General features: G+C 37.8%; 1 protein-coding gene across 1 annotated transcript; it reads right to left on the reverse strand.

Moving 5' to 3' along the window:
- Positions 1-9,853: 9,853 nt before the first annotated feature.
- Positions 9,854-121,208, reverse strand: RPS6KA3 (ribosomal protein S6 kinase A3; the record flags this gene model as incomplete). Its single annotated transcript, XM_084258210.1, is given in 24 exon segments — positions 9,854-9,976; positions 10,580-10,720; positions 12,647-12,764; positions 13,848-13,924; positions 16,270-16,431; positions 18,049-18,207; positions 20,485-20,574; positions 30,882-31,007; positions 33,150-33,274; positions 38,330-38,432; positions 38,510-38,574; positions 38,756-38,844; positions 46,162-46,232; positions 46,427-46,569; positions 46,792-46,829; positions 51,317-51,423; positions 52,003-52,082; positions 52,849-52,929; positions 61,897-61,978; positions 65,918-66,034; positions 91,828-91,884; positions 117,275-117,307; positions 117,309-117,317; positions 121,140-121,208. Coding segments are annotated over 24 exon segments (2,265 nt in total).
- Between the last annotated feature and the right edge of the window lie 22,971 nt (positions 121,209-144,179).

The following is a 144,179-nucleotide window of genomic DNA, read 5'->3' on the forward strand; positions in this document are numbered from 1 at the left end:
ATTCTCAAGTTGAGAATAACGGATTCCTTGGTGTTTGTTACTGTATTTTCTGTACAACTCAAATGCCATTTATAAAAGACTTATTGACAATTTACCAGAATTAACTATACCCTGATCATCCCCCCTCGCTGTTGTATTGCCATGGAATGGAATGAACTTTAAAGAGTCTAGTGAACTAGATGTGATTAGTGTATAATAGAAGTTTCATCCTTCTGGAACCAAAGGGGAACCTATTATTCATCCAAGGGAGGAGCCAACAAAAGGGAGATGACTTAATCCAACAAGTATTTACTGAGCATCTATTAAGTACCAAATGGTAGCAATACAGTGGATTAAAATATAGTATTACTCCCTTTCCAGCTTAGTTTAGTGAGGGAGTTCAAAAATCCATACTAGAAATAAAAGTGAGAATACCATACTTATGAAAGTGACAACAGTTACCATCAAGATATAACGAATAAAAGATAGAAAGAATAAAGCAACAAAGGATTATATAGGTTACAAGAAATCTATGACATTTAAAACCGGATTTTATCTGTCTTTCCCAAAATAATTAGCAGTTAAATCCTCCCTACAAAAAAGACCTGCAGGTTAGGAAGCTGAGGGCAGTAAGGTGGAGTGTCCTGAGGACACTGCACCAAATTGTACACAGAAATGTGACCCAATATCCCAAAGGATAAAGTAGTGACAAGGACAACAAGGAAACTGAGTAGAATCCCTAGAGCCAGCCGCTGTCAAGTAGGAGAATGAACAGAAGTAGGCCTGGATCAGGGCTGGCCTCTCAAGGATGAACAGTCAAAGGAAACTTCTTAGGGTCATGAAATAAAGTTCTCCCCTGTAGGAAAATGTTTTCGCTGTTTCTACTTACACAATATCCTTTGAAATACCATAAGGATACTTCAAAAACCATTAAAAAAATCTTAAGGCTTTAAAAAAAGAGAATTTCTTTAACACAGTCCTGTTTTCACCTAGGTCTTCCATTTTGGAATTTACAATTAAACTTGTCAAGTCTGGTCGTTTGTGAATGTTTAGCCTCAGAATGGAAGGCACTAAAAGACTTTACTCCCATGACAATACATACAGGATCTAAAGCAAAAGCAGAAAACTTGGCCAAGTAAGCAACAAAAATTTAAAATCCCATAAAGAGATGGGGGGGGGGAAAGTAAATCTTTAGAGATGAACCTTAAAGATGCACCCAGGCTTCGTCCTTTGTTTACAAGGGAGAGGAAGGAGTCTCGACTACACTGGCCAACAGTCCATAAAGAAATCCAGAAGTACCTGATGGTCACTAAAACGGGCAGCACCCTTTGAAAGTTAAGAAGAGCTGCAGGGCTTAACTCCCCTAGCTCGAAAAGACCAAAGGCGTCCAAACTGCGAAGTCCGGGCTGCTCCGGGAGGTCTCCCCCCAGGTCCCCGTCTCGCCGCAGCCAGTCTGGCGGGAATCCGGAGCAGAAGCCCACATTCTCTCGCAGGAGGCCCTACAAAAATGGCGTCGGCTCCACCCCAATGTGGCCAACTTGGAGACCGGAGTAACTTCCCAGCTCCGCTCCCGAGCCCAGAGCCGCGTTCGGATCGCCCGGCCGCAAGCAGGCAAAGCGTAGAGGAAGGTCACTGCGTTCTGGGCGACCCGGAGGCCGCGGGCAGTGCCAGGGATTCAGCCAAGCGGAGCCATGGTCCGGGGGTCCTGGAAGCATTACCTTTATTCTTGGGCATGGCGGTGGCGGCGGCCTCGCGGCGTCTCTGACTTCTATGGCGGCGGCGGCGGCGGCGGCGACTCCTCCAAAGGGCACGAGAGGCGAAGCGTGGGTCCGCACAGGACCGAGCAGGAGCGGGAGGCCGGGTCGCGTGCGCGGGAGAGTCTCGCGGCCGAGTTCTTCCGAGATCCGCCTGCGCCCACGCTCGGTCACAGCAAATGGCGTCGCGGCTGCTTGCGTCGCTTTTCCCCGCCCCCAGCGCCGCTTGGACCTGCCCCCTCCCCGGCCCTACGGCGCAGGCGTGGCCCGCTGACCCTTATTGTTAGGTTAGTGCGAAAGGGGACGCCCAGCGCTCACGGCAGTTCGCAGAGCCGCGGAGGGGGCGGGGCCGTGGGCAGGAAGGGGCGGAGGCCCAGGGGAAGTGGGATGGGCCCGCGCGTGCCGGCGGAGGGCGGGTTCGGGGGCCGCGTGAATCGTCCGGCTGACGCCACAGCTCGGCTGCTCTGTGACAAGCCCACGTCTCTGGGTCGCCGCCGCTGACTCACTAACTGGAACGTTGCAGCGCACTTGTAACTGGGATCTTTCATCCTGCCGTCCAGGTTGGGGGACTGGGGCTTTTTCATCCCTCATTAGCAAGGTATAGTGTTTGTGCTGTTAGAGCGCAGCCCCGATACAAAACGGGGTGCCTGACGGTGGGTCCTCACCCGCGCGCTGGGATTAGCGCAGGACCTCCTTTCCCCCGAACAGGACGACACTTGTTATCCAGAAGTACCTGTCCTCCCCATCTCCCTGGAAGGGAACTGCTAAGCAAATGAAATCTCCTGTTTCTGCCTAAAGAGGCACAGGCCTGGTGCAGTAAATGATGCAAAGTAAGTGTAAATAACAAGTTTGCTTCCTTAATAAGCATATCTAAAGGAGGTGACATTCTAACACAGTCGGACCATTAGCCAGGCTGATTGATCTCCCAGGCCATCCTCTGATAGCTGCATTTTCCCCCCTTCTGTCAAGAACTTTTGTGCTCACTGACAGATGTTATCAAGATGGTTATGTATAAGAGACTCTTTGTCTCTACACTGGTGCTCAGTCCTTACAGGGCTACCCAGGTCTGAGATCTCATGCATGAGTAATAAAGCTTATCCTGACCTCACCATTCCTGAAGTACCGCTTGTTCTTCCCTTGCCTGGGTAAAAAGGCTAGAATTTATTTCTGCAAATCACCAGAAACATTTCTAAGCAGAGATAAAATCTTTTGTTTACTGTAACCACCACTTAGCAGAATGCCACTTAGATGCTCAGTACAGGGCACAAGAGAGAGGGCAGAAGGTATAAACTCAGTGTTATGGGATGAATTGTGTCCTCCCCAAATTATTTTATTCCTAACCCCCCCCTTTTGTGAGGAGATTAGGGTTCAGACACAGAAGGGAAACTCCACCAGAGCAAGAAGGTGACTATGTTCTTTCAACATATTCATTTACTGCTTAGTGGATGCAGTATAAAGACAAGGATGTAAGGAAGTTCAGGTGATCAACTAAAGGACCATGAGCTTCAGTCTGGAGAACAAAGGAATAAAGAATGAGGCCTGGGACGAAAAACCAAGAGGAAAGAATTCAAATTCCTTAATATGTCTGATTGTCTGCCTCCTGCATATCTCTTGAGCCTCACGTCGTGCTGCTTTTCTTGTTCTGAGTTTGATTCATAGAGAACTTTTTCTCTTCTGGAGTGTCTCAAATTCTGCAGTTCCATACATTCTATTCTTCCCCTTTTAGGTCTCAACATAATCGTTTCCTTAATAGGTCTGTCCTGATTCCTATACAACTCTGCTATATATTCCTGCGGCATCCTGAATTCCATTACCTAGTTTTGCTAGTGTGTGCAGTTTTACCAGTTTTGGGCACATTTACCCAGATCTACCAAGCTACAGAAGTGACCATGGCAAATAGTGATACTCCATGTTGGCCCAGCTGAACAGCCAGATGTTTTTCTAGATAACCATGGTAGGCCAGCTAATGAACCCCAAAGATGTCATGTCCTAAACCCAAATCTGTGAATATTATCTTACATGGCAGAGGAATTTAAGATTGCAGATGTAATTATGGTTGCTAATCAGCTGAAGTTGAGCTAGGTAGATTAGGTACCTTTGAAGAAGTAATTGAGCCACTAATGGTCCCTAATGCAATATGACTGATGTCCTTATAAGAGACACCAGGAACTGGGATAACCGCGTGAAGAGGCAGCAAGAGGGTGGCCATCAGCAAGCCAAGGAGAAACTCCTCTCAGTAGAACCTAACCCTGTCAGTACTGTGATCTTGGACTTTCACACTCTAGAACTATGAGAAAACAAATTTCTGTTGCTTAAACCACCCACTCTGGTTTTTCCGCTCTGGTAGCCCTAGCAAACTAATACACCATTGTAATGTAAAACTACTACAAATATCAACTGGGATGGAAGGGGCGAATTGCCAGCCGATAACCCTTTCCTTCTTTATCAGAAAGCAATCACCTTAATCAAATTTCTTTTAAATGTGCTAATAATACTCACTAGCAGAAAGATACCAAACAGTCCTTGTCTATAAGATGCTTTTAGCAAGATACACTTGTTCAATGTTGATGTCTTATTGGAAAACCTGAAATTTGTGAATTTACAAGGTATGGTTGGCTGAAAAATGGGGGCTTATCATTTAAACTGTAATTTATGAAGTTAAAAGGGGGGTGTTGCAAAACCATGACTCCCTGTGTTTGAATAATGTCTGCATAAATTGCTGGAAGAATAATTCTGCCTTTATCATTAGCATTCCTGTGTTAAGGTCCATCAATCCAATTTGATAAATTTTTACTTTAGATAGAATTATTTGACAATATGGACTAATCATAATATAATCAAAATAACTTGATAAAGGGACATACATGCATTTATTTGAAACTTTATTATATAAATTTTCATTTCTTTTAAAGATTACAAAACCTGTTCGGTGACAGGAATACAAGCAGTATTGTTCCAGGATTATTCATGGATACATCTGAAAGAGCTTAGATTACACATTAATAGTATGATTTGAAAACTTCCCAGATTAGACTCGAAGGAAAACAATTTAAAGTATTCAGTGATATTTGATCCTTTACAAGCACTTCATAATTATGGCAGCAGTGCCAAGCATCTGATGCAAATTAACCACCAATAAAAGGTACAATACATATGGACTCATAATATGGTACCTTGGGCTTCTGGCATGCCTTACTACAGAGAAACTAATATAAAGTAAGATCATATATAATAGTAGAAAAATATTTGTGATTTTTTTCTTTTTTAAAAAGTTTAGGTAGATACCCGCCCCATTCCCACCCATGGCCAAAAATGCAAAATAATTACATCCCTTAGGTGTGTACCTTCCGTTTTGCTTAGGGTAAGAGTTAAGAGAAACCTAATACATGTACATAACTTTAAGAGTTAAAAACTCATCACCCATAATTATTAAGGATGCTAAAGAATGGCAATACCTTGAAGCTTTTTTTTTTTTAAATTAAAAAAAACAACAACAATGCTTTAGATGGTCAACTACACTTAGAGAAACACAAACCAAAACCTTTATCCTTATGCCCTTGCTTTGTATTTAAAAGTCCTACTTTAAATACTTGTTTGAAAACTCAGTATACAGTTCATTCAGTACTATAGTGATAAGATATTGAACTAATCTACTTAGAGAGGACTGTTATAGCGACTCTCTTCTCACATGTTTACGTATGTTGTACTCAAATGGTACGTGCTCTAAAGAGGTTTTCTTGAGGCTTGCACCCCTGAACTTAGTCTCTAAAATTTCCCTTCCACTAATCTCTATTCAATGTCATATACTTTGCTAGTTGCTCTGGGAGAAGTCATGGACATTTAAACAGCTTATCATGCACTTCAAGGTTATATGACAAAATAATAAGGAAAGTGCCTTAAGAGGTAGGAAGTAAGCTCTCATCCCAACCCTTGGTATGCCCTGTTATATGAACAGTTTAAAGACTGGAATCAAAGTGGTAAATGTGAGACTGGTAAATGTGAGACAAACTTTAAGAAAATTAAGTTGACTTAGTTACTAGAATTCTTTGAAAGCACTCAGTCACATTGGAACCAGTTACAAGTCACTCAACCACACAGAATACAGCAGTGTCAAAAATACATAAAGCACACTGTAGATACAAATTCTTCTTGGCCATCCATATTTAGGTATTATCATTCTGTAGATTCTTCACTAGAAAAAGTGGTTAAACGTGGCTCTGTAGAATACCACAGTCCCAAGAAAGCGAATTTCATTCCTTCATTAACTGATCTCTACAAATGGTCACTTGGGGAGACCAGCAAAATGTAAGCCATCTGGAGGTGAAAAGAGGACTATTTTCATTAATTGAAATAGAAATATTAAGTCAACTTATCTGTGAATTGAATAAGGCTCAAAGTACACATCCAGTTTAAGGTTAGTCACACGGAGTTGGACCTTTCAGAGGGACAGAACTCTAGGGCTAGATCGAAACCTCATGGTTTAAGCACCAAGGGTCAGCCATGCAACCCATCATATTTGCTCATCAGAGAAAACATACCTATTCTGACCCTTTACATTCCTGAGATGCTGGTCCTAATGCCTTCATGAATCTCAAATAGTTGATATCGCCTTAAGATAGAATTTCTTCTATAAAATAGTGTAAAGCAAGCTGAAAATTTTGAGGTCATCTATAAAGGCCAGAAAGTAGAGGATATCAAAGCCATGTTGAGATGTGTATTGCTGGCTTCCATAGTGATTACGCACATCTGAACCAGGGCCCCCCAAATGTTGAATGCTTTCCTACCCTTACCCTGGCTGAACCTAATCCAGCCCCTTTCTTACCCAGCCTCTTCTGCCTACTTGTGAAGCCTTTGCACGCCTCTCCCCCTCCAAGTCTTCCTTGGGCTGAGGGTGCAGGACACAAATAATAGATCAGTCCCATCTCTCTTGATGTCCCCTGGCCCCAGCAGCAACCACTTAATAGATGGGAAGTGTTGGCCTAATCCTGCTCTTTGCAATGGATTCCACGTGAAATATGGAATTTCTACCATAGACACATACCCACTCCACTATCTCAGTGACTTTTCCCACGTCAGGCTCACAGCATCTTGACTCTGCGCCTTGTCAAAATTACATTGTTGGACTTCCTGGGTTGCTTGTAAGTGAATCCTTATCAAATCTGGTAAAGTCAAGGGTCTCTTGTACTAGAAAACAGACATTTCTATAAACTAGAAGGAACTGAAATGATTTCCATAAAAAATCAGAAGGACAAAACTTACCTGAACATCATCACTTGAGGGGGGGGGGGATAAAGAAAATACATGGTAGTGTAGTCGCCCCTGCGTTCCAGTATGTGCTTGGCAATGTTAAATGCAACCTACCACTCTGGATATTATTTTGGATTATAAGTCTGGAGAAGATTTGTAAAAGTAACCTGATAGCTTTGCTCCTTCTTTCACACCGAAGCATCTTTAGGACTGAACTGAAACCTCCTGGTAGTCAGCAGCACTCACTGGTGAAGGGTCTCACTACTTTACAACTATGGGGGCTGGAGGAATTGGAGTTGGAGAAATGAATGGAAAGGTTAATCCAGCATAAGCACGACTTTTAGAGCACATTGTTGGCCAAGTTTGCTGTAAGTCAAAAGCTATAGGAACACCACAACCACAGAGGAAATAAATTATGCTCATAAACTGCTTTTTAGACAGTAAGTCTTCATTTTTGTGAACTTATTACTTGCTTTTCTTCACTAAAACTGGCAGCTAGACTAGGCAAAGAAGGCAACATCTTTGAAAGCAATGAACTTGGCATTCATATACCAGTAGAGGACTGCCCCAAGAAATAGTTTTCAAACAACTCAGTTCCTGGTTAGGTGATAATATGAGGGGAAGGCAGCACGGTGTTAGAGGAAAGAAAACTGAATGGGAAGTTAAGGATTCTAGTCTTTGCTTTGGGTCTCAGGTTCTTTACATGCAATATGAGAAAGTTGGACTAGATAATTTATTTACACATTTACTTCTGGTTCTAAAAGACTATGGATGGACAATACACCAAGCACTTGTGGAATAGCATCAGAATTAAAAATCTAAAAATAGATCTTTTTTTGCCCAGAGTTACACTAACATTTTAAAAGTGATAAGAATTTGGTATGACTATGGTTTGAAACACTGAATAGGAGAGAAAGAAAGAATAAAAAGCTTTTTCCCCAAGCAATGGAAAGCAGCTTTAATAGTTAGCATCCATATTCTCAGAAATTTTAAAATGCTTTCTCCATTTAGGCCTTCTGAAATCCCTCCTCTGATACATTTACATTTGGTTTCTATGCAATAATCATTTTGTGTCACTGAGGCAAAAGGAATGTTATAGATTTTCCCTTTCTCTTTGATTGCATAGAGGAAAAATTAAGGAATAACAAGTGGCTTTCAAGACGTTTAAATAAACCATAATCTCTCGGCTTTGTAGTCTTAGGGGAAGATCTAAAGCTTGTGGCAGGAAAAAGATTTCTAATGTAAATGGTTTAGTATAGGACTAAGAGAGATCTGTTTGTGCACAATCCTGATGAGGTAAATCACTTTTTCTTTGCTCATATGCCTTTCATTTTACATAATGATATATGCTAAGTAGCCTGGCAAAAATACAGTAATAATGGATGCAGAAATTTCTTTAATGAAACAAAGTTGAGGAAACTACCCAATTAGATAGCTAATGAATACTGTAATCTAAGCAGACACAGTGACCATAATGAAAACGGATCATTTCTAAAGTAAAAATAAGCATTAAATCATGTGGCGAGATTCAGAAAATACTCAACGCTGAATACTCACTTAGCCTACCTTAGCTATTTCAGGTTAGAACAGATGTTGTTTGACCAAGAATGTTTTATTCCCTAGAATAAGAAAGTTTAAACCCAAATTCATATAGAATAAGAAAGTTTAAGTTCAATTTAATAATTTTAATAAAGGCTTATGGCCTTTATTACATTCAAATTAGCATTTAATATAGAGCATTGTAATGGGATAAAACTCCTTGTGACTAATTTCCCCCCCAAAAAAAGCATACTTCCCTGTCAGATACAAAAGAACAGGTATCCTGTTATTATAGGTTAAATTCCGCAATTTGATCTATTTAAACTAGAAATATCCAATGGGACTTCAACAACCTGTTGCTAATTTTCTGCACCCATCTTTCACCATGACTCCTGAAGGCTTTGATATATACTGGCAAGACACCCAATTGTATGCCAAATACTAAGTATGGATACTACTTAAAAGTACAAGGATGACTTCCGTAATTAAAGAAAAAGAACCTTAAGGAGTTACAAAGTATATGGACTGACTTCATAAATGTACTCTTGATGTCATGCCACAGACATGGTAACTTTCTCCACCATAACAGCTCTCTAGGTTAGTCTGACAGAGCACCTGACTTTAAGAAACAAGTGAACGAATGAACCAGTGAAAAAGACATGGGGAAAGGTATGTACATTTTGGAAGTATTACATTCAACAGCTGTTCTACTATCTGGCCATTTTTTAGGGCTATCCAACAATACTGTTAATCCAGGTGAACTATTTAACCAGATTTAATAGTCAATTGATTAATAATAGATTCCAAGTTAAACAAGGCATGTATACATTAAAGAAAGCAGTACAGAAATGTACTGTATGTGAACTGTTTACAAAAACATACAAAATGTTGGATGGCACAAGGGATACAGTGCTAATATAAACGGATTGTTTAAGCTAAGTGCTTAACATAAACTGTCCATCCCTATAACTAACAAAGAATATTTAAGGGACATGAAATATTTCCTATAAAAATAATGCTATATGGTGTAGAGTACTTTATTCAGTGTATTTTTAGGTGGTATTCATGTTCATTATTCTTCTTGTTGATTCAGTGAATATATCTTCGTCACGTTTCCATTTTCATTTCATCTGAAGCTCCAGGAAAATCTAACTTGCTAACAATCATTTAAAGCGAGAAGAGACGAAAGCGGGAGCAGCAGCAGGAGCAGCAGCATTATGGGTACCAGCTGGGACAGAGTGTGCTTGCAGGTGTCTCTCAGATATGTGCTACCTGTCGCCAGAACTTGTGCTATCAGCTTACACCATGGTACCAAGTATCTCACTGAGGTCACTTCACAGGGCTGTGGAGGTGATTTTCTTAATACCTCTCCGCTGAGCTAGAGTAGAGCGGCCTACTGGTTCCAAAACTGGTGACTGATTACGGTTTAAAGCAGAGTATGTAGCTGCCATGGCACCCTGAAAACAGGAAAGAAAGTTCACAACAATAATGACAATGGGTAGTCACAGGTATATAGAATATGTGATGAAGATTTTTTCCCCAGATAACTTATTAGACTCATTATGAAAATAACCAAATTGATCAAAACTTCTGATTTAACTAAAATTGCAGAGGCCAAGGTGGAAGGTTGAAATTATGATGAAAGAGGACAGGGACTGGCTTATAACAAGGACTTTTCTTAAGACGACTCAACTTGTTTTCCATCTGCAATTCTTTGGTATGAGAGGTAGCAAGGCAGCATATTTTTTTTGGAACTTGTGTTTTGTCAGTGCTAACAACCTTAGAGAGTTTGCTTTTGGTTGTGCACAAGAAAGAAAAATATAAAGAAAAGTTAGGAAATCCATAAGCTAATCTACCTGAGATCAGAAGGCATTCTTAAACTAGCTTTGGTCTGATATATAGGCCTGCCTTGACTTGTTGTCTTCTCTATCGCCTACAGGAAGAGAATCCCACACGAGAATAGGACACAGGCTGAAAGGGAAAGGTGCTGGGGGCACAGAAAAAATGTCTCAGTTTCTCCTGGAGGGTGGAGACAATAGCACCTGAATACGGCTGCTCACCTTAACTAGATGTGGTGCGTCCTGTCTGTTTAGTTGGTACTGTGGCAATTGGTCCCAGTGGACGATCCAAGGATGTCTGAGCACAAGGGCAGCGGTCAGTCTCTGATGAGGGTCAACATGAAGCATCTTTGACACCAGGTCCTGTAATGGGAAGCAAAATCATAAAACAAATTTAAACCTTTAGTTTTTCTATAGCACTCGATACTGTTAAACATTCTTCCTTAGCTTCTGTGACACAATTTTTCCTCAGCAATTTGGTCCACATGACAATTTGTTATCCAAAAAAAAAAAACAAAAAAAAACAAAGGCAAACATCTAAGCCTCTGCTCCAGCCCCCTCCCCCCCACTAACAGTAATTTTAGTGCATTACAAAGGGTAAATTTACATTTTATATGTATCTTTAAGAACTTTGGCTTTTGCCCCCTCAGATGTTGTTTTTTAAATTTTTGTAGGTTTGTTTTTAAGTAATTTTCAGCTACTTAAGGCTTTTTTGTGTGTGCTGCTAGTTATACTGAAAAGCAGAAAGTAACTGTCCAATGATAGGAATTTAATTGGAGGGTTCTAAATGTTTCCACAAAGGTTGAGCCCTTAACCTGTGGAATCTGGGGCTATCTCCCAGTATGATGGTGTCAGAATTTAGTTGAGTTGAATTGTAGGACACCCAGCTGGTGTCCTGAGCATTGTTGGAGATGTGGGGAAACTTTCCTCCCCATAATGAAACTGAGTTTAGGAAATACCCCTTTTAGTTGGTGTCAGAAAAGTGGTATTTGCTAGTATGGTCTTGGCTCATGGAAACATGCGGTTTGCAAAGAGAGAGGATGGGGTTGGGTGAGGAATGTTTGATTTCTGGGTGGTTGCATGGCCACCCATGGGTCAGTGGCTGTATACTTCTCAATACTAAAGGTAAAAGCTACCAATGGGATTTGCCAGTGGGAAAACTATGCAAAGTTTGAAAGCAATTAGTGCTATTCAGGGGATGGCAGATCTTCCAGTGAAAAAGGCTTTTCAAATAGATTTTAAGTGGATGCCATAAACTATACTACTGTTTATTATGAAAAAGAGATGAGATCCTTTTCGTTAAAATATGGACCAAAAATAGAATATGCTATAGTTATTCTAAGCAAGAATGACTTTGGAATCAGCTATTCAGTTCAGACACACCCACACATACCTGGCACGTTACCACGGACAAATTCACACTAAAATTCTGGTTCGTGGTCTTTTGTGCAATGGGGATACTACTACCCTTTCCTCATACCTTATCCTTTATATCTCTTCCATCAGGGTTGTTAAAAGGACTGAAAGGAATAATTTAGGCAAAGCGCACTATGAGGCAAATTAGACACAGAGACCATGAAGATTACTACTATTATTATTCATCATGTTCTTTTTTTTTTTTTTTTTGATAGAGGCATGCTTTATTTATTTGTTTGCTGGTTTGTTTGTTTGTTTTGTTTATACATGCACTGGGTACAGTCAGAAGCGCGGGAGGGTGAGAGAATTCACCAGAGCCAGAGCGGGGAGCAGAGCAGACAGAAGGACCGAAGTACACTGCTGAGGGGAGCAGCGGGCGGCAGGAGAGGTCTGCGCACCATGTGGGACCCTCCTCCAGTGGCCGGGGAGCAGCCGGGGATCGAACCGGCGCCGCAGAGGCTGCGGGCAGCTTCGCAACCCAGCGCTCAACCGCTGCGCCACCCGGGAGGCCCTTCATCATGTTCTTTAAGAAGTAGCTTTACACAAGGGACTGTGGTGATGGTGCACGGGAGAATTGGTGGTGGGAATTCTATGGGGACTACACCTGAGAGGAGAAAGCAAACACTGCACAAAAATGAACAATGATGTAAAAAAAATATATAAAAATATTAAACAAAAAGAAGTAGCTTTAGATGCATAGATAATAAGGTCAAACCAAAACCTTCTGGGAAAGAAACAAAATAACGTCCATTTCAAAATTCTAGTTTTTTGATATCACTTCAAAATGCTACTTCGTAAACAAAAGTTTCTAATATTATTTCTTACTAGAGATTATAAATATTCAAAAGCTTATAAAAAGGAAGTCATGCTTACTTTTGCTGTGTCTGAAACAGAATTCCAGTAACCGCCACTGAGAGAGAATTTTCCGCTCCCTATCCGTGCCAATATTTCCTCCGGTGTATCATCAGGGCCATTTGCAAATGGAGTGTAACTAATTTATAATAATAAAATGTTAATGAATAAAATTTCTTTTTTTGTTGTAATTTTTATATTTATTTGCAGTATCCAAAAGTGCTCTGTACTCTGGGGCCTTCCTGGTGGCACAGGGGTTAAGTCTCACCGCTATCAAGCTATTGCGAGCCACTGTGGCATGAGTTTGATCCCTGGCCAGGGAGCTGACCCACATGGTGCAGCACACCTCTCCTGTCTTGCCTGCTGCTCCCCTCAGCAGTCTATTTCAGTAGATCCGCCTATTTTGCTCCCTACTCTGTCTCTGGTGAATTTTCTCACCCCCCGCACCTCTGGCCTACACCCCAGTTCTTGTAGGCATAAATAAATAAAATAAATCTTTTAAGAAAAAAAAAAGTACTGAGTAATTCAGTTAATGTAATACTTTACTGAAATCTACCAAAGTGAAAAATAGCAACAACATAAAGTTCCATAAAGCACCAGGTTGAAATAAAAATTTGGAAGTATTAATTAGATTTAATACGTAATAATATAAATATTTTAAATATGAAACACTATAGAATAAAATATTTTAAAATAGTATATATTTATTTATTTAAAGATTTATTTATTTATGCATACAAGAACTGGGGTACAGACCAGAGGTGTGTGGGCGGTGAGTGGATTCACCAGAGACAGAGTGGGGAACAGAACAGGCAGATTGACTGAAATACACTGCTGAGAGCAGCAGTGGGCGAGTCAGGAGAGGTCTGTTGCACCATGTGGGTAGCTCCCTGGCTGACCAGAGATCAAACTCATGCTGCAGTGACTGTGAATAGCTTCATAGGTTGCACCTTAACCCCTTGAGCCACCAGGGAGGACCAAAACTTATGAGTATATATTTATGACATGAGTACAAAAAGTATGGAAAAAAACAATTGAGATCACAAGACACTAACGAATAGTATATTACAGAAAATCAGTAATGATACAGATATAGATGTGGTAATACCGGACGATAAATATTAGATAACATCAGAAAACATGGAAACACGAGATTAAGAAACCTAAAAATTTAAAGTAAGTATTGATGAATAAATGCTTACAACACATGATATATACCCACCCAGTAAGCATTGTATAAAGGAGGACACCAAGACTCCATATATCACAAGCAGCATCATAGCCTTGTCGTTTTAAAACCTAGGGAAAATAATTAATATTACCACATCACTGTCTATTATATAGATTTGGGTAGACTATGAACTAAATTCTATCTTCCAAATCAATTCATATATATGAAAAGCTTCAATAAAGCATGATTAACATAGAATAAAATATTAATCTTATTCTAGAACCCTCTACCAATAATTCATATATATATATATAAATTTAATTTTGGTATTCAAATTAACTTTTAGTGTGTGCTACTGTGGCACATAGAGGACTATAATATAAATAGAAGGCAATTTCTTATTTTAACAAATTATACTTAATACGGGGTTGTAGAAATGGTTACATAAAACAATACTTTTAAAATACATATAACTTAGTACAAATAATACAGCATAAAATCATACATACATATATGTATGATTCACTCAAGCATTTAATAATCACCAACTATTATCAGGCATGAACTGTGACAAATACAAAAACAACTCTGGTTTCCTTAATAAAATTGGAATCTAGCAGGGAAAATAAGTAACATATAGTTAACAATTCAACCTGACAGCCTGCTTGCATTGGGCCTCTAAGTAAGAATGTAGTAGGCAATGAGAGAGGCGGGGGGGGGGGCAGAGGACATTCAAAGGGCAAAGGCAAGAGAACAGAGCATGATCCATGCAAGGGAAGAAGTTCAGCATAGTCAGATCTCTAAGTAGAAATAGTAGAGAGATTGAAGGGCTTTTATAAATACAGATTTTTTTTTTTCCTGTAGGCAATCAGATGTCACTGAAATATTAAACAGGGAAGTAAAATAAATAGATGTGCGTAACAGAAAGATAACTCAAGATGTAAGAGGAAATGCTGACAAGAGGAAGGACTGGAGACAAGGCCATCTGATAGGATTTGTGGCAAAGCAGTGAAATGCTGTTGAAGAGCAAAAGATGCACAGATAAAATGGGAAGGACTTTGTAGAGACTGGATGTAGAGGGCAAGGGAAAGGGGTCTGAGATACTTAGGAATCACAATGAGAAGGATTTGGGTACAGACTGGATGTGGAGAAATGAGAGTAGAAGGATTTTAGATTGACTTCAAAGTTCTAACTTCGAAAACTAAATGACAAATAGGGGACAAAGAGCTAAAAGGTGAAAGGAGAGTTTGATCAGGGAATATTTCCTGAGGATTACTTTAGAGGCAAGTTTGGAAGCAAAAAATATTCCAACTTGCCAAGGCTACATAGTGATTTCAAGAACAGACCTCTTGTATGAAGTAGGAAAAGCTCATGAAGGAAAGCGTGATGGCTAGATTGAGTGACCATGCTTGGACATCAGTGTGTCCAAAATGCTATTTTATTTCTAAAAGAAAAACTGATAAAAACCTTGGAAAATAGAAAAGGGAAATCCAACTCTACAATCCTTTCCTAAAACAACCCTAACATTGTTAACTTTCATCATTTTTGTGAAATATCTACCACATGGTAAAAACACAGACTTCATAGCCAGATTGCCTGAAATCAAATCTAGATGTGACCTTGCATAATCCCCCACTGTGCCCCTGGTTTCCTGGAAAATGTGAATGAAAGTACTTACTTCACATAGTTATAATGAGAATGAATTATTATATCTCTACTATATGTTGTGAGAATAAAATCAGTTAAAATGTAGAGGGCACATAAACACTACATTATAGTAACCATTATTTTTATTATCTTAGTTCAATTACTGTTTTGAAAATATAGCAATAATAAAAAGGCAAGAAATCTTGAGGACAAAGCAGAGGATTTTAGATTTGCTACAATGGGAATTACAGTTTCTAAGGGACAATAGCAACCTCATCAAAGCAGTGCTTGAAGATGATGTTAGGAGTTTTGGAGCTCTTGTGTGGAAAGACCATGGCATAAAAGAGGGAGACCTGGGCTGTGGCTGTGTGGTGAGGGAAGCAGGGGCAAGGATTCTATAAACCCATAACCCCTGAATTGGTTTTTGGGGATAACAGATGGTAATGAGTGAGGCAGCTAAAGTTGAGAAGAGACGATGACATTTTAGCGAAGGAAAAACAGGTAGATGTTGACAAAAACAGTAAAGTAGAAGGGTCTTAGGCAAGGAGCAGCAGCTACTAGTTGCTATTTAATTTCATGCACCAATAGGCACAGAAGTGTTCCTGAGAGCAGACAGCTACAGCTGGTGATAATGCAGAAACACAGAAGTCAGGACAGGAGAAGGACAAGAGGTAGTAGTGAACTGATGACAGTGAATTACCAACATTATATTTTAACTATTTGTTCAGTAAGTCTTCAGTTAAATAACTATTAACTATTCAATATTAAACACAGCAAATGCGTTTTTAAATACAGGGACACATTGCAAGCAAGCTCTCACAATTACCTCCGGTGCAACAAAATTTGCAGTATAACAAGGAGTCATGAGAAGACCATTTTCTGCTCTTAGCTGTTTGGCAAAGCCAAAATCACAAATCCGAATAGATTCTGGATTGCCAGATTCATCCACATAAAGAATGTTGCTAGGTTTCAAATCTCTGTGAACCACCTAATTGAAGTACAAATTAAAGTTACATTAATGATATATTTCCATTACAGAAAATTCATTATTTCATAAACTGTCAAATGCACTTAACAAGATGATGAACACCGACCTTTAAATTGTACCACATTATAAAATACTGATAATGTAATCATAACTCTAACACAGAACGGGGTAAGGAGAGGAGGGAAGAACCCAAATGAATAAGTGGGTTAAGGAGAAATGTGAAAAGTTTCCAGGTTATTCATTTATCCATCAGACATTTATGGCGTACCTATCGTGCTAGGGTATTATACATGGAACTGCAGATACTACTGTGAACAAGACCCTTGCCTTTATATGCTATGAGTTTTCACAGTAGTGGGGGAAGGCAGAGAATAAACAGGTGAGAGACAGGACATAACTGGGGAGGTCAGGAAGGGTGTCAAGAGGGGTAACATCTGATCCAAGAGGAGAACACTAAGCAGGACAGAACAACGGAGGATGGTTGCATTCTAAGTAGAGGGAAGGGCACCCCCAAGGATGTAAACAACAAACATGGTGACAAGACTCAATGAAATAGACATGGGGTTTAGTAGAAAAGAAGAAAAAAAGAAATTTGTTTGGAATTTAAGGAACAAAACACACACACACACACACACACACACACACACACACACACCCTCCTTGAGAGTTTTGTATTATTTCCCCTCCCTTGATTCACTTTCTTAACTACTTCTTTTATTATAAGCCTCTTTGACACTCCTTATCAGATTTTATTACCAAATTCTGAGTCTATTATTATCCATCATCTCAGTTTTAATTTTAACATCTGAAACATTACTTCTCTTGACTATTTTAATAACTACTGAGGAGGCAGTGCAAAAAGAAAATAGAAGACTTTGATGACTATGAAATCATATCTTCCTCACTGACCACTAAGTTTTACTAATTTCTAGGTATAGAATGTACTAGATAAATTTTGGCCAGCTGGAAGTCAACAAGCTCTAGAATTAACACACTCCATTTGTCAGCTTCTAGCAGCAAAGACAAATGAGTATAAAGTCTTGCAAATACACCCCTAAGAAGTAACTTTTTTACCTCCTTGCTTTCTATCTCTCTTTACTTTTCTATTGCTCTGTCCTCCCTCTCACCCTTCATTTCCTCTTTTGTAGCATTTAAAAAAAAAAAAAACATACACAGGAAGAAATGAGGAGAGCATCCACCATCCATAAGCCAGATGACTATTATTTGGCCTCATCTATTTGAAAAATTTCCTTTTTTATGTGACTACAATCTAGGATTCTCTGGTTCTGCTTTTGAACTTGAAGTGGACCCAGTTTTTAAGAGTATGGAGTGGCCTAGTACAAACAGTGCTATGCTTTTCAGATGAGAAACTCTCACCCACTTTTTCTCAAGAAGCATAAGAATTTAAGTAAGTTAAAACTTCAAAGTAGCACTTCAAGTTCAATGGAAGAAGTTTATCTAGAGGACAAATAGGATGATTAAGTTAATAATAATTTTCCATTATGTGCATAAAGTGATTTCTTTGTAATTTTATCTCAAACATTGACAAAACAACAGTAAGAAAAAAGGTTTGTGTATATATGTATGTATGTATATATTAAATGTTAAAAGACTTACCCCTTGTGCGTGAAGATACTCAACAGTTTTGGTTATAGTAAACAGAACAGCACTGGCCTCTCGTTCAGAGAAAAATTTCTGTCTAAGAATTTTATCCAGCAATTCACCCCCTTTCATAAGTTCTGTTACTACATACACATATTTTCCATCATCATATACCTATGAAATTCAACATCAAAATGTAAAAATTAGAAGTTTAGCATGTGTTCAGAACAAAGTTTAGCATATTAGAAAGAAATAAAACTAATTTTATATTCAAGGAAGATTTTACTTATCACAACCAATGGAGAATGTAAAATTTTCAAATAATTGTTAATATCCACATAAGAATATTTTTTTAAAGATTTATTTATTTATACAAGAGCTGGGGTACAGGCCAGAGGCGTGGGAGAGTGAGAGGATTCACCAGAGACTGAGTGGGGAGGAGAACAGGCAGACGGACCAAAAGCACTGCTGAGGGGAGCAGCTGGCGAGACAGGAGAGGTCTGCCGCGCCAAGTGGGTGTCTCCCTGGCTGGCTGGGAATCGAACCTGCGCTGCAGAGGCTTGTGGACAGCTTCACAGTGCTGCGCTCAACCAGCTGCGCCACCGGGGTGGCCTATATCCACATAAGAATATTAAAATAGGAACTGATGAGACTGAATGTCAAACTGTCCTATAATTTCCTTCTGAGAAACACAATTTATAGCAATCAAAGTAACTACAGGCATTGCATATGAAGGGACATTGGACTTTTGCTCTTATGGGTTATTTCCCTCGATCTCTTTTCTATCTGACGATTTACCTTGGAACCTCTGCATTGTAGAAGTTTTGTATTATATATACAGCACAAATGAATTATTCTGCTTTTGATTAAACTGAAAATTGCAGTAAGAATTAAACAGGAAGATTAACTAGCAAAGAGAAATTTCATTTAATCACACAGAAATATACCACTGATCTCCTAATATAGAAACAGGAAACACAGTGTAATTTTGAATTTGTATTCAAGGCAATTATGAATCAAATTAACTCCCTTATTAAATTCCAGTTCCTCTGTGTGGCATGGTGATGTGCATCAGAGGAAATGTGAACCTATTCACTTGAATCATATACAGTGTTGTAAATGAATGTTACTTCAATAAAAAAAAATATTTTTAATTCCTTTTTTACCCCCTCACCATAAAGTTACTGCACATCTGTATTCTGCTTCATAAGAGGTAGCAAGAGACAGGACCCCAAATATAGAGAAAACAAGGTACCTGACCTCAGAAGTTTTTATTTTATTAGGGAGAAACAGACATAGAAATGAAAGTTAAGAAAATGTTGAGCTGCTGCAATAAAAGTGGATTTGGAATTTGATTTTGGAATAGTAGATTTTGGAATCTGAAATGAAGGAAGGAGCAAAGATGTAAAAAACAGTGCCAGCTTAGGGAGCTTCCAAGGCAAGGCTGAGCAAAAGTTTTTTATACTTCCTTTTTAATTTCCTTGACTGGATTTTTAGAGATTATATCAAAGATTCAGTTAAGTTAAACAGCATCACATTTTAATGCAACTAATTTAACATTTTCCTTTTAAATTAATCTGAGGAAACAGGAATTTTGGTTAGGATGGAGGAGGGTAACATTTTCAAATTCAAAAATCTCAGAAGTGAAAGGTACCTTAGAAGTTCTCCTGCTTAGTGCCACATGACATATCTGGTCTCCAATACCCAGATACGGCCTTTGAGCCGCTCTGAGCACCATCAGCGTTAATGCTGCCTGGTGAGTTCACACTCCTTGCCAACAACTGTTATATAAAAGACACAGGGCGGTAGGAAAGGATGCCTCTTTTGTCTTGGGAGTAATGATAGGCAGAGCAGGGTTTCTGGAGTAAGTACTGCCTTACCTATCTTAGGTATGCTTACGTAGTTAGCAAGGCAAAGGAGGGAACTGTAGTTCTCAAGAAGTGAACCATAAATTCATGAGAAATGAGACACGCTCAAAAACTGGAACATACTGGAGCATGGTTGGGAGTGTAGAGTAAGCAAAGAAGTGTGAAAACTACTACCCAGGAAGGCAGGGTCTGGAGGTGATGGGGAGTATGAATTGTAGGCAGGCAAGTGACATGTACATGAAAGTGTTAGGTATCTCTGGCTGTACCTTGGAAAGCAGTGTGTCCATACAGCATGAGATTAGTCAATCTCAAATTATTAATTTAATGCTGACATGTTCAAATAAATACAGATTTTAAAAGCAATAATGTCAGCAATATATTTCTTCTTGAGGCAAAAGTAGAAAAATTCACTATATCAACATACTTTTCTTTATAAATGCAATTATGCTACATATGTTGTTCTCCAATCTTTTTTCTACTTACTATATCAAGTTCTTTGTCTACCACATGATAGTTCAAAACGTTCCAAATGCAAGTAGACAACTGACTAATTCAAATGATCTAGATCAAATAATCTACTTACATCCTTTAGAGTAATAATGTTTGGATGCTGTCCATAACGAAGAAGAATTTCAATTTCTTCTGTTGGGTCTCTCTTGCTTTTATCAATAATCTGAAAAGCAAATATTTATTAGATAATCTCATGAACTATACAGTCATAAGCTTTTTAAGTATTTATAGATATAGGTATTATGTGAATACTGTATTTATAAACCATTCATCAACCAGTTTTATTTAAGTATCTGGCTAGACTGTCTAATCAAAATTAGAACGTCACTTCTGATATAGATGGCAAGGCTGTAAAATAAATTCTATTCCATTGGCCACATTTCCACTAGGTTGCTCCAGTATAAGTCTGCAGTAAGTTTAAGACTTAATAAAAACTCAAAAGATAACAATAACACAGTCAACATTTTTCTTCCATCCTTAAACATCTTAAACCTTGGGAAACTTAGTAACCTACTAATCCCTATCAACACAGATAATTTGGAGCTAGATGCAGATATAATATTACCACTCACATCTGCTTATTAACTACTTCCTTTAATAAAATGCTTCAATGGAATATTCCATTAGTTGCAAGCTACTTACAAAAAATTAATTAACAGTTAAGTAGAACAAGTTCATTTTTGAAGGTAGGCAAAAAGTTACTCAGAAAACCACATCTAGAATTTTTCTTGGGTAGAATTAACTTTAATTATTATAATAATGCCTTTTAAAATACTAATATAGAGAGGGGCGGAGCAACATGGCGGCGAGGAGACGCTGCGAGTAAGATCTCCCATTAAAAAAAGTTAATAGGGAGGAAAAGCGGCAGGTCCCAGTGAGAACTGGGACACGGAAGATAAACGGGTGACGCCAGCAAACTGCCCAAAGAAGAAAGTTGCCATAAAAGAGGACCAGAAGGGAGGGAAGCGCAGAACCCTGCTCCCCTCCCCCGCCCACAGAGGCGGCACTCTCCGACCGGCAGAGAGGAGGGAAACAACAAACCAAAACGGCCAACAAGAACAACGGACGCAGCAAGCGGGACTGTGAGTGGAAAGGAACTATTTCAGCCACCACACCCCATGAACGGGAGCTGTGGCGAACCCTGCAGGATCCGCCGCGGAGGTGAGCTCCAGGCGCCATTAAAGAGAGCCCCGCCCCCCAGGAGGAGACCAGCACCAGCACACAGCCCCGGCCGCCCGGTAAGCGGCGCTCGGATCGCAGCTGCCCAGGTCCCCGCGCCTGCGACCTAGGCTTGCGGGGAGACCGCGGAGGCCCTCCCTGAGTGAGCAGGAACAAGGTGCCCAGGCAGGGGAGCGGGATTCAAAAGGCGCCATTCCCGCGCCACTGATCTGGGCTACAGCCCGCGTCCTGGAACTGAGGGCTTTGGAACTGAGACCCGGGGCACGAAATTAGGGGCGTGGGTTCCCCATGAAGGTGGGGCACAAGGCAGACACAGCACCCCAAAGCCGTTGAGGTGTACCCTACCATCCCCGCTCTGCTCCCTGTCCCACGGGGTGGAAAATCAGCTCCCCAAGGGTTCTAGGAGAGATCTCTGGCGCCACTTAGCGACTTGAAGCCAGCAGAGGCTCCTGAAGGAGCTAGTGGCCAGCTGGGGAGTTAGCCCACACCGGGCCCCTTCCGAACAAGTAGTCTGAGCCCACAGGAAGAGCGAGCACCCACAGCCGGGGCAGACCAGGCGCGCAGAAGAGTGTGCCTGAGACCAGACGCGCAGGGAGTGTGTCCCACATCACCATTTTAGAACAGGGACATTTCTTCAGTAAAGACTACCTGCAGAAGGCTTCCTCAGGAGCCAGAGGTGAGCGGGGGAAGTTCGCCCACGCCAGACCCCCTCTGGCCTGCAGTCCAAGCCCAGAGGGGGAGCAGGAACCCACCGCCGGGGCAGACCAGGCGCACAGGGGAGTGTGTCCCCACATCGGCATTTTAGAACAGGGACCTTTCTCCAGTGAAGACTGCTTGAAACTGACAGATGACTCCTGGAGGAACCAGAGGGGAGCAGAGAAGCCCACCCAAGATGCCGGCCAGTCCCAACAACACAGTGTCCCAATGCATACGGCAAATTAGAAAACAGACAGTAGGGAGGAGAAGAAACACACGCAACCTAGCAACTCTCCAGAGAAAAAGCACACCACAAAAAGAAAACCAGCCCCCAGATTGCAACGACAATAACTTGGAAGAATTTCTGAGCCTTCCAGAAAGAGAATTTAAAATTGCCGTGATTAAAAAACTGACAGAAGTCATAAAGGAAAACAATGATAAGGGGAAAATAATCAACGATCAGAAGAATGCAATTGAGTCCCTAGAGAGGGAAAATAATGGTCAGAAGAAAGAAATTGAGTCCCTAAAGAGGGAAGTAAAAGAAATGCAGGAGATCAAAGAATTAATGGAAGAACTAAAGAATTCTGGGAAAAGCAATGAAAGCAGAATAGATGAAATGGAAGAACGAATAAGTAATCTTGAAGACACAGAAATAAAAAGAACCAAAACAGAAAAGGAAAGAGAAGTACAAAGGAAAAAGAACGAAGAAAGACTTCGGGAACTATCTGACTCCATGAGGAAAGGAAATATAAGAGTTATAGGAATACCAGAAGGAGAGGAGAGAGATGTAGGAACAGAGAAAATATTCAAAGAGATAATTGAAGAGAACTTCCCAAATGTGAAGAAGGAGCTGAAAATTGATATACAAGAAGCAAGAAGAACACCAAACTTCCACGACGAAAGGAAAAATACAGCAAGACACATAATAGTAAAGCTCCCAAGAATCCAGGACAAGGAAAAAATAATGAAGCTGGCAAGAGGGAAGAAACAGATAACATTCAAAGTAAAACCAATCAGGCTGACATCAGACTTCTCCGAAGAAACACTACGGGCAAGGAGAGAGTGGAGGGACATAGTCAACAGACTCCAAGAAAACAGATGCCAACCAAGAATACTCTATCCCGCAAAGCTCTCCTTCCTCTTTGAAGAAAGAATATGGACCTTCCCAGACAAACAGAAACTCCGGAATTTCATTGCAACTAAACCCCCACTCCAAAAAATACTACAAGGAGTCCTAAAGCCAGAACCTCAGAGGGATGAATAACAATGAAAGAAGGCCAAAAAAAAAAAAGTTATTAAAAGAATAAATAAATAAAATCAAAGGAAAGACAAACACAATGGCAAATACAGATGTTAACATATCAATATTAACTCTAAATGTAAATGGACTAAACTCTTCAATAAAAAGACACAGAGTTGCAGCCTGGATTAAGAAACAAAACCCAACCTTTTGCTGTCTCCAGGAAACACATTTAGCTACAAAAGATAAAAATAGGCTCAAAGTTAAAGGATGGAAAACAATCCTACAAGCAAATGGACCAAAAAAGAAAGCAGGAACAGCTATACTTATATCAGATAAAACAGATTTCAAACTCAAAAAGATAAAAAGAGACCCCAATGGTCACTACATTATGATCAAGGGGACAATACTTCAAGAAGAAATAACACTCATTAACATATACTCACCAAACGAAGGAGCACCAAAATATATCAGACAACTGTTGTCCTCTCTGAAAACAGACATCAGAGAAAACACATACGTAGTGGGAGACTTCAACACACCACTATCAACAATGGATAGATCAACAAGACAAAAAATAAGTAAAGAAACCAAAGCTCTAAATAAGGACCTAGAGCAATTGGGCTTAACAGACATCTATAGAACACTAAACCCCAAAGAAACGGAGTACACATTTTTCTCAAGTGCACACGGATCATTCTCCAGGATCGATCACATACTGGGGCACTAGACAAACATCAACAGATACACCAAGATTGAAATCATATCAACCATCTTTTCTGACCATGAAGGCATCAAACTAGAAATAAACCATAAAAAGAAGGCAAGGAACTTTCCTACCTCATGGAGATTAAAAACCACACTACTGGAAGACCATTGGACTAATGAGGAGATCAAAGAAGAAATTAAAAAATTTTTTGAATTGAACGACAAGGAGGACACCAATATCCTAAATGTATGGGATGCAGCAAAAGCAGTAATAAGAGGAAAATATATAGCAATAGAAGCTCACATCAAGAAACAAGAAAGAACGCAAAGAAACAACCTAATCTCGAAGCTCAAAGATCTAGAAAAAGAACAACAAAAAAACCCCAAAACCAGTAGAAGAAAAGAAATAATAAAAACCAAAGCAGAAATAAATGAAATTGAAACTAAAAAAACAATCCAAAAGATCAATGAAACCAAGAGCTGGTTCTTTGAAAAAATCAATAAAATAGACAAACCCCTAGCCAGGCTCACAAAGGAAAAAAGGGAGAAAGCACAAATAAACAGGATCATCAATGAAAGAGGAGAAATCACAACGGACACAGCAGAAATCAAAAGAATAATCAGTAACTACTATGAACAGTTATATGGAAACAAGTTTAACAATCTAGAGGAGATGGACAAATTCCTACAACTCTACAATCACCCAAAGCTAGATAAAGAAGAAATAGAAAACCTAAACAGACCAATTACAATTAGCGAAATTGAAATGGTAATCAAAAACCTCCCCAAAAACAAAAGCCCAGGACCTGATGGATTTACAAATGAATTCTACCAAACATTCAGAGACGAATTAGTGCCTATCCTTCACAAACTCTTCCAAAAATTTGAGAAGGAAGGGACAATACCAAACACGTTTTATGAAGCCAACATTACACTAATACCAAAACCGAACAAGGACAACACAAAAAAGGAAAACTACAGGCCAATCTCCTTAATGAACACTGATGCAAAAATCCTCAATAAAATTTTAGCTATCAGAATCCAACAATGTATCCATAAGATAATTCACCACGACCAAGTAGGATTCATTCCAGGGACACAAGGATGGTTTAACATCCGAAAATCAATCAACGTTATCCAACACATCAACAAAAAGAAATATAAAAACCATATGATAATATCAATAGATGCTGAGAAAGCTTTCGACAAAGTGCAACACCCATTCATGATAAAAGCCCTTGAAATTCTTGGGATACAAGGAACATACCTCAACATCATAAAGGCCATCTATGACAAGCCAACAGCCAGTATCATTCTCAATGGTGAAAAGCTGAAAGCAATTCCATTAAGATCTGGAACAAGACAAGGATGTCCACTCTCACCACTGCTTTTCAATATAATACTGGAAGTCCTAGCCAGGGCAATAAGACAAGAGAAAGACATCCAAGGAATCCAAATAGGAAAAGAAGAAGTCAAACTATCACTATTTGCAGACGATATGATATTATACATAGAGAACCCCAAAAACTCCACAGAAAAGCTAATTCAACTCATCAATCAGTTCAGTAAAGTGGCAGGATACAAAATCAACACGCAAAAGTCAGTAGCCTTCCTATACACAAACAATAAATCTGAAGAAGAAGAAATCAAAAAAACCATCCCTTTTGTTATTGAAACAAAAAAAATCAAATATTTGGGAATAAATCTAACAAAAGAGGTAAAGGACCTATACAAAGAAAACTATAAAACACTGTTAAAAGAAATAGAAGAAGACACAAAGAAATGGAGAGACATCCCCTGCTCATGGATTGGAAGAATAAACACTATTAAAATGGCCATCCTTCCAAAAGCAATATACAGATTCAATGCTATTCCAATCAAAATTTCAATGTCATTCTTCAAAGAAATAGAACAATTATTGATGAAATTCATATGGAATCACAAAAAACCCCGAATAGCCAAAGCTCTCCTGAAAAAAAAAGAAGGGAATGGAGGCATCACACTCCCAGACTTCAAACTCTACTACAAAGCCATAATCATCAAAACTGCATGGTATTGGAACAAGAACAGACATACAGACCAATGGAATCGAATAGAAAATCCAGAAATAAACCCACAGATTTATGGTCAACTAATATTTGACAAAGGAGCAAAGACTATGCATTGGAGCAAAGAAAGTTTGTTCAATAAATGGTGCTGGGAAAACTGGGTCGCTACATGCAAAAGAATGAAGCTTGACCACGACCTCACACCATACACAAAAATCAACTCAAAATGGATTAAAGAACTAGACATAAGACCTGAAACCATAAAATATATAGAAGGAAATATAGGCAAAACACTACGTGATTTGCACATCAAAGACATCTTTACAGACACATCACCCAAAGCAGTGATAGTGAAGGCAAAGATAAACAGCTGGGACTACATCAAATTAAAGAGCTTTTGCACAGCAAAAGAGACAATAACAAAAACAAAGAGAAACCCCACCAACTGGGAGAACATTTTTGCACCCAACACTAATGATAAAGGACTGATCACAAAAATCTGCAAAGAGCTGATGAGACTCAACAACAACAAAGAAAATAATCCAGTCAAAAAATGGGCAGAAGAGCTAAAAAGAAACTTCTCTGAAGAGGAAATGCAAATGGCCAACAGGCATATGAAAAAATGTTCAACATCACTTGTCATCAGGGAAATGCAAATCAAAACTACCATGAGATACCATCTTACACCAGTGAGAATGGCACATATTAAAAAAACTTGCAACAACAAATGCTGGCGAGGGTGTGGAGAAAAAGGAACTCTCCTGCACTGTTGGTGGGAGTGCAAACTGGTCCAACCACTGTGGAAAGCTGTGTGGAGATTTCTGGACCTACTAAACATAGAGCTTCCATATGATCCAGCAATTCCACTCCTAGGTATTTACCCAAAGGACACAGAAACATCAATTCCAAAGAACACCTGCACCCCTATGTTTATAGCAGCACTGTTTACAATAGCTAAGCTTTGGAAACAACCCAAATGCCCAAAAATAGATGACTGGATCAAGAAGATGTGGTACATATATACCATGGAATATTACTCAGCATTCAAAAAAGATAAACATGGGCCTCCCAGGTGGCGCAGCGGTTGAGCGCTGGGTTGCGAAGCTGCCGGCAGCCTCTGCTGCACTGGTTCGATCCCCGGCTGCTCCCCGGCCACCGGAGGAGGGTCCCACAAGGCGCGCAGACCTCTCCTGCCGCCCGCTGCTCCCCTCAGCAGTGTACTTCGGTCCTTCTGCCTGCTCTGCCCCCTGCTCTGACTCTGGTGAATTCTCTCACCCTCCTGCACTTCTGACTGTACCCAGTGCATGTATAAACAAAACAAACAAACAAACAAATAAATAAAACATGCCTCTAGAAAAATTTAAAAAAAAAAAAAAGATAAACACATGCAATTTGCAGCAACATGGATGGCGCTGGAAGGGATCATGCTCAGCGAAATAAGCCAAAAAGAAAAAGAAAAGTACCGGATGGTCTCACTCATAGCAGGAATCTAGAAAACTTAAATAAGGGACCAGGAAAATGAATATAAGAAAGTGAAAATCAAAATCAACAAAAAACTATGAACCAGAGACACTTTTAGGGGGGCGGGGGCGGGAGGGGAGGGATTGGGGTCAGAATGGGGGGGCTGCAATTGTATGGGGAATATAACAATAAAATTTATTAAAAAAAAAAAGAAAGAAAAAAACAAAAACAAAAACAAAATAAAATAAAATACTAATGTAGCTTTCCAACCACTTTATGTTGGCTACCTCTTAAAAATACTTCTCATAATGCTTTAACCTGTTAAAGCAGTATTATATTTTTAAAAAGATAACAAGTTTTACTTTCAGTTCATTCAAAGAGTAGGCCAAAACAAATTTTGTGACTTTCACATTTTCAACTTTAAAACAGCTTACTAATTTATTTATTTATTTTTTTGTAAAGATTTATTTATTTTTATACAAGAACCAGGGTACAGGCCAGATGCGCTGGAGGGTGAGAGGATTCACCGGAGACAGAGCGGGGAACAGAAGAGGCAAACTGACGAAATACACTGCTGAGGGGAGCAGCGGGGGAGACAGGAGAGATGTGGGACCCTCGCCGGTCGGCTGGGATCAAACCTGCACCGCAGAGGCTGCGGACAGCTTCACAGTGTGGTGCTCCTGTGACATCAGGGAGGCCCAGCTTACTAATTTATGCATGTAAGAGGTATCCAAATGCTCCAGGAGCCTGAGAAAAGTGCTTGTAACTTTCAATATGAGCGAAATCAGCTATCTGAAATGGATTTAGTTTAATACTTTGTATTTAGATAACAGTGAAGACAAATATGTAGGAGTCCATTTGAATCAAATGCAAATGATAGTGTGTAATTAGGCAAATTAAGAGGACATATAGAATAGACATGCTAATTCAAGGGAGATGATCTGAGGCTACTCTTCTGAAAACCAGAACACACTGGGAAATGCTATTTTTCGCAATATTCTCTCTGATCTGCTAATCCGAGAACAGTACACATTATATTCATACTTGTGCTTGTGAGTCCTAAAATTTGTAGTAATTTTAGTATTCAGTTGTGCTGGGATTGGTTTTATAAACTTAATTTAAGTCACAAGAATCTACACATAGCTAGAAGATATTCTCAAGGCTTTCAGTCTGTTGTTGTTGGATCCTGTAATTCAAAGGTGGGTCTCACAACATTTCTGCTTTTTCCTGATGTATTTATGGAGAGAAGATATACATCCTTAAACTGCCTTATTTACCATCTCTTTTCATGGAATCAATCTGAAAAATTTTAAGTTATCCAGAATGCAGTATGCGCAATGAGTAGGAGAGCAAATTAAAATGTATTTCTATGTTTCATCTTTACATGTGACAGAAAGCCTTGGACAGTGATGACTTTTTAAAGCAATTACATTCATGTTTAGAATAGTAATAACTATTTTTTTGGTGTTTGTGCATTCCCAGATATCTGCTATGAATATATTAAACACATTCATTTGTATTTTGCAAAATTATACTAAATGTAGACAGATAGATGAATGGATGAAAGTAATAACAATTAATCCCACTCTCCCATGAGCTAAACATGAGGTACCAACACTTAAAAACTAAGTTCTAAGGTTCAAGGTTAGTTGAAAGCATTAGGTATCATTTGAATTGCTTGTGATGGGACATCTGAGGCTACCATCTCGAGAAGTAAAAAGGCAGAGACTTGAATACAGATATAGAACTCAAAGTTTGTCATAGATCCTTGTGCCTTGTTTTTCAGTTTAGAAAATACTTACTGTTTTAGGCAATCTGATGACATTTAAACATTTAAAATCCTTTTATAAATGTGAAGGACAATAGAACATTTTTTTGCCAAAAAATACAAATTACAAACATTGGCACACAATTTTGAGAAATTCCTTGATAACGTCACCATAAAATAGGGAACTTCTGGGCCTCCCCGGTGGCACAGTGTTTGAGCGCTGGGTTGCGAAGCTGCCCGCAGCCTCGGCAGCGCCAGTTCGATCCCCGGCCACCGGGTGAGGGTCCCACGTGGCATGCAGACCTCTCCTGCCGCCTGCTGCTCCCCTCAGCAGTGTACTTCATCAGTCTGCTTGCTCTGCTCCCCGCTCTGACGCTCGTGAATTCTCTCACCCTCCCACACTTCTGACTGTACCCAGCGCTTATATAAATAAATAAATAAATCTTAAAAAAAAAAAAAAAAAAACCCAAAACAAACAAACAAAAAAACCCAGGGAACTTCTAAGAGTAAAATAGGTGCTACATAAAATCAGGTCAGGTGGAAAGTGCTGTCTGGGCAAACTGGATATAAGCTACCTTACCTTTAGCCCATATAGGAAGCCATGATTCCAGATTAGTATCTTTAAAGATTACTAGCAAATATTTAAATTTACCTTACCTTTTTATAACAAAAGGCACATTTACTGAAAGGGAAGATTGTAATTTTTTTTAAAGGATTTATTTATTTATGCATATAAGAGCTGGGGGTACAAGACCAGTAGTGCGGGGGGTAAGAGGATTCACCAGAGACAGAGTGGGGAACAGAACAGGCAGACTGACTGAAGTACACTGCTGAGGGTAGCAGCGGGCAAGGCAGGAGAGGTCTGCTGCACCATGTGGGTTGCTCCCTGGCTGGCTGGGAATTGAACTCATGCTGTAGTGGCTGCGGATAGCTTCATAGGTTGCTTTTTTTTTTTTTTAAAGAGGCACGTATTTTATTTATTTATTTATTTGTTTGTTTATACATGCACTGGGTACAGTCAGAAGCGCGGAAGGGTGAGAGAATTCACCAGAGCCAGAGCAGGGAGCAGAACAGGCAGAAGGACCGAAGCACACTGCTGAGGGGAGCAGCGGGCGGCAGGAGAGGTCTGCGCGCCATGTGGGACCCTCCTCTGGTGGCTGGGTTGCAGCCGGGGATTGAACCAGCGCCGTGGAGGTCGCGGGGAGCTTCGCAACCCAGCGCTCAACCGCTGTGCCACTGGGGAGGCCCTCATAGGTTGCTTTTTAACCCTTGTGCCACCAGGGAAGCCCGGAAGATTGTAATTTTTAACTGGTACTGACACGCATGACTAAGAGCTGTTATAGTTGCATTTTAAATCTAAAATCATTTACCTTCACTGCAAACTCCATGTTTGTGGCTTTATGTATACATCTCTTGCAAACAGAGTAGGAGCCAACTCCAATATCTTCTTTTACTTCATATCCATCAGTAAACTGAATACTGTTCCTGTGCAACTGCTACAATGACAATTGAAGAAAAGTAATGACTTTGACACAATTTAAACAGGGGAATGCTACTCAGCATGCTCTATTAAATGCTAACTATAAATACATATGCACATTAGAAAAATAAAAGGGGATATTTATAGCATTTTTCTTCTACATGTATTTTAGAAGTGTCTACAATAAAATATACAGTAAGATATATGCCATTTTAAAAAATTATGTTAAAAAGAAGAAAATGAATATGTACAGCAGACAATGCATAGCTACTTGATAAGGGGCTGAGAGTCTTGACTATGATTTAGCCTTATTCCACTCCCCAACTGGCTATTAGTCTTCAATATATCTTTAAAAATGGGGAGAAGTTTGAAACCTCTGGTATAAAAGAAAAGATTTAAGAGGATTCAGAATTAGAATATCTGGATTCTTGTCTAAAATATACCACTTGTAGGCTATATAGCCTTGAACCTGTGTTTTCTAAAAGGGTAATAGTAAGGATTAAATAAAATATTTTGGGTATCTGTAGCTAAGTTCTATTTTCTCCACCGTTAAGTCTTGGCTTTATTTATTTATTTTTAAAGATTTATTTTTATTTATTTATGCATACAAGAACTAGGCAAGAACTGGGGTGTAAGCTAGAGGTGCAGGGGGTGAGAGGATTCACCAGAGACACATTGGAGAGCAGAACAGGCAGATCTACTGAAATACACTGCTGAAGGGAGCAGAGGGAGAGACAGGAGAGGTCTGCTGTGCCATGTGGGTCAGCTCCCTGGCTGGCGATCAAACTCATGCCGCAGTGGCTGGTAATAGCTTGATAGTGCTGAGACTTTAACCCCTGTGTCACCAGGGAGGCCCCAAGTCACATCTTTAATACAACTGCTAAAGAAGTTGTTAATGGGTTAAAGACTAATAACATGGCGAGATGATGAATAGCAAACTGGTTCCATAAACAGGCTGAAGGAAGTTGTGCTGCCCTTGGCCCTATTGACAGGAGACCCTCCTTGCCTATCAGCATCATATAGTTAAATTTAGAATTCTGTAGATAATATGTTTGTAATTTCTATGTTAGGTACAGAAGTTGTAACTTAAAAAATTTGCCATGTATTACATGCTTGTCTCAATAAAAGGGGCAGACTAATTCAATATGTATTTTGTTAAAATACCAATATTTGAATTTGTTTTCTAGAAAGTGGAAAGCAAGATGACTGACTCATGAGAACAACTTCAGGGCAAAAGCAGCAACTTAATCATAAAGCAATTCAAGGACTAATTATATATGCTAAAAACAACAACTCAACGCTTCAAAACATGTATCTAGTTCCTTTGATGATTAGGAGATGATGGGAAGAAATAAATCTAATGGTTTGTACTATTATTAATATTCCTTTTACAGTATTTACTAGTCCTGTTACAAACATTCACCCAGACCCATTTCTGTGTTTTTAACCCCCCTTTTTCTCCAACTCTGATAAATAGATGGGATAGTGAGGTGGGTGGCAAACTAAGGCAGTACCCATAACCCCTTTTTCCTGATGACAATGGGAGCGCCAAGAGTTAAGGACACAAAACTTGGACATCTTAAGATTTGAGTTCAATTTTATTTCTTACATCTTTCTACAGCAGATATTGTTAAACTATATACTGTGGGCTGATTCTGGTTCACTACCAGTTATTCCAAATAAAGTTTTATGAGTACACAGCCATGCCCATTCACTCATATAATTTCTATGGCTGCTTTGGTGCTACAATGGAAGATGAGGAATCACTACAGAGACCATATTATCTACAAAGCCTCAAATATCTGTTATCTGGCCCTTTACAGAAAAAGTCTGTTAACCCTGTTTGAAGGGAACCAGTTAACAGGACGAAACAAACTAGACCTGATAAACATTTTGAGTTACAGGATTGGGAAGAGACTAGATGGTAATGTTTATTTCAACTCTGAAAATTTCACTTTCAAGTCAGATATGTATCCAGGATTCTGGTGCACGCAACCTTTTCAATGATATATGAAAGGGATTTCTAAGAGTAACCTCAATAATATAAAATGCATTTTGAGCTGTTCACACTTAAAGTCAGCATATCAAATCTACTCTTAGTCACACAATAAACTGTATCTCACATTTCAAATGTAAAATTACTTAGACATTCACTCACCTGAACAATTGAATGCACACCAACTGTCTGCATAGCTTGGCTTTCATCATCTGAGGTAATAGCAACAAAACTAAACCCCCGAAAAAGCTGATGTGCATTAGCACTAGGTGGAATGCCAGGTGAATCTGAAAAGAAGAAAAAGTTACTAAGAAAGTAATCAGACATTAATGACTTTTCTCACTTATTCTGGAATTCTCTCAGGCACCCAGTATATAACTCTTGTTCCTGGAGCAGCACTGTATTACATCTGTCCTGTTGGCCTCTTACCATCACAATTGTACCATCCCACTACCTCAAAGCCCAGAAAAGAGTTAATTCATTTGAAGAATATAAGAAAGTGGTGAATTTACTAGGTTAATATTATTCTAAATTAGCACTATCCCATAGAATTTCTTGCAATAACAGAAATTTTCTTGACTTGTGCTCTCCAACATAGTTCCTACTAGCCACATGCAGCTTCTGAGCATTTGAAATGCTCTTAGTGGGACTAAGAAATTAAAATATTAATTTAAATAGCAACAAGTGGCTATTAGCTACTGTACTGTACAATAAAGCCTTAAATAACCAAACAAAGCTATTGCTCCTGGTTAGGGGAAGATATAAGATTTATTTATCTTTTATTTAATTAAAAAAAAAGATTTATTTATTTATTTATTTATTTATACAAGCACTGGGTACAGTCACAAGTGTGGGAGGGTGAGAGAATTCACCAGAGACAGAGCGGGGAGTAGAGCAGGCAGAAGGACCGAAGTATACTGCTGAGGGGAGCAGTGGGCGGCAGGAGAGGTCTGCGCGCCATGCGGGACCCTCCTCCGGGGGCCAGGGAGCAGCTGGGGATCGAACCGGCGCTGCAGAGGCTGCGGGCAGCTTCGCAACCCAGCGCTCAACCACTGTGCCACCGGGGAGGCCCGATATAAGATTGATTTAGAGAAAATTTAGGAGATAAGATTTTAGTCAGGTGGTCTCAATATTTTGTGTCCAAAACTAGAAATCTAAATAAGTTAAAATCATTATATTTATATATAATTAATTATGAAAAGTAATTTCTAGCATAATCTAATGGCACATAGTCCTTAAAATATTTAGGACAGGACATGCATTGTTACTCAAATTATTCATGTGGTATCTAATAGTATTAACAAAAACAGAAAACTAAATGTTAACAGTATAGTGGTCACAATATTCTCAGTAATATATATTATTTAGCAAACTTTAAATCAACGTAATAGTATTATACTTAAGACTTCTGTTAAGATAACGTATCTGGGCAGAATATAGTATAGAACTGCTTGATTGAGAATTTTCCTCTATCATGACAAACTGACTTGAGAAAGCAAATAAAACATTATATATATATTCAATTCTTTGTATATCATGTCCATGTATGTATTTGATAAAATTAATTCCTGTATTGATATGAACTTTTTTCATTGATTATTTTTAACTGAGGTAATATTTGGATAACCCCATCATGTATTATCATGGCAGTGCAACCACCACCAAATCACCCTTAGGCCACCACCACCGCCCATTGTGCTTCCTGTCTTCTTTGTTCTTACCCCCCCCCCACCCTTGGTTGAGTCAGTTCTGTATTCAGCTATCAAGGGGTAGTGTGATTTGAACTTCTAAGACTGTCTGATAAAAATATCAGACACCCATCAATGCTTTATATAGATTGAGATGATTCTGGTTGGAAAGATTTATAGCAAATTTTGAATGACACACTCTATGGATAAATTATATGTGAGAACACTTTGATGAATCTGGAATGTGGTACATTTAAATGAGAAAAGCATTTCCTATATTGTGATTCATAAGACCTGTAAGGTCTGTTTACCCTGAGAAGGGAGACTGTCCATGTGCCCCAAGGTTATTTAGATGACCAGAATATATTTCTCATATATATTTGGTTTTTCATCCCTGGTCTCTTGACTAGCAGTCCTCAAACTCTTGGAATTTCCTAAAAGTAGAGAGTGATAAAGGTGTCTTTTGTTGTGTTAATGAAGCAACATTTGACATCCACCTAAAGAAGAGGGCTGGTTGCCCTAAGAACCTACCACATGATTAGAGGGTTGGAACTTTGAGTTTCACCCTACCAGTCAATCCAACCTCAAGGGAAGGGAGAAGGGCAGGATGTTGGACCAACCACCAGTGGCCAATGTCTTAATCCTACCGAAGCAATGATGCCTCCATGAAAACCCCAACGGACAGACTTCTAAAAGTTGGCAGATTTAGGTAGGGAGAGTGGCTCTCTCTGAGAGAGTATGGGAACTTCTATCACTTTCCCAAATCTTGCCCTATGCATCTCTTTGATCTGGACATTCACCTGTATCCTTTACCATATCCTTTTGTAACCCAATAAATAAGTGTTTCCTTGAGTTCTGTAAGCAGCTCTAGCAATTCAATAGAGATTGTGGAGGAGGACTTGGGAAGCTCTGGTTCCAGGCTTGTGAATGGAAGTCTGACTTGAGAGCTGAAGAGGCAGTATTGTGGGATGAAACCTTAACCTGTGGAACCTGATGTTATCTCAGGTAGCATCAGAATTTAGCTGAATTGCAGGACACTCAGCTGATATCTTAAGCATTGCTGGAGATGTGGGGAAACTCCACCACACAGTGAAATTGAGTTTAGAGAACACCCTTTTTGTTGGTATCAGAAAAGTGGGATTTGTTAGAATGGCCTTGGCTCATGGAAACATGTGGTTTGCAAAGAGAAAGGATGAAAGGGTGGCGGGATGAGGAACCTTTGATTTCTAGGTGGTCACATGGCCACCCATGGTTCAAAGCAGCAGCTATGCAGTGCTCATTTACTAAAGGTAAAAGCTACCAGTAGAATTTAGAAGTGGACCCAACTTTCAGGGAACTGGTTCATTGGATGGATAAGGAAATGCAAATTAACGATGAAAAGGCAAACTATTGAATCCTTTGGTTATTGTTACCTAATAGCTAAATGAAAAGTAGACGAGACTGCTGGGTTGGTAATAGCTGAACTAAATAAAAGAGAATAGAAGAGAATGCTGGGATGGATCTTGATGCTAGACCAAACTCAGATTTTAGTGAGATGAACTTCCACTACTAGCCTGAAAGCTGTCCTCCCAGGTAGAATTTGTACAGGGACAACAGTAAGTACTTCTAAGATCGCTGATCACTGAGACGGTAATATGGGAAACTGCAAAACCAAAAAACTGCTAAAACCAGGGAATATATGCATGAAGGAGTTGTTTCATTTTGTGGATGGGTATCCTTGGCTTCCTGAGCTACCTTTACTGAAATGTGTTAAGAATGACTAATTTGGCAGCTGTGTCTCGATTTGAATGCTGCAGAGTGGAAGAGCATGTATGCATTGATGCAGAACCCACAGCTCATTATGGAACAATCACAGACTGTTATATATGTGATCCAGATACACGGGAGGTTATTCACATGAGAGGGAACAGCTAGTCTGTGGGCTGAATAAAAGCCCCTGTAAGGTCTGTTTACCCTGAGAAGGGAGACTGTCCATGTGCCTCAAGGAATGCCAAGTGGAATATCCCAAGTGAAAGCAGGTGATATGCTGCTTATTCGAGCCAGGTGGGATCAGTTTTATAATGACCAAGATGTTTGCCCACTGTGCCGTTTACACAGGTCAGGGTAAATGCTGTGGGTCCCTTTCACATGGACACCCCATAGAACCTTATTACTGCATAACCAAAAAACTATTCTGGAAGTCTAATGGAATTTGTTGTCTCAACTTCCCCTTCTAGGACTTACTTATGTTAATTAAGAACATTAGGTTGATAAACCAGAAACTAGGGAGAGGCTGAGGGGAGAGTCAAGGGAATCTTCATTACTAGGCAGGAAAATTTAAAGTTACTAAGAAATAAGGTGAATAAAGCAAATATTGAAATGGGAAGAACAAAGAGGAAACAGGAAGAGGAAGGTGACCGGACTTTTCCCAGCAGGGTGGAAATCTTTAGATGATTACTAAGAAATGAGATGAATAAAATGGACACTGATGGGGTTAACACAATACAACACTACCAAAGGTTGGGCAGTCAGAACACCCCATTATTGGTATCCCAATATTAAAGGACCCCAAACAAGTCTTTTCTACTTGCCTCTGTTTGGAGAAGTTAGAAAAGTCAGAAGGTAGAACCTATAATCATAAATCTGACCAGCAATTTCCTGAGCAGTGGGTAGGCAAAATAATCACGATAAAGATTGAAATAAAGGGCCGGGTGGGGCCTCGTGGTTAAAGCCCACACTAGGGACCCAAGCCTTTTGCACAGGAGTGAATAAAAGAGTCATGGGTGGAGAAATTTCTAGGACTCCTTGATAATGGGATTCTTGTGAAATGGGTACTAAATGCCACTGATGAGTCCCTGACTCAGGTTACAAATAGACTGAGAGGAGGAAAAAATGTAATGATTGATAGGAATATAAAAACAGTAATGTTAAGCAGGTAACATACAAAGAGATTGTATCTCCACCTACATGTTTATGCAGCAGGGAGACCGGACAGTCTTTTGGGATTGAGCCCTTAACCCGTGGAACCTCATTCTCAGTATATAGTGTCAGAACTGAATTCCACTGCAGGACACCCAGCTGGTGTACAGAGCACTATTTGTTGGTGTAGGGCACTCACCTCCACGTTGGAAGTTGGTACTGGAAGCCTTTCAGTATTAGATTGCAAAACACATCATTATGTATATAAATGCTAATTAATGAAATATAGGTTACAATTTCAACGTTTACTTCTCTATAACAGTCATTGTTTACACAATTTTAGGATAAAGCCTGATACAGAAGATGAGTCATTTTGGTTATTACACCTTACTTAAAGTTTAAGTTATGTTTGGGATTTGAACTTTACAAGTAATCCCAGAATGCCACCTAATATTACACATTTTAAAGAATATTATTTACAATGAAGGTTATTTCATGTAAAAATAACTACAGGTAAACAAATATACAACCAAATAATTTTTCCATATAAACAGTATTACTGTTTAAGGCACAACATAATTTGCCAAAAGATTTAACAAGGATGTTAAGTGCTATAAAATGCTGAAAAGGATTTGCTAACAGTTACTGTAGCAGGGATAGGGGATAAAGTGGAGATATCAGGGCAGCATAAAGAGTTAATTGGAAAAGATTTCTGATCAAACAAGAAAAACGATATTGTCCAGGTTGTCCCCTTACCTTTGGGAGTTTTTGCAGTAAATTCAGGATCAAAATAGAATGTATCTTCAGGCCTGCCAGTTGCAGGTTTAAAAGGTGGATGAATTTCTCTTCTGTACAGTTTCTGGAGTAAAAAAGAGACTTAACACAACATGCAAATTATAAGAAAACACTGCAAGTAAGATTTCATTACATACTTACATTCCAGTCTATTGTTGAGAAAAACGAATGTCTTTTAATTTCTTCAACTCCATCTGGTCCAGCACCTGTTAAAATTATTTAGTTATGATTAAATGGTAATTTTATCTCAAGAAAGAATAAGCTTATCTAGTCTTTGCTATTAATAGTTGCCTTAATATTTCATAATCCCACAATATAAACTTGGTCCCCCCTCCAAAAATAACAGATACCAATAAACATACAAAAGAAACAAATTAAAATTTGTACCTAATCTGTTTGCAGGATTTCGTTTGAAAAGCATTCGTAAAAGACTCTGGGCTTCAGGACTCAAAAACTGTGGCATCCCAAGTTTGGCTCTAAATAACAAATCCATAAAATAACAGTTCATTTTTTGCGGTATCTTTATTTCTATTTAAAAAAATTTTAATGAAACTTTTTATTTTGAGACAAGTATAGATTCACAATGAGTTCTTAAGAAATGATACAGAGATCCTGTGTACCTTCAGCTAGTTTTCCCCTAGAACATCTTATGAAACTATAGCATAGTATCATATTTAGGATAATGATACTGATACAATCCACCAATCTCACTCAGATGTCTCCAGTTTTAATGACACTTCTGTGTGTTTATTTAGTTTCATGCATTTTAACTGCATGTGTAAGCCCCAGTACCCACCAGCACAGTGAATGCATGGAATAGGTCCATCACCACCAGGATCCCTACCACTGCTCCTTTACAAGCATACCAATCTACCGTCTCCTCTTCCTAACCACTGGCAGCTACTAATCTAGTCTCTGTTTCTATCCAATTTGTATTATTAGGAGTAAAACTGCTATGAACATTTGTACATAGGTTTTTTTTTTAATTTTTATTTTTAACAAATTTTTAAAAAAGATTTATTTATTTATACAAGCACTGGGTACAGTCAGAAGCACGGGAGGGTGAGAGAATTCACCAGAGACAGAGTGGAGAGCAGAGCAGGCAGAGTGACAAAGTACACTGCTGAGGGGAGCAGCGGGCAGCAGGAGAGGTCTGTGCGCCATGTGGGACCCTTGCCCAGAGGCCGGGGATCGAACTGGCGCTGCCGAGGCTGCGGGCAGCTTCGCAACCCAGTGCTCAACCACTGCGCCACTGGGGAGGCCCTGTACATAGGTTTTATGTGAACACATAAGAATTATAGCCCATAATCTAATGTACTTATTCATCTTTCAGAATTTGCAAAAAGCATGACTGTGAGAGTAAAATCATCTTAGTTCTGGCTCTGGGTAAGTTAATTTCTTTGGATCTGTTACCACTTCATAAGTAAAGGGACTGGATGTTAGACCAAGGGCTACCAAACTGTATCCATGGAATCCCATTTTCAAAAGGGATTAAGAAATCCAACATTTCTAATAAAAACAAAACTCTAAAAAACTGATTTTACAGCTCCTTCTGATCCTATCTTAACTCTTTGCGGGAACTTATCTGTTCCTTTGATAGTCTGTCCTATACACCATCAACATGTTTGACATTGTATTTTGGAAAAAAAATACTAAATATTTGCTTCCCATGCCTATTTTTTATTCCTTTTCTTTTTAACAGCCCTTCAGGGAAGAAGAGCTGCTGGGAAAGCAGTCTGTGGAACATCTATGAGTCTGTGGCACGCTGTTGGAAAAGCACTGGTTTGGATGAGTTTGAGGGTGTGTTTCAGCTCTAATATGTAATTTTATTATTTCCCCCAACATATAAATGAAGGAAACCAATGATCTTGTTAGTATGAATATAATAACAGAGCTAGGGAAAATGGCCAGCAAGGAAATTTCTATTTTAGAAATAGATCCATTCATTATTCAGTGAGTTGTTATTGAGCTACTATGTGCTAGACACTGCTTAGTACTGAGAATATAGAGATATAAACATAACCCCAAATGGTCAGTGAGGAAGACAGATATAGATAACCCTAGTTAGTACATTAAGATAGAAATTCAGGGTATACGGGAAGAGTACTAATGACAAAGGCATATGAAGAGTAAAGGATATCTAATATAATACAAAAGATTGTGAAAGGCCTTACATGCAATTTAAGGGTCAAGGATTTATTCACTTGGCCAGTATTCTCTCAGTTTTTTACTGAATAACATTCATCTCTCAAGATACTTGCAACAATTTCATGATCCAATGAGTTTGTAGAATGCTATCTACAGCATCCCCTGCTGGAGACATACAGTAGAATACATTGCATATAAAAGGCTGAGAAATCTAGAATAATCTGGAAATCAGTATTTTTCTAAACATTTGTTTCTAGTACTTCCTTCTTTTTGGAGAATACCTATTAACATCTTATAGAATGAGGGCTCTATGAATAGCCATAAAACACTGAGTTTAGGTAACAGAGATATAGCAGAGGTCTTTACACAGTGGACTAACAAGAACAGAGTTATTTTTAAGAAGGAACTCCAAGGGTAACAGAATGATCTGGCATGGGAACTGGTGGCAGGTAGTAGGCATTCTACTTAGGAACCTGGGGAGGAGATGCCTATTGTCTGAGAACTGTAAGCAGTACAATGCAGAGGAATGGCTGGAACACTGAAAAAATCCTAAGTGTGAATTTGGTAATACCTGCATATGTGAGAGAAAAAAATAAAAACTGATTTCCATGTTTCTGTCTTGGGAAATAGGGTGCATGAAAATGAAGTTTATTGGGATACAAGAAAAGGAAAAGAACAGCAAATAGAGACAAATTCAATTTAAAGATGTTTAGTTATGGAGGGCAAATGTTTTGGGACAGCCATGTAGGTGAATAAAGAGAAAATCAGGCCTGGTAGCTGATGAGTTAAAATAAGAAAGAGTGATTTGGCAGTGATTAAAATATTGAGAGTAGTTATAGGAAAGGCTGAGGTGAGCCAGGAAAATGAGGGCAAAGGGGAATTAAAGCATGTGAGAGATGGAACCCTGGGGAACAAGAACATTTAAAAGGTAGTCAGGAAAAAACAAATTGGGCATTAAAAATAATGAATGCAATTGGCTGAAGCACACTAATGATTAAATCCCACGAATTGAATATAGTTAAAAAAAAAAGTAAAAACTAACATAAAAACTCAAATCACTGGACACCACTTTGACTGGAAGTATTAAGGGCTCTGAAAAATGGAAATAATTAAGAATTAAGCCTTTATTCTGCCTTTTTTCAAGATAATTAAATACCCCTAGTTGATGGGGGAAAGTGCATTGTTTTGGAAAATACCAACTAACAATGAGGTAGGAATAATAGCAATTAGAAAACCACCATTTTAAAATTCTTAATCGTTGCTGCAAATTAGAATTTTCAATGGATGTAAGCCTGACAGGGAACTTTACAACTAAGGAATCAGCTGTAACCATGGAATGCTTCACTTAAAGTAGGGCAACCAAGTGTTAGAAATCTCTTGACGTGATGCAACAGGGCACAACAGCATAAAACAATCTTGCCAAAAAGTTTAACCTAAAACTGGAAAAAACAACAAATTAAATAATATCACCAGGATAATAAAAAAAGTTTCCAGGCTCCTAGGAAAAATATACTTGTATGCAATCTTGGTAACAAGAAAGCCACCAGAACTGGTTTTACATTCATTCAGTTGGTTTTAAATACGTTCAAGTGATTGAAGACAACTCGCCTAGGTGAACACCCAATCAGTAACAATTCTTCATGTGTGAAAGTCAAACAAGACGAAACTGACTCAAATACCCATACCTGACTGCCCACTGCTCAAGAGTCCCATCCAAGTACCCACGCTCTTACAGATGGTATCATCCCACTACGGCCCTGAAAATCTGCCAATGCTTGAACTCCATGCTTTCCTAAGATCTCATAGAAGATCAGTGGTCTACTTTGCTGGGAGAGACCACCAGACCAGCTTTGTTTTTCCTTTAATATAGTAAACAAAATCATCTTTTTTTTATTTTTTAGATCCAAAAGGGCAGGTTTATTATAAAAGGGAAGGGAGGGTAAAGAGCGCTTGCACAGGCAGAAGCGGGCAGAAAGAGCTGTTCCTGAAAGGGACAGTTTTGCTGAAAGAGAGGTCTACACAGTCGCAGGCAGGTAGCCTTGGGAGGAGAGCCGTCTCTACTGCATTGCAAAGGTAGGTCAGTGGAGAGAAGTCCTGGCATGGTCACAGGTCACAGAAGGGCAGGAGAGCTGCCACCCTGCAAAGGGAGAGGGTTGGCGGCGAGGAGCACCTGGATAGGTACAGGTGGGCAGAAGGGCTGCTGTCCCAAATCATCTTTGTGTCTTTGTTTCAGATAGTGAGAGGTGGCTTCATCCTTTGACAAGACGAATTCAGAATGAAGGCCTTGGTTTCCCTTTTTTTTTTTTTTAAAAAAGATTTATTTATTTATTTATACAGGCACTGGGTACAGTCAGAAGTGCGGGAGGGTGAGAGAATTCACCAGAGCCAGAGCGGGGAATATAACAGGCAGACTGACGAAATACACTGCTGAGGGGAGCAGCGGGCGTGGGGAGCAGCAGGCGCTGCGCCACCAGGGGAGGCCCTGAAGGCCTTGGTTTCTACAAGTAAATGGCAGGGACAAAACAAAGATACACTGTTCTAGATAAAGAAAAGCTTAAGAAATACAACTAAATGAAATGCACAAACTAGATTTGGGGTTGCAAAGATAGTTTGAGGAACTTTGAAAATTTTAAAGATTGGCATTAGATAATGTTTAAATATTATTACTTGTTTTGTTAGAAAAAGGTTATGTAGAAAACATCCATACTTTTTAGTGATGTAAACTAAAATAAAGTAGGTAACAGAGAATGTCTGGAAAGTCTAAAATATTTCAGTAAAGTAGAAAAATATAGAAAAAAGGAATAAAGCAAATGATGACTGTTGATTCTGGGTGAGTGCTACATGAATGTTCACTGCATTTTGTGAATTTATGTCTGATAATTTTCATAATTAAAAAAATAAGCAAAGCACGTAGTGCAGGAATGATCATGTAAAAGAGCCCAAAAGAGGAATGGTTAAAGAGGTAGGGAAAGCAGATAAGAGTAGAAAGAACTTAGGCAGTAGAGGGAGTGGTGTCAAATGATCCTCAGAGATACCTTCTTTAACTGGTCCATCTAAAATGACTCCCATCATATTTCAAGAGTATTTTAGTTTAGTATCCCACCTGCTCCTATTACCACCTGATATTGTATTTATTTGTTTAAATGTTAATTCCCTCACTAGAATGTAAGCTTCATGAGACAACAGAAGATCTTATTAATCTGTTCACACTGCATCCTAAGTACATATACCATGACCTCAATTAGGTGTTATATGAACAAATGGCAGAGTCACTTCTGTGACAACCTGCCACTGGTTTTGGTTTTAGTAACCAAAAGATCACTGATACTGATGAGCATGATCTGAGAAGTGTCAATAGGGTTTATTTAAAAATGTTCTTTCTCCACTGCTCTGCAGTTTTCAATGGTTATAAATCACGTGTCTGTGTGTGTGTGTGTGTATTATATATATATATATATATATATATATATAAAGTCTGTGTCTGGGCTCTATTCTATTGCACAATCTTATTTTCTATATTTGTTTCAATACCATGTCCTAATTACACAAGTTATAGCAAGACTTGTTACTTGATAAAGCAAGTCTTCCTATATTCTTTAGAATTGTTTTAGCTATTCTTAGTCCTTTGTATTATCATATTAGAATCAGTTCCATATTATCAAGTTCCACACAAAAAACCATTAGGATATAAATTTATATTGAATCTATAATTATGCTGTCTGATATGGTAGTCTATAGCCATACAGTCACTGAGCACTTGAAATGTGGCTAGCTCAAATTGTGTTTTCTTAATTGTGGGGTTACATTATTGTAACCCCAATGTGCACGTGTTCCACTCACCCTCCACTAAACCACCCTTGCCAGTACTCCACCTGCCTCTCTTCACCCCGCTAAGTGTTAACTAAAATACTGAGTTTTGGGCCTCCCTGGTGGCGCAAGGTATTAAGATGCAACCTATGAAGCTGTCCACAGCCTCTGCAGCATGAGTTTGATCCCCAGCCAGGGAGCAACCCACATGGTGCAGCAGACCTCTCCTGTCTAGCCCACTGCTCCCCTCAGCAGTGTATTTCAGTCAATCTGCCTGTTCTGTTCCCCACTCTGTCTCTGGTGAATCCTCTCACCCCCTACACCTCTGGCCTGTACCCCAGCTCTTGTATGCATAAATAAATCTTTCTAAAAAATAAAATAAAATACTGAGTTTCAAATAATTAGGAAAGAAATTTATATCCATTAATATTTTTTTATAAAGTCTTTTTTTTTTTAATAGAGGCATGTTTTATTTATTTATTTGTTTGTTTGTTTGTTTTTTGTTTATACATGCACTGGGTACAGTCAGAAGCGCGGGAGGGTGAGAGAATTCACCAGAGCCAGAGCGGGGAGCAGAGCAGGCAGAAGGACCGAAGTACACTGCTGAGGGGAGCAGCGGGCGGCAGGAGAGGTCTGCGCGCCATGTGGGACCCTCCTCCAGTGGCCGGGAAGCAGCCGGGGATCGAACCGGTGCCGCAGAGGCCGCGGGCAGCTTCGCAACCCAGTGCTCAACCGCTGCGCCACCGGGGAGGCCCTATATCCATTAATATTTTTAATGTTTATTACATTTTGAAACAATAATTATCTTGGGTATTTTGAGTTAAATAAAATATATTACAATTTTAATTATTCCCTTTTATCCATTAATGTCACTACTAATCTACATGGCTCATATTTCTACAGGATATTGCCGATATACCGAAGCCATATATCTTTATAACACTGAATCTGTCATGATGTGAAAATGTCACAAAAGTTACTTCTGTTATTTTAAATTTTTTAAAGATAAAATCTAGTTTTCTTCATAGAGTTCTTACCTAACTTTTGCTGGATTTATCCCTAGCTATTTAGTATTTTTTATGCTACTGTAAACAGTATCCTTACAAAATTCAATTTTCTACTATTCAGTGATTAAAGAAAAAAGAAAAATGAACTCTTGCCATTTGTAACAACATGAAAAGAGCTTGAGGGAATAATGCTAAGTGAAATAAGTCAGAAGAAGACAAGTATCACATGGTTTCACTTATATATGGAATATAAAGAAACAAAAAAAGGATCAATCAAAACCAAGCCAATACCAAATTCTATAAATCTGTTTATAAAGTGAAGGTTACCAGATGGGGAGGTGGAGGGTGGACAGCAAAGTTTGAAGGGAGCCCATGGAACTGTGGTGAAAGACTATGAGTGCCTTGGTGGGTTCGGTGTGATGGCATACATCTGAGAGACGCAGTCCAAGAATGTATGCAAAGATTTGGGTTTTTTCTATGAATACATTCATGTTATCTAAATAATGACAATTTTATTCTCCTTTTTTTTAAACCTTGAACCTTATTTTTTTGTTTGCCTTAGCACTTGCTAGTACCTCCAGGACAATGTGAACAGAAGTGGAATAATGGGCATTCTTGCCACATTTCAAATGTTAAAGGTAAAGCTTTCAATATTTCACCAACATGTAGATAATCTGACTACTCCAAAATCTATGGGGGTTTGTTTGTATTTAAACCACATAATATTAATGTTATAAATTTTTCATTTTTTATACTATAACAAATACTCGAAAATCTTGTTTCTATTTTGAAGCATTTATTTTTAGATTTCCTCTTCATTAGAGTACTTACTTAAGAATCATAGTCATTGTTTCTTTTCGATCTTTTCCTTGGAAAGGCAGTGTACCAGTAAGCATCTCAAACTACAAAAAGGCAAAATAATCAGAAGCATTAGTCAATAAGCACAGAAATTCAAGGCCAGAAGGTAAAAATACATTACCTTAATTATAACTAAATCTCCCCAAATCACTGTATATAGTAACACAAGTGATTTCCATTTCTACTACATTCATAATTGAACTTCTCAAAAAAAAAGTAAGTCAAACACAAACCTTACCATTAACACACCAAAAGACCACCAGTCTGCACTCTGAGTATGACCTCGACGATTAACCACTTCTGGAGCCATATATTCGACAGTTCCACAAAAAGAATATGCTTTCTTTTCATGATCAATAGACTCTTTACTTAGGCCAAAATCTGCCAAATACATATTGAATACATAAATATTCCATAATAATTTGCATATGTAAAGTTTAAACATTGAATTCCAACCTTTACATTATTATTAAAAAATTTAGTCCAAGTTTTAAACACAATGTATTACTCAGTATCTGTACCATGATCAATCTTAAGTCAACCTTAAGGAAAATTAGAGTTGAATAATTTTAAAGAATACTTTAATAAAATGAGCAATTTTACCTGTTAACTTGATGTGACCTTCTTCATCAAGAAGTATGCTGAAACAAAACAAAGCCAGAAAATCTTCTTAAAACACTAAACAGCTTTATAGAAGCTAAAATTGAAATTACTTAGTTAAACATCAGATAACCACATTCATTTAAAAATAATGAACAAGAAGGTAAAGGAAAAGAAAAACTATTTTTCAGATACACATATACAACAAATCCCAAAGGCAAAGTCATAAATTTGTATTCATTAGCCAAGGGTACTTGAAAACTCTTGGGAAAAGAACAAAAACCTATGTTCTCCTAAGCTACGCATACTAACCTAACTAAACTCTCCAGTACTTGTATAATAAACAAGAGGGTACACATATTTAATGCCAATATGTTAGAGTTGACAGTCTCTTGGTCCTTTTTAAATATTAATTAGTTAGGGGCCTCCCTGGTGGTGCAAGGGGTTGGGACAGAGCCTGTAATTGCTTAGTTACTTAGTTAAACATTGCTTAGTTACTTAATTAAACATTGTTGAGGCAATCCACAGCACCAGTTCCGATCCCCGGCCAGGGAGCTGCCCACATGGTACAGCAGACCTCTCCTGACTCACCAGCTGCTCCCCTCAGCAGTGTTTCAGTCTGCCTGCCTGTTCTGTTCCCCACTCTGTCTCTGGTGAATCCTTTCACCTTCCCCCCACACCTCTGGCCTCTACCCTAGTTCTTGTATGCATAAATAAATACATCTTTAAAAAATTAATTAGTTAATTAATATATATTTTACACATTGTTCATTTTTGTACAATGTCTGCTTTCTCCTCTCAGGTGTAGTCCCCGTAAAATTCCACCAACTCACCCTGAACCATCACCATAGCTCTCTCAGCATTTTAAGACATCTGACTCAATCATTCTTGCCTACACTTTTTTTTCCTTACATGACCTACATAATTCTCCTCTCAACATACCACTTCCCTTGTTTTTCATTGACCTATCCCTTCATTGTATATGCTCTTTGCTATTTTCTTCTTTCCAGTAAATAAGCTCCTAGAAGGCTTGACCTTATTCATCTTGCAGTTAAGTGGCTGACAGAACACAGACAATAAGAAAAGTTGAATGAATAGGGTCCATCTACAAAGGGCCAATAAGGCATTCTAAATAGTTTGGGCTACTTCCTCCAGGGCACTGAAGACCATAAAAGGTTTGTATGAAGGATAGAGATAATCAAGTATGCAGTATTAGGAAACAATTCAGAGGTGGGGAAAAGCTATTTAGTGATCTCTTAGATTTTGGGTCATGATAAAGAGGAACAAAATGGAAAAGAAGTTCAGGTTACTGACCTTAGCAGGTATGTGAGTGGAGAATAATGTCATTAATTAAGGCGCTATAAAAGAGTGTAAGTACTAAGTTGTAAGTCAATAATTGTATTTCTGGATAGATATTTTACTGTACTGACTTGAAATTTAAAAGTAATAAACTTTCACTTACATTCAAAGCCCACAAATATGGGCATTTTCTTACTTTTAGTTCTAACTAATAAATGTTTAAGCCAAATTTTGTTATAATAAAATTTTACTGTGTCAAAAATACTACCCAATCTTAGATCAATTCAACTATGATTACATTAAAGTTCACCACTGAGGATAATGCAGTAGGGGCATATTTTCCAAGTCTTTCATAACAAGAGACTTGTTATAAAAAACTCTCCTTGAGGGGCCTCCCCGGTGGCGCAGCGGTTGAGTGCTGGGTTGCGAAGCTGCCTGCAGCCTCTGCGGCGCCGGTTCGATCCTCGGCTGCTCCCCGGCCACCCGAGGAGGGTCCCACATGGCGCGCAGACCTCTCCTGCCGCCCGCTGCTCCCCTCAGCAGTGTACTTCAGTCCTTCTGCCTGCTCTGCTCCCTGCTCTGGCTCTGGTGAATTCTCTCACCCTCCCGCGCTTCTGACTGTACCCAGTGCATGTATAAACAAAACAAACAAACAAACAAACAAACAAATAAATAAAACATGCCTCTATTAAAAAAAAACATTAAAAAAAAAACTCTCCTTGATTATGAAGCAGGCCAACACATTTAGGGAATACAAAGGAAATTATTAGGCATAGTGGAAATTCTCCCCCTTCTGTCTAGTAAGTATCTGAAAGACATCCATCTGAATAGGTATGGACTAATCCCTCTAACTTATATACAGTATTGTGAACCAATGTTACCAATAAAAAATACAATTAAAAACAAAAAAGCAAAACAAACCTCAAATCATTCTTGGTAATTCTGAGACAAAACCATGGCTAGAAGGGTATTTCTTCTACCTTCTACGCTAATGTATTCGTCATAAATAACTATGCCTAGTCTCTCTCTCTCATTAAACATTTTAAAAAGGACAAGTTTATTAGGAAAAGGAGAGAAAAAAAGAGCTGCATTCTCTCTTTTTAAAATCCTTTTTTCTTACTAAGGTAACATTAGTTTGTAATGCTGTGTATATTGGTTCCAAGATGACATTTTCTCACCATGCCCATTACCAACTTTCCATTCACCACCTAGCACCAAGTAATTAGCTTCTACCCGTTCTCTCCCCTCCTTCCTTCCCCTCTGGTAACCACCATTCAGCTTTCAGTCTTAAAGATTTCTTTCCTTTATATTCCACAAATGAGTGAAATTATACAGTACTTGTCTTTCTTCTGACTTATTTCACTTGGGATAATTCCCTCAAGGCCCATCCAGGCAGTTGCAAACGAACCATGCCCATTCTTTATCTTTGGAAAAGTCAACTATATTACTCTCAATAAGCAAAGTTCCCTTTCAAATATTTATTTTCAGTCATATCTGTTATAACAGAGTTCTAGTTTAAAAAGAATCTGGAAAACTCCTAGAGTGAGACATTTGGCATAAAAATTTAAATTTCTCCCAAGTTCTATATAGTGGTATTTATTTGGATCATTTAACAATTAAATGTCATTTCTGTTTAATAGCTTCATCTCAATATATATGTGTGTGAAAGATTTCACTATAAGCAATGTTAACCTATATTTTACCTTACTTGATCTTGGAAACAGGGCCCACACTTTTTAATTTTATTACTAATACAATGATCCATAATAAACACTCAATTAAGTGATATAATACACTTAACACTTATATTTTTATTATGAATATGTAATCTTTTATTTAAAGTATATATTTTTTGAAATACTATAGCTTGAATATTTGTTCCCATCAGGAGTTACATTTTGTTAATGAGAAAAATTAATTATCTGGGGAATAAACACAGAATCATATGAAATTTTTTCTGAAAACAAAAATATATAAAAAATAAAAATTGTGAAAACATGACAATTTTGATATGATCACTACAAAATTCCAAAGGAGCATTTCCTCAGTTCCTGTTGCAATATATAGTTTAAAATTTTCATGTAACATTTTAATGTAAGTAATGTTCAAATTGTTGATAAAGACGGTGGCTGCATATACTGGTCCCTGCATATACTAAAGCTCATTGAATTGTATACTTTAAATGGAAGAACTGTATGGTAGGTGAATTACATCTCAATAAAGCTGCTTAAAAAATTCTTCATAGAGCAAGACTTTAGTTTATATTCTGAAAAATGCAAAACATTGTCTTACTCAAGCATCAGATAGTAAATGACAAATTAAAATAAGAGAAATCTGTAGAATGTCAATATTACTAGCTTCCCAATAACTACTAATAAAAAAGTAATGGAGTATTTGCTCAACTCACACTTAAAATGCAAAATGTAGAGAAGAATATTTTTAATAATGGTATTAGGAGAAAAGCATTAGCTCCATGTCACCCCTCATACCAAAAAAGATCTCTAGAGGGAGTTAAAAATAAAAAAAGAAAACATAAAATTAGAAGAAAAATATCTGGTCCTCGGATTGAAAAGACTTTCTAAGAATAAAAGTCATGAAAGAAAGAACAACAGAAAAGATTGGTCGTGGGCCTCCCCAGTGGCACAGCAGGTTGAGTGCAGCGCTGTGAAGCTGTCCACAGCCCCCCCGCCAGCCAGGGAGAGTCACACATGGCACAGCAGACCTCTCCTGTCTCACCCGCTGCTCCCTGCTCTGTCTCGGGTGAATTCTCTCACCCTCCCGCACCTCTGGCCTATACCCCAGTGCTTGTATAAATAAATAAATCTTAAAAGAAAAAAAAGATTGGTTGAGCTGAGAAAAAATACTTGCGTAGGTTGAAGTAACAAGATAACCTAGAAAAATGTATTTCCATTATACGTCTAATGTTTAAGTTTTTAATTTGTAAAGGCTTTTTACAAATCAATGATGAAAAAAATTCCAAAAGAAAAATGAGCAAAGATTATGAACAGAAAAATTACATAAAAATACAAATTGCTGATAAACACAGGATCATAGGTTTGAACATTACTAAAAATGAAAGAATGCAGATGAGACTATATACATAGTGTTAGCAGAAATGTAAAGCGCTCTAATGTAATGCTTGTGGAAGTTCTATGAAGTAATTTAATTTTTTATTACCTCCTAAACAATTGTATTACATTGTATTCAACTTAGTAGCATGATTCCTTACTTTTCTGGTTTTAAGTCTCTATAGATTATTCCCAGGCTATGTAGATGGTCTAAAGCAAGTGCAAGTTCAGCCAAGTAGAATTTGACATCTTCTTCTGTGAACATCACCTAAAATAAAAGAATTTTTCTGTGTTTATTTTTGTGTCTGTGATTTTTAAAGTTTCACCCTAGAGTTTAAATATTCAAACATAATGAGTATGCTAATTACATGTTGTGTTAGCTACAACTTACCTATGGAAAAAATATGCAGAGATCTAATCAGTTAAGTAATCACTTACTAAATGCTGACTATGCACTGTGGGGGAAATCATTTCACATTTTGTTAAGTAACAACCAACTACAAAGAGATTTGCCATTGCTGCCCCACCACAGTAACAATGAGATGAAAAGTGATCTTTAAAATGCATGCAGATTTTCCATCACTAATTGTTCAAGCATATCTTATTGATATAGTATTGCTCCAGAAAAAAGTATATAATTCAAAGAAGCAGAACAAAAGACAAAGAACTGATGAATTCAGCCTAGTTTCATAAGTACAAAAGGTAGAAAAAGAACTTTGTGTGTTTCATCAGTATAAGAAATTTGCACCACTAGAGAAAATACAATATGCCTAATATTTAAATATAACAAAAGCTTTAGTTGAAACAGGATGCATTTAAGTAGATTAAAAAGAGATTAATTATATACCTCTTTGGATAAGCGTGTAAACAAATCTCCTCCCCTGAGAAAATCCAAAATAAGGTACAACTTCCCTTCAGTTTGAAAAGCTGAATGAAGAAATGAAAATTTCTGTTTAGTCTTCCGTAATTTATTTCTCTATACTTAAATAAGGGCAACTCATTCACAAATGACTTACTTAGCAAATTAATGAATATATCACATCTACAAGAATTTTTATAAATTACCACTGATTTCTCTTAGTATCCATGTGGGAATGCTAAATGAAGTGTTTCTTAGTAAAGAACCACTAGGACTTTTGTTAGATTTCCTTCAGGCAATAGTTTCTCCTAAAACAGGTGATCAGTAAGAAAAATTCCCAACAGGAAAAGATTTATTTAACCACAAAACCCATGTCACTTAACTACAGAAAAATATGAGTTGGTTACCTTTAATTGTACATAATGAGAGTACGTTTACCCTTTGAGAAAAAGCACATATAGCTTTGAGATAAAGGAAGGTGATACAAGTTTCAGGATCTTGACATTAGGGATCTTCCCTGGTTTTAAGTTGGGCTAACACAAAGGAACTATAAAGTGCTACTATATTATTAATTATTATTATAGAAAAACACCAGTGATTATTACTTGTTTGTATGGATACCATTCAGAAATTGTAATGTTTAAAAGAAACAAGCTAAATGCAAGAAAAGCTTGTAAAGTTTTTCTAAAAAATAATGGGATTTAATTTCCATAGCTTTACTATATGTATCTGCTAAACATGTATTAACTCACACAAGTATTTCTTTATATATGCTAGTGTACCTGAATGTGCCCAGGGAATGGGGGATGAGGTCTGAGGTAGTTCATAACTTACCATAATGCAACTTGACAATAAAAGGATGATTAACTTCTACCAAGATATCACGCTCCATTTTTGTTCGAACACGGTCTCGAACTATAAAATATTGCACATTTAGCTATGTTACAATAGCTTTCTGAAACAATCTTTAAAATAAAACCTCTTTGGTGCCTATTTTAGATAAAATTTTGCTTACACGCACAAAAATTTTTATACATATAAAGCCGTATGTATAAAACTGTCACTTCTGAATTTTCAAAATTAACTAACTGTATTTTTACATTATATAACCAACAGAAATTGTTTATAAAAGTTGTGCTTTAAGCTAAAAATAGATATTAGCTTTAATATCAATTATAAGTATTTTAATCAAACTTATGGAAAATGGTTCACCAAAAGCACCACTTTCAAAAAATGAGGCATCTTAATAATAAAAACATAAAAAAATGAAATGGGTTTCAATACCCTATAAACTCTATCAACTCAATTCACAATCATTAGCATCTATAACATGTAACAGATATGGTGAAGGAGAGAGATAAGCAAAAAGATCTACTCTGAGGGAGGGAGGGGCCGAGAGGACAGAAGGAGTTAACAACGTGGTGTAGCTGAAAGAGCAGACACTCTGGATTTAGAAAGATCTGAATTCTGATCTGTAATCTTTAAAACTGTATTACCAGTTTATTGAGGCAATGCTGGTTTACCAGACTGTATACGATGCAGAGGTACAAGTTCATACCTCTCCAGGTGTGTATAACCACACCACACCCACCACCAACTGGGCAAATGACTTAAATTCGGGGCCTCAGTTACCTCTCACTTGCAAAATGGGGATGATACCTTTGAACTTTGGGGGCTGTGTGATCATTTGAAATAGTTTGTACAACCTGGTGTCTGGTATATAAGAGCTATTCAATTAAATGGTAGCTATAGCACTATGAATTTGATAAAGTAGTAGTGCAGGAATTCAGAAAAGGGGAAGATCACTTTTACTTTCATAGGAAGGCTAGACGAAAGAGGCAGGGTTAGGGCACAAGCTTTAAACTTTTAGAATAGAATTTAGGTGCTCAGAGATACTAAAAATACAGAGTCAAGACATCCTGGGAAAATAAACAAAGCAGCTTAAAAAAACCTGCCTCCCCCATTCTATTAGTTTTCCACCTTAAACTGGGTGACTCTGGTGCCAGTGACTGAAAATGGGCAAAGGAGAATAGGTAATGATTGTTCTTGATGCCTATGCACCTCTTTCAACTGACATGTTTTACTTCTGGTGAATCAAATTCTGCATCAAAATCTGATTTTGTTATCACCACAACTCTGGTGTTTTTTTTTCTTTTTTTTTTTTTAAAGATTTATTTATTTATGCATACAAGAACTGGGGTACAGGCCAGAAGTATGAAGGGTGAGAGGATTCACCAGAGACAGAATGGGGAACAGAACAGGCAGACTCACTGAAATACAGTGTTGAGGGGAGCAGCGGGCGAGACAGGAGAGGTCTGCTGCGCCACGTGGGTAGCTCCCTAGCTGGGGATCGAACTCGTGCTGCAGTGGCCACTAACAGCCTCTTAGGTTGTGTCTTTTTTTTTTTTTATAGAGGCATGCTTTATTTATTTGTTTGCTGGTTTGTTTGTTTGTTTTTGTTTATACATGCACTGGGTACAGTCAGAAGCGCGGGAGGGTGAGAGAATTCACCAGAGCCAGAGCGGGGAGCAGAGCAGGCAGAAGGACTGAAGTACACTGCTGAGGGGAGCAGCGGGCGGCAGGAGAGGTCTGCGCGCCATGTGGGACCCTCCTCCGGTGGCCGGGGAGCAGCCGGGGATCGAACCGGCGCCGCAGAGGCCGTGCGCAGCTTCGCAACCCAGCGCTCAACCGCTGCGCCACCGGGGAGGCCCAGGTTGTGTCTTAACCCCTTGCACCACCAGGGAGGCCCCAACTCTGTTGTTTTATGTAACAGGTCCATTCTATTATTAATCTGAATGAGGTTCATCGTGCCTGCTGATAATCCTGTTTCAGTCTAGCCTAAATCTGCCCTTTTTTCCACTGGTACCAAAACAATCTTGGATTCGATGCCTACTTCCTTAAAAAAAGATTACAAATTTCCACCTCTTCCAATAATTATACAAAGCTTAGCAATATTATTACTTAAAAAAATCACCTCCTTGCTCAGTAAGCAGCAACAATATCAATACATTTACTGTATATTCCTCTTCTATTATTTAACTATAATAAACAACTTCTTTCTTGACTCTTGGAAGTCAAAAACTAGTTATACTTTAATGGCCATGCTAATAACTAGATGAGTTGCCTTGGTCAAATCTGTTCACTGTTCAAAGATGTCCAGCTTCTTTCTCTATAAAATGAGGGGCTAGAATAAGATGATTTTCTATTATATGATGATGATTTTCTTTAGATTACAAGGTTCCTTATATATAACAATGATGAGAACTTGTTTAGTTGAAAATGAGCAATGAGGGTCTTCCTGGTGGCACAAGTGGTTAAGTCTCAGCACCATGAAGCTATCCACAGGTTCTGCAGCTCTAGTTCGATCCCTGGCTAGGGAGCTGACCCATATGGCACAGCAGACTTCTTCTGTCCCACCCCCTGCTCCCCCGAGCAGTGTATTTCAGTAGATCTACCTGTTCTGTTCCCCACTCTGTCTCTGGTGAATCCTCTCACACCCCCACACCTCTGGCCTACAGCCCAGCTCTTGTATGCATAAATAAATCTTTTTTAAAAAAGAAAATGAGGAATGAGATTCACTCACCAAAGAATTCTTTCATTTTTGTCTGAGGTAGGGCTTTGTAATAAAAAATTCTAATCTGGCTACTTTTTTTGCTTATTTAAATACCCAGTGACAAATGTAAATTATCCTACAATCAGAATTTTTGATTAGGATATACTGGTTCAGAAGAAAGCATGTTATATTGTCTTAACTTGAAAATGCAAGTAGAATTTGGGAATACTGACTCACACTGGCAAAGCAATTACATTTCTCTGAAATAATTGTTTTTGTTTTTATATGAAAGTTATTACATTTATTTTGTCTGTGTACAAGAACTAGGATGTAGGCCAGAGGTGGGTGTGTGTGAGAGAATTCACCAGACATAGAGTGGGGAACAGAACAGGCTAGACAGGAGAGGTCTGCTGTGCCATATGTGGATTAGCTCCCTGGCCAGGGACAGAACTCAGGCTGTTGGGGGGCCTCCCCTGGTGGCTCAGCGGTTGAGCATTGGGCTTCAAGACTGCCCGCAGCCTCTGCAGCGCCGGTTCCATCCCCGGCCGCTGGGCGAGGGTCCCACATGGCACGACAGACCTCTCCTGCCCCGCCCGCTGCTCCCCTCAGCAGTGTATTTCGCCAGTCTGCCTGTTCTGTTCCCTGCTCTGTCTCTGGTGAATCCTTTCACCCTCCCACACATCTGGCCTATACCCCGGTTCTTATATAAAATAAATAAATCTTCAGGAAAAAAAAAAAAAAAGAAGAAGAACTCAGGCTGTTGGTGACAGCGCTGAGACTTAACCTCCAGGCCACCAGGGAGGCCTCAGTAGTTACGAGATTTTAAACTCTCCTTTACTTGAACAAGAGAGTGATGAGAACATGCTATTTATGTTTCTAGGACTACATAATAAGATAATGTTTTAAGAAATGGTTTACAAAATTTTTTTAGGCACAGACAATACTTTATTAAGTACAAAAATCCCAACAAACTCAAGTTCATGCTATTGACTTGTATTTGACCCCACTAATTATATTGATAGGGACTTTAAAAATGGAAAGAGACTTCTGGTTAAAGATGAATGAATGCTTCACTCTTTAGTTTCTTCCAAAACTCCATTGAAATTACAATGAAGGAAAAATTATGCATAAATTCACAAGGATAAAGAACAGGAAAGGAAACAGTGGCTGAAGATAGTAAATGCTTACTCACACAGCAGATCAGAGAAAGCTAAAATCTAAACTTAAGGGTTGGAAGTCAATGAGAAATAAGCAAATTCTTGTCACAGAACCATTTCCAATCAGTTTTTTGGTACCTTGCTCTTGAATGAGGAAAAGATAGCAAAGGATTCCCAGGCATTTGAGAAGAGATGCAAAGCAAAAAACAGCTATCAACAAACAGAAAAAAAGGAATGGGGGAATGTAAAGAACAGAAGAAAACTTAAACAAAACTCAAACTTATAATTTAATCCACTGAGAGAGCAAAAATGATATAGTACCCATGAAACAAGCAGCTTTAAAAGGGGTAGCGTAGAGGAATCAGTATCTTTGAAAAATAAACCACAAATGGGCCTCCCTGGTGGCGCAGCGGTTGGGCGCTGGGTTGCGAGGCTGCCCGCGGCCTCTGCGGTGCCGGTTCGATCCCCGGCTGCTCCCCGGCCACCCGAGGAGGGTCCCACATGGCGCGCAGACCTCTCCTGCCGCCCGCTGCTCCCCTCAGCAGTGTACTTCGGTCCTTCTGCCTGCTCTGCTCCCCGCTCTGCTCTGGTGAATTCTCTCACCCTCCCGCGCTTCTGACTGTACCCAGTGCATGTATAAACCAAACAAACAAATAATAAATAAATAAATAAGACATGCCTCTAGGAAAAAAAATAAATAAAAATAAAAAAAAAAAAGAAAAATAAACCACAAAGGAAAAAAAATAAATGGAGACAGAGCTGATAGGTTAAAAGACAAAAGAGATATCAATCAACTGCAAAATATACCCCTTATATGGAATCTGACTTGAAAATTGCAAAAAGAAAAATGAATTACAATAATAAAGATAGATGGATATTTGAATATTGATTGGTTATCTGTATATTAATTTTTTAGGTATGATACAGTTGCATTAATTCTTTTAAGAGTCTACTTCTCAGAGATACATTCTAAAATAGTTATGGAAGAAATTATACAATGTTTAGGGTTTGCATGAATATCTGAAAAGAGGATAAAAAAAACTGATCATGAGCTAAGCAATGTTGAAGTAGAGAGGAAGTGATACGAGGGTTATCTATGTAAAAAAAAATTAAAAAAATGTAATGATTAGTGAACAAGGAAAAGCTAGGCAATTACAAATGATGGTAAAAATAAAAAGGTCAATAGAAGGCTTGGAAGACACAGTTGATGAAATTTCCTTGAAAATGGGGGAGAGGAGTTTAGAAACTGACTACAATGGGAAATAGGTAGGAAAAAATTTAAATTAAGGAACCATCCAGGAGGACAGAAGTGTAGTAGCTACAAAATAGACACAAAATGACAAAATTGTCCCCAAACCTGAAGAAACGAGTTTCTAGATTAAAAAGAGACAACTCCGTATCTAACATGATGTATATTTAAAAACCCATACTATACAAACACTATACAAATTTCAGAACACTAGGGATAAAGAGAGAACCATTCCAAAATTGTTCAAAGAAGAGAAACAGCTTATATGCAAAGCATTAGGAACCAGATAATTGCCACACAGGAAACCAGAAGACAGTGGGAAAAATGCCTTCAAGTATCTGATGGAAATTTTTTTCTGACTTAGAATTTTACACCTAGCCAAATTATAAATTAAGTGAGGGGGTAGAATAATGTCATTTTCAGACATGCAAGTTCACACACACACAAAAATTACCATTATTTCATTCTTTCTGAGGTTGCTACTAGATATGTTCTACCAAAACTAGAAAGTAAATTGAGAAAAACATAGAGAATTTAGGACAGGAGTTCTAATACAGCAAAGATATGACAGAAATGTGACTCCAACATAAAATCTGGTTCAGCTAAGAACAATTTTTTTTGTTATAGAGGCATGTTTTATTTATTTATTTGTTTGTTTGTTTATACATGCACTGGGTACAGTCAGAAGCGCGGGAGGGTGAGAGAATTCACCAGAGCCAGAGCGGGGAGCAGAGCAGGCAGAAGGACCGAAGTACACTGCTGAGGGGAGCAGTGGGCGGCAGGAGAGGTCTGCGCGCCATGTGGGACCCTCCTCTGGTGGCTGGGGAGCAGCCGGGGATCGAACCGGCGCCGCAGAGGCCGCGGGCAGCTTCGCAACCCAGCGCTCAACCGCTGCGCCACCGGGGAGGCCCTAAGAACAATTTTTATAAAGCTGTAATAATGAAAACATCAGTGGGAAGAGGCAGAAAGGGAAATTGCATATGGGTAGCAGTATGAAAGAACTAAATCCTAATTTTCTATGTTAGGAAGTCAATAGATTATGTCTCCAAATGAAAACAATCCAAAAAACCCCCATCGATCAAAGGATTGCAATATAAAGAATATATAAAAATGTTAAATGTGGAGATAAATATTAGAAGGAGCAGCAGCCAAGAATTGGAATAGGGAGGAGAGTAGGTAAAGCCTGCTATTTTACATTGTAAGAGTCTAAACATAATTACTTTGATAAAAATTTAAATTTAAGGATGCATTAAAATTATCCAGCAGCTTACTTTCACTTTTCTATGGTCTCTTCTATAGCTTCTATTTATATAATTTCATATACTTTTGGTAGCCAAGTTTGTAATAATTGTTCACTTACATATTTTCACTAAGAACATTTTTGGGATTATATTTAAAATATTTCATTTAAATAGTATCCTATAAAAGTGGCTTATAATTTCCTAATACATAGGTGGTCCCTAATTTCTAAATTCTTGCTATTGTAAACAATGTTTTAATGTATCTAAAAGTGAGAATTTTTAAGTGCACCAACTCTTTGAGATTATTTCCTCAGGTTCATTTAACAGCAATAATGGCTCTTTGTACTTTTGCAAAACTGCTTTGCAATTTATGTTGGCATTGTATGAAATAACTCATCATTTTATATGTATTTCTTCATCAGCAAAAATGAAACATTTTTTTCCCAGAGATTATTTATTTTATCCCCTTCCATAAAATTCATCCTGAAACCCTTCAGGTGGAGTTGATTGTTATGTCTTAAGAACTCCTAACTCGATCATTCCTTTTACATTTATTAATGTACTCTACTAAAGGAAAGGCTTCTCTTGTTTCCCATCAATTATGTTACAGCTTAACTCATGGATTCTCATTTTATTCAATTAAGTTTATAATCTAACACTGTTATTCATAATTACAATGCTCAAAATATCCTAAATTTGGATATTAGGAGCACCTTAAATCCCTTTATTAATAGGTCATGATATCTGAGCCAAATAATTTGTTTTCCTATTTATATTTTTCATTGTATAAAAGGCTAAAATTTTTTTAACTGTCAGTTTTTGTTTTGTAATTTTCTCAATAGCTCTTCACAAGGTTCTGAGATGTGCTAAGTTGTAAAATTCAGTTAGACTGTTGTTTACTATGGTATAGGATTTAAGAGAAGACTAATTTTTTCCAGGTCGCTCAGAAGCATTTCAAACAAAATTTATGAAATTATTTGATTTCCTATTGTTCTGTATTATCTGCTTTATCATAACGCACAGCAAGTACTCAATATTTTTGTTAACAAATACATTAAAATTTATTATATTTTTGTACTGTTTTGTATGCCTGTATTCTTCACAATAACACACTGAGTGATTATTGCTTTAAATAAGTTGTAAACCTGACAGCTAACTATTTTCTTATTCTTTTTTAGAATTTTCTCTAAGGTTATACTTTTCAAATGAAATTTTGAATATTTAGGGCCTCCCTGGTGGCGCAGGGGTTAAAGACACAGCACTATCAAGCTATCGCCAGCCAGCCAGCCAGCCACTGCAGCAAGAGTCCCATCCCCAGCCAGCCAGGGAGCTACCCACATGGCACAGCAGACCTCTCCTGTCTAACCCACTGCTCCCCTCAGCAGTTTATTTCAGTAGATCTGCCTGTTCTGCTCCCCACTCTGTTTCTGGTGAATCCTCTTACCCCCCCACCCTGTACCACTGGCCTATACCCCAGTTCTTGTATGCATAAATTAATAAATCTTTAAGGAAAAAAAAAGAATATTTCAAGGAAAATGTAATAGAAATCTGAAGAACAAGAGCTAACTGGATGGCTGGAGGAATACTGAAAATCTCAACAATAGTTAGCCTTCTCTAAAAGGAAGGGGGCATTTATTTCCTTTCCTGATATCTTTTGTTTCCTAGTTTCCTTTGCATAACACAAGTCCTATTGAATATATGAAAACAAACTACTTCTGTTGCTTTTGTGCATGAACTCTTATATAAGTTCCATTGATGCATTTTTGTAACGTGGAATTCATGAGTATAAAGTTATAAAAGTAGTAATATCAAGTAGGGCACTGAGGATATAATGTAATTCCCTGGTCCTAGCAAAAAGCAAGTAAGTAGTACACCTGGGTGCAGGGGTGAGGGGAGGGTGGGTAAGGATTGGATAGGAAAATACATTCAGGAATGGAGTAAGGAAATTATAAAAAAGTACATGAGCAACAAAGGAAGGTGTTTATAGAGGAAGGTGGTATTTCTTGGAATGATGATATTCGGGGTACTTGGGAAAAATAACATCAGAAATAAATGACCATTATAGAATATTTCAAAAGTTTTAGAAAATACAGGCAAATTAAAGAGGAAAAAACTGATGTTAGGAATTAATACATAAAACATCTAGAGGTTATATGGTAAAATAAGTGAGACTCTTAAATAAAAAGTTTTAAGTATTCTGAAATCTAAGTACAATTCCTTAATTTAAAATGACTGTTTACCTATAAAAGCCAAATCCTCTATCAGATTTTTCAAATTCAGAGGCTTAGAAAAAAATCTCACTCAGAGATGAGATGTTAAGATGATAAATTCCTTAGAATAAAAGCTGTTTTGCATCCACTCAGTAAGTTTTAAAAACATTACAATAATTACATTAATCTAAAGATGAATCCAACCTAGTTTTAATCTTCTAAACTTCTACTTGCCTAAAGCCCAAGATACATTCATAATACTTCTTTTATAACACGGCAGCTCTCATTTTTACTAGTCATGTGGACTCCTAGCCCAGGAGGAAAAACGCAGTAAAATTAAAATTTGTATTTAAAGACAGTAATAGGAACAGATTCAGAATATAAGTAACCAGCTTGGAAGTCACATGAAATCTACTGAGACCTTTCAGCTTGTTTATACTATATAAACATTACAAGCAGTAGCAGCACTTACCTTTCAATGTGGCCTTCTTCAATACTTTCATGGCATAAAGCTGTCTAGCATCAGAGCCTGAGATTTTTTTGACTAAGAAAACCTGCATTTAAGTAAGATAAAATTAGGTTTACAAAGTATCACAAACTATACAATTGTTGAAATAAGATCCCTGCTTTAACATATTTTATTACTAGAAAGGTTCTGATATGTTGTAAGTCAAGATTTTCCTTATAATTTATCAATTACAAACACAATGAGCTGTAAACAGTGGTGACAACTTTGGGGTGTCATTTCTTTCATCTTGTAGTTTGCCAAATGCCAAAGAACATGCAACACACAACAGAAAAAGAAAATCTTTAAATTATGCAGTAAGTATACTTTGAACAGGGTAGTCGGAGCACTGCTTTTAAGTGAATAAAAATTCTTCTGATTCCACAAAATTGTTATAGAGGGAGGGGTCCCTTTATCATAATTTTTTGTTGATATAATGATTCATTGACGGTCTTTTTTCACATTTGAAAACTACACATAAATTTCTCACTGCCAGGCAAAACAATTTACAACACTGAGATTGAAAACGCCTGTTCACTAATATTAAATGTGATTTAATTCAGAACCCTACCTCTTCAGCCTTTTAAAATTTAATTATTATGTATCTAAATGTAATGAACACAATTCACGGTATATTACTGAGAATCCTGACTTTCCAAATATTTTTAGCTGCTTTTAAAATATATAGTATGGATTTATGCGAAGTGAATAAAGCTTCTCTAAATAATTCATGGTCATTCTATCACATGGCTAAAACAAAAATATCAATAAACCCCTTTCCATTTTCACCATTAATTTCATGATCTTTTTCATCAAACCTTTAAATAGGCCTATTTAATGGATCTGAATTTCAACTCTTTCCCCCCACCCATTCTTTTCTAGCAGTGTTACTGAGCGGATACAGATGGGAAGAAGAATACAATTCCAATAAAAAATTAACATTAGGGTCAGTTCTCAATTATCTATCTATATTAGCATGCCAGGCTATTAGCACAAAATCAAAAAATTATTCATTCCAGTGATTGCAGGGCAAAGTAAAGTTCATTTTGAGAAACTGTGTCATAGGTAATGGGTAATGCTGTCAACCGAAGCATTTCTGTCAACAGAAACCCTGATGCAAGGTGTTCTCCTGTTCTAAAACTGTTGCCCCTCGCTCACTCCCTCTTTATAATTCCCCACCCTTCAGTTCCTATCAGCTAGTTAGCAGGGAGCCAACCTAGGGAGAAAAGCAATCAGGGCAGCTTCTGAGGTGGGATGATGATCAAATGCTAAAGGTAATTAGAGATTACTAATATTTTTTAACAGAAATAAATGCTAATAGGATTTATCTGCTATTTCTTCATTCTTTAGATTCTCTAATCAAGTATCTTTGTGCCATTCTATAAGAAAAATTCTCCTTGTGGAGTCCAAAGTTTCTTTACTCTTTTTTACAAGCATTTCTGTAACACTTTGCAGTGCTTCTTCATTAGTAAAGGACCATTACAAACATTTGTAAAGGTCCTAACTTTGGAATGCAGGCCTACTAAACAATATCTATTTTATAGTTGTCCAAACTAAGGTTTTGAGAGGTTAAATGATCTGCCTAGTGTCACAGTGGAGGTATTGGGATAAGAATTGGGCCAGCACCCAGTCCTGTGCTCCTGTATTGGGCAATCTTAATCTGTCCCCTCTGGATAGTCACCAACCAAGCATACATAGCAGGAGCAGCAGCAGGCCCAGATGTCATCAGATTTTTCCCCACCAGAGCATTTCTGACCTTTCGAACTCCTCCATGAAGCTATTCTAGGCTCTGACAGGTCATCCCTGTTTCCTTGGCTTAGACTGGCTTTTTAAGATGAGTAAGAAAGGAGACGCCCTATTTTTAATGTTTGCTATTTATAGTAAGGTATTTAAGTTACTTTTAAAGAAATAAAGGGAGAAGCATACTAATGCCTGGGAACTTAAACACTGTGTTCTGTGAAAAATATAAATGTGTAGAAATAAACCCATCCCTTTGGGTGTATCCATAATACATTGCAAGATAATACAATTCCATAGCAGATATTATATGCTTGGCCTTATATCACTTAATTCTCCCACTACCCAATGAATCCAGAACTATTATTTGTGCATTAATTCTTTTCAGATTTATAGGCTAGGCACTGTGCTACTGTTTGATGCTGACACACGGTTCAAGCCCTAGCCCCTGCACTAGTGGGACACACATTCTAGTGAGGGAAACAGCCAATAAAGAAATAATAATATAAAAGAAAACATGTGGTTGTGGTAAATGCTGTGAAGGTGAGGTATATAATGTTCTAATAGCATACAACGGAGGAATTTAAACTAGTCAGGATGGCAGGGAAGACTTCTTTGATATCACAAACATGAGAGGAACCACCAAGATGAGGAATGGTGGAGGTGGGCTAGAGTTTTTCAGGCAGAATGAACAGCACATGCAAAGGCTTTTTTTTTTTTAAAGATTTATTTATTTATACAAGAACCGGGGTACAGGCCAGATGCGGAGGAGGGTGAAAGGATTCACCAGAGACAGAGCAGGGAACAGAACAGGCAGACTGACTGGGTAAAGTATGTATCAAGATTGCCTCCCAAGTTTTTGGCTTGATCAACTGGATGCCTTTCATAGTGACAGAGAAAAATGAAACAGGACAGGTTTGGGAGATAGGGGAAGATCATGACTCTGGTCTCAGACATTATCTTAGACGTGTTGAATTTAAAGACCTGCCTTTAAGACATGCAAAGAGAAAAAAATAAGCAGCTGTACAGAGAGCTCAGAGCTTGGAAGCAAAATCTAGATCAGAGACAGAAATTTGTGTGTGAGTTAAAATTGAGATAATGATGATAGAAAGAAAATAATCAGTAGAGAGCATAGTGTGAGGAGAAGGCAGCCTAGACTGGAACCTTGAGGAACTTCAATACTTCACTATTGGCTAGAAGAGGGAACAGGACTTCCAGAGGCTAAGTAAGCTGCTAAGCGCACACAGCAAAAAAACAGAAGGAAAAAAATTTGAACCCAGGTCTGGCTGACCCACAGTCCAAACTTGCACCACTACATTCTAATGGCTACTTCATATATATTTAGACTGAAAGCATCAGGTTTGATTGGAAAGAGGCTAACAGCTGCAACAAATACTTATGTTAGCCAAGAATGGCTAAAGAGTCCCTTTAAACAGAAGAGAGCCAAATGGGTGCTGTTTTGAAGTTTGCAAAGCATCATATCTTCAAATGCTTCCTCGGAGAGGTAGTAAAATAATGTGAAAGTTGACTGCAATGCCACACTTTCTCTCTTGCTGAGTTGATTAACTAGATCAAATAGTAATAATTATAATGCTGTACTTCTCAAAATGGCATACACGAAGTGCTTCTGAGGTATGCAGCAGGGGGACAAGGAATACTTGAAGAAAAATGATAGAGATGCTGCATCTTCTGTAGCAATTTTAGTTAGTGACAGTGGGAAACATTTTTTGATATTAAAAACAAACACAGGCTTGACTTAATAGAATGTAACCTATTATAAAGACAAGATAATGTCCCCAATCTTTTATGCTTTTAGTACTAAGGCTCTACCCTAGTTCCTGAGGCGTATCCATTCACTGTCTGCTGAAATTAGAGATACTCTGGAGGAAAGACTGAGATGTACCATTATAATGTATTGCAAGATCACCTTCCAGTTCTACATGAAGACCCTAAGAGAGAGTTCAAGGGAATATCTTGTGATCTTGATTCATTTAAGAAGTGCAATTAGAGAGGACATATAGTTACAAAGAAAAAATGAATTTCAAGTGAGGAGTATCAATTTACTAAAGTTTCCAATAAACTTTTGAATGACTTTATTCAAATTACCATAGTGAGAAATGTAAAAATACAGAAAGCACTGCTTGTAGGGCGGTTGGTAGCACTTTATACAATACTTTCATTTTTCCATCTGTATGAAATATACATGAATTACAAAAAGCAACTTTAAAAAAAGCAAACATTTATGACTTACCTTTCCAAATGATCCCTGCCCTAATACTTTTAAGAGTTCAAACTGGGAAGGATCTGCCTTTTCATGTCCTTCTTTTACATGATGTGTGATTGCAATTTCTTTGATACTGCCTTCTTCCTGTTGATACAAATATAAGGGGAGAAAACAGTTAAAGCTACTTTCTTCCAATATAAATCATGCAAAAACAAAATTAGCATATGTTTAGCATATCTTCAAATTAAAATACACAAACCTTTACTGACCCAACAAATAGAAAACATGCAAGCAAATATATTTTTACATTAAATGCCAGAGACAGAGTAACACTAGTATACTACCCGATTTAACTTCTACGTAACATTAGCACTCAGTATTTCCAAGTTTTCATTCCCTATTGGAGATTAGAATAAAGTTTTATGGGGTGAAGGCAGAGAGTATAAAGAAATCTGAATACATATCATAATAATAATCTTCTGTGCCCATGCATGTGATTGTGGTAGGCAGAAATAATGCTATATGTAAATAACATGTTCACTAGGGAGAAAAACAGTCCAGGTCAAATGTGGAGATTTCTACCCTCATCAAGGCTGTATGAGTAAGTATGCTGAAGTTTGTTCTGTTTGAAATATCTAAGTTACTTTCTGTTTCTAGGACTATCTGAGATCCAGGAGGGGAAAAAGTAACAATTCTAAAACGCAAAAAAGATTCAACACTTGGATGGAGGACCAGACATGGGGAAAAAATTATTATTCAGCATGATGGAAAAGATGGAAGGTCTCAGGTGTAAAGAGAAGAATGTTCAAAGATAGAGGTCACTTTGTAATTCTGAAAGGTATTAGGAGAGGTTGAAAATATATGTAACTTCAATTTGAATTTCAATTACTTATTCACCCTGAAGGCCAGATTAAATATACCTTATTCAGTTAAGACACGTTCTGTTTGCTATAGCCAAAAGTACAACAATAAAACAAAACCAGAAATACTTATTTTCTAGGTGCATAAGTACTAATAGCAGACTATTTACAAACATAAATAATTCTCTTTATTGCTACTGTACTCCATATAATTGTTTGAACTTAACATTTTCTGAGACACATACTAGCAATATAGGGAATGACAAAGATTTCTCAAAGAGATACACCAGGGTATCCTATTGTAGAAACTTTTAGAAATGAGTAGTAAAGGATAAAAGGTTTCTGTAGAAGACAAAAGAGGTACGTAGGTCCACCATTTTACTCTGCAAGACAAAGATTATAGTTTGCAGATTATCCCACTACTTAGAAGCACTTCTCTCTAAATGAGATAGATGCACAAGGGTCTGAGAGAGATAGCTGTTCACAGTTACATTAGGCAAGGCAGGTAGCGGATTCCCAAATATTTTTCAAAACCTTCCAAAGAAAAATGTGTATGTGGTATTAAGATTTGGATTAAAACCCAGAAAAAATATATATCTAGTCTGCTAGGTGCTTTTTTAACCTTTTATATGATTCATGTTTTACAACAAACGCTAGAGAAGGATGATGATAACACCAAGCACAGCACACTCCAGAGGAAGCAAAAGCATTTCAGAACCTTCAGGACTCCTGCATTCACTACTAGAAAACTGACAGATCATTTAAAGGCAAAGTGGTTTAAATAATCTAGAATCCGAAGTTTAAAAGAGATGAAGATCACAATTTGGTAATGAGCAGATTTAGGATTCAGTTCCAGGTTTTCTGAATTATAATGACTTCTAAAACAAACTCTTCATACTACACCACACTGAGAATGACTATGAGGCTCTTGGTTTCCTACCTAAGACCAATGACAGGAACATAAAGACTTACTCTCCTCGTCTTTAAAACTGGCCTATATATCTCCTGGTTAATTAGCTCAGCTGATTGGAGAAACGGTCTCTGAACTTTTGGTAGCACATCTTTATTTATTTATTTATTTGTTTGTTTGTTTGTTTATTTATACATACATACATACATACATACAAGAACTGGGGTACAGGCCAGAGGTGCAGGAGGGTGAGAGAATTCACCAGAGACAGAGCAGGGAGCAAAACAGGCAGACGGACCGAAAGCACTGCTGAGGGGAGCAGCGGGCGCGACAGGAGAGGTCTGCTGTGCCATGTGGGTATCTCCCTGGCCGGTTGGGAATCGAACCCACACTGCAGAAGCTGCAGACAGCTCCACAGCGGTGCACCCAACCTGTTGCGCCACCAGCGAGGCCCGGTAACACATTTTTATCAGTAAAAAAAAAAAAAAAGCAAATAACTATTGGCTTGTAATGTATATACATATACTTTTTGTATTACTAAGCTATATACATTATATACAGACAAGAAATTATAAAGACGTTCTCTTTCTTTTTTTAACCCCAAAGAGCTGTCTCATTGCATTCTGAAGAGTAGTGGATTACAGACTCAAACTCATGAGGCCAAGTTTGTGGATTGGATTCTACACATGCCAGTTAGCCTCCTATAGAAAAAATTACCTGTTCAAGGGAATAACTAGAATCTAATGGTCATTTACACCCTTAAGTAACAAGCCTATGAAGCCTATGAAGAACTATACTCTGTAATGTTCTGTATGTTTTAGTACTTTCTTGGGTAAATGGGATGTGATTTCTTTTTGGACAAGTGGGATGTGGTATTTTTTCACCTTATTTCTTGTAGCAAATACCTACTGTAATTGTCACAAATAAAGAGGCAACACAGGCACGATAGAAAACCACTAAATTATAGCATTTTGCAGCAGGTACAGAGGATCAAGCCTTACTCTCATAAAGTGTGAGCTATGATCAGGCCATGAATGTCAAAAAACAACCAACGAACCCTACCCAGCAACCACCATTCAAAAAAGGCTTCATTTTTGATGACTACCCTTCCTTCCCTCTCATGTTGAACAAGTCACTAAAAAATGTTGAGTTTCTCTTTGGTCCCTTCATTCAATAAACATATACTAAAATACCTACTACGTATCAAACATAGTACAAGAATAAATTTCAATTTTTTTAATTTATAAATTGATCATCCTAAGGACAGGGTTAGTTGAACGAATTAATAATTAAAAGTATATAATTATTTATAGGCCATTTAACAACATATTCAAAGATAAATGATCATTTTAAAACTACAAGATGTCTCAGTATGGTGCAGTTTTGTGGCCCCAAAATAGAACTGTTCAACACTAAGTCAAAATAAAGTTAGTAGACCTTTTTAACCAATAAATGTAAATAATGACTGAAAAAAAAGAATAAATTTCATTCTTTCTTTTTCTATTTCTAACAGTATCACGCAGGTTCAAGTCTTCAGTACCTTTCCTGTAGAAAACTGAAGAGAGCTTGGTTATTTAAAGTGTCCCCTTCTGCCACTGCCATTTCAATTCATCCACTGACAAATTCATATTCCAAAAGTAGACAATTCCAGTTGTATGACCAGGCTGCCCAAGAACTTCAAGTTTTCCTAAATTAAATGCACTGCTTCATCTTGGCATTTGAGGCCCTCTACAATATGGCCTCAACTTACTTTTCTGCTATTATCTCCCAACATTCCCTAACACATAGCTTTGTCAACCTGGGCTATTTCCTGTTCCCTAAGATATTTGTCTTTAAAATCAAAATAATACATGCCCATGGGTAACAAATCGAATAGTGACAGAGTAGCTTATGATGAAAAACTAATCTCTTCTCACCTTACTGTTAATTTTAAAATAAAAATATTTAAAAAAATAGCTCTTTTGCAGTTACTTTGACAGTTTCTTAGTTTATTAACTTTAGGACAATACCTACTTATTTAAAAGTAAGAAAGATGAGGGGCTCACTTGTATCATGCCCCCCTCCTTTCATCATCTTCCTCCCTGCTGTTTAACAATTGTCTTTTCTATTAGCTGTATTGAATCCTAGCTCCTCATTTCATAAAAGAAGCTAATAATGCCTGAACACATTTTCAAACTTCTCCAAATTTCTAACAGTCCCCATCATTCTTGGGAGAGGGAGGACAGGTTAATTTGACCATTATCCTTTATCTTTCCTTAACTCTTTTTAAAAAAGATTTATTTTTTATTTATTTATGCATACAAGAACTGGGGTGTAGGCCAGAGGTGGGGGGATGTGAGAGGATTCATCAGAGGCAGAGTGGGTAACAGAACAGGCAGATCCACTGAAATACACTGCTGAGGGAACAGCGGGTGAGACAGGAGAGGTCTGCTGCGGCTTGTGGGTCAGCTCCCTAGCTGGGATGAGCTCATGCTGCTCATGGCTGGTGATAGCCTGATAGCGCTGATACTTTAATCCCTGTGCCACCAGGAGGCCCCTCTTTCCTTAACTTTTTTTTTTTTTCTTCCCATTCTTCTGAGAGTCCATTCTTACCTTCCCACTCATATTGGATGTTCTCTAGGACTTGCTACAGAGCTACTATCTCGGGCTATTTCTTCACTGTTTTCTTAGTTGAATGTACTATTTCCAGTTTCCCATGTGTCTCTTTTCCTTAGATTACTCCTTCATAACTTCCTAAGAGAGGTTATGTGGAAGAAAGCTTTCTGAACCTTAAACATCTAAAAATGTCTTTACTTTTTCACATTTATGAAGTCTGGCTTGGTATCAAATTCTAGAATAAAAAACTATCTTGCTTCAGAAAACTGACACCATTAGTTTGCTGCCTTCTAGCAGTGAGGGCTGCTAATAAGATGGGTGATGCCAGCCTAATACACACTTTTGGGTCAGTGACCTGGTTTTGTTTTTCTGGAAACTTTAAGAACTTTCTGTCTTTGTACTTCCGAAATTCCACACTACTGAGATAAATATGGATCTCCTTTCCTTTAGAATGCCAGATGCTTGGTGAGTCTTTATAATCTAAAGAAGTGATTTTTTTTTAACCTCTGGGAGAGGAATTCTTTTCTTTGAAAATTTCATTCCATCCACTTTTTAGGATTTCTGTTTTTTGCAATTCCACTAATTAGTTGGATATTGTATGTTTGGAATCCCTTAAGTCTCATATCCTTTTTTCTCCTATTTTTTTTGGTCTCCATTTCCTGAGAGATTTCCTTGACTGTATATCCCCACTTCCATACTGAATTTTTTTTAAATCCTGGTACATAATTATTTTTGAATAAATTTTCAAGTGCTTGTTTTCTTTTTCTTTTTTCAAAAGAATGACACCTTCCTTCATTCCTTACCCTGTCCCTCCCAAAATGGATGCAATTATTACAAACCTTTTTGAGGATACAAAGCATAATTTAAAAAAATCTTTTTTTTTTTAACTGGGGCACAGAGAGTACAGAAATATTATTGAATATTGAGAGAAAAGATGAATGTTTATGGCTCAAGTTCCTAAAACTTGTCACTGTTTTATCCTCAACATATTTTTTTTGTTGCTCCCAAGTTTAAATTTTTCCTAATCATATCAGCAAATGACTTTCTAGTTACTTTTATGTGTATGTGAGGTCACAGTAGCATAGCAGGCAAAATATTGTTATTGGTATCTGAATGCTCAGACTTCACCAATGTCACTAGCTTTTTAAAGTTAAAAGATCATAAATGCATAAGAAATGAAGCTGAGGTTCAACTGGGACATAATATATTAATATATTAATGTTTGAGCAATCTTGGAGAGCAGGCAGGAAAGCAAGTTGAAAGCACAATGTGCTTTTTTAGCTCCTTTGAGAAAGATGCAGAGAGGACTATCACTTTCTGAAAGCAGTGTAACCCAAGAACAGAATGACATATGCGTGTGACCAAAAAAAAAAAAAAAAAAGACAAACATGTCTTAAGTCACTAAATCACCTGTTACTGAGATAAACTTATCACATGAAAATCCAGAACTACAGCCAGAGAGTTTGTAAAATTGTGGTTTTACCTGTAAACGTACAGCGAAGCAACCATGATTTTATGGAAAAGAATTCAGTAAATGTCGTGAGGCATAGATATTAAGTTAAATCCATTTTAATTTCTCTGTGAGGCATATATATTTTTAAATTCTCTGCCACAATTACATTTTTTTAAAATAAATTTTATTTTTATATTCCCAATTGCAATTCCCTTATTTTGACCTCAATCCCTCCCCTCCCCACCCCCCACTGCCACAATTACATTTTAAGTAACACATGATTATCTGCTCTTAATTACCAAACAAAAACTTACTTTGTGTGTTTAACACAGTAATAATAAATTTCACACTATTTTACAAAGTCTGTGTTTGAGAAGTACAATGTCCATTTGTAGGCAAAATTTGAGATTGGCAGCTGGTCTACATTTTTTTATTCTACACTCCATCATTTTCAGACATTTGCCACCACCAGGCTACATGTTCAATATCCTTAAACTATGCATGGCAATTCATTCATTCATTACTTCCTCTATTTAAACATTCATTTATTGAGCACCTAATAAATATGAGGTATTCTTCTAGGTTCCTGGTATATACAATAAATAAAACAGTCTGCAATCTCTGCCATTTTAAGGTGAGACCTACCAACAACAACAACAAAACTCATGTAAGAACATGATAACTATCATGAAAAAAAAAAGATATTAAATTGGGTAAGGGGGATCAGAAGCTCAGAAGTGGAAAGTAGGGCTTGCAATTTTAAATGAAATCATCATTGCAGGGTTTAGTGAGAAGGTAATTTGAACAAAGACACAGAGGAGATGAGGGACTCAACTACGTAGGGGAATAGCATCCCAGGAAAGGGAAAAACCAGGGAAAAGCTAGTGAGGGAGCACATGTGGAGACCAGTGTTTGGATCAGAGTGCAAAGAAAAGGAAGACAACAGGTTAGAAAAGGGACTAAGACTCAGGTGACTTCTTCTGATTACATAGTCTCAGTGAAAAATGTTTTTTATCTGTGACATATTCTTAGATCCATTCCTTTTTTGTTAGAAGGCGATTTTGATTTTGGCCAGGTATTATGCAAGGCATAGAGATACTAAGATAAAGAAAAGTATCTTCCCTCTACGCATTTACCTAGAGATTTAAAGATTTATTATTGGATAAGTACCTGTTGAGATACGATGCCTAATAAATAAAACAAAGATATAAATTCAGGAAGTATATAAAACGCATCATTTTAGACATCACAGAAAAATGGCAGAGGAAAATGTATGGACAGGTGGATCTTTTGGTGTTCCTACAGTCGGATAGACACCTTGCTTGTTTCCCAGGACCAACAAAGGGTGTGTAGGTTCCCTCTTAAATGGTCTTTAGGGTTCACCATTTAATGGAAAAAATTAACATAATGGTTCCTTTTCAAGCTGAGAGGGAAAATACAATTTTGTTCTTACAATGTAAAAAGGATTATAGAAAAGGTAATGCAATCAATGTTGCCTATTTGAATTATAGAAATCGAATATTGTAACATGCTAAAATTAAAAAAACTGGGTGATATTAATTGATTTTAAAGAATGATTCAACATTTGGCATCATGCCCTGCCTTGTATACATAATTTCCTTTTTCCTCCCCTCCCTTGAGTCAGGAAGTGTGTTCTTAAGGCATTTGTATTTTCTAAATTGTTTTGAAGGTCAGAAAATACTGAAGTTTTAAGTAAAATATTTAAATGTTCCTTGGTAAAAGACAGTAAATAAGTACTTTTAAACTGTGGCTGTGTAACTATTTTTCTGTCTAAGACTTTATTAATGAAAAATACATACTTTACTTCTTAAGTATAATTTTCATTTAAAGGATCACTCTATAAATACCTACAGTTCTGTAATATACAGTTTTTTATTTTTAAAAGATGTTAATTTTTTTAGATAATCAAGATACATAAAAATTATCTGCTTGTGACGTAATTAAGTTGGTTATTCAAGCCATGTTGAGAAAACACATTTTAATTTATTCTAGATTACAATTCAACCAAATCCAATTTACTTAATTTGCTAAGAGATGATAAATATGCTCAGCATTTTTTATTTAACAAAATTCATCAGGGGAATGCTCCAAGACAGTTTCTTATATCTATGTTTGAGAAAAACAGCATTGCTGGTTCTCCAGACTAACATTCTCAATCACTGCTGTGGAGAGCACAAAGTTTTTCCCCAGTCTGGAATACCAATAAGCAAATTTAATTCTCTTTAAAGAGCAGCAAGAGAAAATGATTCTCACAGCAAAATATCAAGTTGATTTGGGCAGGGCTCTTAGATTAAATATAATGCAAATTATCACTCAGTCGGCACGTTTTATTTTTTAAATTTTTAAAAATATGTATTTTTTATTTATATCTTTTACATCGTTGTGTATTACCAGTAAAATTCCCACCACCAATTCACCCGTGAACCTTCACCACAGTCCCTCGTGTTCTCTTCCCTGTTAGTAAGCACATTTTAACAAAGCCATGCTTTGAAAACTGTGCCTACTCTAAGTCAGATAAAATTATTTAGCTAAAGTTAATTAAGCATAGTTGATTAAAAACTTCAAATTCATGAAGGAACCAATTACAACAAAAATCTGATTTTAAGTTCTTAACCATTAGAAATGGCACATCCTCCTACTACGCATTAAAATATTGCTTACATTAATTTCCTAAATATTAGTAAATTCACAATTTTGCTCATGCCTGGTTTAATATTATTTTATTATACAAAATTACAAAACAGTAGCAAGATAAAAATTACTTCAGCACTGAAAAGCAAACAAAAACAAGTTTACAAAATAGAGTTGAAATGTATATATTACATGCATACTTTTAGTATACAGAAATATTATCCTTTAAAAGTCCTTCTAAAAACTGGCTTAGAATCTTGAGAAGCTTTCAAAAAGAACATACAAAATGAAATAACTGTCTAGTTAGTATAATTACACTTAGTGCCAACTAAAAACATTTTAGTCTTTAAAAAAGTTGAACAAAGCTTACCTGTATGGAGCGAACACGAAAAGACAGAAATTTAAACATGGCTACGAAACCATGATGGTGATAAAAGAATTTCTGACCGTCAAACTTAAGTTAGAAAGGGAAGGCCAAGCCCCTGCAAAGTTTTCTCCTACCAGCTGTTCCGGCAATTAGAAAATTTCCTGTCAGGCGGGTCCTTAAAATGCTAGAAAAAGAGGCCTGACAATTTTCCTGTGGTAAAAGAAAGGAGAAACGTAATGGCGAGAGCACTAATGTAGCTGATAGGTAGGGAGGCCAGAACAGGAAACTAAAACAGATTTGCTGATAGCAAAATCCTGTTGAAGTATAGCTTTATTTCTGGTTCCCAGCAATCCAGACAATTTAAACAACCAGTGAAATAAACATAATTTTATTTCACAATTCTGAGAAATGCCAGTATTTAACTGTACGACTCTTTAAAAGCCACTGAAACTAGTTAGCCCTATCTATATGTCACTGATGCACAAGTGAAATTTTACCCTTTGTAATTTTTATATACACACTCCAAAGGATAGACTCAAGAATTTTTTAAGGCTATATATAGACATGTCATGGGTGTATGCCATCAATGAGGAAGAGTTTCCTAACCATGGGTAGAAAATGACCACATGCAAGAAACTCTCGTTGTGAGGAAAGGACAGATTCTTCTATCTTAAGTGAAAATAAATTACATTTATGTTTACACTGGTTATAAACATCAATTATCAACCTTTAAAGACTTCAAGGCCCACAGCTAAAACTCATATTCCTAGTTGGTAAAATCTGAATTTAAGAAAAATCCAATTAGTGAGCAAAAACAAACACTTACTGAAGACTCCAACCTGGAAAAGAAGGAAGTGTCAAGCTATAAGACAATCCCTAATCCCATTTCATCCTCTAATAGCTTTGAGAAATTCTTCTAATGTACCTTTGCTTTGGAAAATATTTTTTGAAGTATGCCGATTTTCAGGACATGGTCACTGAAAGTGGCATTTATACAAAACAAGTAACCGAAGCATTAATTAAGAATGGTGCGAACCCCTATGTTTACAGCAGCACTGTTTACAATAGCTAAGCTTTGGAAACAACCCAAATGCCCAAAAATAGATGACTGGATCAAGAAGATGTGGTACATATATACCATGGAATATTACTCAGCATTCAAAAAAGATAAACACATGCAATTTGCAGCAACATGGATGGCGCTGGAAGGGATCATGCTCAGCGAAATAAGCCAGAAAGAAAAAGAAAAATACCGGATGGTCTCCCTCATAGCAGGAATCTAGAAAACTTAAATAAGGGACCAGGAAAATGAATAACTGTAAGAAAGTGAAAATCAAAATCAACAAAAAACTATGAACCAGAGACACTTTTAGGGGGGCGGGGGCGGGAGGGGAGGGATTGGGGTCAGAATGGGGGGGCTGCAATTGTATGGGGAATATAACAATAAAATTTATTATCTTAAAAAAAAAAAGAATGGTGCGAAAATACTCAATGGATATTTCATTTATGTAGAACCAACAAAGCCTAAAGTGTTAACATATGCAGCCTATATGAATTTAATAAAAGCACTGAATTTTCAAAACCTGAAGAGATTCTAGAAAACATTAAGAACTATCAGCTCATTTTCTGGATGAAGGAACTGTGGTCAACGTAAGCACATATTTAATGATGGAACTATCTATCATGGGAACTCAGTGCAGCCTTTCCTTATTGAGCAAGCATCAAAGTGCCCATTAGGTGCCACAGGCTCTATATGAAAGGCCAGAGTTCTTCCTGTTCTATCAAAACTTTATGGCAATGTTCTATGAATGATTTAATGGAAGCTGAAGAATAAAACACTTTTGCTCAATTAAAAAAATTATCCTATGTAACCAAATATATTAGAATCGCTGGTATCCAAATAAATATCCAAGACAGAACTCTGAATTCTTCTTGGGAAGGTATACACTTCCCTTGATTAAAAATGCATGTCTAAGTTTTTCAGCACGGAAAGCACTTAGCAAGTTTTTCATCAGAACATGAGCCTCCCCTCTCCCAAAAGGAGGAATAACTTAATGCTCCTTACAATGCAGCAAAAGGGCAGCAAGGCTGGGACAATAACTAACACAAAACTGTCTTTCTGAATATGAGGTGCCTCTTAAGACCAGCAAGAAACAGCAAACATCATATCATGCTTACTGCACAACTGATTAAGTACAAAACAATAGATGTATCTTTGTATAGAGCAGCCATCAACTTTATTCAACTCATACTTCTGAACAGGAGCAACGAAATTACTTTTTCAGAATTTAAAGGATTAGTTTAAATTGGCTTTAATGACTACTTATGTTCGGGTTAATAACTCACATTCTGCTGTATGTTGCACTTTTAACATTAGCACCAAGAAAATGAAGCAATATTTCAGGTACCAAAACCTGAAACAAGTTTCCCTGGATGAAATTGATACCTTAATTAAAACAGCATGGTACTGCTGTAGAAAAGACAAGGAGAGTGTTAGAAAAGAATAAATGTGGTATTTTACGTCTAAGAGAGATGTTAGGACATTTTGGCTACCTATTTGAAATATGTAGAAGACATAAAGGCAGATATAGATATAGACTTGATTAATAACTAAAAAAAAATTTAATGAAAGAACATAATGGCTACCAGAGGGAAGGGAAGCAGATGGGGTATGCGCATGGGTAATTTGGTGGAGGTTGAGCGGAACATGTGCATATATAGAAGAGCAAAAATGTAACACCAAAAGTAAAAATTAAAAAACATTCCTCTATATCAAAAGGTACAACAGACAAAATTAAAAGACTAGTATACATGATTAGAATCCCTTATAATTATGTTAGAACTCATCACAGATCAACTGTTTTATTTGGATGTTATACTATCTCCTAACCAGAATGAAAGTTCTTTAGGCTCTTTGGTATACTGTTTATGACACTTATTATTTTAAGCACATCCCACTGTCCCTACCAGATTAATCTTGAGAACAGGCACCACATTTATCTTTGTCTCCCCACTGTAAATAGCACATAGTAGGCATTCAAATAATGGCTGCTTGAATAAGTGTCATGCTGAAATCTGAAATGAATGCTACTTGGGTGGCTGTGCATACCAAACTACAAAGTACTGTTTATACTGTCCCCATCTCTTCTAACTTCTTTTATTACAAAAATCATGCATGTCCATTATAGAAAATGTAACTAATAAAAAGTAGAACAAAAAAAGAAAAAAATTACCATTTTTGTGTTTTTCCCCCAGTCTTTTTCTGTCACACACACTTGGACCATATTACACATAAGACCACTTTTTTCTGTAAAGGGTCAGACAGTGAATGTTTTCAGCTCTACAGGCCATATGGTCTCTGTCAACTCTGACATTGCAGTGGGAAAAGGAATGGGTAATGCAGTGTTCCAATAAAACTTCATTTACAGAAACAAGCAACAAGCCTGGGGTATAGTTTGCTGACCCCTGTACTATTAGCAAATAACCTTCAATGCATCACTAATGACTGCAGAGGACTGTATTACACAAATCCCCTGTTGTTGGGTATTTCATCTCCTATACCAGCAAGGTGTCCCCATTCTCTGCACATATTCATAATCACTCAGAGATAACTTTAAGAAGTAGAACTGCATCTCTAGAAGAGAGTATGAAGCACTTCAAAGTTTTTGATCCTAATTTATTTGCTAAATTGTCCTCTAGAAAGAGTCTATATAATGAAGGAACTACACCATGACCTCAGGAAGGGGCAAACTACAGTCAGGAGTTGCCAGTAAAGGGCCAAATATAGTCATGCCCATCTCTGTCTACATATGAATTGCAGCTGTTTTTGCCCTATAATGGCTACCGCTGACTTAGCAGTTGTCACACAGACCACATGGGTTACACAGCCTAAAATATTTACTACTTGGCCCTTTATTGACAAAATTTTCTGACTCATGGTCTAGCACCCTCAAACAGAATGAACAGCAAACGCCCTTAGATAAGAATCAGTTTCACGCATTCAAAACTCACATGATGAACACTGAGGAAAGAGAGTGAGACAGAGAGGTAGATGTGACAGGGGGTCACATAAGTAGGCAACAGCTTACCCTTCCCCAAAACCTGTAAGTCCTTTTTGTCTCTGCTTTTTTATTTCCTTCCCTTTGTGGTTAATTATCAACAAGTTCTCCTTATTTTATCTTAAATCTGTTTATTTCTATTTCTTCTGTCATTCTCAATATAAACCATCATCGAGTGCACTCTGATTTACCTGCTTCTAAAATTTCCCAGCGCAGTCCTGTCTCTTCATGGCAACCACAATATTTTTAACACAAAAATCAGAGCACACCATGCTCCTACCTCAAATTCTCGAACAAAACCCTAACTTCTAATAATCTATGGAACATAAAGCCAGCACTAATAAATACTATCTTGATCCTGATTTAAGCATATACCCACTAAATCATTCAGATATAATGTCAGTTTTTGGTTTCATTCACATGCTATCTTGTTAAGGTTGGACTATTTCCTCTTCACTAAAACAGGAACGAAAATTCAATTTTATAAAATGTCTTTTTGCTATTTATTAATACGGTCATGTAGTTTTTCTCTGCCCTCCTGATATGGTGACTTAGATTACTGATAACAATAGATGTCCAAATGTATATTTCTGGAAAAAAAATCTACTGTATTTGGCTTAAGTCACTTTTTAAAAGGATTTTTGCATCTATATTCATAGATTAATTTGCCAGTTTTCTTTACTGTGTTACTTTCATTTTCAGGGTTGTGCTAATTTACCAAATAAACTAGAAGGCAATACAAATTTTTCCTATGTTTGGGACAATTTATATAGACCACAGGAGTGATCTATTTTTTGAAAGTTTCAAAGATTTCTTCTATGAAATCAATGGGGCCTGATAAAATAGTTGGGGGTGCATACTGTTTAAAACTTCTACCTTGCTATTGATACAATGTATTTATATCCCTTGCTAAATGATATCATTTAGATTTTCCTAGAAAATCGCGTGCTTCAACAGGGCTTTTATGTTAGTATACAGTTACATTTAATACTTTACTCAGTTTTTTTAATTTAAACTAAAGGAAAATTTCAAGCACATTTTAGACAGAGTAGAATAACAAATGCTCATGTACCCAGTACTTAGTTTTAACAATTATCAACTCATGGCCAATCCTGCTTCATACACTCACTTCCCCCCACTCCCATAATTAATTATTTTGAAGCAAATCCCAGACATTATATCATTTCATCTGTAAATATTTCAGTTGTTATGATGTTTTAATCTCCTTCCTATCTGTGGTTATATCCTGTTTTGCTTTCCTAATGTTGTGCATTTGCTTTTGTTTTTTTTTTCCTGTTTTCTAATTCACTGATTTTGGAATTTATATTTAATTCCTTCCTCTTGCTTTTTATAGGTTTACTTTGTAGTTCTTTTTCTAGCTTCTTTCACTGAGTTCTTAGTTCTTTTTTTTTGAATTCTTTAATTTATTAAATTTTCCTTTCCAGTGTAAGAGCATAATTTAAGATATTATAATTAAGCACCATGTTTTACACTAAAGAGCTTAATATCTCAAGATTCCCATCTAAGTACAGGGGAATTAGTCTCTTGCACATACCCATTAGTAGATAATATGCTGAGGTCCTAATGTTTTAAATCAGAGATGGGAAATAAGCGGTGGGATCTACTTGAATGAAATGGAAGTGGCTTCCTAGAGCACCGAGAGAGATAGCAATGAAAGCCCTGTTCCCATGGAAAACATGCTGTTTCGCTCACACTCTCTCCCAGGAGATGATGACAGGGCAAAAGAGTAGCAATACCACCACCGTGAGGCAGTCATCCATAAGCAGCCATACAGCCTAGGTGGAACTGCTAGTCTCTGTCCACATGTTATTTTTCTGTTTAGTTTGAAGTTCTTTATACTTTTCCATGTTTGTCTAAAATGGTTAAAAGATTCATTTAGGGGGAGGGGTTATAACTTTCAATATGCCAGTATTTCAGGTGGACTCAGAAAACCATCCACACCTGAACAAAACCTAATCAAATCAGTTTGCTCTCTTTCCAATTAAGGATTAGAATACTCAAATAGAAAAAAAAGGAGGGGGGGTACTGTGATGAGTGGAGGAGAGCAAAGGAGAAGTAATCTTGAATTAGAGGCACCATGTGAGGTAGATAAGCCTTGATAAAATGGGAGAGGGGTGTGGTGACTTTTTTAAAAGCTCTTACAGGTGGAGGAAAGGGATACCAGGAAGTGGAAAAAATAGCCCTGAAAGAGAGCCAAAAATGTAGCAAAGGGAAACCTGACATGCTTGGAAATCTTGTCTACTGCTCACATACTCCATTGAATGCCACCATGCAGTGCTAATTATAATGCCATTTATCTCAAAAATAGTTTCCTAAGTGGTATATACTTAAATGTACTACAGTATATTTCCCCCAGGCTGAGTGCTGTAATACACTCTCAGCCAATGAGAGTTAGAACAGACGTGATGCTCAGTCAATAAGTGTTTTTAATGTACCACACCACAAACGATCCTTGCCACTGAGCACTCCATCATACTTCCCTGTGTTAAAAGGATTCTTCACTATCTATTATCTATGCTTCTAGGGCTTCTCTTTCTGTAGTTTATTTTATGTTTGACCCATGATGACTGCAGGAGGTATGCAAGTGTGCGCTAGCCTCATGGCTGTGAGTATCATTTTGGATGTTCAAATACAAGTTTTAAGGCAGCGTCAGAAAACCTTCAAGGAAATGGAGGAAACCGGCAGGAAATCGAGAACTGATGAAACTCCCTGGGTATTATGAAGGTCATCACAGACAGCACTGACCCTTACAGCTACTCTACGAATGGAAGCTGTAGTAACAGTTTATGTGGAAGTTGGAAAGAAAACTACTGCTACAAACTATCATGACTTCAGGAGATTTTTAAATAACAGGGTGCCACTGCTATACTTCCTGTCTGTGTCCTTCAGAGGGGTAAATGCCTTCACCTGCCATTTCAGGTCATTCACTGCCTGTCTTCATCTTTTATTTTTTTAAGATTTTATTTTATATTTTTATTTATTTATGCATACAAGAACTGGGGTGTAGGCCAGAGGTCCAGGGCATGAGAGGATTCACCAGAGACAGAGTGGAGAGCAGAACAGGCAGATCTACTGAAATACACTGCTGAAGGGAGCAGCAGGCTAAACAGGAGAGGTCTGCTGTGCCATGTGGGTGAGCTCCCTGGCTGGGGATTGAACTCGTGCTGCAGTGGCTGGTGACAGCTTGATAACACTGAGACTTTAACCCCTGTGTCACAAGGGAGGCCCTCACTTTTATCTTTTTAAACCAACTTTATCACTACAACTTTTAACAAGCTTTCTCCAATTCTAGACAGTCAGACATGTGACTATGACACAAAAGTTGCAAAGACTGACTTGATAAATACAGTGTTTAGGACCGTAGTAAGATAATATTTACAAACTTGATGTTATGAGCATGGTCATTTAGACGTAAAAGATGAAGGGAACAGAAGGGTCAAGGATCAATTTCATACCAAAACACCAAATTCACTTCACAATTTTGTCTATGGGCAGGTCTATCGTAAGTCCCAAAATTACTGGATTAAGGGTAGTTCTTAAGGGGTGTAGCTTATCCCTGGTGAACAGTGTGAGAGAGCAGGATCAACTTTTGGAAGGAAGACAAGAAAATGAACATTTGGGGGCTTATACTTTGTGTTAGGTATTTATTTCCTGTAATTCTCAATCCTCAGAACAACATTTCCTGGTCCTCTAAGAACTGTTAAGAGAATTATTTCCCCACTAAGCAAGAGACTGCCTTAATGATTCTTGGATGACTAAGTAGAGCTCATCAGTCAAGACTGGTTATTTCTTGATCATGGATTACACAGAGTATGGAGTCCTCTGGCCATCTGAGAAAGGGTGGGAAATTCCAATGCCAAGAAGCTATCTTGGCTTGAGGTGCTATAGGTACTCTACCCTTCTACTGTGAAGGCAGTCTCTCTCTACAGCCCCATAGGAATAAAAGAAAAAAATAGCAAGTCTCTCCATCAGGGAAGGGAGAACAAAAGACACTGGCTGGAACAAGTTAATTGGTGAGAAATACCACTGATTATACATCAATACAGACAAATAAGCAAACATTCCCATGGAAAAGACATGAAGGAAGGTGATGACTGTTATGTTCTGGTATGGATCAATTTAATTAGATTAAAATTCTTGTATTTTATGAGATACATGAAAGAAATAAAGGTTTTTAGTTCTAGTACATAAAGACAGGAAAGGCATCAATCTCCAGAAAGCAAAAGAAAGGAACATAACATTGAAATTCCAGAAGATGGAAGAGAAGTGGATCTAGGATGTGGGAAGGAGGCAGATCGCAGGACAAAGAACAAAGAGAGGAAATGACGCGATGTGGAGAAGGGAAAAATCCAGTCAGAATAAACTGGCGCTCCCACAAGAGACACTTAGGGGATATGTTCAAGAGCTATCACGGGGCAGTTCCATACATCAAGTTCGAATGAAGATATTTTACTGTTTAAGAGAAATTTGGGAGGTCTCGTGGACTGTCAGTTTTGTCCAAATCAATTTATCTACCTCTAACACATCTCAGACCACCCTGCCTTTTTAGCTTTTGTTTACACCATTGCCCCATGAAAATCCCTTCACCCAAATATTGGCATTTTCTTCTCAAAATCCTTTACCAGTTCTTCAAAACGGTGGTTAATTTTTGTGTCTGGTGTGAATTTTTACCTGATCACACTGTAACATCTACTTTTACTTGAAATACTACTTAAATTTTTATCAAAGGTTAAGGGATCAAATGTTTCAAAGCTTATAATAAAAAATCCTTGGTCTCTTTCCAGCTCTTCTTTGCTCCCTCTGGTGTTCCTCTCTATATGCTACATAATAACCTTATATACTTTCTCTTTATTCATCAATTTCAGACATTACCTTTAGACTTCCTATTACACATGACTTAGTACTCATCACAAAATTTGGTTAAATCAGTCTTAACAATTATTAAAATTATGTAAACTATGTTTATGGTTGAGGTAAGGAATGTACTGCAGATATAATTCTTGGGTACAACTTTGTTTTTCCTTAATATTACAGTTGTTTTTTTAAATTTGCTTTCTTTGTTACTATCTCAAATTCTTCAAACCTTGCCTCTCAAGTGACTTTTCAATACTCCAACCTATAGGGTAATTTGTCCCTTCCTTTTGCCCCTGGAGACTGCTTTCCTGGAATCATCTGTCTGCTTCAATCTGGACTGAGTACTCTTCAAATTTACTGACTGAACCAGTCTTCTAAAGCTTCCTTTATTCATCATATCGGGAAGGAACTTATATCTTTGTCACTGCTGTAAAAGCTGGAGCCTTTGTTGCCTGAAACCTATGTCTCTTCTTAGTTAATAACCCTCTAGTATTGACAGAACCCATTTTCTTTTTTTAAAAAGATTTATTTATTTATTTATACAAGCACTGGATACAGTCAGAAGCACAGGAGGGTGAGAGAATTCACCAGAGCCAGAGTGGGGAGCAGAGCAGGCAGACTGATGAAGTACACTGCTGAGGGGAGCAGCGGGCGCGGCAGGAGAGGTCTGTCGCGCCACGTGGGATCCTTGCCTGGCGGCCGGGGAGGCCAGGGATTGAACCGGTGCTGCAGAGGCTGCGGGCAGCTTCGCAGCCCAGCGCTCAACCGCTGCGCCATCAGGGAGGCCGTGACAGAACCCATTTTCTAGTAACTTTCTAAGAACAGGTATATGTCTGAAAATATCTTGGTTGAAAATAATTTTCACAAAGCATTTCAAAGGAATTGGTCCTATCTTTTAACTTCCAATGCTGAAATGTCTATTACTCTTATACCCACTCCTTTATGTATGACATGAAAATAAACAAACCTCTAAAAGCTTGTCGTAAGAGTTCACTCAGGTTGCTGTAACAGAATACCACAGACTGAGTGACTTCTACAAAAGTCAACAGAAATTTATTTCTCACAGTTCTGGAGTCTGGGAATTTGAAGTTTATTTTAAGTCAATGGTACATTCAGTGTCTAGTGAGGGCCTGCTTCCTGGTTCAGACACAGCAGACACTGCTGTGTCTTCATATGGCATATGGCAAAAAGAGCAAGAAAGATCTCTGGAGTCTCTTTCTATAAAATAACTCTTTTATAAAAGGGCACTAGTCTCAGTCATGAGGGCTCTGTCCTCATAACCTAAGCACTTCCCAAAGGCCACACCTGCAAATAATCCCACTGGGGATTAGACTTCAACATGTGAATTTGAGGGGACACAAACATTCGATATGTAGCAAAAACTTTTAGGGTTTTCTCTTTATCCCTGCTGTTATTTCAAAATAATGATATAACGATCCTTCTTGAGAGGAGAGTTTTTTTTTTTTTTTCATTGATAGGTTTCCAGAGAGGTTTTATTTTGGACATGGTCCAAATCTGAGGAAAACTTTTTTTGGTATTTTATGTAATCTAAGAGCATAATTACCACTATAGCATTATGAGAGAAAAATGCCGCCATTTAAACAAGCATTCTAATTTCAAATGTATTAAAACATGGAAAAAAACATGCATCTTATCTTAATTTCTTGCCCTCCATTTCCCATATTGTTTCCAGAATTCCTAATAGGTAGATGTTAGATTGCTCATCTTTTTTTTTTTCTCTATTTTCTCTTTGTCTTATATTCAACTTTTTGGTATGTTTCTTTAAATTCAACTTCTAAATATACTATTAAAATGTAAAACATTCCTATCACACTTTAACTTCAGAGACTTTTCATATGTATGTCTATATATATAGACATATATACACACAGATATGTACAAATGTATGTATTTGTATACTTGTTTTAGGTAATCAGTTTTGTCTTTAAATACTTAGAGGATGTTAATTTAACTTTTCTTTTTCCTGCATTGTTTGTTCCTTCAAGATTCCTTCAAGATCTCATTCTTCCATGTAAGAAGCCTTCTTCGAATGTTTGCTGATAGTGGATTATACTCATATCTAAGAATGAGGCACTAAGAAGTGGACCAAATGTTCTGTTGTCAACTAGTAGGTTTACTTTTAGGTTAACTGACCAAATAGTCAACCTTTACAAAGAGGATTTTCCAGATGTCAGTATCTGAAGGTCTTTTATCAGGGACTGTTCAATTATTTCAGGGAAGGCTCCATTCTCCTGCCTGAAGGATATGGACCCAGTTGTGCTAGGTAAGGGAAAGAGTCACATTACTAGTCAGTAGTAGGCTTTCACTTGATTATCCCTGTTTCCAGCACAGTGCCTCACCCTGCTTCCTGAGGTGCCCCGTATCTGAAGATCCTCTGGCTTATTTTTTCCTATGAAATACCTTTTGTCTCTTCTAGGAGTATGAGAGAAGAGTGGAGGCTCTTTATATCAACATTTAGTCAATGTCTGTTTTTGGTCCTGTGCCATACTTTCACTTTCCACAATACCTGGTGAGTTCATCCATGAGTCATTTTGGAGCTTTAGAGTTCATGAATAAGGCTTATTTTCATTGGTATACTCCAAAAGCACTTTGGTCTACTTATTACAACTGTTTTATCCACTTTTCTTATTTATGATATTTTGGTTCAAATTATAGAAGTTTTCTAATTTCAAAGATCAAATTTCTGTTTCTCATTCTCCTTGTATTGGGTGATAATTTCCCAGAGAAGAGGGCAAAAGCAAGTTTATTTTCCCATTTTGAAACTGCAAGTTTCCCTTATATGCTTTTGTACCTCCAACAGCCTAGCAGAGTTCTTGGCACCTAACAGACATTCATTAAATACTTCATTAGTGAATGATTAGATGTAGTCAGAGTATAGACTAAGCTGCTGTAACAAGCAAGATCCCAAATTGCAATGGTTCAAGCAAAATAATTGCCTATTTTTCTCTCATGAAGCAGTTCATAGATAAGAGAGTAGTTTATGGTGAAAAGGTGTTAAGGAACCCAGGTTTTTTTTTTGTTGTTGTTATTCTCCACTCATTCTATGGTCATGTCATGGGCTAATGACGCTAGAAGTAATCCTGCCAGTTGAGAAGCCCCCTACATATAATTATTAACTTGTAATTTCTATGGGCAGGAACCTGGACCAACAGACATACGAGTTTGGAAGCAGATCCTTCTCTTGTCAAGGTTCAGACAACACTCTAGCCTTGGACAACTCTTTGATTGCAGTCTATGAGAGAGTCTGAATCAAAACCAGTTAAGCTATGCCCAGATTTCTGGCCCTTGGAAATTTTAAGGTAATAAATGTGCATTGTGGTTTTTTTTTTTAAAGATTTATTTATTTATTTATACAAGTACTGGGTACAGTCAGAAGCGCGGTAGGGTGAGAGAATTCACCAGAGCCAGAGCGGGGAGCAGAGCAGGCAGACTGACGAAGTACACTGCTGAGGGGAGCAGCGGGCAAGGCAGGAGAGGTCTGCGCGCCATGTGGGACCCTCGCTGGCGGCCGGGGATCAAACCAGTGCTGCAGAGGCTGCGGGCAGCTTCACAGCCCAGTGTTCAACCGCTGCGCCAGTGGGGAGGCCCTAAATGTGTGCTGTTTTAAGCTACTAAGTTTGGGTTAATTTGTTATGTATCAAATAGATAACTAATACATCTCAACTTCCACTATTTATCAGTAATTGACAAAATGAACACTTTATTGTATATTAAAGGCAAATACAATTTACAAGTATAAGGCTAATATACTAATTCTTTGAAATTAGTACCACTAAAGCAATACTTAATAATATATTTTTCTTATAAACTGAATTCTTAGCATCTGTGACGATCTGCTCAACAACTTCATGCACATTTCTGGTAATATCTTAGTCCTGTACCTTTCCCACCTATCTCTAGAATGCAGTTTTCTTTAAGATGTAAATGTTACTAATGCTGTAAGTACTCTGAGGGATAAATGTTACTAATGCTATGAGTACTCTAAGGGAAAGTGTGAGCCATATGGCATCACAATGGAAAATGCTTTTAGACTAAAGATAACAAAATATCTAAAGGTTTTCCTTCCAAAGGAATTGTTACAGAAAGAAAACAAAGTAGATGATGGCAGGAAAAAAAATCAATATTAACACTTACTGGCTGTTTTTACATTTGCTTAAATGTAAATCAATATATATTATGGACAATGAAGTAAAAAGCCTTAAATGGTTTGGGAAGGGCAGAAATTCAGAACAAATCTCAAGGTAGCCTTAGGCAACAGGCCCCAATTCTGGGTCCCTGTTCTCACCAAAGCTTCATTCATTCATTTTATTAACATTTAGGATACTGGGCACTAGATATAAAACAAGGAGAGGGTCAGACACGGTCACTGCTTCATGCTACTCACAGGTTAGTAGGAAATAGAGACAAGTAAAAAGCAATGGAATCTAGAGAGGCATTGCCATTTAGGGTACACACAGGCTGTGATGGCAACACCAAAAAAAAATTCAGGTGGAAATGGGAGTGGTAGTGATGTCTGGAAGAACTCTCAGCTGAAATGGTATGTAAACTTGGACCTGAAGGATGATCAGGAATTGACTGGAGGCGAATAGTAAGGGAAAAGTATTCTGAGAAAGGGAATATGATCTATGAAGGCCCAGAAACAAAAGAGAACCTGACAATCATGCCTTTGGAATGACTGAATTTTCAGAGGTAGAGGTATGTGGCTAGAGATGATGTGGGGAAGTACAAAAGGCTTTATTATACAGGGCCTGATAGGTTACGTCATAGAATTTAGACTTAATGAAGCACAAAACTATTCAAGGCTTTTATACAGAAGAGTACAACGATCTCACTCTCCCATAACATACAAAATTCATGGCAATTTGATTTCTGAAGTTAACTTTCCCCAGCATATAGAAACACTCAACTTTTTTTATATACTACAATAACCAGATGGAAGACATAGCATCTTACAATATAAAACACCAATAAATATAAAATACTTACAATATAAAATACCAATAAATTATCTTAATAAGAAATAAAAAAGAAATAAATATAAGAAACCATAAAGTTTTGATATAGGATATAAAAGAATATTGAAATAAATGAATGCTCTTGGATATGAAGATTCAGTATTTTATTAAAATAATTTTCTTTGTGTTAATCTATAAGTTTAATGCAATTCTGATAAAATGTTCAAATAAAGTAACTTTTTCAGAAGTATTTTTGACAAATTGATTGTAAGTTCATCTGGAAGACTGAATGTGTAAGACTACAATTTTGAATAATAAAAAGGTGGCAGGGTTTGCCTTGTCACATATAAAATCACCTAATAAAAACTACAGTAATTGAAAAATGTACGTAAAGTCAAAACATTCAAGGATGTTGTAGGTTGAATTGTGGCCACCAAAAAGGTATGTTCAAGTTCTTATCGCCAATATCTGTGAATACATTATTACTTCATAATAAATTCTTTGTAGACGTAATGAAGTTAAGATGAGATCATACTGGAGTAAGGTGGGCCCTAACACAATGACTGGTATCTTTATGAGCACAGAGAAATTTTGACACAGAGACACCCCAGGAGTACACCATGTGACAACAGAGGTAGAGGTTGGAGTGATGTGTCTATAAGCCAAAAAATGCCAAAGATCACTGGCGCCAGAAGGTGGAAGGCGCAAGGAAGGATCTCCTCAAGTCTCCAGTGAGAGTGTGGCTCTAATCACACTGTGATTCCAAGCTTCTATTCTTCCAAACTATGAGAGAATAAAAACCTGTTGTTTGAAGCCGGCCAGTTTACGGGGATTTGTTAGAGCAGCCCTAGGAAACTAACAAAAGGATTATATGGCCATTTTATACATTATTAAAGAGGGATGGCCAATGAATGAGAAAAGAATTAGTTTTATTTATTCAGTAAGTAGGGCTCAGGATAAAAGGCTATCTAGCTGATTTCTAGGTCATACCAGGTACTAAGATTTTAAGTAGATCACAGAACTAAATGCAAACCCCCCACAAAACCCATAAAAGTAGTAAATCAGGGCCTCCCCGGTGGCGCAGCCGGTTGAGTGCAGCGCTGGGAAGCTGTCTGCAGCCTTTGCAGCACCAGTTCGATTCCCAGCCGGCCAGGAAGATTCCCACATGGCGTGGCAGACCTCTCCTGTCATGCCTGCTGCTCCCCTCAGCAGTGTATTTCGGTCGTCTGCCTGTTCTGCTCCCTGCTCTGTCTCTGGTGACTCCTCTCACCCTCCTGCGCCTCTGGTTTGTACCCCAGCTCTTGTAGAAAATAAATAAACCTTTAAAAAAAAAAGTAGTAAATCAAAACTGAGAGGATTTTTTATAATCTTGGTGCAAGGATTTTCTAACCAAAACGTAAAACTCAGAAGCCAGATATGACCATTTTAAAATGAAAATATCGGGCCTCCCTGGTAGCGCAAGGGGTTAAGACACAACCTATGAAGCTATCTGCAGCCTCTGCAGCATGAGTTCGATCCCCTGGCCAGCCAGGGAGCAACCCTCATGGTGCAGGAGACCTCTCCTGTCTCGCCCACTGCTCCCCTCAGCAGTGTATTTCAGTCAGCCTGCCTGTTCTGTTCCCTACTCTGTCTCTCATGAATCCTGTCACACCCCACACCTCTGGCCTGTACCCCAGCTCTTGTATGCATAAATAAATAAATTTAAAAAAATAAAAATTAAAACATCTATAAATATACAATGAAAGACAGCCTAAGCAATGTTACAAAAATAGGGAGAAAATATTTGCAAGATATATTATGGACAAGGAGTTAATAACCAGAATATATAACAAGATCATACAAACTAAAAAGAGATAAGTAACCTAAAAGACAACTGGGCAAACACAAAAATACAAGGCTAATGAGGCACAAATACTCAACTTCATTAACAATCAAATGATTTGCAAATTAAAATGAGCAAAATATTCATTTAGAGTGGCTCAAATTAAAAATAATTTCTAATAATATACAGTGTTAAAGAGGGTATGGATGATGAGACATTCTCATATGGTAAACTTTTTACAACCTCTTGGCTTAGGGGCAATTTAGCCATGTCTGTTGAAATTTAATGTTACACCCCTGTTTCCAGCACATCCTTTTCTAAGACTACATCCTCCTAAAAGACAACTTCACAAAAATAGAGGGAAAATCATATTTAAGTATAGGACATTCATAAAACAAAACACTATGCAAAAATTTAAGAAAGAGGTAGTGTTGGGGGCCAAGGATTCCTAGACTCCAAAAAACAAAACAAAACAGGGCCTCCCTGGTGGTGCAGGCGGTTGAGCACCGCACTGTGACGCTCTCCGCAGCCTCTGCAGCGTGGGTTCGATCCCAGCCGGCTGGGGAGAATCCCACATGGCGAAGCCGACCTCTCCTGTCTCGCCCGCGGCTCCCCTCAGCAGTGTATTTCAGTCAGTCTGCCTGTTCTGTTCCCCACTCTGTCTCTGGTGAATCCTCTCACCCTCCCGCGTATCTGGCCTGTACCCCGGTTCTTGTATAAAAATAAATAAATCTTTAAAAAAAGTAAAAACAAAACAGAACAGATCTACATGTACTGTCAAAAGAAAATGGTCAAGATATATTAAATAAAAAGAGCAAGTTGAAAAATAAACATGTATTGTAAAAATAATTATTATCTTACATACAGAAAAAAAAGAAGACAATAAGACAATAACTGAGCTGCTAGCAACTGCTTTCTTGTGGAGAGGACAGTGTACTAATGAATGTAAGATTCAATGAGTGAGTAAACTGATTATATGTCACACACTGGTCTAGGTGCTGGAGAGTCAGAAATGAACAAAAAAACAGATGAAGAGATGGTAACACTTTTTTCTATGTTAAATACTTCTACAAAGTATGATCTTTATGCATTCGTCTCTAATGAATCTGTTTAGTATGATTTAAAAACAAACCTTTAATGTATTAATGAAAACCTTTTAAAATATAAGGCAATCTGTTTTGTCATTCTCTTACCTAACAATTTTTAAAAATATCAATGGCATATTCAAGAATCAACTTTTCGTAAAATTAATGTGAAAGCTGTAAAAAATTTTAATATAGAATCATTTTCTTTGCTCAGTTTAAAAAAATACTTAAATTTTCTGATATTTGATCTATCTATATCCCTCACGATACACTATTTTACTTACAGTTTGTGGATTAATCTCCTCCTCTCCCATAGGTTCATCCATAATTTGCTGTCCATTCTGTGAAAAGCACAGCAAGTAGAAAGTTACTAAAACAGATTTCACATCCATTAAAGTTAAATGAGGCAGACAAAAACTAAGTCATATAGGAATATTTTCACCCCTAAAGGATTCTAACAAAGTAAAGAACCACCATATAAGTATGCAGTTGCCAATTTGCAATAGGTTGTGCTTCGAAAGTTAATATGTAAATCAATTATTTGAAACTATGAAGACATTTTTCCATAAAAATAATAAATGAGATTACCATTCCAAGTAAGCCCTTGAGTTTAATAGTTAAATGCATTACAAATGGTCTTACTTAAACCTTGCCAACCATCATTTAAAATTCTATGGCAAATACATTCTAAATTCCAAGTCCATTGATAATTAATCAGGGCAACTGATTAATTATTTTAGGGGAAAATAAAGTTAGCTCATCTACAACAAAATAAATTTGGGTGGATTAAACACTTAAATCTCAAAAATAAAACTGTATAGGAATTAGAGGAAAATATAGGTGAATAATACTTATGGGGTAAGGAAGGTAGAAAATCATAAAGGGAAAAAAAGCCATCCGAATCTATGAAATGTTTAAAATTTCCTTTGCCAGACACAAAAAAAAAATAAGACAAATTGACTACCAAAAAAAAAAAAAAAAAAAAAAAAGCAACATATGACAAAGGTTTGGTATCCTCAACACATAAAGAGCCTTGGTTTACAAACCTGTAAGGAAAAATGATGAACCTCAACAGAAATGAGCAATAAGGAAAAAAAGATTTCAGGCTTAGTACTAATCAAAGAAATGCATTTAACCAAAAGACACCTTTTGCCTTTCAAATTGGTAATGATTTACAGAAAAAAGAACACCCAGCACTAGGTGGGTGTGGGGGAAAGAACACTCAGAATATACTGTTGGAGAAAGTGTAAATCAGCACAACCTTTCAGGAAGGCAATCTGAGACTGTATTTTTTAAAAAGACACATGAAATTATGAAATGTCCCATCATTTCTACTTCCTTTTTTTTAAAGTGGCAAGTGTACAAAGATGTACATATAAGAACATTCACCATAATTTCCCCCCCAAAAGAACTCCAAATTGGAAACCTAAATTCCTAACAATAGACTAGTTAACTGTAATATGGTACATCCATATAATGGAATATTATGTAGTCATTAAAAATGATGAAAGATGTAAATTTATTGACATGGAAAGACAGTCACATGTAGTAAGTGGAAAAGCAGTTTACAAAACAATATGGATTGTATGGTCCCATTTTAAATAAATATATACATGCTTCAATGTATATATTTGTATGGGAAAAACTGGAAGGATATACATCAAAATGTTAACAGTGGCTATCTCTGGGTGGTATATTTTTGGCAATTTAGATTTTGTTTTTGCTTATTTGAATTTCCTAATGTGTCTACAATGCCTACAATAAATATGCATTATTTATGTATTAAAACAAAAGAAAACAAAGTCAGGAACACATCATGTCTTCTCTAGTTCCCTCACTGGAAAAAGGAATAAATGACCCTAACCACTTGTTAATTCCACATATGTACAAGGATCTAAGCTAACCATCTTCAGATTGTTATCAATTGGGAAGTAAAAGGCAGCCCACTCATTAACCCCATATCCCACATGAGGCAGCTGCTTTGAAATTTGTATTTCACTCTCTACTCTACCCATTACTATTTATCCAGTCACCCATCCATTTCATTTCATACATGCTTTGTTCTAGGCACCAATACAGAGATGAAAGGTTAAAGTATGGCCCCATTCTAGTGGATCTCTAAGGTCTCTGATCCACAAAAAGGATACCTTTCATTTTCACTCACTTATAGAGGATATTCTTTGGTTAGGAAGTGCTACACAATATTGCAAAGCACAGAAATAGTGCCAAAATGCAAAATGGGGGGGGGGGCAGGAGACAGGTACAAAATTCTATTTTTCCTAAGACATTTTCAGAGGCTATAGTATTACCTACTACTATGGTAAAGATACTTAAATAACTAACTCCAGGATACATCTTTCTCTAAAAAGCCATTTATTCAACTGACTAACAATTGCTTTTACCCAAACATCCCAGATAAACCTTAAATTGGTTTTTAAGAACACTGGCCTTGGAGTCAGACATCTAGATTCGAATTTCTGCTTACACTACTAATAATGAAGCCTTGGACAAGTTATTTAAACTAGCTAAGCTTTAGTTTCTTCCTATGCAAAGAGAGGATTAAAATGAACTTCAGAGAGTTGTTGTGAAGACTACATGAAATAAGAAACATAAAACCCTAAACATATTACCTGGCACTTAGCAAACAATCAACGTTATGTATTTTCATTATGACCAAAATTTAATCACCCACTCTGTTGACTACCAATTGGTTATATTTCCTATATATGTTATCTTAGTGAATGGTACCATCATTCATCTAGCAGCCAAAAACAAATTTTCTCATTAATTGTACACACAGTTCTTTCTCTATGACACAGATTTGCTCAGTGGCTTTCGATTATTTGGCTTTTAGAACCCTTGGTCTCACTAGAGCTTCACTTAGATTTTCCATGGGAATATTACTTGAGCCATCTGTTCCTTGTGATTTTCAATGTTTGTGAAGCAAGAATCACAACTTATAACTTACTTTTAAGGGAAAATGGTAGCGTAGAAACAGCACTAAATCTGGAATTGGTAGACGAGGTATAAAAATCCTAGGTCCTGCCACTTAGACAAGCTCCATGATTTTGGACAACTAAACTTTTTTAGTCTATTACTTTATCTGTTCAAAATGGGGTACTTGCCCTGTCTGCCCAAAGGGTTACTGTCAGGCTGAAAAAAGAGATAACTCTTAAGAAACTACTTTATATACTGTAAAGACATGTACCAAGGCAAGTTACTACGAAGGTGAGGTAGCTTCATGAGGATAAACTAGTACTCCATAAAGTCCTTTGAATCTGAGATTTCCTTTAAGAGTTTCACTAATAGATGGCTAACCAGTTAGTTATACTTCTGTGATTTTGCATATACTACAGATATATGCAAAGTCACAGAAAGTAAATCTACAGCTAGAACTATCAACTATAATTCAAGTTCCTTCAAACAGGACAAAACCATCCTCTTTTCTGAGCATGCATCCAATTCATCTTAAAGGATGGAATGCAATTAACATTCCAACCATTATACGATCAATGCAGAGTAAAGGATATATCACTTCTATTGTCCTAAATTTAATACAGTTCACACGTGCATTATCATTTGGAATGCCCACAATACACTGGTGACTTGTACTATTTGCTGTTGATTAAATCCTTGTCTTCTTCACTTACACTGCAAGTAAGCACCATATACTCTATTCTATACCTGTTGTTACTCTTGGTACCATGAATAAAGGTTTGATTTAAAAAAATTTTTTTTGTGGGACCCAGCTGGGGAACGAACTGGCACTGCAGAGGCTGCAGGCAGCCTCGCAGCCCAGCACTCAACCACTGAGCCACCAGGGGAGGCCCTTTGGTTTAAATTTTTTGATTCCTTTTTTTTTTTCATTTCTGATCCACTGCTATAGTGTCTATAGACTGGGTTCCAAATCTGCCAATCAACCTCTCCACTATTTACAGTTTCATGTCATGCATAAATTTTACACTATATTTTCCTTTCTGAACTCACTCAGCTAATACTAATACACTAGCAAATAATCTAAGAAAAAACTTAAATGAAGCATGATCTAAAGGTATTTTATGTTAACTTTTTGCACAAATATCTATTTCCTCTGAGTTCAGTACGGATTTAAAATTTTGAAGAATTTAATTTTTAAAGTGGGAAAACATGAAAGCCAATAAGGCTACCCAAAAAGGCACCTTTACTTTAACAAACCTTCAGTATTGTTTCATCAAAACAAGAATTCAAATGTTATGTATTAAAAAAGAGCATGAAGTTACTGCTGAAGTTAAAAGTTTCCCTTGTGAAAAATGACTCTGCTTCATTAGAGACTGAGCTAGATGGATCATCAGTCTGACTCAATATTGCACTTTCTACAGTTCCAAAAGTTCAAGGACTAGTATCTATTAAACAAGAATCTTGTTTCTCTAATTTTAAGAAACAAATGAAATCATGTGGTTTGAAGCTGACTAGTACTTGGTTTCAACCCTCTCTCTGTCACTACTGTAGTTTACCTGCCCTTTGATAAGTTACTAAACATTTTGAGGCTCAGTTTCTTCATTTGTAAGATGCATGTAACAGCTGCCTCACAGATGCATATAACAAGGATCCACCTAGGGACAGTAGGTGCTTAGTAAATGCTAGCTCTGTATCCTCTTTTGCCTCAACTTATTGTGTAATATTTACATTTCTATAGTTAACTTCTGAAGATGTAATGCAATGAAGAAGTACAGGAGAGTGTTGAGATACCTGTTTCACCAGTTACTATGGCTAATTTCCAGCCAAGCAGGGTGGAAGAGATCATTCATGTGTGGTACATTTTTATACAATGTGGCTAAAGAATGAGTATGGACAAAAAAGAATAGTTTAAAAGTGAGGCAAATGTATTTATCCTCTCTCATCCCATCATAATGCCTTCCAGCCAAAAAATTACAGAGCTTGGCAGATTGCACATATGCAAATATTATGTGAAATACTAGAAAAGGTTAGGAAATGCTAATCATGCTTTACTTTGCTAGTCTGAAATGTGTAAAAGTAAAAAATTAGAATAACCTACAATATGGGTCTCAACAGACCAAATCAGAAAAAGGAGACTGTTAGTTTGAGTTTTAGCAGAATTGTTTTCAAAATAATTTCCTAGGTTGTAGCATAAAATTATCATTTAACATCACCTTCTACGTTTAAAGAGGATGAACAATTCAGATTAATGATTCTGAACCAAGGTTTCAGGACTTCCACAGTATTCCCAAGTATTTTAAGGAAAATTCTGAAATGTTAAAAATAAGAATATTTCACCAATTAAGAAATTCATTTTAAGCAACCCTATTAAACAGATTATATTGGTATAAGGGCATGTTAAAACCATGTACATACATAGGCTGCTGTTTGATATCTCTGAAGAAATGTGTAAATTAAAAAAAAAAAAAACGCTTTGAGTCCAGCAGGAAATCATCATATACAAGAATACACAGACTTAAAAAATGGTCTGTGATTGATAAATGCTACCATTGCTAAGGGCATACCATCCCCTGACAACCTCCTCCTAGAAATCAAATGTATCTATGAACACTGGGAGAAAAAGAATTCCTCACAGAAAACAACCACCTGAAATAACAGGAAAAAGGAGGAAAAGAAAGGATCAAGAGTCCTAGGGTATTAACGTGGAGACCCAGATTGTAGGAATGAGCAAGGACCACATTTTTTTTAAACCACCTTCAAGTTTTCACAAGTATAGCTGCCTTCTAAACTCCTTCATATCAGCAGCAGTTTTCCTGCCCAAAGTGTATGCAACAGAATTCCATGAAGGTGCTGAGGATGAGGCACTAGAAACCTCTCTCAAACTTCAGTTAAGTACCATCAAATTGTTCAGAATCCAAAGAATCTTCTATGCAATCACATCGAAACAATAAGAAACAAGCATTTTATATTCTTAATAAGGAATGTATATAATCCTTACCAATGTGACAGGATTAAGAATCAGCTCCTCATTTATCCTAAGGAAATATCAGAGATGTGCATAAAGACTTATGTACAGTGATATTCATCATACTCATTATACTGAAAAATAGAAAACAGTCTAAATGACCAACAGGGGACTGGTTAAGTAAATCATAAGACATCTATTCATATGTAGGAATATTATGCAATGGTTAAAATCAGGGCCTCAAAGAAAAATTAATGATGCAAAATATGCTTGCAATATATATATTAAATTAAAAAGGATATAAAACTACATAGTATGACCCCATTTATACCCCTCCCCCAACATGTGTGCATGTAACTGGCAAAACATATATAATATCTTATCAGTAGTTACCTGGGTCATAGAAATTTTCTTCTTTGTACTGTATTTTCAAAATTACATACATTTATTATGTATCATTTTTATAAAGAAAAAACAATAAATGTAATTTGAAAAATTTATTTCTAGTTATGGTGCCCTTATGCCCACTTTTTGCTATTCCTCTAGCAACTAAAGGCCTGTTAGTACTCATGACTGTTCTATTTTCTAGACTAGGGGAGGTATAACCTTTGGTTATATCTACATTTTTAAATTTAAGAGGACCTTTTCAGGATTTTTTTTTCTTTCTGGTCCTATGGTTGTGGCCTCAGAAAAGAGATACATTTTAGGCCTGAATCCACCTTGTGGTTTTTGGAGTGTACCCCTAAGGGGAATTCTGCTTATGAAACAAGAGTATGTTGAGATAAGAATAAAGAAATGAAAACACAGTAGCCAAAATTAAATCTGCATTGTGAATAGCAAGTATTAGAAATGACACTACAGAAAACAGAATCCATGCCACGACGGACAAACTTGAGTAAATGAAAAAAAAAGAAAAATTTAAAAACTATGGAGGACAGACGTAGAAATAATCTATGAATAACAGATGTTCCTAAAAAAAAAAACCAAAAACAAACAAACAAAAAAAAAACAGAGCAATTTAATCAATCAAAAGTACAAAAACTTTCCAGTTCTGAAAAAAAATACCTGAGACTGGAGACTGAGAAGGTTCAACAGAGATCATCAACACCAAGACATGTCCTGGCAAATGTTTTTAAATTTCAAGGATAAAGATATAATCCTATAAGCATACAAGCAGAAAAAAATAGGTTATTTTCAAAGGAACTAAAAGCAGATTGACCTCAGATTTCTCCTCTGCAACAATAAAATGCCAGAAGACAATGAAGTAATAACTTTAGAGTTGAAAGGGAAAGTTTTCCAAGAATTTTAAACCTTGTCCTAAGTTTTTCATATACAAAGGTTACAGGTAATTATACTTAGATTTGAAAAGTCTTAAAAAATTTCACCATCTTGGTAGTATCTTTTTCAATAAATTGCTCAAAAGTATGTCCTAGACCATCAAAAGACAATCAAAATAAGAACTCAGGAATATTGAAGTAGAAAAGAACTGATAAAGTATTGACACCAACTTATTATCTAGAAATAATTGAACAAAATTATTAACCTCATAAAGGAGAAAGGGCCTATAACAAAGAACAAATAATTGATATAAGTATATAAACAATACAAAATCTTAGAACGTCAAAGGTAAGATTTGTCACCTCAAGCTAAATTATTGTGGACTCAAAGTAAAAGAAGTAGTGGAAAGGAGAAACAAAGATTCTAGATTGCTTGTCTTTCCTAAAAGGATACTTAAAAACCACTATTTTTAGCAATTAGCTAATATATATAAATTTGGAATATCTTGAAATACCATACAGTAACCAAGAATTTTTTTTATTGCAGTCCAAATCACTAGAGAAGATAATAATAGACAAAGACTGTTAATAGTACAGGTATTGCATTTAACCCCAAGAACATGAGGTTAGGTATAACTGCCCCTATTTTACATATAACGAAACCAAGGCTCAGAAAGTTAATTAGTGAATGGCAGAAGCAGTATTCAAACCCAGGTACTTTCCAGCTCCATAATGCTTTCTTCATTATTTTATAACCTCCTCTAACAAAATAATCCATGTGGCAGAAGAAACAAACAAGCAAGCAAAAAAACCACAAGGAAAGAATAAAAAACTTAAGATGACAAAAGCAACTCCAAAAGTAACAATGTAAGAAATGTAAAGTTTAAAGCATCAAATTAAAAGAAAGCATCTTACTGGATATTTGATGTTATAATTATTGACATTTTTATGAATGATGAGAATGTTATGTTTTAAAAAGTCAGTATGTCTTAAGAAATATAAATGTAAATATTTACATCTGAATTGATATACCTATGATTAGCTGCAAAATAATCCATTGGAGCCAGGGAGAACAGAGAAAGTGTGCGTGCGTGCGTGCGTGCATGTGGGGTGGGGTGTGGGGGGAAGCAGACATGAAACAAGATGTGACTATGAGTTGATAATCCTTGAGGTTGGGTTATGAGAATATGCTAGTTCACTTCACTACTCTGGTATGTGTTTGAAATGCTGGTAATAAAAATTTTGAGTCTTAGTTTATGCATTTTAAAAGTTTAAAAACCCACACATTTATTGCTTTAAAGAGAAACCCAAATAAAACAGTAGGTATAGACCAGCACAAAGAAAAAGAAAGCAAGTGTTTGTAATATTAAGGCCAAAAATAAAATGTGAGGTAAAAAATATTAAGCTAATTAAAAAGATCATTTGTTCTGGACAAAAATGTACTTAAATACATGCAGTAATAATAATTGCTATCATTTACTGATCTCTTACCGTGCACCAGACAAGCACTAAGTACTACAGATCATCTTTGATGCTCTAACAGCTTTGCAAGGCATTCTCACTAATTTACAAATGAGGAAATTAAGCCAAGATGGTGTATTAATCATTTTAAGCACTTCATCATCAGCCCCTAACAAAATGCCTAGTACATATTAGGTGCTCAATAAATATTTGCTGAATAAATGAAAAAGTCCAATACCCTGCTTAAGAGTAATAAGCAGTCAAATGATTCTAAAACCCCTACTCCTAATCATATTTAATTTTTAAATAATGATATTTCATAAAGAATAGAGGTGTTTGACTTCTGTGCATGTTTCTCTATATTTCAGATTTTCTATACTAGGTATTTTTTTTCCAAGTCATTAAAAATAATAAATGCAAAATGGTGTTGAAGAGTTAAGCACAGACTAATCTAACCACAAGCCACAAAAGCAGATGCTTTGGGTACTGTAACATGAAATACATGAAAACAAAATAGAAAAGGAAATATTAGGACACTAGTATCAATTAGCATAATAAACAAATTAAGGACAAATCATTTGAAGTAATTTTTATTAGAATAGGTAGATGATGAATTTTATAATGTAAAAAGAAAATGAGCTCTTTTCAAGTACCTATGAAAAACTATAGAGACCGACCATGTCCTAGGCCATAAAGTAAATCCAAAATTCTTAACAGCAGGAATAATATAGATATTTTCAGATTATGATTTGAAAGTTAAGGAAACTAAAGCACTCATTCAGAAATTAATATTCTTCTAAATAACTACTAGTTCAAGGAAATAAATAATACCTGTCTGCCATTTATGCAATGCCCATTTTGTTCATAAACAATGCTAGTCATGTTACATATATTCTCTCATTTAATCCCAGTTAGTCATTAGTAAACTGTGTAGTATGTTTTTATGTTCAGTAGAAAAGAAAAAAGTTAGGTTGAGATTTAATAACTTGTCCAAGATCACAGAGCTAGTAAATCTGCAGGTAAGTGAACCCAAGTCTGATTCCAAAGCTTCTTAATAGACAAAATACACTGTCATATAGCTGTTAGAATTCATGTACAGGTATTTAGTAATGCTCAATTTTCTCTATTCATAAAAATTTTGCAATGAAAAGTTGAGAAAACTAGAGTTCGTCCTTAACACAACATGTTCTGAAAGTGTACATTTGCTAAATGCACTATTTTAAGAAGCTAATGATTTTTCTAACATATCATTGATGACATATGTTTCAAATTGCAAAATCTCCTGTAATAGATTTCTTTAAATATATTAATATTCTCAGAGCAGTAAAAAAGGGAAACCATAAAATTACATAAACAAAGTAGGGAATATAAGGCAAACGGGATTTGCTACTAAATTTATCTCTAAAAAGCAGTATGACCTTGGAAAAGTCACTATTTTCTGATACTTATCTGCAGTCCATAAGAGTTCTATGGCAGCTTGGCCAGCATGGATTTGTAAGTCAACGACAAACTGTGGGCAAGCCCCTAGCCTCTCAGAATTGTGGTTTCTTTATCCATAAACTATGTAGATATTTAAGCTCTTACAGCGTGAAAGGTTATAATCCAGTGACTTTAGGGATTAAAGTTATTTAAGATTATGCGGGGTTATTACACCTGAGGAAATTGATTTTGTATTTAAATCTGTTTTTATGGTATCTGTAAGTCTAATTTTGACTTTCCTCTTCTACATCCAAAAGACAGCTTTATCTATATTCTTCAGTGGCGCCTGTGTACCCAAGTATAAGCAAACATAATGCCAAAGAGCATTACAAATATTGTCACCCAAAAGAGAAGTATTAATAAAAAGAAAAAATATTTTTTCTATGCAGATTAAAAAAATCTAAAGCAATTTTATAATTTGTACAATCCAATTTTACTAGTCTTATTTTACTAGTACAGAAAACTAGTAAAGTGTCAACTTTTTTTAGTCCTCTATCCTAATCCTATCTCTACCTCCCTAATACCTTCAAATCCCACCTCTTAGCACTCAGCAGAATTGGCAGTATTTCCTAAACCTCCCTCATGATCAGACTCATGTAAGCTTTCTGTCAGTGATACATTACCTGGACTTAGCGCAAACTAAAACTGAACCAGAATTTTCAGAAATTGAGTCCCATAGACCGGTATTTTTTTTTTTTAAACAAGCACCTTAGACTCCTGTAATAAGATGGTAGGGGAAATCAGAGAGTAAAGACCACCGGGCTTTGGAGCCTGACATCAAGTTTCAAAACCTGATTTTGCCTTTTATTATATGTGTGACTTTGGGCAAGTTACTGAACATGAAACTCAGTTTTCTAATCCACAGGAATTGATACTAGTTATGCCAGAGGTAGTAGTAAAAAGTTTAGTATACCTAGTCAAGTTGGGTGTCCAATAACTGTTAGCTTCTCTTTCCTCCTGGCTCTTTTGCCAAAGGAAATGACAAATACAAATATCTGAAGGGGTTCTGTTAAGTCTCTTACGCTAATGGGCTGACTTACATTTCTAGGGCTAAAAATGAGTGTACTATGGGTGACTTGGGTTAGCTAATTTAGCAGTCTCAAGAACAAGTCTAATGATTTTTTTCTGGGTTCTAGAGACTTAATGAAGCCCTCCTAAAGATATACCACTATGGTGGGTTTCAAAGTCCAAGACTTTATTTGCTATTTGCCTGTGCAAAATCACCTGCACCTCTGTTTCCTCATCTGTAAAAACTACTGGTACTTAAATGTTTTCCAAACTGAACCCAATTTCATTGTTGGAAACATAAACTAACAATTACTTAAAATAATTAAACTTACAAAGTCTTACAAACATCCTTATGAACAAAAAGAAAAAGCATTATAGCTTGTAAGTGAAACAAGATAGAATGGGACTTGTTCAAATGCACAATAATTCAGAACTTAACATTCGAGGAGGTGTACTACCAATTGCATCTTAACACAGTGTTTTAGATAAGTCTGGAGTTGAATTTACTTCGGGAAAAAAACCCAAACTACTCACTCTAATTTTAAAAAAGCATATATTTTAAAATCACCTAGGTATAGACACAACATGTCAATAAGGCTTATTTCTGAAAAAATAATCAAAAACAGTTTCTAATTACAGCTCCATGATTAATTCTAGCCACAGCTTTTCTCTGGATTCATTCAAATTATTCTTTAATGCAGCTCAGTAAGTTTTTCATTTAGTTCCTGTCCTTTGCTTGCTATGTTTATTTCCATACTTGAAGTATTTTTACTGCTATTTTGGATGAGATTTTTTTCCATATTCACTTCTAACTAAGAAAGCTATTTATTTCTGAATATATTTTCCATACCACCTTATTAGATTATCATTAGTTTTAAGAAACCTTTTTAGTGGTTTCCCTAGATTATCTCAATAGATGATATAACCTATATATAATCCTTTATCCTTCTTTGATTTTGTCTACTTGCATTAGCAAATTGGTTTTTTTTTAAGATTTATTTATTTATGCATACAAGAACTGGGGTACAGGCCAGAGGTGTGGGGGGTGAGAGGATTCACCAGAGACAGAATGGGAAACAGAACAGGCAGACGGACTGAAATACGCTGCTGAGGGGAATAGTGGGAGTGACAGGAGAGGTCTGCTGCGCCATATGGGCTGCTCCCTGGCCAGCCAGGGATCAAACTCGTGCTGTAGAGCCTACGGACTGCCTCATAGTGCTGTGCTTAACCCCTTGCGCCATCTGGGAGGCCCAGCAAAGTCTTTTAGAATGTGAAACAGAGGTAAAATATCAGGCATAGTTTTACTGTGATTGTCTGTCATGTGTCCCCATCAAGCATGATGCTGGCTATTGATTTTAGTGTTTAACATTAAGGACATACCCTTTTGGTCATATTTCACTGTTTTAATTGGAGACCTGACTTTGAATTTAGCTAACGCATCCTGATTTAACTTTCTAATTTAACATTTTAACAGATTCACGGGAAGTTAAAAAAAATACTGAGAGGTTCCATATACCCATAATCCAGTGGTTACATCTTACATAACTTCCTATCAAAATCAGGACATTTATACTGGGACAATGCACAGACCTTATTCACATTTCACTTGCTTTACAGGTATTCATGTGTGTGTTCTATGCCATTTTATCACACATGTAGATTTCTATGTCTATCCAATAGTTTAGCACCACAAGGATACCACGTGTTGCCCCTTTTGTAATCACATCCACCTCCCTCTCTCCCCCTTTCTAACCCTGGCAACCACTATTCTCCAGTTCTATAGTAGTATCATTTTAAGAACGCAACATCAATGGAATCATATAGTATGTAATCATTTTCTCATTCAGCATAATTCCCTGAGATTCATCCAAGTTGCTGTATGGATCAAAAATTCATTCATTTCAGTTGTTGAGTAGTATTCCATGGTATGGATTAACTGTTCACCTAGAGGACATCTGGTTTCTTATTTTGGGGATATTACAAATAAAGCTGCTATTGGGCCTCCCTGGTGGTGCAAGGGGTTAAGCACCGCACTATGAAGCAATCTGCAGCCTCTGCTGCACGAGTTTGATGCCCGGCTTGCCAGGAAGCTGACCCACATGGCGCAGGAGACCTCTCCTACTCGCCTGCTGCTCCCCTCAGCAGTGTACTTCAGTCAATCTGCCTGTTCTGTTGCCCACTCTGTCTCTGGTGAATCCTCTCTCACCCCCCACCCTGCATCTCTGGCCTGTACCCCAGCTCTTGATGCATAAATTAATCTTTTTTTTTTTTTAAAAAAAAAGCTACTATTAACAGTTATGTACAGACTTCTGTGTGGACATATGTTCAATACCCAGGAGTGTGACTGCTGGACCTGCTGGATCATATAATAAGAGTATACTTAGTTTTTAAAGAAATAGCTAAACTATTGGGTTGTGGGGAAAGTCATGGAAAAAAAACACGTCATGACTTTTCCCACAACCCAAGATTTTCCAGAAAGGCTGTATCATTTTACATTCCCACCAGCAATACATGAAAGAATAGTTTTGTCTGCATCCTCATCAATGTTTGGTATTGTTGTTATTTTTTATTCTGGCCATTTTAATTAGGTATAGTGATATTTCACTATGATTTTAATTTTCATTTCCCTGACAGCCAACCAGGTTAAACATCTTTTCACATGCTTATTTATTACTATCCATGTATTTTCTTAGAAAAGTCTGTTCATCTCTTTTGCCCATTTTCTAATTAAATTGCTTATTGTTATTAAGTTTCAAGAATTCTTTTTATATGCTAGATACAAGTCCTATCTTGACTATAGGTTTGCTAATGATTTCACCCAAACTGTATCTTGTGTTCATTCTTTTACGGATCATGTTTCTGGTGCCTGGTCTAAGAGCATTCCAACTCAGCCTATGGTCCTGAAGATTTTCTCTTATGATTAAATTCTGAAAGTTTTATAATTTTACATTAAATATTTAAACCCATGATATATTTTGAATTAATTTTTGCATAAGGTATGAGGTGTACGTTGAGGTTCATTATTTTACCGATGGATGTCAAACTGCTACAAGCACCACTGTTTAAAAGGCTATCTACTCTTCCTCCATTGAACTGCTTTTGCACCTTTGACAAAAATCAGCTGGCCATACTTGCATGGATCCATTTTTTGGTTATCTATTTTGTTTCATTGATCTACATGTCTATTCCTTCACTAATAGAATTTTGATTACTGAAGCTACATAGTAAGCCTTAAAATTGGATGCAGTGATACCTTCCATTTAATTTTTATCCTTAGATATTTTAGCTCCTTTAAGCTTGTGTTAAACCTATAGAACAACATGGGGAGAACTGACATCTTTATTATGCTGTCTTCCAATCTAGGAACATGGTACACCTCTCCAATTACTCAGACTTTTGATTCATTTCATCTGCATTTTTAGTTTTCAGCATGAGTCATTTCAGTTTTGAGCATTTTTAGTTTTCAGCATAGGTATATGAATACGTATACATATTTTGTTAGTTATACCTACATTTTTTTTTGCAATTACAAGTGGCACTGCTTTTCATTTCAGTTTCCTCATATTCACTGCTAGTATACAGAAATACAATTTATTTTTCTTTCTTGTAACTTGCAATCTCGCTGAACTCACTTATTAGTTCTAGTTTTATGCAGATTCCCTGGGATTTTCATTGGACACCATGTCACTAGCAAATAGGAAGTTTTATTTCTTCCTTTCCAAGCTGTATGCCCTTTATTTCCTTTTCTTGCCTACTGAACTAGTAATAACTTTCAGAACTAGTAATAACTTTTCAGTGGGGAGAGTGAACATCCTTGTCTTGCTCCCCATCTTAAGGGGAAAGCATTCAAGTCTGTCACCATTAAGTATGAGGCCAGTTATTTTTTTTTTAAATAAATGTTCTGGAAAAAGCTTCCCTTTATTCTTAGTTTGCTGAGTTTTTATAATGGATAAATGTTTATTTTAATGTGTTTTCTGCATTATGGATATAATGTGATTTTTCTTCCTTAACTTTTATTTTCATGTACTTCATCAGATTACTTTTGAATACTGAACCAGTCTTACATCCTTGGAATAAAACCTACTAGGTCACGGTACATAGTTCTTTTTATACGTTGCTAAATTTATTTTGCTATTTTGTTGAGGATTCTGTGCTTATTATTGTTGAGGGAATATTAGTCTGTAGTTTTCTGTACTATCTTCAGGTTTTGGTATGAGGTAATATTGGCCTCATAAAATGAGTTATGAAATGCTTTCTTTCCTATTTTCCAGAATAGATGCGTAGACTTCATGCTATTATTTCTTTATTCCTGACGTTCCAGATTCTTCTTTTACCATTTCTTGTCTGCTTGAAGAACCACCATTAGTCAGGCTTTCAGGGTCTGCTATAGACAAATTAGCTTTCCTTTTAGTCTCTAGCTGAGACTACTCTGACTGCAATTTCATTTCTAAAGGATGTATTAACTATGTATATAATTCTAGACTGACAGTTCCTTTTATTTCAGCTCTTGAAAAAAGGCAAGACATCTCCTTATAGTTTTTATGGTTTCTAATACAAGATCCGCAGTCAACTGACTCATTGTTCCTCTACAGGTATTAGGTCATTTCTCTCTGGCTGCTTTCAAAATCTGTCTTTATTTTTCAAGTTTAAAATTTTTTAAACAATGGTTAAAAAACGGTAACAAAATTTACCATCTTAACCATTCTTAGTGTACATTTTGGTATGTTTAAAATATATCCAAATTGTTGTGAAGCTAATCTAAGAAAATTATCTTGCAAAAATGAAAGTCTATACTCATTAAACAACTCCTTGTTTCCAAAGTTTTGATTTTGATGTGTCTGGATGTGAGTTTCTTTGGAATTCTTATCTGGAGTTCAATCAGCTTCCTTCCTGAATTTGTAGATTTATGTCTTTTGCCAAATTTGGGGAAATTTCTGCCATGATTTCTCCAGATCCATTCCCCCCCACCCCTCCTTTTTGGGATTCTGAAGACATGAAAATTAATTTTTTTGTTAAAGTTCCCCAGGTCCCTGAGGCTTTCTTCAGTTCTTTTTTCTCTGTAGTTCAGATTGGGTAATTTCCATTGCTCCACTTTCAATTTTACTGACTCCTGTTATCTCTGTTCTTTTATTGAGCCCATGTAACTGTATTTCAGTTATTGTATTTTTCAGTACTAAAATCTACATGCTTCTGTTTTATATATTTTCTGAGACTAGTTTTTCATTCATTTCAAGTGTTTATAATTGCTGGCTGAAGTATTTTTATGATGGCTGCTTAAAAATCCATGTCAGATTTCATTCTAATATCTGAAACATCTTGGTGTTGCTATCTGTTGACTTTCCTCTCAGTCATGTTGTATTTTTCTTGTTCTTGGTATAAGTGATTTTTGGTTGCACAATGGACATTCTGGATAAGATGCTGGGTCATAGTTAATCTTCCGTTTTAACAGGTATAGTATGAGGGCAGGGTGTGGATGTATGTTCAACTTGCTGTTGGGCTCTGCTTTCACCACGCTGGCAATGACCCACACTGCTTTTTTGCAGACAGGTGGAATAGAGTTCAGTTCCACGCTTGGTCCCAGTGAAAGTGGAACATCACCTACATAAACTCCCTGATGGGGAGATGAGGAAGCACAGAGTTGACTCACACTGCTTTCTTTGTTGCTGCAAGTCAGAGTGGAAAGCTCAGTTCCCCAAAAGGTATAGCTGACAACAGTGGAGGAGAGAGGGCAAGTGTCAACTAGGTGTCACCTGCCATTCACCACTTTATTCTAATTTGTAGATACCAGATGAGGGAGAAATCTCTGCTCCCAGCTGGGCCCCCATGATATAAGGAGAGGGGAGAAGCAATGTTGAGTAGACTACCTCCAGCTATCTTGTTCTGCCTATTTAATGCTGGGTTTGGGTAGAGACTCAGCTCCTCACTGACACTGGGTAGTGGGAGACTTGATGGGGACTAGCCCTGCCTCCTAACACCTTCTTATGTCTCAATGCTTCCAGGTGGGCGGAGGCCCAAAAGGCTGCTGGACTGACTGTTCTAGTTAGAGAACCATTTCCTTCTGCAGGGGGTAGAGGGCAGAAAAGGGAAGACTAGACCTCTGCTCAACATTCCCAAACCACCCAGCAGGAGGAATCTAAGTGCTGTCTGTTTTGCTAGGCAGGGAATGGGAGATTAGGTCTCTGACCTGCCCTGCCAGCAGCACTGGGTGGAGGAAACTGAGCACTATCTTTTGCTTCTTTGGAGTGGGGTGGGGTTTTTTATTTGCATTTGGCTACAGTAAGATGGGTATTCCCTTGCCATTACTGTTGTTAGGCTACCCATTCCCCAGTTATATGGCTAAAGAGAACAGGCTTTACTTGAATCCTTTTTGTCTGTGCCTGTTGGTGATTTTAGGTTGGAGAACTTTATAGCACCTTGTACAGAATATATGAGTACAATAAGAAAACCCATGGAACTATTTGTATCATTCTTTGGGTCTCAAGATCTGTATGTAGTCAGTCAGTTTTCTTGTGCTCACTTTTCAGAGTATTCTGTGCTTGTTTGTTATATCTAAGATGTTATATTCATAAAAGAGGACCTACCTAGAATGAATAGGGGTTCCTCCGTCTTAGCAGAATCAGAAGTCTCCTAATTAATTTTTATGTGGAAAATAACATTTTCTTTGTGTGTTAAGATGAACTTTACTGGGGTCAGGGGTAATAACATTTGTTTTCTAGTTTTCCACTTTATGGTTAAAAATGTACTATGGAAAATGCTATAGATCATAATTTCCCTGTAAGATCCAATTATGTCTGCTTATAGCACTCCTGGCTAATTTAGCTTGCTTCATGTCATTCAACTGCCTGATGACCTAATACTAATAAGCAAAGAATTTCATTTCATCATCACCTAGTACTATACTGTACACATTCAGAACAGCAGGGGGAAAACATTTTAAAACTCATTTAAGAACTCCTTCTTTTTAATAATCCATGGTAAAAGTTATTTTTAATTTGTCTGTGATTTTATTTAAGTAACCCCCCTTACTGCTATCAAGAATCCTTGTGATAGTTATTCCTTTTGAATTATACCAATAGCCAGCAGGAACGTGAAGGAAAGGAGGCAAGCAGGGATTTTGTTTCAAGCTGTTAAACCCTTAAGTAAAACACTCGCTTATCTCTCTTTAAGAGACGGATTCTTGAAAAAACTTCATTTACCTGTTGACTTGCATTTAATTTTAGAAATTTCATACCTTTTGTTTTGACTGACCATCAATTACTGTTACTCTTACTTTAAATAAACTATAGAAGAGTATAACAAGACTGAGGAGACTGTAAGGAAAACATCACTGCCTCAATCTTTATTTCTGTAATTAAACTTTAACTCCTGTTCCTCTAGAAACTGTCTGGGAAAAGGGGGGTATCCTAAAGGGTATCACAGAACACGGGGCTCTATTATTCCAGTTCAAAAACTACTGATCTAGGAAAAGCTTTGTATTTATCACATTTAAAAATGAAGAAAATCTTTTAAAAGCACACATTAAAACTAAGTGTCCTGAGAAGAACTATGTATATAATACAGACAAGGATCTTCTATATCAGCATTTGAGCAAAACTCCATTTAAGTCCTTGGATCAGTAACGAAATAAGCACAAGACTTAAGTATACAAATAGATGATAAGTACATTAAAAGATCCTCAACATCCTTAGTCACTAAGGAAATACAAATCAAAACCACAGTGAGATACCACTTCACACACACCAGAATGGTTATAATGAAAATGACTATAAAGAAGAGGTGGTGAGGATATGGAGAAACTAGAACCCTCACACACTGCTGGCAGGTATATAAGATGATACAAATAAGTTGGAAAACAACTTGGAAGTTCTTTAAAATGTTAAACACAGACTTACCATATGACATAGCAATTTCATTCCTAAGTATATACCCAAGAAATTTGAAAAGAAATGTTCACGTAAAAAAAAAAAAAAAACATGTACACAAATGTTCAGGCAACATTACTCACAATATGCAAAGTGTAAGTAACCCAAATGTCCATCAACTGATGAATGGATAAACAATCTGTGGCCTATACATACAATGGTATATTACTCAGTCATAAAAATGAATGAAACACTGATACATGCTATTAACATGGATGATCCTTGAAAACACTGTTAATTGAATGATGCCAGACACAAAGGTCACATATTCTGTGATTCCATTTATACAAAATGTCCAGAGCAGGCAAATCTATAAGTGACAGAAAAGTGTATCACTGGTTGCCAGAGGCTGAGGGAAGAAGAGAACAGGGAGTGATGCTAATGAGGATGGGGTTTATTTTGGGGGTGAAGAAAGTTAGAGTTAGAAAAATTAAATTGAAATTAAGAAAACTGGGAATCAGATAGTGATGATGGTTGAACAGCTTTTTGATTATATTAAAAAACACTGAATTGTATATTTATTTCACAAGGGTGAATTTTACGTGATATAAATAATATCTCAATTTAAAAAGAGCTAATCAGGGCTTTTGGACCTAACAGTTTTAAAGTCCAAAGGGAAAGAAGAAAACAATGATTGTGTAACTTCTTTAAATTTCTTTTACTTAAACTGTAGCAAGATAATGGCTAACTTTTTCAGGTTGAACAAGAACCTGTTTTCTGGCACTTTGAGGGAGCTCAAATAAATTTTTCTGAAAAGAAAATGCAAATATAAAGAGATAATGATTTAATAAGCTACAATTAAAAAACAGAGCACGTTTACTCAAGCACACACCCAGGGCGAATTCTGTATGGAGAGTTGGTAAATAACATCTATAGTGTACCCTTTTTCCAAATACTGTCATTTGTTTCAAATATTCATTTATAAAACAGCTGTTTCGAAATCTCAAAGCATTTTTCCTATAAGGTGCCACAAATGCTGTTCCTCAGGTCAGTTTACACTGTATTTGGAGAGTATTATCAATTTTACTTTTCTAACTCTAGTTATCAATGACTTAAATACTTTCTCTATTATGAATAGCATTTGTAGTTCATGACAACATCACATCTTCTCATAGGTCCCCCTGGTGGGAGCAGGGCTTCATGCTACACATAAATGAGAAGATACCTATCTCTCTAGGCTATCATCATTTATATTCCCACAAAAACATCTACTCATGCAAACCACCTGTATCCTTTCTGCCCTGTGAGAGATTTCATTTAGACTGAGTGACTCACCTACATGATGTTCTCAACTCAAGCAGGGTAGTCGAGTGGAAAATCAACGGGATCTACAATGTGCAAGATTTGGGTTTGAATCCTGCCTCGTCTTATTAACTAGCTGTACAACCATGAGCAAGTTACTTAACCTCTCTAGGTTTCAGTTTCCTCATCTGTAAATTGAGGACAATCATGTCTACCTTGTTTGAGTTGAAATACATAAAGTGTCCAGTCAGAGAAGGGCATTCAGTAAATGTTAGTTTCCTTCCATCTTCACCTGAGAAATAAAGAACAGTGATCTTGAAATATCCCTCTACCATTTGCTTATATGTAGGTAGGACTGTTCTGAAATTGTTTTTTTAAAGACTGACTGTATTTTCCAGACTTGTAAATTAAAGCTAAGGTAAAGCTGTATACTAGTTTATCTTGGATTTGAGTACTCTGACAAAGCAAATGAGGACTTTGTAGAGGAAAAGTATATTTGAATGTTACGGTATCCTTGCTCTTTCACAATTTGTATTTAAGATAGATTTGACAAACTTATTTGTTATATTAAAACGTGGATGGCAAAATAAATTTTAGTGAAATGAAACACTGAATATCCTCAATCTGACATTGTTAATGTATGATCTGGGCTAGTCTGCCTCAAAAGATCTTAGCTTTCCTATATAAACAGGGCTGGATTGAATTAATTTCAGCTCTAGAATTACATGCTAAAATGTAAAAAAAAATCTTTCATGTTCCAAGATGTCCACTTTTTCAGTATTAATTTGCACAGTATAGTGAACATAATGCGACATTTTTTTGATAGCTAAATTTCCCCATGCACTGATGTTATCACTTGAATGAGAAATGTCACTGTAAAACATGTTGTGGAAAGCACAGAAAGGTGATTTGAGAGGCATGTACCATCTAGGAGGGTTTATCAAAATCTTCAGGGTAGGAGAAGAATAAGACAAACCTGATGAAACATGATTTGAAAAGGTATATTAAACCTATTATTCATCTAGAAAAAGCTTTAGCCCATCAATTTCAAAACACAAAGGATAGTAGATAAACAATGGTACAGGAAAAAAAGGATGAATTTGTACTAATCTCCTATAATGTAGAATTGCACTGTTCAATGTTTAACCAAGTCTCACGAGTGATCGTTTAAATTTAAAATTCAGTTGCTTAGCCATACTAGTAACAGTTAAATGCTCAAGAGCTACATGTGGCCAGTGACTACTGAACAGTACTGATCTGGAAGGCTTTTTTCTTTTTAAGTGATTATTTCCTATCATTTTATACTGTTTTCAGGTAAACTCCTCTGCTTTTAAATGTTAAGAACTAAAATAACATTCTGGGTAACTGAGGTTTTTAACATAGGTTCTACAAGATTTCTTTTTTTTGCTTTGTTTTATTTTTTGAATTTATATTTTTTGAATTTTTAAATTTATATATGTTTATTTTACATCATTGTTCATTTTTGTACAATGCATGCTTGTATGCTTTCTCCTTTCAGGTGATTTCCCACTAAAATTCCCACCACCAATTCACCAGTGAACCATCCCCATAGTCTCTTAGCTCTTCTCTCCCTTGTTTTGATTCCCCTATCTCTCCCTCCCTTGCAGAATGTCTCTGATTTACAGGTTCTACAAGATTTCTGGAGTGAAGATTTCTCCCAAAACACTGCACTAAAGGTGCACTTCAACCTATTAATGTCAAAAAATTGTCCTTTGCTTCAGGCTATCATTTGACATCTATTTCTAACACATTATCAAATGACTGAAACAAGTTTCCTATGACAAGCTTTGTGGATCAAAGGATTAGAGCCAAACTCACAGAAAACTAGATGACCAGGTCAGATTTAAAGATGAGATCATCACTGTATGTAAGATTATAAAAATCATTTTATAAGATAGATAAAACATAACTAGTTTTTAAGGTAGGGAAGAAATTATGGATGTATTAGTTAAGCTGGGGGAATCTGAGAATTAAGTATGCTATTGCTGTAATTGTATTTGTACTAACAGAAAAGAATGACAGGAAATATAAAAGTGCTTTTGCTTTTACACATAAATGTAGGGTATCTAATATTCAGGAAACTAGCACTATTTCATGAAAAAAGAAAACAAAACAAAACAAAACAAAAAAAAAAAAAAACAATGTGGAGACCTAACTCCAGGTGGGGCAGTAAGCTAAGCTTTCGTTACTATTGCTGCCTGTTCTTAGTTCATCCTTGTCCCTTTCTAGCTGACACCTTCAAGAGAGAAAGGTAAATATGCAGAGTAGGTAATGCCATAATTGAGCCATTCTGTAATGGCATGTTAAGGCATAAAATCACTGTTTATTAGTAGGTAATAGGCCCATCGAATACCCCTGACCTCAGCAGGGGACGTTTAGTAGGGCTATTAGCTTGATGTTAAAGGTAGAATCTGATTATTACTTTTCAGAACATTGAATAAAAAAGCTTTAAATTATTTTAAACTTTCATTTAAACTATTTTATTTAAATTTTAGTCCACTATTAAGATAAATGTTGTACAATTTAATTTAGAAGATTTCAATTCAAAATGAAACAAAAACTCTTGACAGTTAAAGAAAAAAAGCTTTGATCAATCAATTAAACATAATAGCTCATTTCCAGGCAATACTGGATCATGATACTGTAGTTATCAGACTTTCCAAAACAGTTTTCTGCAAAGTACTTGTGTCCTTTGAGACTTCAATAGACGGTTCATGAAAATGGGGTTCTGATATCAAGTCTCAAGGGCTGTGGGCTATATCCCTTTTGCAGATTTCTCATGTACATCATCACTTCAAAGTTCTAAGAAGCTGCGCTGTAAAGACTTTGGTCAAATCTTGTTTAACTTCACAATTCCCACATTTATTTGCTTATTCCTTTGTGGTTTTTTATGGAGTAGGGAGATGATCGTTGGGGTACAGACACACCTTTAACATTTTAGACACTTCTCAGTTAAAAATACTATGTATGTACTACTCAAAGTTCCTTACATAACAATACCACATAACAGACCAAATTCAAAGGATGTTATTTCTAGACAGGAAAACTCAGTTACTCATGGCATATTCAAATAATCAAAAGAAATATGTGTAGAGCAATGGGGAGGGAGGTGTGCCATATTAATTTCTGTCCCTAAAAATGTGATTAACAACTAAGTGATACTAAAATATAAAAAGGTATGCACACTGTGTTTTAATATATTTTAGAAAGTAAGCTAAAATTCTACCTATTGTTGCTATATATTGACTTTGTCCATTTTTTCAGGGACAACCTCGCTTCAAGAGGTTGATAAACAGCATATGAAAACTTATCAATTATAAGACACCATCATGTATAAGACACGTTATTCAATATATATCACTAAGGAATAAACACACTGTTAATTAAACAATGACATGTCATAGATGGTGCGATACCTTCCAATATGAACAATGTTGAAATGTGAACATTCCTTCGTTCCTTCTTCCACACTTATTCTCCAAAATGTTCTTTATCTGTTTTCCCCGCTTCAAAGAAATTACTGAAGAGGGGAATGATAGAAAAAAGGACAAGTTTCAAGGGATTTCTGTTGTTCACCTGATGATTATATTCAGATATTGTAATGGCTCTGTTTAAACAGATCAAACAAATCATTTTAACTGTCCTGTTTGATTCTGAAAAATTAGCCCAGAGGAAAAGCACAAAACTTCCTCAAATAGTTCTGTAAAAGAGATGATTATAAATATTATTTATTAAACACTTAAATCATATATGGAACCTTATTTTAGATATATTGTTTCATTTTAATTCTTATCACAACCCTATCATTTTCTTTCTCTCTCTCTCTTTTTTTAAAGATTTATTTATTTATTTATACAAGCACTGGGTACAGTCAGAAGCGCGGGAGGGTGAGAGAATTCACCAGAGCCAGAGCGGGGAGCAGAGCAGGCAGAAGGACCGAAGTACACTGCTGAGGGGAGCAGCGGGCAGGAGAGGTCTGCGCACCATGTGGGACCCTCCTCTGGTGGCCAGGGAGCAGCCGGGGATCGAACCGGCACTGCAGAGGCTGTGGGCAGCTTCGCAACCCAGCGCTCAACCGCTGCGCCACCGGGGAGGCCCACAACCCTATCATTTTCATCCCTATTTTACAGATTAGGATGTTGAAGCACAGAGAGAGTAAGTAACTTGCATTGGATTAAAAAATTATTAAGTGGCAGAGACAGGACTCAATCCCAGGTATTTATGGCTTTATGTTAACACTTTGCCATATATCCAGTTACCCCAAAGAGCCTTCTAAATTTTAAGGAGATAGCAAACTCTTAATAACTGCTAGTAACTAAGGACTTTGCTTATTTTGGTCAAATGTATTAAATGATAGTTATGTTCAATATGGATATATTTTCTCCTGAACCTGTTTTATTATACACACACACACATATGTGTGTGTGTGTGTGTGTGTGTGTGTGTTTGTCCTGTTAACTTGTTAAAATCTAAGATTTATGGTTGTTTTATCTCTGCTTTTATGTTATTTGGTTATAACTGGACAAGCCAGAATAACTGAGATCTGATATGTGATCTGGGTTCATGATATAGTAAACTGTATTATTATCTCCAAATGAACACAATGATGGGGCAGGAAAAAGACACCTAATGCTAAGTATTAAAATGCAGTTTCTTGTTTTTTCTATTATGTGAACTGGGGAGTGGGATATGTAATGTAATTATTTTCATAATTGCATGCCAATGCTTAAAAACTTGCTATTTACCAAAACATGTACACAGCCAGCACTACCACAATGTTGCATTACCAAGAGACCACCCAGATGTCACTGTTGTACAATGTTATTTCAGCCACGTGGTCTAAAGTATCCATTTTGCACTGGGTGAACTGGGTCACTTGACTTCACCTCATTCACAGCTTCATAGATCACATGAAGCTGAGCAAGGAATGCTAGAGCAAATCCTGTCAATGATCACAATGGTATGAATTTTTTTGTGGATAGAATTTTTAAAAATGTTTAGAATAATTCTTCTGCAACTCAGACTCCTGATAAATGACCTATGGTGTTTTTAATCATTCTGTAATCTGCTGAATGTCAAGTCCTTGGTCAAGAGTACACATCCCAATTATGTTACTCTTCCCACATAAAAGTAGGATATATACGCACTGTGATTTCCAGAAATGTACTAAATAAAAAGCAAAGTCTGCCTATACTCATTTCTTTTGATAAGTTTATCTTTTTATCTTGAAATTTAAATGTACCAAGGAAGTTTTAGGTTTTGGATCAAACCCATTAGTATAGGACCAAGCTGTAAAAATAAGGCAAACTTTCCTAAATTTTAATTTAGTGAAAGCTGACATCCTTTACCATAAGCACTGAAAACAATGAAGTGTTTAGTAATGTGTCACAATTACTTGACAGTTGACACGTAACAATACCTGTCCTTTCCTCAGATCTTCCACTTGTGGGAATGAAAAAAACCTGAAAGGTGGTAAAAACGAAACAGGAAAAGGTAAAGAAACTTAATACAACTTTTTTTTCAAAATCAATTATCATACTGTAACAGAATGTTTATCCCTACAGATGAAATGTAAGAAAACTGATAGTGACAGCAGAAACACTACAGAATCAAATACAATCTTTGAGGTTAAAAAATGGCTGCGCACTCACTGAAGTTGGTCTTCAAAACACAAGTGTCTCATTTTTTAATAAAGAAAATATATAGTTAATATTTTTCAATGCACTATGGGTATTTGTTATTTAAAGGAATTCGAGGTGATTATTTTTGTAATTTCTGTAAAGAAAACATGACTTCCTTCATTTTATTATTTTTGAAAATTGTTCATATTTAGGTTTACTATCATTTATACTTTACTGAAACTGAGAAAATATTTTCACTTTAGGTTAGGCTTATGATCCAGTAAATGTTGTTTCTGATAGCAGTGGCCAGGCATTTCTAGAATGAAACTTCCACAATATCTTGATGTCCATCTCCTAAACAGTCAAGTATTCAAAGATGCATACTTGCAATTTTCAAATAACTCATCAAAGAGTTCTGAACTCACCCAGATTATTTAGGAAGCTTTTTTATTCTTGATAAACTATAGAAATAATCCCTGAAAGTATAGTCTCTATTTGTTTTTAATCTTGTACCCACCTTGACTTTGCCAACATAGTACTTCCTTTATTATACTAAATTTGCTTTTTTAAACATTCAGCCTAGTTCTAGCCTATCATGTGCTGACCCATGTTTGAGTTCAACCACAACGGTTTTTTGTTTAGCGCACCATGAGACCCGTATGAGGTGTTAAAGCAGGAAGGCCATGTAAAGGAAAGAAGAAACTGCCTGTGCTTTTGGTGAGATACTGAGGTTGCTAAAGAGTGCCCACACAACAAGGTAAGATTAAAACAAGAAGAGAAATAATAATGATAATCACCCCATTTCTGACCTTCACAATTCATTCAGTGGCTATCTACTGGGTACATGATATGCTATGCCAGCAACAATGTGGGTGTTGAGAATATAGTGGGGGAAAAAAAGTTTCTGCTTTTGAGAGTTTACAGTCTACAATGGATGAGACCAGACATGTAAACTCCTATACAGACCAACTCTGAAACCTTTTAAACTGGAGAGAAAAATTTTGATGTTATTTATTCAAATGAGTATTTTAAAAAATGATTTAATTCTGGTAAAACAGAATTATTCTCTGATAAGAACCTAGTGGGGAAGAGATGGCGTGATAGTAGATATAATAAAAAATCCAATATTAAACTTCTGACTGTAAATTCTCAATCCTTCCCTTACCAGCTTCACTATTTCCAAATTTGGATCAGAAGTAATTCACTTGAAATAGCTGAACAACCAGAGGCCACAGAAAATCTAGATAATTTGTTAAAATTTAGTTTAATAAATTCAGGCAATGATGGCTCTGTTTGACATACCTTATGTCAGAATATCAAGAAAATTCTCTGAAAATGGCAAATTGTGGAATCCTATCTGCTAGGTTCTGGAAAACATGACAGTTACTGAAATGACCAGTCTTTAGCAAATGAGACCTCTTATAATAACCCTAATTTGTGTCTGAAAAATACAAGACCTCTAACTATTCATTGGTTTATTTTTTATACCCTGAAGTTTTCCACAAGGGATTTGAAGCATCTACCCTCATATAAAGCAAAGCACACAAATTATATCAACCTGGCTTTGAATAATGGCTCTGCCATTTACAATCTTCGTAGCCTTAAATTCTGAGACTCAGTTTCTTAACCTGTAATATGGGGGGCCATAATCCTACTCTGTTAGGTCATGAGAAAGATAAAATGAAATAGCATGTAGCACAGGATCTGGCATGTAGTAAGTGCTAAGTAAATACCAGTTTTTGTGCCTTCCTTATCCAAATGTGCTATACAGAAGAAGGATAAGGTGGAATTTTAAATGATTTTTTTTTACAGTTTGCTACATGCCAAACAGGTATGTGGACTGATTTGGAGATGCAAATGTGAACGTTCCCATCAAAAAATCGGGTTCAAAGTAAATCCAATTTTTTTCCACAAGGTCAGCAGCACTTTGAGAACATATTATATTAATCTTTTAGCTATATTATTTAACATGAAAAAATTTCAGAAGGAAAAAATGAATGAAAAGAGCCCACTGGCAAACGATTTTTTACACTATCCATTCAAAAGATGATTAGACATTCTAAATTTGACTCTCATAAAATATTTATAGTATTAGGTTGGCTAACACAATTTCAACTGAAATTCTTATAATTCTGCCAATTTTAAAAACATTTTTTCCCCTTGAAAATATTTAGGTAACATATGTCAAATGTCTTTTCTACTGAAGAGCACCGTTTAGTTTAGGATTTAAAAACATGATCCAGATCGCAAAATACTAAGCGCCAACTGTAAGCACTATTACAACGCTGCCGCGTTGAGAGCAGATAAACATTTAATACAGCAGTGGAGGTGACTAGGAAAAAATCGAAAAGCGATCTGCACGGATCCCCCTCCCCCTCCATTATACCCGAGAATGCAAGTGTCCCGCATCTCAGATCAAACTGAGCCTCGGTCTTACTGACGTAACCAGTAACCCTATCCACCTCTCACACTGCGGAGGCCGGCAGGGCAGCGGCTGCCGCCAAGTACACCACTCATCAGAGCCTGCCCATTCCACCCCCGCGCTCCAGTCATGCTTTCCAGAAATGGGGTCACTCACTCAGTAACTATTACACACACGCAGCCTATCATCCTGTAATCCCCCAAAGTCCGCTGCGGGGAGAGAAGACAGGAAAAAGTCAAGAAGGCAGAATCACAGACGCGCCACCATCAGGAATTGATTTTCTACTCCGGAGAGGAGCGTTGATGCCCTGGAATGGGTCTCGCCTGGATGATTTTCGCAGACCCCTAGTTGGTTCTGGGACAGGGGCGGCTGCGAAACCCTTGGTGCTGTGATGTGGCCGAGGAAATCCTACCTGGCTGGTCTGGGTACACTGTTTGGGTGTTTGGTAGTCGGGTGGGTGTCTCAAAGACGGTCACCAGATCCCGGGCGAGGAAAACCAGAAAGCCCTTTTACGGCGGCCGCCGATCTCCTTGAATCTCACCCTGTCACCTCCACGGACAGGAAACTCAAGCTAAACTCGCAGGGACGGGGTCTTCTAGCTTAAGCGACCTCAAATCGGGGCTGGGGGGAGGAACTAGGGCTTCCACTTTTTCCCTTTGCAGCCACCGATACCGCTGCGGCGCGGGGTGCAGAAGGCAAAATCCCTCGGCTGTCCCGTACCCCTTACCCGAAACCCCCCCAGGTCACCACCCCGGCCCTGGCCCGTCCCTGCCCACGCTCGCCCGTCTTCCCGCAGCAACTCCCTCCCCGGGCTGGACTCCAGAGTCCACGCTCCCCAGCGAAGCCACCCCTACCCCGTGACCCCCAAAGTCACCGGGGTCCAAGGAAGCCCCCCACCAGGCAGGGCCAAACTTCCCAACTCCTCGCCGGCCCCCGCTCCGCCTCCCGCTCCCCCCACGCAAAGTTGATTAAAATCGGTTCTGGCAGAGCCCCGGCGCCCACTCCAAACCCCACGCGCCACCACCCCAGCAGCCCCCCGAGCGAGGGCGGGGAGGTGAAGGCGCGGGGAGGGGGAACCGAAGGGCAAAGAGACCAACCCCAACTACCCAAACCGGAATCCGCACCGAGGGGAGACGCGAGCGGCCGCGAAGGGGCCGAGCGGTCACCCCGGGGAAGGGGCCGAGCGACCGACCCGGGCGAGGGAGGGGGCGCGCCGGCCCCGTCCGACCCGCGCCACTCACCTCCGCGCTGTCGGACGGGCTCTCCACAGCCATCTTCTGCCACGGGTCCGCCAGCTGCGCCAGCGGCATCTTCCCCCCCGGCCCGCCGCCTTCACCGCCTCCTCCCTCCCCGCCCGCCCGCGGCCGGCCCCGCTCCGTCGCCGCCCGAGCCCCACGGCAGCAGCGGCAGTAGTAGCGGCGGCGGCGGCAGCAGCGGCGGCGGCGGCGGCTGCCCCGGAGAGGGCTCGGTGCCGACGCCGAGCCTCGAACGCCGCGCGCCCGGCTGGAGACGCCCGCGCTTCGAGCGAGAGCCTCGCGCCGCTGGCCGGCACCGGGTCTCGCCCCTTTCTTCCTCTCCTCCTTCCGCCGCCGGGACTACAGCTCCGCCCCCCCCGCCGGTTCCCGCGCCCGCTCGCAGCCGAACAGCGGCGGCCGCGCGCTCCCCCACTTCCGCTCACAACATGGCGCCTAAGCGATACCTGTCTCTCAGAGCGAGGCTCGGCCGCCGCCGCCACCGCCGCGCGCACCCGGGGGCGGGGCTTGCGAGACGCGCTCGGGGCGGCCGCGCGCCGCTCCGCCCTCCCTCCGCGCCCCGGCCTCGGCGTCGGAGCCTCGCCTACTTTCAGGAAGGGCGAGCCCCGGAGATCTGGGGGCGTCGGCGGGAAGCGGGGAAAAGACGCGGGGAGCGCCAGCAGGGGCTAAAGGCCGGGAGCCTTTGTCGGCCGAGGGTCCGAGCGGGTCGGAGCTGGGGGGGTGGGGAGGGTGTGGGGGAGAATAGAGAACAGTGGTCCCGCCCAGCCCGGGAGGGACCTGGGCGAGGCGAGGGGCTGCAGTTCCCAGCTAAGGACCCGGGCAGGGGGCGTGGGAGGTCTGCTCCGCTGGACTCTTCCCTGGGTGCGCCTTGTTTAGGGACCCCCTCCTATAATGACCCTGGACTCGCCCGCCCCAGGGTCACACGCTGGACAGTCACCTGCCCCCCCCACCCCCTACGACGGTACCCAGAGGTTAGTGCTGGGGAACCTCCTGGGGTTCGGCCCGCGATTTCATTCGAGGCTCTCCAAGTTGATCTCCTGTTAAATTTTTAATATTTGGGACTGGTTCGCCCTGCAAGAGTTACACCCTCTCCCCCCCCTCCCGTCCCCTGCCCCGCAGAGCCGTGGGGCGAGTCCCAGTCCTGGAAGCCCCCATCCCTGCTGCCCGAATCTTCACGAAGTAGAAAGCAAGGAGGTACAGTAGCGAAGCCCCTCTCGGCAGAGATTGGGGAATTATTTAAAAACATCTTGTTGGCAGGAGCCCGAGGTTCCTGCTCCTCTGTTGACTTTAAATAAAGGATTAGATTAAAAAATCAGGCTGGCCCTGGGCGGAGGAGGGGGACAGAGGGAGGGGTGCTGACAACTCCTCCTGCCCTAGATGGGGAAGCCCAGGGTTAAGGAAACCCAAGCGGGCGACGGAGCCCTAGAGGACTGGGCGAGCTTGCGGGGAGAGGCCTGAGCGTCTGGAATGGGCCCCGAGAGGGTTAGACGCCGCGTGTGCGCCTGGACAGAATTGTGCAAAAGTCGCCCGGCTGAGTGGAAAGCTACTGCAGCCGCTGGCTGACCGCCCTACAAGAAGGGGGAAAGTCAAGGGAAACCTCCAAGCCGACCAGTGTCCTTCATCCCCCCACCCCCGGCCGCGACCCAGGCGTCCTGGTCCTCCCACGCCAGGCGACCACAGCGCGTCCCCCGCTGCGCTGCCAGTGCATGCCTTTGAACAGTTTCCTTTCATCATCCCGGGACCCAGACACCTGCAGAGCCCGCGCCTGCTTCCCTAACGCAGGTGTCAGGGATGAGATTAGAGACCCACACCTTGAGGGCTGCTCTGTGCGAGTGGTGCAAGGTTTCTTGCCGGACCGAGAGCGGCAGGTGTTGGGCTCTTTCTGCTGCCTTCGCCAGCGCTCCCCTTGGCACAGGCTCCACGCCTGGTAGCCTCGTGGCCACCTGAAGAGATTCCATCTGTTTAGGGAACCCGAAGAGGCAGCCGGAAATCCTCACTGCGCGCCCTCTCCCGCAGCCTTGGACTCAAGGGGACAGCTCAGGGTTGTGCAACATCTGGGCAGGCTCAGCGTGGTTGGGGGTAGGGGGGATGGGGAAGATTTAGCTTGTGATTTTGTCACCTTCCCCAACAGGCTTGAGATTCAAGTGCTGCAAATTCAAACTCAGCTAATTTAGCAGTAACGTCTCTAAGCCCTGAGGGTGAAACTTAGAGCAGTTTGAAGATGAGTCGTGTGTTGTTTGCCTTTATGTACATTGTCTCATTATCTTTCATTACATTGCAAAGTCACATTACTTTCCTTATAACGAAAAGAAATTGGTCGTCAACCTTGTTACTTTAAGGTAAATTAGTTCCCCAAATAGTGATCAATTATTCCAGTTAACATTCTTTCCTAAAAACATACATAGTTGAAAAGAGGCAGTTATTGTCTGTCCAATTACTGTCCAGCGCAAATTACTCGACTCAAAGGGAGAATAAACTTTTTCAAATAAATTGTATGTATACTGAAAAATCGATTTCTTCCCATATCAACTTTTATTCAAGTTTTTTTTAATCCTGAGAACTATAGGAATAACTTTTAAAACAAATTTAATAGATTTGTAAAAGTAGCCTGAACTATAGTCATATTGCAGGAATTAGGCATCAAACGAACTCATAACAATGAACTGAAGTGCCATTAGCATAACTGTGTTGCATTTAGGGTCAACTTGATAAGTATTTGTGAATTGACATGCTCCTTTCCTTTATCCTAAAAGAAAAGAGTGAATTTTTTTTTTGTTAACAATAAACTTTTTTTCATTTATTTCTTTTGTGCAATTCAAGAGTGGTGTAACCACTCTCTCTGGATGGGAGAATTTGGAAAAATCAAATGAGGCTAGGGGATTTTTCTTGGAGGTGGCAGCAAAAAGAGTTATTTGAAAATAGAAACTGGGGCCTCCCTAGTGGCGCAAAGCACTAAGCACAGCACTATGAAGCAGTGCACAGCACTATGAAGCAGTCCACAGCCACTGCATGAGGTGGATCCCCATCCCCGGCTGGCCAGGGAGCTACCCACATGGCGCAGCACAGACCTCTTCTGTCTGTCTAGCCCGCTGCTCCCCTCAGCAGTGTATTTCAGTCAGTCTGCCTGTTCTGTTCCCTACTCTGTCTCTGGTGAATCCTCTCACCCCCAGTACCTCTAGCCTGTATCCCAGCTCTTGTATGCATAAATACACAAATCTCTAAAAAAAGAAAATAGAAACTGGTATTGCCAAAGAATGGCTGCTTCTAGAGACAACTCTGCAGGCTAATACGGTAGTCACTAGCCATAGGTGGCTATTGAGCACTTAAAAATAAGGTTGGCTGGTTGCGGTTGCCATGTGCTCTAAGTGTAAACGTCACACCAGATTTCAAAGATTCAATCCAAAAAGGAGAATATAATCATATAATTTTATATGTTGCACTGTTGTTTTGAACATACTGAGTTAAATAAAATATTCCATTAAAATTAATTTCACCTGTTTCTTTGTGCTGTTCATGTGGCTACTACAAAATATATGCTTACAGATGTGGTTTACTTGTCAAGATTGGCAGAGTTCTGTAGGACAGTCTTGCTTTAGCACTTTCCTTTAACTTTACGACTTTTATGCATTCTTATAAGTCCTAAAAAGGTTAGGGCCTCCCTGGCGGCGCAGGCAGTTGAGCGCCTCACTGTGAGGCTGTCTGCAGCCTCTGTAGTACAGGTTTGATCCCGGTGGGCTGGCTGGGGAGAAACCCACATGGCGCAGCAGACCTCTCCTGTCTCGCTCCCCTCAGCAGTGTATTTCAGTCAGTCTGCCTGTTCTGTTCCCAGCTCTGTCTCTGGTGAATCCTCTCATCCTCCCCCACCTCTGGCCTGTACCCCAGTTCCTGCATAAATAAATAAATCTTAAAAAAAAATAAGTCCTATAAAGTTTAGTGCTATCTTCATATTCCACTGTCTTTTGTGGCTCCTTGGTGCCAAGTCAGCAGAAAGGGCTGATTTAGTCACTTATTGATTCTTTACTCCTCCTACCCCACATAAATCTCTCCGTCAAAACCAAAATATTGGAAAGTTATTATTTGAAACTACAGCACAGGGAAACAGCAAACCTCAGTTGAAACCTGGACTAGATTTCCAAGAAATCATTCCTAATGTATGACAGGACAACCAGATTTAACCTCTTTTGTCCTCAAGTGCATGTTATAATTATAATCTTTGTATACAAGTTTAAATGAATATCTATTTAACAAAATAACATCTGTTCAAAAAGCAGGGTTACATCAGTTTGGAAAAGTTACAGATGACTACAATGACACAATGTCTACCTCACATATATCCACATATATCCCTATATTCACAGCTCCATTACATAAAGGTTTGTCCCACAGAGTGTAATCACCGATCAGAACGTTTTTTCCCTTTGTATTATCTGAAGCATATTAATTTTTCACACAAAAAAAGATAAAAGTAGTCACTAGGGACAACTATTTCTTTCCATAGAGAAGGAAAAAAGACTTAGGCTTGAATTTTATCTTGCATAAGACAATAATTACACAGAACACATGCTGACATATCTTTCACGTGTAGGAATTTCTTTTTTTTTTTAATTTTCCAAATAAAAATGTGAAGAATATCATCCTGATTGACACTCATCTTAAGAGACAAAAGGAATTTCTACATTTATTTGAATATTTTATTTGACAGAATTCAAATTTTGGAAAATGTCAGGATCTTCTCTAAGTTCCCCTCCAGATATAAAGTTCAATGATTCTAAATTTGCATATGAGGAAAGATGCTAATAAAATCTATAGGGAACTAAATACTCTGTCATACAAATACTTGCAATGTTTTCTTTAACATTCTTCCCAACAAGGTAGCATGGGATCATGATAAGAGCAGAGACAGGCCTGTTTCCAAACTCCAGTTCCCTTTATATCAGTTAAGCTTCGACTTGAAGGCTTAGAATAAGGACTTGTACATAGTAGTTGCTCAATAAATATTTGCAGAATAAATATTGTTCTCTCACCTGAAAACGGGTAGTAATAACCACCTGGTTGGACTGTGGGGGAGATTAAGCAGAATAAAGTCTGGAAACACTGAGCACGGTGGCTGCCTGCTCTGCTCCATAGGACATGCTCAATCAATGGAACTATTGTTTCCAGCTTCAGAAAGCGAGTATTCCTGCATACATAATGTCATTCAAACACTTCATTCTTGAAAGTTATTTCTTTCCATTTGTTGGGTGAGCATTTTATTATGGTATAATGTATTTCTTTGGGGTCTCTTGTATCACACAAAAAATGATACTATGAGTAATTTCCTGTGGAATTCAAATAAAAGAGCGTGTAGGATAACTTACTGTTTTTGTTTTTCAAGCCACATATGTTGAAATGCAAATGATTACAGGTCAGTTGCCTCATAAGCTATGATCAAAACTTTGTTTATGTAATGCTCAAAAGAAACTAACAAATGTATGATTCAAAGTTAACATTACCTGACTCATATGCAGGGAGGCTGGGAGGAACAGGGAAGTATGGAGGGGAGGTCTGTGTCAGACACGCTTGAATGTTTTCTTCCTTTATTGGTTTCCATAATGTTTAATCCTTAGAGGTGTCATTTTGTTTTAGAGTTGTTTGAAGGGAAAAAATTATGGGGCTTTGAGACTTGACAAGGAACTGAGAAGCCATTCTTGGAGCTTTCATAAGCTACGGTTTCCCTTCAGTTTTCATTTTACAAGAACAAAAAAGACCCACTAAATGTTCTTGTTTATAAACACTAATTCATAAGAGGGAGATAATACATTAAAATTTCATTTTCAAACTGATATTAAAAACGGCTGCTTCAACATTAACCAAAAATCGCAGTATAAAGTATTCCTTCAGAGGATAAACATTCTCCTGCTTTATAACTATCAATTTAGTTTGGTTGGTTAGAGCAGTGGTTCTCAAATTTTTTCAGTCCACAAACCATTTTGAAGCAAAACTCCATGGACCACCAGTTCCCACTCATCACTAAGGAAGAAAAAAAAAAAAAAAAAACAAAACTTCATGGAACTGTTGTTTTAGAACATGGCTGTTATTGTGGTTGCTTTTTAAAAAAAAGTTCATATTTGTGCTTTGAATGTAGATTTGAGTCTGTGGCCAGAAAAGATACTTTACAAAATATTCCAACTTTTTTAGTGACTTGCACTTAAGACCAGCCCATAATCAGACTTCAACTGGAAGTGATTTGGGGGAAAGCTATGGGATTAAATGCAACTCTATTCTTTGACCACCGGCCGACCCCTAAATCTCTATACTTGAGCGATCTGTAGCTTTAATCACAAAAATTGTGAGTGAGTGAGACAGTGTTAAGTCAGGTCTGTTGCTGGGAAAACTGTAATGAATTAATAATTTTTGTAAATTAATAATATTTGTAAATGAGGCATGTTTTCATCAAACAACACAATGATTATGATATCAGTAGCTTATTTTCAAGTCAAATAAAATAAATGTTCTGGGGGTATAAATACTGGGGAATATATTAAAAAGGAAATAAAATTGAAATAAGTTACACTTGCCTACTAGAAAAGGGGTAAATTCTATAGATTAAATGAAATTTTAAGAAACCCACACCTGGTAAATAATAAGTTCATACTTCAGTAAAATAAATCAACTGGACGTAGCATTGGCAGTTTTGAGTTCCCTGCCATCTTATATATAGTGATGGTAAAGTTGACAGTACTAGCTAGACATTTACTAAACACATACAATGTATCAGGTTCTGTTACAAGTGTGTCACAGGTATTAGCCTCTTTAATTATCACTGCAATCCTAAGAATACTAAATAAATATTAATAGCAATTAATAGCCAATGAGTACTTGCAAACAGTGACATGGTTTACATACATTATCTTGTTTCATTCTAACAACAGGTGTTAGCAAAAGTTAGTGTTTCATTTTGATAGAGAATAAATAGTTTTCACTATAATTCCTTTCAAAAATTTCAGGAAAATGCTTGAAGAAAATGTATAACAAAATACAATTAAATAAATACTGAAAAGTATTTTTGTTAAATATCTCTGCATGTTATATTGGTTTCTTATTCTTTATCTCTCTTTGATGGAGACAGCAAAATTCTATGGATGAGGGCCTCCCTAGTTGCGCAAGGGGTTAAGACGCAACCTATGAAGCTGTCTGCAGCCAGCCAGGGAGCAACCCATATGGCGCAACAGACCTCTCCTGACTCACCTGCTGCTCCCCCCAGCAGTGTACTTTGGTCAATCTGTCTGTTCTGTTCCCCACTCTGTCTCTGATGAATCTGCTCACCCCCCACACCTCTGACCTGTACCCTAGCTCTTGTATGCATAAATAAATACATCTTTTAAAAAAATTCTATGAATGACATTTTGAAAAAAGAAAATAAGATTCAGTTTCTGCAAAGAGCAATAGAAGGCTTTTGGATGGATGCTAAATAAGATAATTTTCAAATGAAAACTTTCTTTTCCACAATTCACCTGGATCTTTACACCACTGTTATGGGTGGAATCATGTGCCCCCACAAAAGATATGTGGAAGTCTTAACACCCAGTACCTCAGAATGTGACCTTATTTGGAGACAGGGTTGTTGTAGATATAATTAGTTAAGATGAGGTCATACGTGAGTAGAGTAGGCCCCTAATCCAATATGACTGGTGACCTTATAAGAAGATCACTACGTGGAGACAGAGACACAGGGAGCATGCCATGTAAAGACAGAGGCTTGGAATGATGCATCTACTGGCCAAGGAACGCAGAACATAGCTGGCAAGACACCAAAAGCTGGGGAGAGGAAAGGAGCTGGGAGAGGCAAGGAAGGATTCCCTTACAGGTTTTACAAGAAGCACATTTGCCCCTGGAACTGTGCACACTAAATTTCTCTTGTTTTAAAAGTACCACTTAGTGTGATACTTTGTTACAGCAGCCCCAGCAAACTAATGCAACCACCCAGATTTTTGCTTATATGCTGCATAACATTTTTCACTTCTGAATGTACTATATCTACTATTAACAATTTCCTAAAATAGTAGGTACATCTCTGCAAGCAATGGGGGGAAAAAAGTAACAATAGAGAGGAGTTTGGAATGTGTTTTAAAATGGATTGGGAATGGAGCCTAGAATTTCATTTCTTCAGGTTAAACATTAAATGCTAACAAAATAATCTCAGGTTTTTATTTATAGATCTCTAGCATCCAGGCGACTCTATAAGAGCAATTTTCCACTAGTGTAATACGTATGCACTCACTATTATTTATTAGACTAAAGTGAAAAAAATTATACTGTAGCTTCCTAAATCTTTCCTTCTGTCTGGGAGGCCCATGTTTGGGCAGATTTCGTTTTTCCATCAGAAAGTAACTTCTACTTCTCTTCCTGTATCTCTCAGAATATAAACATCTATTTAGTTCACCAAATTAGAAATCTAGGGCTCATCGTGTCATCCTCTAGTACGCCCTCTCACCCCTACAACTTACATTATTTGACAGCTACATTTTGTTGATTCTACCTTCTGATTCAGATTCTAACTCCTCTACTCCGTCTCCCTCACCCCCTCCATCCCCAGCAGAGTTCAGGTCCTCATCATCTCTGGCCTGTATTATGACAGCTCCATTTAGAATCTTCCTGACTTTCATCCATACTATGGCCAAAGGATGCGTCCTTAAATAAATTTCCTCTTGTTCACCCTCAGCTTAAAACCCCAAATGGCTTTCTACTACTTGGGATAAAATCCCAGGATCTTTTCACAGGTGCAAGATGTCTTTTTTTTCTACAGGCAAAAAATGGCAATGAAAGAGAAATAATTAAGGATTTATTGTGTCTTTCTTTGACATAAACTGTATTTTAGGTCAACATATAATATGGGTTGATGAACAAAAGCTCTTTATGGAAGAATTCTGGCTTATAAATTAGAAGGAATGATAGCCTTAAAAAAATTTTGAAACCCATAATGAAAGAAGGATTCAGGCAACAGCAATAAATTAATAATAAAGCCACTAGATGAAAGGTAGGCAGGGAACTTGAAATTGGAAGGATCAGGCTATCAAAACCTTAGCATCATAAAAAATGGAGCAACCAAACACTGTCTCTTATATCATGCAATAGGAAGCAAGTAGTACTATGTGTAAAGCATTTGTTCCAAAAGCCTCAAGTGGCATTCAACTAAGACTCTACTCCAAAATATACAAAGAGTTCATACAACTCAATAAAAACAACCCAATCAAAAGAACCCTATCAAAAAAAAAATGAGCAAAAGTAGACACCTAAAGAGATACTACTCTAAAGAAGACATTAAGATGACCTACTGGTCCATGAAAAAAATACAAATCGAAACCAATGAGATGTCATCTCACTCCTATGAGAACGGCCATATCAAAAAGAATAGAAACAACAAATGTTGGTGAGAATGTGGGGAAAAAAGGAACACTCATTCAATGTTGGTGGGAGTGCAAGTTGGTGCAGCTTCTGAGGAAAATGGTATAGAGATACTTTTAAAAAATGAAAAATGGAACTCTCATATAATCCAGCCATACCTATGCTAGGCATTTACCCAAAGAATATGAAAAGTCTAATAGGAAAAGGCCTATGTATGCCTATGTTCATCGCAGCACTGTTCACAATTGTCTACTCGTGGAACCAACCTACGTGCTTAATGACAGATGACTGGATAAAGAAATTGTGGAATATATATTCAATGGAATACTACTTAGCTATTATAAAACATGAAATAGTGCCCTCTGAGACAAAATGAATAGATGCTGAGGTGATTATACTAAGAGAAATAAGTCAGAAAGTGAAAGAAAGTGAAGGACAGATCCTGGATGGTTTCACTTATTTGTGGAATATAAACAAAGAAACAAACTGTCAAAGCACAGGAAAAAAATTCTATGAAAAACACACTGGTCACCAGAGGGAAGGGAGTGTGGAGAGAAGAGGATTGGGAAGAAGGGGTTAGGACATTGGCACAAGGGTTTTGGTGGAGGGAGAGCGAAGCACGTGCACATTTGGAGGGGTGAAAATGTACCCGATGATAGAGCTATGATAATGACTGAAAAATCAGTAAAGTTTGAGGAAAAAAAGAATGTCTTGAGAAAAGAAAAAGGTATTAGGACTATGCTGTCCAATATGGTAGCCACATGTCACATGCGGCTATTTAAACTTAAATTAAGTAAAATAAAATCAAACTAAAAAATTCAGTTCCTTGGTTCCACTAACCACATTTCAAGCGTCAGTTTTCATGTGTGCCTCAGGGCTATGGTATCTGTGCACATTTTAGAACATTACCACAGTAGCAGAACATTCTATAGGACAGTGCCCTAAAATTAACTTCTGTTTGAGGTGGGGAAGGGGATAGAGAAAGAAATTAAGTGACGCCAGAAGCAAGCAAATAGACAAATATATAGAACGGGAAATACTCTTCTGGTTTAGTGGATCTGGTTTCTGCACCAAGTCAAAGGAACAAAGCGGGAAGGGCAATGCTTTATAGTAAGAGACAACCATATGGAACACATGGACCTGGTTTGCATCCCAATTTGAACAAGCCAATAGTAAATACATTTTTGAGACAATTATGAAAATTTGATTATGGTCAGAATTTGGGTGGTTTAAAAATTCTCTTGAACTTTGTTACTCCTTTCAGCTCTTGGGGTCTGCCCCATCCTCTGACTTTCCATCTGCTTCAAGTGAGAAAGACACCAGGCCTGGCCACAAGACATCTTGAATGTAATGAGTGTTCAAGTGGGGAGGAAGGCAGAACCGGGCAAGTGTAGACATCTGGCTTGGCAGAAGGGTTGCGCCTTCTCTTCAGCAAAAGGACCACTCACAGCAAAGAAATCTTTGAAAGCAGCACAACTTTCAAACCACTCTAAGTAGGTGTCGCTCTCCCAGGATGTCTGCTCTCCAGGAACAGGAGGGGGCTGTGTTCTGTGAAGGGCTGGAAGCAGATTGCATCATTAAGAGGGAATAATCAATTTGATGTGAAGCTAAGAGACCAGAATTGAGGTCCAGGACCAGGAGAAAAGATGGCGGGTTTGGGATTGAAATTCCTCTCATGATATAAAAAGCCTGGCTAATTGGAGAAGTCATGTGAACTTGAGAATCCTGAAGAGAATAGGCCAGATGTGCAGATGGCTCTCTCTCCTCTTTCCTTCCCCGAGGAAAGGCAAAATTCTAGAACCCTTTATTTGACAGGGAGCCTTAAAGACGGAAGATTAGAGAACCATTGTCAAACTCCTCTTGCCTTACTGGACTCCTTTAGTTCTGAACTAGGCAAAATGTGTCGCCTTCGGTTCTCTTTTTCCTGCTCTTCCTCAAATATGGGTCATGTCCAAAGTTTTATCTTTAAAAAATACTTCATTTTTAATTGTGATCCCAAGCACATAATACAAACTTTACCACCTTATCCATTTTTTAAAAAAATCTATTTCTCATGTCTTTTTTTTAAAAAGATTTATTTGTTTATACAAGAACTAGGGTACATGTCAGAGGCACCGGAGGGTGAGAGGATTCACCAGAGGCAGAGCAGGGAGCAGAACAGGCAGACGGACTGAAAACACTGCTGAGGGGAGCAGCGAGCGCAACAGGAGAGTTCTGCTGTGCCATGTGGGTATCTCCCTGTCCAGCCGGGGATCGAACCCACACTGCAGAGGCTGCGGACAGCCCCACAGCATGGCGCTCAACCTGCTGCGCCAGCGGAGAGGCCCCACCTTATCCATGTTTAAGTGTACAGTTGAGTAGTGTTAGGTACATTCACACGCAACTGATCTTCAGAACTTTTTTCTCTTGTAAAACCTAAGTTGTACCCACTAAACAACTCCTGCTATCCCCTCTTCTCTCCGGTAACTATCATTCTACTTTCTGTTTCAATGAATTTCACTATTGAAATATCTCATATAAGTGGAATCATCCGGTATTTGTATTTTTGTGACTGGATTATTTCACTGGGCATCATCCATATTGTAGCATATGCAGATTTCCTTCTTTCTTAAGGTTGGATAATATTCCATTACATGCATATACCACATTTCATTTATCCATTTTTTCTGTCGATGGACACTTGGGGTTCTCATTTTTGAACATTGTGAATAATGTTGCTATGGACATAGGTGTGCAAATCCAAAGCTCTTTGACTGTTGTGGCAGATTGCAAAATGGCCATAAATTATTTCCCTTTCTGTATCCATGCTTCCTTCTGATATGACTTTGCAGTTTCTCCCATCAAATTGTGGAGTTTATTTCCCTACTACATGAGTCTGGCACAGCCTGAACAATAGCTTTGGCCAATAGAAAGAGATAGAAGGAATGTGGTACTGGTTTCAAGATGGCCTTAAAGGGTCTTGCATACTTCTGCTTGCTCTTTTGGAACCCAAATGAACAAGCTCAGGTTAGACTATTAGAGGGTGAGAGAGCACGTGAAGCAGAAATGAGCCATCTCAGATGAGGCCTGAAAGATGCACATTCTTTATAATAGATAGGTAGCAATTATGGAGTAATACTCATACTCATAAAGTTTGAATGGTGAGTTTTATTAAAATCAATTTCAACAACATGGCAGCTGATGGCAGATACATGAGTGGGCCAACAAGAGCCCGGCATAAATGTCCAGCTGAACCCAGTCCAAATAGGTATCCTGCAGAATTATGAGCTAAATAAATAGTTGTTGTCTTAAGCATTTATTTTGATTTACTATATAGCAATAGATAACACATATTATTTGTCTTTAAAATATATACATTCTTCCATCGACATTTAATCCACTTTCATAGGAAATTCAGTGATCTTGATTCAATATTAAATGAATCCAAATGTCTTTCCTTAGCCCTAATTCTGATCTTCGCACAGCTCTATCTTGAATGTGAAACTCCATGTCAGATACTCAATCTGGATATCACATGAACTTCAAAATCAATATTTCCAAAGTGGAATTTGTCATCCAATATCCAAGCTTGTAATTGTCTTGTCAGTATCATCCCTTATTAATGTTTCTGTTTCTATCATTTTCCCAGTGAACCATACTTGAAACCTCAGTGTCATCTCTGATTCCTCTTCTTCCTATAGTCAGATGGTATCTTTCAAAGTAACTTTTTTGCTATTTTCACTCTTCATATCTATAGAACTTCTCACCCACCACACCTTCCTTGCTGTTTCCCCATCTCTGGTCTCTACATTCTTGAATTAATCTTGTCTTAAGATTCATTCTTCTAAGATACAGAGTGATGAGCTCCCTGCTCAGCTTTATTCACGTTAGCATATTTCCCCTATCTCAGCTTATTCCAACATCTGGGTCATCTCCATTGATTCTCCCCAATAATTCTTTTTTTTTTCTCTCGTGGTATGGACCATTTCTCTCCTATTTCTTCATATGTCCAGTGATTTTGGATTGTATTTGGATATTGTAAATGACAAGCTTTCAAGAGTCTGGATTCTATTCTGTTCTTGCAAAGGAACTTTTTGTTTTTCTAGGCAGTTAACTTAGCCGAGCTCAAATTCCAAACTGTCTTCCCCATGGTAGGCAGTAGCTGAAATCTTCGTCTACTTTTTCCTTTTGGCCTTACCTGGATTTTGCCCTGTGCATGTGTACTTCTGGGATCAGCCAGAGATTTAAGCAAAGTTTAAACCCTGAACTGAAAATGTTGCCTTTCTGTCTCTCTTCTTTCAGAGATTGCCAGCCCCATCTTGCTCTACCCTCTGGCCCCTGGTTTTTCAAGCTAATAAGACTGTGGGTTTACATGCTTGGTGAATACTGGGACTTGCCTTCAGGCAAGGCTGTAAAATGAAGATGGGAAACTCACAAAAAGTTGACACTTTCCTTCAAGGGTTGACCCCTCCAATGCCTGCCTGCTTTTGTTTGCTCTCTATTGTCTTCAGGCAGGAATTAAAAAAAAAAAATCTTGCCCAAGGTTTATAATTGTTATCTAGAGAAGGATGGTCACCAAGAGGCTATTGGGACATTATCTGTTGCAGAATCACTCCACAGATTATAAAAACCTTCCATCACTTGCCACTGAAGTCTGAGGACCAAATCTAGGACCTGGACTTAGTATCTATTACAGGCTCTCCCTAAATAATTACCCATGCTTCCCCACTTCTGTCAAGTACTTTGCTGTCTCTCAGCTTTTGTTCACATTGTTTCTTCCTGTTCCATGTCCTTCTCATCTCTCTCCATCAAATGTTATCCATCTTTCAATTGCCCCAGGACTTGGTCCCAGGTCTCTGCCCTATTCTATCTATACTTCCTCTCTTTGAGCTTATCCAGGTCCATGTTTTAAATACCATCTATATGCTAATGATTCACAAATCTTTATCTACAGCCCTATGCTTCTATTGAGCTCCAGATGTGTATATGTAGCTGTCTACTTGGTATCTCCACTTGGATGTATTTCGAACGACATGGTCAAATTAGAATTCTTGTTTATCTCTCCCATAACCCTGCTCTCCCTTACAGGCCTCAATTCCAATAAATGTCACCACCATTCATAAGCCGAAAGTCTAGAGGTTATCTTTAATTTCTTTACAGTCCCCTGGACTCCATCTGCAATCCATTAGGAAGTCCCTTTGGCTCTATCTTCATAACAGATCTTGAATCCACCCACTTCTTTCTAGGTCCCTGGCTATTGTTAGAATCTAAGTGACCAGGATCTCTTACCTGGATGCTTTCAGTTGCCCCCTGAGAGGTGTTTCTGTTCATAATCTTAACCTCCTTCAATAATTTTTCCACCCTGTAGCCACAGGGTATTTAAAAAATGCGAACCAGATCATGTTACCTCCCTGCTTAACCCTTCAGTGACTTCCCAAAGTAGTTAAAATTCAAACTCCTTCCTACAGCTTATATGACCTTATATGATTTGAACACTACCTATGCCCTTGACTTCATCTGCTGTCATTCTCCCCTTTTCTCATTACATTCTGCTCGTGTTGGTTCTATTTCTATTTCTTGATTTTGCCAAGCTCTTTCCCTTTCCCTGGAATACTCCCCTCTCAAGTTATTTGCTTGTCATCTGTCTTTCCCTTTGGACTGCACCTTCACTGAGGGCAAGGGCCTTTCCAGTAACTTTTTCTTGAAAGAAGGAATGAATTCAGCATCAGTCAACGAACGTTGGCCACAAGGCCTTTCCTGAACCTCTCTGATGGCTCTCATTCTTCTTGAATTTTACGTCCACATCACTTAGTATTTACCACTTCCTATCTCCAGTTATAGTCTTTTGTGCATATGTTTTATCTCCCCAAACTAACGATGATATCAGAAGGTGCAGAATTTTTGCCTAATTCTTCTGAACTAGGCATGGGTTACTAACCCCACATGGGTCACTATAGGGCTTTACATAGGGCAGTATTGATAAATGTTGAATGAATGAATAATCAGGTCAATATTTCTGTTCAGGGGTAGCATTGAAAACAATGCCAACAATTGCTAAATTCCTTTGGAATTAATGAAATATAATTTATTAAGGTCTATTTTATGAAATATTTCAAGTGTTTCTTAATGTTTCTGTGCTTAATTAGAAACAGTGGAAACTACTCATATATTCTGATTGAGGTACATTTGAACAACATTGCCTGCAATGTTCACAGAACCAATGTAAATGTTCTAAAAACACACCAATGGGTCATGACTAATTCAGGCAGCAGAATTCCGTGGATCCATTCTATATAGTGGATAGGTAGCATTTATGGAGTCATACTCATAAAGTTTGAATGGAGAGTTTTATCAAAATCCATTTCAGCATAATTCCAGTCTCAAAATGGAAAAATTTTCACTTTAATTATACAAATCTCAGACCTGAACCTTAAATAGACTGCTTTTTATGATCTCACCTTCCTTTTTGGTTCCATTTTACTTATTCTTTCTGGATTTCCAGCCCTTGTTGCTGAACTATGCTTTTCCTTGATACTATTTCAAGCTTCTACTCAGCATCTAAACTCATTTACCATGCCCATTAGTGTCATAACAGCTTTACCTCAGAGAGAAATACTTTTGATCTATTTGTTCATCTTATAGAACACATCACGAGTTTTATTGCCATAGTTTGCTGGCCATTTTTAGCTCTTGGTATTTGCTTTATTATCTTTTTACAAAGCAAAACCAATGTTTCCAATTGCGGATTATTTATTTGGAGTGATTGTTTACTTATTTCTATTTTTTCTACTTTTGTATTTTGTGTGTATTCTGTTGTGTTTTGTTCAGATTAAACCCAGAAGCGCTTTAATAAATTTAAAAGAGAAATTGAAGCATAGCCAACACTGAGATATATGATTGAAAACTATGTGACCAAGGTAAATGAAATGCAAAGTTAAGACGCTTCTAATTTTGAACTGCAAAAGACATTGCTCAATAAAGACATTGTAGAACAAAATATTAAATAATTCAAGACCACTGATGTCATTACTATCGGCACAAAAACATTTGACTCTAGATGAACAATCTTTTCTCTCTTCAAGTTGTTTCACATAAGAGATATTTTCCTTCTCTTACAAAATTTTGTTTTTTTCATTTTTATACTTCAGTGGTTAAGCTTTTAGAATAATGCAAGAAATGTCTATATGAAATGAAGCTAAAGCATTGCCTTTTTATACTTATACTAGGTGAGGCTTATGAGATAGGATGTTTCTGACTGCAAAGAACTGAAGACCCAACTGAAAGTAGCTGAAAGAATAAGGGGATTTGTTGTCTTATATAACAAGAGGACTAAGGGCAGAGTGATTATAAGGTTAAATTAATTCAGTGACTTGACAATGTTATTAAGAATCCAGGCTCTTTCCATGTTTTTGCTCTGCTATTCTCAGGGAATTAGTTAGGTTTACAACCTAACCGTGGTTTGCAAGATGCCCATAACAATTCCAGCTGTCATATATAGCAGCAGAAATTTATCCTCTCATAGGTTAAAAGTCCAAAAAAATCAGTTGTCAGCAGGGTTGGTTCCTTCTGAAGTTTCTGTGGGAGAATCTGTTTCACGCTCCTCTATTAGCTTCTGCTGATTGCCAGCAATCCTTAAAATTCAGTCTCAACATGGCATTCATTGTCTTAACATGGTATGTCTCTTTGTATTCACATGAGCTTCTTGTAAAGACACTGGTTATTGGGATTAGAAGCCTCCTAATCCAGTATGACCTCATCTAAACTAATTATGTCTGCAAAGACCCTATTTCCAAATAAGGTCACATTCAGAGGGCCTGGGTGGACATGAATTTGGGGGAGGACACTATTTAACCCAGCACAGTGGTTAAATGCTTTCTAGGTCCACGAGACCCTTGACAATTTAATGGGAAAGAAAGAAGAACTTTTGCAAAGGAAAGTCATTAGTCTGTCTGAAGGAATGAGATATGAAGAATATTGTAATGAACTTCCTGCATTATTAAAATATTATAATCCCATTCAAGTTTTAACACATTCCTATACATACAACTCTGTTAAACTTGCTATTTTATTTCTGAAGGACTTCTTTTCTATTCTCTGAATATATTACAGGTTTTGAGTAGTATAATATTTGTGTACATATATGTACAGATGTGAGACTACATGAATACTATAGGTAGAAGACAGCTTGCTTTGTTGTGAAAGAATAATGGAAAATAGATATTTGATGGGGTCTCAAGAAAATTCTACTAAAAGAAAGAAAAAAACAAAAAGAGCAAATCCTGATTAGACAGCATTTAACAAAGGATTCTCTCAACAATATAATTTCCCCAGGTATGGATAATCAGTTTTATTTTATTTTTTTAAAGATTTATTTATTTATTTATACAAGCACTGGGTACAGTCAGATGTGCGGGGAGGGTGAGAGAATTCACCAGAGCCAGAGTGGGGAGCAGAGCAGACAGGAGGACCGAAGTACACTGCTGAGGGGAGCAGCGGGTGGCAGGAGAGGTCTGCGCGCCATGTGGGACCCCCCTCCGGTGGCCGGGGAGCAGTTGGGGATTGAACCGGTGCTGCAGAGGCTGCGGGCAGCATCGCAACCCAGTGCTCAACCACTGCGCCACCGGGGAGGCCCAACAATCAGTTTTAAAGACCGTAATACCATTTTTCACAAGGCTTCTTCTCCCCATAAATATAAATTTAAGAAAACCCATTGTTAAACATCTTTGGCATTATCATTGCTCTGTGCTTTTAGATATTTAAATCTGTTATTTGACTATGCTAAACTCTCAGGGTAAAATCTGGCCAGTAATTTATCAGAGTTCATGGAAAATTGGTGAACACAGACCATCTTCTTACATTTCTAAAAGGAACAGGAAAGAAGATAGAGGAACAAGTAACTAGTTAATGTTCTAGAAAACTTGTTTTTAGTTTTCATGACAAATATGGATAATAGATATCATGGTCTTCCTCCATCCATAACATCTAGAGGAAGTGGTGGATAAATTGTCACAAACATAAAAGCACCCTATTCTCTTACCATCACATATATAATTACTTATTTGTGATCTTCCCCATTCTCAACTAAGTCCCATGAGAACAGGGACTAAGGTTGTCTTATTTTTGTATCTCCAGAGTCTGGCACAGTGACTGGCAAAGGGAAACAAATATGTGTTGGAGTGAATTGAATTACAAATGATCTTGACTTCACATGGATATGGGAAACTCCACTGCTAAATAGTGAGATTTCCTGGTAGGTATCTTATTACAAATGTTGGTTTTGTTTTTTTTTTTTTTTAAGGTGATGTATGTGGCTAATACTGCAAGGTACTCACCAGTAACCATTCTCATCTTTATTTGAGAATATGGTCTCTCAAAACAAAGACTACATTTTCCAATTTACTTTGCAACTCTGTGTGGCTAGTGGGGTATTACACATATGATGTATATCAGTTTCCAGTAATCTTTCTTAAAAGATGGCCAGGGTGTCCTCTTTGTTTCATGTTTTCTATTTTTCCATCATGCTGCCTAAAGCATATGTATGAAGACTGGAGCTCTAGCCACCATTTTAGGCCACGAGGATAAGGGCCATTGTTAGCCCTAAGTCCAAAATCATCCTATGGTTCTAAGGAACTGGGCTTCTTCAGGACTTTGTGAAGTAGGGCTGATTTATAAGTCTTGGATTGTTTATTTATCAATTTTTATGTGTGAGAGAAATAAGTTTTTACTTTGTCTAAGCAACAGTTATATTGGCTATTTGTTATATGTTACCAAATTTAATCTAATTGATTGAGAGAAATAAGATTTTAGGATGTCACGGGTGTAAGATGACTCAGTTGGAGTTCACTGTTCTCATTTGACATGTGATGAGCAGAGAAGTTAAATTATATATTTGGAACACAAAAATAGAATGGAGGTAAAGCCTGATCTAAATCCAGTTCATTTCAGCTCTCTTTCATACTCCATGTTGCCTATTTAATGATACATCTCTCTCAAGCTTGTTTGTTACCTAATTCCTATTTTTCCATTGACTTTAATCACCACATTACAGGTATTACGAGTCACCAGAAAATAACCACCTAGTGAGTTGACTTGAATATTTGGTTTTAAAAAAAAGATATTTCTTCCATATGTACTGATCCCTTAGCTATATGCTTGAAAATTCCAGAATTTGTTTCTGTTTATGATAACATTAAATTGTGCTAATATAGCTTGATTATAAGATAATGCTTCAGGGCCTCCCTGGTGGTGCAGGTGGTTGAGCGCCGCACTGGTGAAGCTGTCTGCAGCCTCTACAGTGAGGGTTCAATCCCGGCCTGCCGGTGAGAATCCCACATGGCGCGGCAGACCTCTCCTGTTTCGCCTGCTGCTCCCCTTAGTAGTGTATTTTGTCGGTCCGCCTGTTCTGTTCCCTGCTCTGTCTCTGGTGAAGCCTCTCACCCTACTGTGCATCTGGCCTGTACCCTGGTTCTTGTATAAAAATAAATAAATCTTTTAAAAAAATAAGATAAGGGCCTCCCTGGTGGCACAGCGGTTGAGCACTGGGTTGCGAAGCTGTCCACAGCCTCTGCAGCGCTGGTTCAATCCCCGGCTGCTGGGCGAGGGTCCCACATGGTGTGCAGAACTCTCCTGCCGCCCCTGCTCCCCTCAGCAGTGTACTTCGTCAGTCTGCCTGCTCTGCTCTCCCCTCTGGCTCTGGTGAATTCTCTCACCCTCCCGCGCTTCTGACTGTACCCAGTGCTTGTATAAATAAATCTTTAAAAAAAAAATAAGATAATGCTTCACAATTGGTATTGTCACATATAATACAATCTACTCTAATTCAAATATTCTTTTTTATATTGTATTATTTTTATTGAAGTAACAATGGTTTACAACGATGTACATGATTTGGGGTATAGGTTCACACCTGTTTAGATGTGCATTACCATACCATGCCCACCACCATAAACCCATAATACACCCACATAGTCCACTGGATCCCCTTCACCCTCCCCCCCCCCAACTCAATTCTACAGTAAGGTTTCTACGGTTTGTTTTATTTTAGCTTTTCTGCCCCTTTGTTTTGTTTCTTTATATTCCACATATGAGTGAAAACATCTGGTATTTGTCTTTCTCCTTCTGACTTATTTCCCTTAGCATAACCGCTTCCAGTTCTAACCATGTTGTTGCAAATGTAAGATTTCATCGTTTTTTTTAATAGCTGTGTCCTAACTTGAATGGTATTTTGACATAATTTTAATTTGACAAAAATAGTTACTTATTTTATCAAGTTTGTACAGCAAGTTTATTAATAAGACATACTTTGGTGGACTGTATAATAGAAGTTGAATGAGGATATGACGAGAGTTGATGCAATTTCCAGAAGTTATTACTTTATAAAGAAGGCCAGGCATTGGGAGAAATCCTAACTATAAGATATATTAAGGATGAACATAGATGCAAAAAGCCTCAACAAAATGCTAGCAAACCCAATACAGCAACATACTAAAAGAATCATCCACCATGGTCAAGTATTTTCATCCCAGGGATCCAAGGCTGGCTTAACAGATGGAAATCAGAGAGGAGGAGGGTATGGGAAAAAAGAAGGGCATTGAGTCTGGAGATTCAGTGTAGGTGTGAGTGAAGCAGGTACACATATGGAGGAATAGAAATGTAGCCCCAAAGTTATATAGAAAGGTAATGACTGACAAATTCAATTAAAAAAATAAAAAGCAAGACCTCCCCGGTGGCGCAGTGGGTTGAGTGCAGCGCTGTGAAGCTGTCTATAGCCTCTGCAGTGTGGGTTCGATTCCTGGCTGGCCAGGGAGATACCCACATGGCGCGGCAGACCTCTCCTGCCTTGCTCACTGCTATCCTCAGCAGTGTCTTTGGTCCATCTTCCTGTTTTGCTCCCTGCTCTGTCTCTGGTGAATCCTCTCACCCTCCCACGCTTCTGGCCTGTACTCCAGTTCTTGTATAAAATAAATAAATCTTAAAAAAAAAGCTTTTAAAGAAAAATAAAAAGCAAAATAAAGAAAATAAAATATATTAAGGGTAATTGAAGATAGAGGTAGGGACTTCTCCAGCTGAGTTCTGTTTCTCAGTCTGAAATAGTTCATGTCCCATTACTTATTAGTATAAATCATGGAACTATAATTAACTACCATTAATCACAGATCACACACTTCATGATAATTCTTTTCTAACCAAAGACATGATTACTGCCTCCCATTACAGTAAACTCAATAATAATATGTAACAAAAAAGGGAAACATTGCTAAGATATTGACTATAGAATCTTTCTGGTATGATAAAGTGGCTAGTTTGATTCTAATAATTTAGAATATGTATGAATTTTATTGTATTTTCTTTGTACAATTCTTAGGATATTTTAAGTAATAATGTAGTATAGAAATATCGAGGTGAGTATATGTTTTTCTTCCCTGATGTGGGAGAATGTTAAAGGATATAAGTTATACTAAGACAGTAGTTCATGAACAGTTTGAGGTCAGGACTCCTTGAGAATTTGATGGAATTGATGTATTTATCCGAAGAAAAGATGTATACACAAGGCAGAGATATATATTGGGATTATCACCTTAGCACTTTCTTTCTGGAAATCTCCTTTCTACCCACTTGGTTATCATAGGATCCCCAAGGCTAGTACACATGAGCTCATCCCTGGATGCATCTGATTGGTCAGTAGATGATCACCTAGAAGGCAAGTCAATCAGAATCAGAGCCAAGACTTCTTAGAATGGAAAAGGAGAAAGAGGGCCAATCTCTCTTCAGATACTTGAAAAAGTAAGATGTAAAGCTCTGAAGTAGTTTTTAGCCATGTTTTCCATGGAGTGGAGAAAATAAGTTTGCAGCAAGGGAGAAATAAAAAAGCCAATAAGCAGATAATTATGATAGATTTCATTGAAGTGTATCACTTATTCTAGCAGTTTTTTTTTTAAGATTTATTTATTAATGCATACAAGAACCGGGGTACAAGCCAGATGTGCAGGAGGATGAAATGATTGACCAGACACAGAGTGGGGAACAGAACAGGCAGACTAACCAAAACACACTGCTGAGTGGAGGGCAGCAGGCGAGACAGGAGAGGTCTGCCGCACCATGTGGGTATCTCCCTGGCTGGCAGGATGGAACTCGTGCTGCAGAGGTTGCATACGGCTTCACAGTGCTGCACTCAACCCACTCTGTCACCAAGGAGGCCCTTTTCAGTAGTTTTTAAGGCTCAGTCTGACTTTGGATTCTGTGAGAAACCTTTATCCTAACTTCCTCTCTCTGCTTGAACAAGTTTGGTTTAAGTATTTTTCCACATGTGCATATTTGGGGGTATCAAATATACCCCTAAAGTTATACAGATACATAAATGACAGATTAATGAAAAAAGCAGAAAAAAATAAGTATTTTTTCATTTGCAACAGAGTACTATCTACCACATATAGATATGTATACAACTATCCCTTTGTTATCAGGGGATTCACCAGAGGTTAAGAACTCTGTAATAGTGTAATTATTTGTGATCCAGTGAATTTTGTTAATTAGGCATGAATCATCTCTTAAATAAACAAATTCAACACAGCTCATATTAACAAAAAGTCTGTTAGCAGCTTAGATTATTGAATATATTTGTGAAAGAAAACTTTGTTTCATGTCAGTGTCCTACAATTCAGACTT

This window comes from Talpa europaea (genome assembly GCF_964194135.1).
Source record: "Talpa europaea genome assembly, chromosome: X".
Lineage (NCBI taxonomy): Eukaryota > Metazoa > Chordata > Mammalia > Eulipotyphla > Talpidae > Talpa > Talpa europaea.